General features: G+C 36.7%; 2 protein-coding genes across 3 annotated transcripts; one reads left to right on the forward strand and one right to left on the reverse strand.

Annotated features, from left to right (window-relative positions):
- Window positions 1-34,834: 34,834 nt before the first annotated feature.
- LOC137926332 (zinc finger protein piragua-like) lies at window positions 34,835-43,564 on the reverse strand. Its single transcript, XM_068769935.1, has 6 exons — window positions 43,429-43,564; window positions 40,314-40,624; window positions 38,275-38,473; window positions 36,772-36,913; window positions 36,084-36,264; window positions 34,835-35,148 (listed from the first exon to the last, which is right to left on the reverse strand). Exons 1-6 carry the CDS (start codon window positions 43,528-43,530, stop codon window positions 34,977-34,979), a joined length of 1,107 nt encoding a protein of 368 aa, XP_068626036.1. The 5' UTR covers window positions 43,531-43,564; the 3' UTR covers window positions 34,835-34,976.
- A 1,648-nt stretch (window positions 43,565-45,212) lies between these two features.
- Window positions 45,213-119,864, forward strand: ATPCL (ATP-citrate synthase). Of its 2 annotated transcripts, none has more exons than XM_068769991.1 (23): window positions 45,213-45,318; window positions 99,640-99,769; window positions 101,966-102,071; window positions 103,033-103,218; window positions 104,405-104,518; window positions 105,355-105,434; window positions 106,154-106,412; window positions 107,392-107,604; window positions 108,495-108,652; window positions 109,480-109,642; window positions 110,240-110,407; window positions 111,219-111,342; window positions 111,614-111,711; window positions 112,285-112,383; window positions 112,537-112,652; window positions 113,197-113,337; window positions 113,785-113,924; window positions 114,666-114,904; window positions 115,297-115,439; window positions 115,858-116,020; window positions 116,678-116,811; window positions 117,280-117,486; window positions 117,753-119,864. In XM_068769991.1, the coding sequence occupies exons 2-23, from the start codon at window positions 99,720-99,722 to the stop codon at window positions 117,913-117,915; spliced, it is 3,264 nt and encodes a 1,087-aa protein (XP_068626092.1). In that variant the 5' UTR covers window positions 45,213-45,318; window positions 99,640-99,719; the 3' UTR covers window positions 117,916-119,864. The 2 variants fall into 2 exon arrangements, with proteins under 2 accessions (XP_068626092.1, XP_068626091.1); XM_068769990.1 differs by lacking the exon at window positions 45,213-45,318 and adding an exon at window positions 73,118-73,208.
- The last annotated feature ends 2,345 nt before the right edge of the window (window positions 119,865-122,209 follow it).

Genomic DNA, 122,209 nt, shown 5'->3' on the forward strand with positions numbered 1-122,209 from the left:
CCAAAAAGAAATTTAAGGTTAAAGATCCAAACAATTTTAAGAAACTGGAAAATATTGTTAATAATCTAGACGATTTATCTGATTTATCAGAAATCGATGAGGATGATGATCTATTATATGGAGGACATTGCAGTAGTCCTTCCGATTCTTATTTAACTTTGCCGGAAGAAAGATTAATTGAAAAACGATTAGAAGAAATATTTTATTAGATTTAGATTCTCAGATGGTTGACTCGGAAAAAGAAGAAATGGATGAAGATTCTCTTATTGAAGTTTAGTCAGCTCGTACATCACCTTCACGGTCTTTTGTAATATTATAAACTCAAGGAAAACATAAGATCAAACGAAACTCGTCTGACAAAGGACAATCAAAAAAATTATGTCAAGCATCTCGTGCACTTACCTCAGCTGATTCCTTTGTCATACCAATACCATTTTTGCGAGAACAAGACCAAAATATTCCACTGCCGCCCGATTCACTGCCAACTTCTTCGGCTATAAGTCCATACAGGTCTGCAACATCAAGTGCCCCTGCTTCACTAACACCACCTCCTCCAAAACTAGACCAAAATATGCCACCACCGTCCGTTCCAATGCTTAGTTCTTCCGCTACAAATCCACACAGGTCTGCAACATCAAGTGCCCCTGCTTCACTAACACCACCTGCTCAAGATCTACCGCCGTCTGATCCCCTGCTGACTTCTTTTACTGAAGCTGAAAGATTGTCTCAAATTTCTGCTGTTTTAGATGAAATTAGATCAGCAGATAACTCATCTATAATAGAACAAAATCTTCGTAACCCGGCTGCACCATCTAGGAACCGTTCTTTGCCGAGAGATTGGAAAATAGCGCACAAGACTCATTCTATTCCCAAATTTGACAAAAAAGGTGAGCCTCGTTCACTTTACACACACAAAACACAACCTGTCGAGGTCTTCAATGATTTTTTCCCTGATTATGCAATTGAAATTATAGTAGAACAGACATATACAGGGTGAGCCACGGATGCGTACGAATTTAAAATCGCTATAGCGTTGGAACGGGGCAAGGGAGCGGAGTGCGGGAGGTGGGGATCTGTAGCTCGGTTCTCGGAAATTTTATCGCGATGGAGCACTTCCCGGGTGAACAGCGTGCGTTCTGTGTTAAAAATTATTACAAAAATGCCGATTCGGGCGTTATTGTTCGACGTGTATTTCGCTCTCACTATGGATAGCATGACTTAAAACAGTGTCCGAGTGAAAGTTTGATTAGGGCGTGGGTCAGAAAGTTCGAGGTTACCGGTTCGACCCTCAATCAGAAACCTAAGGGGCCCAAAAGGACAACAAGGTCAGAGGAAAACATAAACGAAGTCGGAGCTTCCGTACTTCGCAATCCTGGGCAATCAACTCGCAAGCGATCAGCAGAGCTCTCTGTATCAAGAACGACTTTGCGTCGAATCTTGAAGAAAGATTTAAAATTGCACCCCTATAAACTTCAACTAGTGCAAGATTTGAAGCCGAATGATTACAATTTACGACGTGATTTCGTCAAAACAATGTTTGAGCGGTTTCGGCGTGTTGGGAATTTAGCCAACATTAAGATTAAAAACATAATAATTATTTCTAAGTTGTTACAACTGTTTTACATGTTGTCTCTTTCCAATGTAAAGCTGTCTCTCCCCCTTCAATAAATTGTTTCGCACCTCAAACAAGGTTTTACTTTTGACCAGCCATTAAAAATATACAGTCCACTAATTACATTCCCCATCATGGTCCATACGACCCAGTGAAATTTGTACGAGGTTGCAGACAGCTTTCAGCAGAAATTGAAGTGCAGAACTTTCAAAAACCGCAAAAAAGTTTTTTTTTTCCACGGACCCACGCCATCGCCGCCATTTTTTTTTTTGGATTTTGTGCAAAGGCAGATTTTTTTTCAAGCATTTTGCAGAATATATTTGTGGATCCTACAGTGGAAACAGTGCGAATACAGCTTACAGCAAACAAAATACAGCTTAAAGCAGACAATAATTAAAGTACCTATACAACTTCAAGAAACCCGGCAGAATTGACATTGTGATATCGCCCTACGCCGCCATCGCCATTTTGTGCAGAGAATTTTCAAGCAATTTGCAGATACATTGTTCCCCCTATAGTGGAAACAGTGATACAATTTCAGTGCAGACGGGCAAGATAGATTCACGTGTCAATACAAAGTGCCACGCCACGTTGCAGAAGAACCCTATATACCTATATACCTACAAGCAAAGTTGCAGAAGTACATAGTATACCTACCTACTCCTGTAAAGGAAACAGTGCTATAAGTGTTAAAAGTGCTCGATCTCCAGACATTATTTCAGTGAAAATTACCATTCTTTCAAACAACCTAAAGTATACCTACATCGTGAGCATTCCTTTTTCATCATACCTACAAATTCATTCACAACCCAAAGTCAACGACCCGAGCGTCTTGTTGTTATGAGCGGAGCATTGACGACCGACGACTACATCAGCGCCGTTCAACGCGGAAGCGGAGAGAAGCGGAGTTTAGAACGCGGGAAGCGAGCGCGGGAACAGCCAATAACGTGCCGCGCCGAAGCAAGCGTCCAATCGCGCCTCGGTGAAGCTGACAGAAACGTCACGTCGTATTTAACTTGTTCACTCACTTTCATATCACTTTTTTTTCCATTCGTTCACATTCATACCACAACGTAATTTAATTTTCCCTTGTATCGGAAATATTTTAGCTTATTTCGTGTTATTTAGTGATAATACGTGTTTACAATGGTGGATAAGGGTGAAAAGTGTCCAGACGTACAGTCGGCGTCGACATTAATCAAACGCCGCGCGTACATTAAAGGTAAGCTCACACAGCTAGCAAAAGAAGACTATAGTCTACTAACGGTTGAGGGCCTTGTGTTAAAGGAAGAGCGGGTCAGGGCATTATTTGCAGAATACGAGAGGTTCACCCTTGAAATAAGTGAAACTTCTCAACCTGATACCGAAACCCCAGGGGAAGCCGATAAAAACTATTTCACCGCTCTTACAGCAATCAAGCAAAGGCTCACCCAACTTTCAAACACTGATTCAAAGAATACCAATTCAAAGCCAAGTTTCAAAGTGCCAGAGTTAAAAATTAACAAATTTAAAGGCAATTATGCAGATTACAAATCTTTCATTCAGCTGTTCAATGCAGCAATTGACAGCAACGACAAGCTACAGCAGATACACAAACTTTGTCTATTACAAGGTTATTTAGAGGGGGAACCCTTAGATTTAATAAAAAATCTACCCCTTATTAGTGAAAGCTATACAGAAGCCAAAAACATTTTAGAGCAGAGGTACCATAACACATATAGGATAAAGAATGAGCACATAGGTAGGATTTTAGATATAACAACAGTTAGCAAGCCGACCGCTGCTAACCTTAGGGAGTTTGTAGCTAACACTAAGCAGGAAATAGCGGCCCTAAAGAACCTGGGTCAAGGTGTGGAGTCATGGGACGCGCTTCTAGTGTGCATTCTAACGAGAAAGCTTGATGCCTATTCGGTTAGGGAATTTCATTTAAGCAGAAGTTCTAATGAAGAGCCAACTCTTATCTCGCTCATGCACTTCTTAGAGAAACGCGCTACAGCTTTGGAGGATTCACGCCTTACTGCTTCTGCTACTATCCCTGGGCCTGCTAAGGCCACGCATGCAGCAACACTTCAGCCGCTGAGGGTCAAGGAGAAGCCTGCTATGAGGCCAACCAAGACACCAGAATGCCCAGTCTGTAAGCTAACTCACAAGCTATATGCATGCCCTTCTTTCAAAACTATGCCAACGGCAGAGAAGATTAGGTTTTTGAAAATGCATTCTCTGTGCGAAACCTGTCTAAACAAGCATGACGCTCCATGCAGATATAGATTCAGATGCAATATCTGTAGGGCTTCCCACAATACGGTGTTGCACGAAAGCGAACAGCCAGCTGCGGTCACACTAACGTCCCAAGCATCGGGACAAGTCATTTTACCCACAGCAGAGGTCAAGGTCATTGCTCAAGATGGCACAAATTATCACGTTCGCGCTCTGCTCGACTGTGGTGCTCAAGCAAGCTTCATTACAACGGAGCTAGCAGATCTATTGGGGCTAACCCCAAACAAAACCAAAATAAAAATATCAGGTATTGGTAATGTCACCAGCACGCTTGATACCTGTGTTGATGTCAAGGTACATTCCCTTACAAGTGATTTCAATATTACAGCAAAATTTAACATTATAGAGACAATCACAACGAATCTACCACAAATGGCATTCAATACAGACAAAATTGAATTTCATCCAAGCATTGTATTGGCAGACCCAACTTTCAACAAGCCGAGGAAAATACATTTGCTAATCGGTTCTGATATATTTTTCCAGCTGATCTTGGCGTCGCCGCCTGAATGTACCAACTCCAACTTACAAGACCTGCGCCTACTTAACACCCACTTTGGCAATGTTGTTGGAGGTAAGGTGCTACAGGACACAGATGAAGACAACCCACAGGTATCGTTGTTTTGTAATACTTGTGACAGCGACCTCAAAGATAGCATCAGCAGATTTTGGGAGGTAGAAGACGTTCCCCAAATATTTCCAGACCAAGTATCAGATGATGTTTGCGAGAAGGTTTTCAAAGAAACCACTTCTTTACAATACAACAAGTTTGAAGTTCAACTTCCATTAAAAGTTCCTCTAGAGTCAGTTAACGAAACACTTGGGGGTTCTTTTGATTTGGCTCTCAAAAGATTTTATAATTTAGAATCAAAGCTCAGCAAAAATGCAGAATTAAAACAAAATTACAAAGATGGCATAGATAACCTTGTCGCCAACGGGTATGCCTCTTACGTTGATATCAGTCAGTATGACCTAGATAAAGACCCACATTATTTCATTCCACACCACCCCGTCATTCGCAATGACAAAGCAACAACGAAATGCCGAATAGTTTTTGACGGAGCAATGAAAACTAACAACAAGCTTTCAATCAATGATATATTGCACAAAGGCCCCGTGGTTCAACAAGAACTTTTCGATATTCTCATGCCTTTTCGGGTAGGTCAATATACCCTTTCTACAGACATAAAAAGTATGTTTTTGCGAATAGGCCTCCACAAAAAATTTAGGCCTCTTCAGACGATTTTATGGCGCGAAAACCCACAAGAGAGCATAAAATGCTTACAGCTAAATACAGTAATTTTCGATCTAAAAAGCTCATCTTTCTTAGCCACAAGATGCTTGATAAATTTAGCAGATAAATATGAGGCTGAATTTCCACTGGCAGCAGAGGTTTTGCGCAAACAAACTTACGTTGATGATATTTTAGTTTCAAATGACTCTAAAGAAGTCATGAGCCAAATCAAAGGTGAAATTACACAACTACTGAGTCTGGGTGGATTTGAATTACATAAATGGTTATCCAACATTCCTGAGATACTAAAAAACATCCCAGAAGAATATAAAATGATAGGTAGTCTAGATTTTCAAGGTGAAAATAATTCACAAAAGGCCTTAGGTTTAAATTACAATATAGGCACTGATTCCTTTGTGATCAGTAGTCCAGAAATTCCAGCTGAAATGCCTAAGTCGAAAAGAGAAATTTTGAGTTACATAGGACAGCTGTACGATCCATTAGGGCTAGTTTCTCCGATTACGTTACATGCCAAGCTATTAATGCAGAAAATCTGGTCAGAAAAGACAAGCTGGGATTCACCTCCTTCTGAAGGTATAGGTGAGGCTTGGGCAGAATTTTACAAAAATCTTACAAAAATGTCTCCTATAAAAGTAGATAGAAATGTACTAACCAAAAATAACGTTGCTTCAGCAGAATTGATAGGCTTCGCAGACGCCAGCTCTACAAGCTATGGCTGCTGCGTTTACTTCAGAGTTACCGACAATGCAGGTAACACCAAAACATCCTTACTTTTTTCCAAATCGAAAGTAAATCCTCTCAGCCAAAAGCTAACTACACCAAGAACAGAATTGAATTCAGCCGTACTACTTTCGAAATGCGCCAAAAGAATCCATGATAATTACTCAGCAAAATTAAACCGTGAAATCCCGATGCATTTATACTCGGATTCACAAATAGTACTGTCATGGCTGAAGATTAATATTAATAAATTAATACCTTATGTGGCGAACAGAGTAAGGATGATTTTGGAACTTACAAATGAGAGGCCATGGGCTTACGTAAACACGAAAGAAAATCCAGCTGATTTAGTCAGTCGTGGAGTGCAGCCTCACGAACTAGGGCAAGCAGAGTTGTGGTTCTATGGACCACCTTTCATTCAATCCAATGAGTACACGTTCAAACCATACACTTCGGTTTCTAGTCTCTTACCCGAACTCAAAAGTAGAGATGAATCGTCCAAAGTTGTAGCAAGCGTGACAGCCCATGACTCCCGTACACTGAACCTAGATTTCTTAGATAAATTTTCAGACCTTAACAAAAGGCAGAGGGTTCTAGCTTACATTCTCAGATTTTACAAGAATTTGAAAGACAAGTCTAACAAAAACGTTAGTAATTTCATTACAAGTTCAGAGCTAGATGAATCATTGAATATAATCATCAAATTCGAACAACAAAAATACTTTAAAAGCGAAATCGCATGCATAAATGCAGATAGGAATAAATTGCAGGATTCAATAAAATCTTTGCATCCGTTTATAGATGCCCAAGGAATTATGCGAGTCGGTGGCAGACTAGAAAACGCCAGCATTCCGTACCAGCAGAAACACCCAATAATTTTACCCCGGGGTTCTGATGTTACTTACAAAATTATCGAACGGGAACATTTAAGAAACCTACATGGAGGACAAAAAATTGTTTTGGCATCTATAAACAGAAAATATTGGATAATAAATGCCATCAGAGAAATAAAGAAGGTTATACATAGATGCATATTATGTTTTCGCTTCAAGGCAGACGCGTCGGAACAACTGATGGGGTCGCTTCCGACAGATAGAGTAAATAAGGCACGAGTTTTTCAAAAGGTAGGGCAAGATTTTCTAGGTCCTGTCTCGGTAAAGCAATCGCGCGTGCGACGGGCACTCATATCAAAAGGTTATGTTTGCGTTTTCACATGCTTTGCTACAAAATGCATACATTTAGAGCTGTGCTCAGATTTAAAGACAGAAACCTACCTAGCCTGCCTTAGAAGGTTTATTGCTCGTAGGGGATTGCCTACAGATATCTATTCAGACAATGCATCTACTTTCAAATGTGCTCAGAGTGCCATTGAGGACTTTTATAAGCTCCAAGCCTCCAAAGAACACCAAAAAGATGTTCAAAATTTTGCAGCTGAACAAGGCATCAACTTTCATTTCATTCCAGCATATAGCCCAATTTTCGGTGCTCTGTGGGAGGCGGGCGTGAAGAGCACAAAATACCATTTAAAAAGGGTCATTCAAAAGTCAGTTTTCACATATGAAGAGCTAAATACAATACTTACACAAATTGAAAGTATACTTAATAGCAGACCGCTTACTCCCATGTCAGCAAGCATAAATGATTTTACATTTTTAACTCCAGGGCATTTTCTGATAGGAGCTCCTATGAATAGCTACCCGGAGCCTGATTACACCGAAATTCCGTTAAACCGGCTTAAATTTTATCAACTTTGCACCCGTATCCAACAAGAATTTTGGAAAGCATATCACAAACATTATTTAAATATGCTACAAAGTAGGCCTAAATGGCGTGATGATCACCCAAATGTAGAGGCAGGATCTTTAGTATTACTAAAAGATGACAGTTTGCAACCTCTATATTGGTCTAGGGCTAGAGTTAAAAACGTTTTTCCCGGCTCTGATGGTAAAGTCAGAGCTGTCGAGATAATATTGCCTAACGGTAAGTCACACACAAGATCTGTTACCAAAATATGTCCATTACCATTAGATAAGATCTAAATCTGTGTTCCTTTTTATTTTTTTTAGGTCTTGTTAGTTAATAAGTTGGATAAGAATAAGTACAAAAAGGTCAATAACCTTATCACTATGTATGTGCCTTTATGTAATTGATAAGTGTACATACACCATAAGAATAAGTTTAATTTTAAAAATATTGTGCAATACTTACACAATAATTGTTTCTTTGTTTAAATAACAAAAAGTTTATTTGCATTATAGGTAAGTACTTCTTACATTTGGTTTTGTAAAACTATTTTTCATTATTTATTGCTATGTCAAACTACAGCTATTGTACTTACCCAGTTAAGTCTAAGCAGTTACCCATAATATGGTTAATGTTTAATTTATTTTAATGCAATAACGGTCACATACGGTTCAACCATGCCCATTTGTTTCATGCGTTCTTTACATTTTAGTTAAATTACTACTCTTATGTAAAATTAGATATAAGAAACTTCTTACCTTAACAATGGTTATTCTGTATGTAGAAACTACACTTGTATTGTATTTCATTCAACTATAATCGCATATCAGTAGAAAGCGATTAATTTCTAACTTTTGTTGCATTGTTTAAGCTTTTATTTAGCTGGTATATACTTACATATTATTAACAGCAATTTACCAATGTATTTTGCATTGTATTGTATAAAAATTAAATTCTGCTAATAATTAATTCAGCAACGATACATGTGTAATTTGTTTCCGCTACTTGCCAATAGATGGCTCTGTTATATTTTGTAATACATGTATAATTTGTTTCCGCTACTCGGCAATAGATGGAGCTGTTGTTTTTTAAGTTTATTACAACTATTATTTTCGTTAGATGGCGATGTCGTTTAATTTAGTTTGTATAAAAATAAAAAACATTTTATTGTTAACATTACATTTATTGTAAATTTAAGTAGGCAGCAGTATGTTTGCAGGAAAATATACTTTGTTTTGTATAAACTATTTTCCGCAGGCCCCAATATGTTGGGAATTTAGCCAACATTAAGATTAAAAACATGATAATTATTTCTAAGTTGTTACAACTGTTTTACATGTTGTCTCTTTCCAATGTAAAGCTGTCACTTCCCCTTCAATAAATTGTTTTCGCACCTCAAACAAGGTTTTACTTTTGACCAGCCATTAAAAATATACAGTCCACTAATTACATTCCCCAACACGGCGCTTCAACAATATTCTTTTTTCAGACGAAGCCCATTTTCACTTAAATGGGCACGTAAATAAACAAAATAGTCGTTATTGGGCCTCAGACAATCCACGTTTCAAACACCAAAAGCCTTTGCATTCGCCAAAAGTGACAGTTTGGGCGGCTATTTCAGCACACGGAATCATCGGACCCTTTTTCTTTGAAGACCAGCGAGGGAATTCTGTGACAGTAAATACTGAGCGATACATAGCCATGTTACGCCATTTCTTTTTCCCGCAGCTGTCAGAATTTCAAGGGTACAATAGTGCGACATGGTTTCAACAAGATGGCGCCACCATGCCATATATCTAACGAGAGTTTGGCAGTCTTAAAGGAGAAGTTCGCTGGAAAACTCGTTTCGCGCCGAGGTGACATTCCATGGCCACCTAGGAGTCCGGATTTAACCCCACTAGACTTTTTCCTGTGGGGTTACATGAAAAGTAGAGTCTACAGTAATAATCCGACCTCAATTGCCCAGTTGAAGGCCAATATCCACGAAGAAATGGCCGCAATTCCGCGCGCCATGTGCGAACGAGTTTTCGGCAATTTGAAGACGAGATTCGAAAAATGTTTGCAGCGAGATGGTGCGCATCTGTATGATGTTATTTTCAAAAAATGATTTTCCCAAATGTTTACTTTAATTTAAAAATAAATTTATTTTAGTATTACTTTTGTTTTGTTTTTTATGAATTTTTCAAATTCGCAAAACTCCGAGGCCCACCCTGTAGATATGCCAGCCAAAAACAATCTCGAAATTTGACTCCTGTGACGTCACAGGACATCAAAGCATATTTGGGCGTCCTAATAATGATGGGCCTCAATCCATTACCGGACATGGAACTTTATAGGTCAAGTGATCCCTTCTATAATAACCCCGAGATTTCACGAACGTTTACACTTACAAGATTTAAAAAAATAATTGAAAACTTACATTTAAACGATAATGACTTGGAACCCCCAAGAGGATCACCTCAATATGATAAGCTTTATAAGCTGAGGCCAATAATCACTGCTATGAATTACCAATTTAAATAAAATATGACAAATTCTAGCAAACAATCCGTAGACGAGTGTATGGTAAAATTTAAAGGCCGGAGCAGCCATAAACAATATATGCCACTCAAGCCTATCAAACGAGGGTATAAAGTCTAGGCTAGGTGTGACGCCGTCACTGGTTACATGTACGAATTCGAGATAGATACTGGAAAGGAAGACAGTACAGAAAATGAAGGACTTGGATACAACGTAGTAATAAAGCTGTGCAATGATGTTCCGAAAGATACACTAATTGCGTTTGATAATTTTTTTACAAGTTGCAATCTCATGGAGAATTTATATGATAAGGGAATATTTACTGTGGGTACAGTTCGGAGAGATCAGAAGGATTTGCCACCAATTTTGAGAAAGACCCAGCCGAAAAATTTAACGCTAGATTAGCAACAGTTTGCATCAATGACTTGTGAACCAATTACTGCCGTAAAGTGGTTCGGTGCGAGAGAGTTCGGTGGAAATGACGAAGGACACTTCGTTGCTTTTCGCATTAAAGGACTTAAATGTCGCCTTCGAGGCGAGAGAATTGGGAGGCAAGTAACGAGGGTTACTTCTATGCTTTTCGCATTAAGGGACTTAAATGTCGCCTTCGAAAAATGCGAGAGAATTAGATGGCAAGTAACGAGGGTCACTTCTATGCTTTTCGCATTAAGGGACTTAAATGTCGCCTTCGAAAAATGCGAGAGAATTAGATGGCAAGTAACGAGGGTCACTTCTATGCTTTTCGCATTAAGGGACTTAAATGTCGCCTTCGAAAAATGCGAGAGAATTAGATGGCAAGTAACGAGGGTCACTTCTATGCTTTTCGCATTAAGGGACTTAAATGTCGCCTTCGAAAAATGCGAGAGAATTAGATGGCAAGTAACGAGGGTCACTTCTATGCTTTTCGCATTAAGGGACTTAAATGTTGCCTTCGAAAAATGCGAGAGAGTTCGGTGGAAATGACGAAGGACACTTCGTTGCTTTTCGCATTAAAGGACTTAAATGTCGCCTTCGAAAAATGCGAGAGAATTAGGTGGCAAATAACGAGGGTCACTTCTATGCTTTTCGCATTAAGGGACTGTTGGCATTAGTACCAACAAAAAATGTTTTAGTTAAGATTTTATCCTATGGTTTGGCGAATCGGTAAAATATGTTTTTATCTGTGCTCTCTCTGCTCCCTACCGCGATCATTATACGATTTGATTCAGCGAAACTCTAGTCAGTATTTCATGAAAGCTTGTCTGTGGACAAGTCCATGATCAAATATTTTGGGCGTCATCCATCAAAACAATTTATACAAGGAAAGCCTGTAAGATTTGGTTATCGCAATTGGGCTGCGACAAGTTCAGATGGTTATTACTACGCGTTTGATGTTTATTGTGGAAAATTCACAGAACCTTCTAATGATACCCTTGGTGCGAGAGTCGTGAAATCTTTATTGGCTAAAATGCCTGTAGTTCCTAAAGAGCATATCGTATATTTCGATAATTTTTTTACCAATCATCAATTGTTGCTCGATTTGGGTAGACTAGGTTTTAGAAGTACTGGAACCGTTCGAGAGAATCGGACGAAGAAATGTCCCCTGATCACAGTAAAAAATATGAAGAAGAAGCCTAGGGCGGAATATGATTATAGTTTTGATACAAAGAATGAGATAACTATGGTACGTTAGAAGGACAATAATGTCGTTACAATGGGAACTAATTTTGATGACATAGAGCCTCTGGGCAAAGTCAAACGATGGTGTAACATCAGAAAGTAAAAGGTTGACGTAAATATACCTAAAATGTTTGTCAACTATAATAAAGGAATGGGTGGAGTTGACCAAATGGATCAGTCTATCAGCCTTTATCGGATTTCAATAAAAGGAAAAAAGTGGTGGTGGGTTATATTTACCTATCTGTTAGATATGGCGATATCAAATGCTTGGCGACTACATGTTTTGCTCGAATTATTGCACGGACTTATTTACGTCCAACGAAAACTAAGAGCCGTCCGTCATCCTCAGCGGCACTAGGGGGTCGGAACAATAATGATCATAATCCTGAACGGATGGAAAACCCATTGCGATGTGTTATCTGTCACCAAAGAATTCGCTGGCGTTGCGAAATATGTTTGAAAACGCTATGTGTTGAACGACCTTGTTTCAAACAATTTCACTCCTAAAGCGCCCATTGTACACGGCTGAGTACACCCCTAAAGCTTGATATGTAAATATATTTTTTTCATTTTATCTTCTTATATAGCATATTTTATCCCTTATGGAATAATAAATAGAAAAACAATAGAAAAATATACTGCAGTTTCATTTTGGGCGTTAATGGGTTAAAATACCTGTCATTTGTGAATGTGGTAATTCGTACATTAATTCTGGACCAATGATCGATAATGCATTTGAAATAAATAGACGTCTTGTTGCTGTGATGCGTCTTTTGGGCGTCGAAATAAATGGGATCAATCTTTTTTCCGGACTAATGGATCTAGCAAGCAAATTTTACCATCAAACTTTTGATGGATGTTTTATGAACTCTTTCCGAAGCCGATGGGAAGGTAACGGACGGTGAATACAACGGTAATGCCGACTTGGAAAGATTGTTGACAGGCGAAGATGTAATGCTTAGTTCAGCTGTATCTGACAGGTCCAAGATCGTCCGTCCTGCATCTGAAAAGTCACATTTACCCTCACCCACTCAAGCTTCTTCATCTAACGCTTTGAATGAGCCGCGCTCTCCTATGCTTTGCAGATCACCCTCGCCTTCTATTTTAGAACACCTCTCACCATCTAGGGCCGGTCGTGCATGATCCTCCTACGCCTGCAGAAAACCAAGAATTCTCAGATCTTTCAGACTGTTCTTCGTCATCAGACGAAGACTCGGATATTGATGAAATCGACTGGAAGAAACAAAATTGGGAACAAAATGTCGACATAGCAGATTTTGATTCGGTATCATTATGCTCAAGTAGAAGTTTGCCCAACAGAACAAGACCAATAACATACTTTGAACTATTTTTTGATGAAACAGTCATGAATAATATAGTTGAATAAACTGATCGTTATGCAACTGAAAAAAAAAGCGCGAAATTGGCAAGATATGACAGTACCGGAATTAAAAGCATTTCTCGGAATGATCATACAGATGACTATACACAAACTGCCTACTATCGAGGACTACTGATCGAGTGATCCACTTTTACACGTGGTGGAAATTGCTGAAACAATGACTTTACAACGGTTTCAAAAGATCCTAAAATTTTTACATATCAACGACAATTTGGGAATGCCACGTAGAACCGATGCAAATTTTAACAAATTGTATAAAGTACGGCCACTTGTCGATCGTTTGAACATTCTTTGCCAGGAAAATGCAGTAACAACAAAGTCACAGGCCATAGATGAATGTATGATAAAATTTAAGGGTCGTTCTACACTAAAGCAATATATGCCCATGAAACCTATAAAACGAGGGTTCAAAGTATGGTGCAGAGCAGATAGTACTACAGGATACTTATACCAATACGACATATACACTGGAAAGACTGATACTGCAGAGACTGGATTAGGAGAAAAAGTTGTCAAGTTCCTTTGCGAACCTCTAATAACAAATGGTTATTCAGGGCATATAGCATTCGATAATTTTTTTTTCCAGTATTGACCTCTTGCAAAACTTATACGAAAATGGTATCTACAGAACTGCTACAATAAGGAATGAACGCCTCGGTTTATTTCTTTTGGTAAAGAAACCTAAGAACACAGGTGATAAAGATGAAGAAAAAAGACTTTCAGAAGTAGCAAAAAGGGAAAGCACTAAGGTAAAAAAGCTGAAGAAAGGAAAATGGAAGTGGCGAGTAAAAGGAAATGTAGGATTTGCGGTTTGGAAAGACACAAAACAAGTTTCTGTAGTGAGCACAGCGTTCCACCCAAAAGAAAAAAAGACTTGCACCAGGACTCAAAAGGACGGATCCAAAAAGCTTATTAGTTGTCCTGTACTAATACCAGAATGTACCAAACGTATGGGGGGTGTAGATCGTTTTGATCAGCAGAGAGGACAGTACAATGTAGGCAGAAGGAGTCGCAAGTGGTGGAAGAGAATTTTTTACTTTTTACTAGATGTCGCTATTACTAATGCATATATATTACACAAAACTAACTTGCGAGTTCATAATGTTATGACTCAGAAAGAATTCCGAATAAGTCTTTCAAGGAAATTAGTAGATAATACTACTTTAATAAAGCGATCATTCAAATCGATGCCGAATTATGTGTCCAAGAAAAAAAAGGTAGAGGAAAGTATAGAAAGACAGAAGAAATTATTTGGGGTGCCAGAAGAAGTCAGGTTCGAAAGAGTCAATGAACATTGGCCTGAAGAAACAGATGGGTACAAAAGGTGTCGTTACTGCAGCACGAAAGTTCATAATAAACGATCCAAAATAATATGTGATAGATGCCAAGTAGCGCTTTGTGTTACTCCTTGTTTCAAGCTGTTCCATCAAAAGTGATATGACCTGCACCAGTAGGGTAGTAGTGCTAGTTGCCACCACATTTTTTTTATAAACTATTCGCCTATTTTTTTTTACTTTTTTTAAGTTATAAATATAATAATATTAATTCCATAAATGGCGATTTTATTTCATAATTAGTGAAAAACAATTCTACCAGTTAAAGGGATAAACTTCAAAAATATTACGGTCTGGCAATTATGAGAAATCAAGATAATATAGACGGAATGTACAAAGCGATCTGGGCTACGTTTTATCATTTGTGTTCAACTGATGAGAAACCAAACAATGATAATTGTCCAGAAGGCGCAGAGAGTTGGTGCGCTTATCGCCGCGCAGAAGCTGAAGGAATGTTGAGTAAGTTTAAGCACGATTACCTCCCACTGGATCCAGAAGTTGAAAAAGCTCTAAAGCCTATTTATGAAGACTTATCTCGAAATGAATTGCTTGATAGATGCAAAGGTAGTAATACTCAAAACAATAATGAAAGTTACAACGGTTTACATTGGCACTTTTCACCAAAGCACCTTCATAATGGATTGAAAACTATCGAATTAGCAAATTTTTTTGCAACTTTAATATTCAATAACGGTTACTTCTCAATTTCAAAAGCAGAAAAAGAAAAATCTGAAAAAGAAACAGAAGAAAAGTCAAAAGACTGTAAAAAAAGTCACCAACTGCCTGTGGAAAAAAAATCTAAGGCTGAAATTAAAAAAGAAAACCATGAAAAGAAAAAGAAAGGAAAATCATATATTAATACGAGGGGAGAAATAATTGAAAGTAAATGTGTGAAACCGAATCCCTGTGTTAGAACTCAGTGTGGAAACAACTGTGATAACGTTCCTGAGGATGGACGTCTTAATATTTTTAACCATTTTTGGGCTTTGAATAGCTACCAAAGAAGAAGAGATTGGATAGTTCAGTGTGCTATTAGAAAACCAATCAAACGCCCGAGTAAAACAGCTGTATCGAACAGATATCAATCATATGAATACTATATAAACGAAGGCGAAGGTAGACGAAAAGTATGCCAAAAGTTTTTGATTGCCACGTTTGACGTCACGCAGAGGTTCATGCTGTATACTTTGGACATGATGGTTGACGCTTTTGCAAAAGAAGATGGACGAGGAAGTGCTGGAGGTCACAACAGAACATCTGATGTAATTCAAAACGCCAAACAATTTATACTCGATCTACCTCTTTTGCCATCGCATTACTGCCGCAGAGATTCTATAAAGCTCTATCTTCCAGAAGAATTCAAAAATGTTTCCAAAGTGTATCGTATTTACCAAGATCACAATGCGGGCGAGAAGCTCATGTCATTCAAAGTATTTTCAGGATGGTTCAGGAAAACATTCAACATAGGGTTCCACGTCCCTAAAAAAGACAAATGTGCATCACAATGTCACAGCCTATCACCTGTTACCTGCCAAAGCTACCGCGACCCAGGATGTATATTCTGGGTTTGCGTATACCTGTATAGGGGACATATATAGAAGAATTTTCTACTTTTATAATAAAACAAAGGTAAGAGCCCGCTCTTAGTCCATTAGACAAATATGGAGAAGAATAGTAATAAAAAGTGCAGTAAAAAGTTAAAATATGACACAAAATCAGACATTGATAGTGGTGTTAAAATTCTCTCCAATGTACAGGGTGGCCCATAAGTCCTTTGAAAAGTAAAATTTGAATAAAACGAACAGGGCGCGCGTGAGCGGTGCAGGGGAAGCGGGGGGAGTAACTTCGGTTTCTGGGAATTTAGTCGCGATGGAGCGTTTACCGTTGCACGGCGTAAATTTCGAGAACACAAAGGTTTACACAACTTTGACGACACTCCAACTCTTCAAACGATTAAGAACTGGGTTGCTAAGTTCGAGGAGACCGGTTCGACGTTAGATAAACCGCGGTTGGGTCGCCCAAGGACGTCACGTACGGAACAAAACATAGACACAGTGACACAGTCTATTCGCGAAAATCCGACACAGTCAACTCGTAAGCGCGCCAGAGCATTAAACGTATCCAGGACATCGTTACAACGGATTTTGAAGAAAGATTTACATATGCACCCTTACAAAATTCAGTTGGTTCAAGAATTAAAGGAAACTGACGGTATTCAAAGACAAAATTATGCGAATGAAATGTTGAATCGGTTTACTTCCTTCAATAACATAATGTTCTCTGACGAGGCTCATTTCCATCTTAACGGGCATGTTAGTAAACAAAATTGCCGCTATTGGAGCCCATCAATCCAAAACTCAAGCATCAGAAGCCCTTACATAGTCCGAAAGTGACTGTTTGGGCCGCTATGTCAGCCCATGGTATCCTAGGGCCTTACTTCTTTGAGGATGGCAGAGGGCGCGCAGTTACTGTTACGTCGGAGCGATATGTGGCTATGATCGAAGATGAAGAAGATTTTTCATACCAGAATTGCAAAACTTTTCAGGCTTTAATGCCAGGACGTGGTTTCAACAGGATGGGGCCACTTCTCACACCTCTAACACTGCTATGCCCGTTATCCGTCAACTTTTTCCTGGCAAAGTGATCTCTAAGAGAGGAGACATTTCCTGGCCTCCACGTAGTCCAGATCTGACCCCGATGGATTTTTTTTTTGTGGGGCTACCTTAAGGCTAAAGTATACGACACAAACCCGCGGTCAATTGAGGCCCTAAAAGAAAACATCCGCAGAGAAATGACAAGCATTTCAGCAGTGACGTGCCGCGCAGTCATCGACAATTTTAGACGTCGTTTGCAAGAATGCCGTGATCGCAACGGGTTACATTTAGATGTTATTTTCAAAAAATAATTCCCGTTTTTTAAGCTTTTTTTGGAAATAAAAATTTAATTCATAATGTTATTAGTTTCATTTTAATATTTTTTTTTTCATATCAAAGGACTTATGGGCCACCCTGTACAAGTATTTCCACCGATTGCTCTGCCTGTTTTGGAAAATGAAGCCAAAGATGATTCTGATGATTCTGATTATGAAATTTTTCCTAATCCAAAAAGAAAAATAATACAAAGAGAACCTCGGATATACGTGAGTCCAATTACTAACAAAAAATTTGCTTTATTAGAGAACGCTCATGCCATCAATGTTTTATCTCCGTCTCACTCATTACGTAAAAAGGATAATAATATAGAAGAACGTGTACAATATAGTGCACACAACGACTTTGAAGCTCTCAAAGACCTAAGTGTTACAATGCCGTCTCCAGCTATATTTTTAACTCCAACTCAAAAACGTCATATTAACGTTTCTTCTCAAATATCTACTCCAGAATCGAAAAGTTGTTATTGCACATCAAACAGCAGATGTTTGTCTTTAGACAACATTTCATTATTGCCTTTACATGAAACTGAAATTGTGAACACAAATAATTTACAATGCACGAATTTAATAGAAACAAAACATGTCGAAAGAACTTTTACTTATACATTTGAAGAAGAAAACGAAGACACTGATATAATTGCTATCCAGAAAAATGTCTCACAGAAAAGAACAAATAATGATGTAACTTTAAACACCATCAATAATAACATGATTACGATAGAAAATGGAATAAAAAATACTACCACAGAAGAAATGTTAGCTTTGCCGTTGAATAATAAGACACCAGAAAAAAGTTTTGTCCTACAAGTAACAATAGAAGAATGAGGTTATATATCTGAATCTGTAAGTGAAATTTCATTAAGAACTACTGACGAAGAAAGTTTATCATTTGAAAAAAGCTCTTTATCATCGTCAGAAGATAATGACGAATTGGAAGAAGATGATGAATCGAGGATCGAAAATGAATGTTCGTATTCACAAGAACAAAGCTTTAAAGAAGAACCATGGGTGGATATTACTGACGAAATGCCTGATTTTGCATAAAGTACACTTGACTGTAAAATAATTTTACCTACAGACAATAAAACACCTATTGAAATATATGATTTATTTGTAACCGAAGAAATAATCAATAAAATGGTGAAAGAAACGAATGATTATGCAGAGAAGTACTTGGTTGATAATGCTCGTACAATTAAACCAAAATCTCGTGTTAAAGATTGGAAGCCGACCAATTCCGAAGAAATGCGACAATTTTTTGGAGTAATCTTAATAATGGGCATAAACAAAGTCCCTCATTTAAATGACTATTGGTCGCGGAAGCCTATTTATAGAAATGAGTACATCTGTTCATTGTTTTCAAGAGACCGATTTTTGCTGATTCTTAAATTTTGGCATTTCAGTGAATTGTTAGTAAAAGAAACCGATGACAAACTACATAAATTTCGTGAAATATATGAATCGTTAAATAGCCGTTTTCAATGTACCCTTAAACCAGGCAAATTAGTCGTTATAGAAGAGACAATGATTCCTAGGCGAGGTCGCCTTAAATTTCGGCAGTATATAAAAAATAAATCCCACAAATACGGCGTGAAAATTTATAAGCTAAGTACGCCCGAGGGTTATACGTACAGAATGATTGTATATACAGGTAAGGAGGCTAACAAACGGGAGCAAGATCATGGCCTCAAAACAGTTATGAAATTAGTGGCTGGGCTGGAAGACGCAGGCCGAACAGTCGTAGCAGACAATTTCTACACATCGATCAAACTTGCAGAACTGCTTTTATCGCGTAAAACATTCTATTGTGGTACGTTAAGGTCTAATAGGAAGAGCGTGCCCAAAAAAATTGTATGTACTAAAGTGAGAAAAGGTGAAGTATATGGCAAGATGTCAGAAAGCGGAGTACGTATTATAAAATGGTGTGATAAGCGACAGGTACTAATGCTTACTACTTGCAAAGATCACAAAGATTATTCGTCCGTAACTCGAATAAGCAACATCTGTTTTACTCACCTCCGCAAATTTTTAATTTTTAATCAGTAAAAAGTGTTCGTCACGCAATTAAATTGTGAAACTTTTGTGAGCAGTGGAAAGAGCTACCATACAGTGAAAACGGTTTTTGAAAATTCTTCCTACTTTTGAAGATATAAACAAATAAAGTTCAAAATAGTTTTAATAACGGGCGAAAACCCTGACCTACGACAACTCGCAGTTCGCTCGATAGCGTTGAGTCATCGGTCACCGCTCGCGCTAGCGTCGTGCGTCGTGCATCATTTAGACGACTTGAACAAGCGGTGCTGCGTTCACAGCTACTTGAACATATAATCTTTTATAGTATTTTTTTTTTTTTTGTATCGCCCTATTCATAATCGGCTATACACACCATGGCTAGCTCTAATGATTGCGCCGGGTGCCTTAGTACTCTAAAAGATATACCTACGTTGCAATGTACCCGCTGCAGTGCGAAGTACCATTTTTACTGCATGAATTTAACGCAATCGGATTACGATGCAATGAGCAATGAGGCCTTATCTCACTGGATTTGTGTGCTGTGTCGGAGTAAAGATCGGAAAGGTGGAGATAATACTAACACACCAGTTCGGGCCACCATCTACTCACCACAGCCTGACTTCGTGACCCAGCGCAGCAAGGCACGCCACGCTAGCTGCTCGTGCCTCTCAGCCGACGATATTCGCGACCTAATGAGGGAGGAGTTGCATAACTTCTTTCAGAACAAAATAAACCCTCAACTATCTGAAGTTCGAATCGCTTTAACATCTATCGAATCATCTGTCTCTTACTTCAACGAGGAGCTAGAAAAAGTTAAGAACGAGACCGCTGCACAGGCCGCTAAAATTGAGAGTATAAGAGTAGAAAATGAATCTCTGCGAGCTGCCAACCTAGTATTAGCGTCACGGATGGAGCATTTCGATCAACAGTCACGCTCCTCCAACGTCGAGATTCAGTGTGTCCCGGAGAGCAAGCAAGAAAACCTAATTAAAACGGTACAGCAACTCGGTAAGGTAATCAAATGTCCACTGAATGAAGCCGAGATTCATGTCTGCTCTAGATTAGCGAAGATAAATCGTTCAAGTCCTAGACCTCGCTCTATCTTGGTGAAATTTAGCAGCCCACGGCTGCGCGACGAGTTTTTAGCCGCTACGAGCAAATTTAATAAAAACAATAAAGATGACAAATTAAACACCAGTCATTTGGGCATAGGCGGAAGTAAGAAGAGTCCCGTCTATGTAGTAGAACACCTCACACCTGAAAATAAGGCCTTACATGCTGCTGCTCGTAGTAAGGCTAAAGAATTAAAATATAAATTCGTATGGATTCGAGATGGAAGAGTTTTTATGCGAAAAAATGAAGAGTCAAATTATGTTTATGTGAAAAATTTAGAGACACTTAATCGTTTGTCATAACTACGCTAAAATTGCATTTTGTTACTTAAGGGCTCGCAAAATGAATTAAGCATTTATTATCAGAATGTCCGAGGCTTACGGACAAAAACCAATGATCTTTTCAAAAATATTGTGTGCAGTTATTTCGATATAATAGTTTTTACAGAAACATGGTTGAATAGTGGCGTTCATGACAATGAGCTGTTTGATGACAGATATACAGTCTTTAGGCGCGATCGTGAAAGTAGTGGATTTCACAAGAAAAAAGACGGTGGGGGCGTATTAATAGCAGTTGCTAAACACCTCAAATCGTATCGCTTACATTCGAGCGAATCGGATTGCGAAGATTTATGGGTTAAGATTGAAATGCTTGATAAAACGGGAAAAAACAAGATCTTATATATTTGTAGCGTTTACTTATCTCCGCCTGTCCAACAGAATATACTTAATCATTTTATCATGAACACAAATAGCACTTTATCAAACCATAGTGGCGATACAATTATTCTGGGCGACTTCAACTTGAGTAGTTTGAGCTGGAAACGAACGAACACCGTTGCATTAGCAGCGGAAACCTCTAACAGTAACCTGAACAACATGGTCATTGACTTTATGTCACAAAATAATCTATCCCAATACAACTGTTATAACAATAATAAAAATAAAATACTCGATCTTCTATTGAGTAACGTATCTATCCCCCAATTACAAGTATCTGCTAATCCATTATCAATAATAGACCCTCTACACCCACCCCTAGAATTCTTTTTTACGTCCGAGTACACTAAACTCCTTCCAGAAAAATGCAAAGAGAAATTTCTCTTCTACAAAGCAGATTTTCAAAAAATAATAAGTGACCTTAACGGTACTTCCTGGTCAGACGAACTCTCGACGTGCATAACGGTGGACGATATGGTGGCTAAGTTCTATAAAATACTTAAGCTAGCAATTAGTAAACATGTCCCTAAAGTTAGACCCCGCAACAACAATTGCAAGTATCCCTTTTGGTTCTCATTTTCATTAATTAAAGTGCTCAAAGAAAAAAATAAATTCAGATTAAAATACCGAAAATATAGCAACCCTCGAGACTTACTTACGTTTGACCTATTGCGTGAAAGAAGCACTAAACTGTTAAAATCTAATTATAAAACATATCTTGATAGGCTCGAGTTATCAGTGTCATCGAATCCTAAATTAATATGGTCCTTCCTTAAACGCAAAAGAGGAGCCAATACTACTTTTCCTGCAGAAATGTCCCACGATGGTATTATTGCAAGTACCGGATTAGATATATGTAACCTTTTTGCGTCACAGTTTTCCTCTTCCTACAATAAGGCGCCTAATATTGCCACGGTCCCTAGCCCATCTCATATTGACTCTGCCCCGAACTCTTTGACTATAACATCGGTTACTAAGGATCAAGTCTATAGAGTGTTAAAAAGACTTGATGCTACCAAAGGAGCTGGTTCTGATGGTTTACCTTCAATTTTTGTCGTGCGATGTGCTAGCGCATTAGCAGAACCATTATCCATGATTTTCAATAGCTCTTTACGCTCTGGCTCGTATCCGACTGCATGGAAGACCGCTTTAATAATACCATTGCATAAGAGTGGCGATGCTAGCTTCGTTAAAAATTATAGACCCATATCTTTACAGCCAATATTTGCTAAAGTTTTTGAAAAATTACTGTATCCTACTCTTTCATGGCATATAAAACAACAAATAGTATCTGAACAGCATGGATTCATAAAAACTCGTTCTACGGCAACAAATTTGACTTCCTTTGTCGAGGACCTTATTGAGGGAGTTGACAAAGGCCATTCTTACGACGCAATATACACTGATTTCAGCAAGGCCTTCGACAGAGTGAGTCACATTATGTTGCTGAATAAACTTGCATCGCTAGGAATCGCCGGGGTTTTTCTTAAATGGTGGAATTCCTACTTAATGAATAGAAAATCCATAGTTGTAATAGGTGGACATAGTTCGGAGCCATTCACTGCCATTTCTGGGGTCCCACAAGGCTCCCATTTCGGCCCTCTTTTATTCAATATTTTCATTAATGATATTGGTAATTGTTTTAAAAATACGAAATTCTATATGTTTGCTGATGACTTGAAATTTTTTAGAAGGGTTGACACAGATGAGGATAGATCATTGCTTCAACAGGATTTAAATAGCCTTGTGTCATGGTGTGATTTTAACGGTATGAGTTTAAATGTATCAAAATGTTGTAAAGTCCGATATACCAGAAAAAAAATTGAGCCACTTACTACAACTTACTATATTAACAGCGAGCCACTATACGAAACAACTCACGTCCGGGACTTAGGTGTCATTCTCGATACTAAACTACGTTTTAACTTACACATAGAGCACGTTGTTAAAAAAGGATTTAAAGCCTTGGGATTCGTCTTGCGAAACTGTAGGGATTTTAAAAAACCAACCACTAAAATTGTGATCTACACTGCTCTTGTTCGTAGTGGCCTAGAATATTGTAGCGTTGTGTGGAACCCACATTACGATATATATATAAAACGCATAGAAAACATACAAAAGAGATTTCTGTGGCACCTATCATATAGCTGCAACTTAGCAAAATCCCTACCCTCTTATGATGATCGTTTGAAACACTTTCACTTAACATCTTTATTTAATCGAAGAAAGCAATTAGATAACATGTTTCTGTATAAGCTAGTCAATGGTAAAACTGATGCCCCTCATCTATTGTCTCAGATTAATTTTACTATCCCCAGGAGAATGCCAAGATCATTAAAGTATAAGCCATTTTCTGCAAAACCTGCTCGCACTAATTTGGGGCATTACTCTCCTCTTAACAGAATGCTCAGAAATTATAACAATATTCATAATCTATGCCTCGAAACTTCTTTATGTAATAATAAACAAAAAAAATCTGATAAAGTTATTGATATATTTTCTAATAGTCTGCACACATTTAAATTCAATATTTGTATTTCATTTGATATAAATTTTAATCAATTTTAATTCTATTTAATTAATCCATTTTATTTTTATTTCATTAATCAATTATTATCTGTGACTAAATTTCAATTATGTTCCCATTTTATCCACAATTGATGTTGTTTTTACTTTTTTAATTTGTATATTAAGCAATGTAATTTATTTTAAATTAATATTGTTATTTGTTTTTTTTTTCCAAAATTTTGTTGCTTTATAAAATGCATGTTGTTTGTACCTATAAGTGAAGCAACACTTACCAATTATTTTTATGTTAGAATAATATTGTATATGTATAGTGATTGCTTTGTTGGTGCAACTAAATAAATAAAAAAAAAAAAAAAAGCTGAACTAGTAAATACAGGAAAGCAGTCAAGATTAACCAATGAACCAATAAGAAAGCCTAAATGCGTATTAATGTACAACGAAAACAAAAAGGGCATTGCTTACAGTGATCAGATGGCATCATATTACTCTGTCCTGAAGAGAGGTTTGAAGCGGTATAGGAAGGTTGTAATGGAGTTTTTGTTTTCTGGAGGCATCAAAGAGGTAGATAAATAGATTAATACTGTTATTGATCAAAAGGCTGCTCTACTTACCATGCTATCATTTTATTTATAAGCACATGCACTAATCCTATTTTTTCGCATATTGCAAACCATAGCTATAAGTTTTTGTTTGCTTTCGTTTCATTTAGATCCAACATAAATAGGCCTTTAATAAAACAGAGGTACGTCTATTCTATGATCTACTTGGTCAACTGATGGAAAAGCATAGATTTCTTCAAAAAAACATTTATAATTGCGACGAAACCGGCATTTCAACCGTACAGACTCCTGGGACAATTCTGGCTACAAAAGGACAGAAGAGAGTAGGGTTCATAACCAGCTGGGAGAGGGGAAAAAATATAACTTTGTTGAGTGCTATGAGTGCTGCAGGCGGATACATCCCTCCGATGTTTATTTTTCCTCGAAAAAGGATGACTCCTCTGCTTGAGAAGGATGGTCCAGCAGGGGCGCTTTTTACGCAACGTTTGTCCATTGATGAACAGATGTGTTCCACCAAAATGGGTCATTTCTTGAAACAATACTTGCCCAACAAGCCTCACAAATGGGGCTTCAAGTTATTTGTTTTATGTTCACTTGCAGGATTTGCATATCGCTTTATTATTTATTCTGGTAAAGAAAAGGAAGATAGTTTGCCTAACGAGCCCTATATAGGAGTTGTGTCACACACAGTTATAACTTTTGCAAGAATAATTCCCCGAAATTGTAATCACATTATTTACCATGATAATTTCTATACTTCATTACCCTCGATGTACTATTTTGTCAAGGAAGGTATTCAATGTGTAGGCACTGTGCAAAGAAACCGACTCGGTAAAAATTGTAAGTTACCTTCAAAACAGGATGTGATGAAGAAACAAGTGCCTAGAGGGTCGTATGTGGAATTTACTACACATGTCGATGGAGTAGATATTGCGTCTGTTAGCTGGAAAGACAATAAACAGGTGGTACTGCTCTCCACTTATGTAGGCGCTGAACCAGTCGAGAGTATAGAACGGTATGACAAAGCCGAAAAGAAAAAGATCTCTATAGACTGCCCAAAAATCGTCAAGGAGTACAACGCCCATATGGGGGGCGTTGATCTCATGGATTCATTTTTGGGCAGATACAGAATAAAAGTAAAAACCAGAAAGTGGTATATGAGAATTTTCTACCATCTTCTAGATGTCGCAATAATAAACTCTTGGGTTCTATACAAATCGGTTGAGACCAAAAAGGGATTGGAACCGAGAAAACTCATGAATCTGGCAGAGTTTAGGACAGAGCTTGCTGATGTACTATGTACTTATGGCGCCGTGAGTCAACCCACTAGAGGACGTTCAAGTAACAGTAGTATCGATGCCGCAGGACCTCAAGCAAAAAGAAAAAAAGGATGCCAAGTATTACCGGCTGTTGACGTTCGTCGTGATAATCTTGGTCACAACCAAGTAAAAACTGAAAGTCGCATGAGATGTATGAGGCCTGGATGTAAGCTGCAAAGTTTTATAAAATGCACAAAATGCAATATATTTCTTTGTTCCAAGAAAGGAAACGACTGCTTCAATCTCTTTCATACCGACTAAAGAATTTTTGTCTATTTTTCATAGTGTACCAAAAATGAATCATTAATATTTTTCAATAAAAACCCTATGTGATATGACTTATATTTTTTTTTTAAATATTTTTCCCGATTTCCACTCATTTCAAATATTGTAACCCTATTTTTTAAATAAAATTCATTAATTCATGCATTTAAGGGTTAATGAAACTTTAATGATGATCTCATGTTGTGCCAAAAATGTTCCTTATTGTAGAAGTTTATATTTTAGTAATTTTTTTTTATGCCATAGAAGATTTTATTTTAAGCTGTGGTTTTTATGTCTTATAGATTAAATAAAGTACTTTCATAATTACTATTCGCTTGTTTCATTAAAAAAAAAAAGGAATCATCAAATTTCATCCATAGAAATTAGGGTCACCACGGACCCCGTGCGAGTAGTTAAGGATTAACTAGAAATAACCCGCGTGACGAAAATGTCCAGATTAGTGAACAAGACTTAATACGACTTAGTGTGCCAGATATACCTGAAAACGGTGAACCTGAAAGAATTGAAATTTCAAATGTATTCATTAGTATTTATAGCGTTGCTAGAATTATATAAAGTTCAAAATAGTAGAGAAACCAAGAATTTTCTAGCGCGGTGTGAGGAAGCGAGATAGCAATAGTCCCGAACTCGCGATTGCTCGCGTAGTAGATACACTAAGTTTCCAGAGTCGTATGCGCGGTATAAAAGCCACGCTAACCGCAGCAACCGACCACCGATTTTTGACAGTATAAATTTACTACACATTTTAACACTCGGCAGGGGGTTAACCCCCGGCCGCTCGCCGTCGTCCGGCACTCTAGTGCCGTATTTATTACGGTCACATTTGTACCGGAGACGACTCTCTGCACTCCTGCAGACTCCACAAAGCCCCCCCAACTCCCTGCCACCGGGCAGGGAGACATTGTAGCTGTCATACATCATCACCCAGCAATCCACACTAGTCAACACTCCACAATGTCGCTGCATCAACTTGCAGAATTCGCAAAGAAGCACCCAGAGCTATGGGCGGCTCATATTGCCACGGTTGAAAAATATTCAACTGACTCCCCGGCCTCCCCTGATCAACCCAACAGCCACGACGCCCTCCCTTCATCCCTCCCCCCCTCCCCGTGCCCCACCCTCGTCCCTAGCGACGGTTCGCGCGCATCTTCGGATTCTGAAGCCGACATGGAGTGTGACAACTCCACGGACGGCTTCACCTTAGTAAAAGGTAAAAGGAAGAGGTCCCAACGCCTCTCCAAAACGATAAATGACTCAGCATCATCGGGGGATGACTCACCCCCCTCACCAGCACCACCTGCCAAAAAGAAGATATCGGGACGCCCTTCACCCCGCGTACCTTCAAAAAACACCACCGAGAATAACACATCGGTGAAGCCGCCCCCCCCCATCGTCCTCCAGGACAAAAGTGCCTGGACTAACCTTTCATCGTGGCTAGATAGCCACAACATCACGTGCCCGAAAGCACAGAATACCGCTCAAGGTATTCGCATCCACCTCTCATCGGTGGATGACTTCAGGGTGCTAACCTAGCACCTCAGAACTGTGGGACTCTCGTTCCACACGTTCGCCCTCCCGGAGGAACGTATCCTCCGAGTAGTTGTTCGGGGCATCCCGGTGGAAGTTTCCACCGATGCCGTATTGGATGACCTTACAAATCAAGGCATCCCTATGATCAGTGCCAAGCGCATGACAAGCGCGCGCACTAAAAAACCTATACCCCTTTTAATGCTTGCAGTTGAGCTCTCAGCAGAGGGCAAGAAACTGTTCGAAGTGAAAAGAGTATGCTCCCTCACGGGACTTACTTTTGAAGCCCCCCATAAGAAGGGACTCGTCGGGCAGTGCCACCGCTGCCAATTATACGGCCACTCGGCCCGCAACTGTTACGCACGACCGAGGTGTGTCAAGTGCCTGGGAGACCACGGTACCCAGGACTGCACACGGCAAAGCGACGCTACGGATCCACCGGCTTGCGTCCTCTGTCAGTCCTCCGGTCATCCCGCTAATTACCGCGGGTGCACCCGAGCCCCCAAGCGGCGCCCGGCGGGCCCTCCGCGGGGACACAACCCGCGTGGCCCTCCGCCCCCCCCCCCTCCCGCGGCCCCCGCCCCACTCCCCTCTCCCCCTCCCCCGACCGTCTCAGCATGGGCCAAGCCCCTCTACCCCCCCGCGTCGCAACTGTCTCTCCCCCTAAAGAGAGGCCTTCTGCCCCTCAGCCTCGCCCCATGCCCGCTGCCCCCGTCAAGGTCCTCCCCTCGCAACAAGCGAGGCCCACCAGCAACGAGAACGACCTTGCGTTCCTCGGTGCATTTCTGTCACGAGTTAACACTCGTGACATACTCGAATTTGCGGCTAAATTCAAAGCCGCCAAAGGTGCCTCGAAACTAACTACTCGTCTTAGCCGAGTACGAACACCTCATTAGGGCCATCGAGGAAGACTTCCCGTAAGTCTTCCTCCACACCCACACGGACACTGATCCGCATCCTTTGGACTCTTGTTTGACGTCGCCATGCTTGAGTTTAAAGGTCGAATCAAACCCTCCTCCATAGCTGTCGCCTTCTTCAACATCGATGGCTTCGCTACTAAAAAAGACGAGATTGCTTTCTTCCTAATGAAACATAACATTGATGTTTTATTACTGCAAGAAACGCACCTCAAGCCCTCCATAGCTGACCCTAAAATAGCTAACTATCAGTTAGTAAGAAATGATAGGTTTCCCAACAGGGGAGGAGGGACCTTGATCTACTACAAAAGGTCCCTCCAATGCACTCCCCTTATCTCCCCTCCCCTTACTAGCCTAGAGGTCTCAGCCTGCAGACTTACACTCTCAGGTCATCCTCCTCTTATTCTAGTTTCCGCCTATCTTTCAGGTAACAAACCACTGGTCACTTCTGACCTACAAATACTTACTACTATGGGTCCAGCTGTACTGATAGCAGGCGACTTCAACTGCAAACATGACAGCTGGGACCGTGGTCGTACCGATGCAAAAGGAAGCAAGCTCTTTAAACTCTCTAAAGAGCTTAATTTTGCCATAATGGCTCCTCCCACTCCCACACGTTTCCCCATTTATAACCCCCATCATAGGCCATCTACCATTGACCTAGCCCTATTCAAAAATGTCGCACTTCTAGTCAGATCGTTCGATGTGCTTCACGAACTTGACTCTGACCACAGACCTGTCTTATTAAAACTGGGCCAGTTCTCTAGTGAAGTCCCTGTGACCAAAACTAGCGTTAACTGGCATAAACTTGAGTCTAAACTCAAGGATATGAACTCCCAGCATCTCGATAGTATACCTGACTCTTTCAACTCGCCAGTTGAAGCACTCCTGGCGATTCACTCTCTCACTGACCACATGCAATCAGCCGCCGAAGATTGCTCCCGGACGATAGTTGTCAAAAACGATTTTGTCAACGCTCTTCCGGACAATATTCGACGGCTCATTAGAACTAAAAATAGAGCACTGAGGCTCTACGACAAATATAGGATCGACGAAAATAAACTTCGTCTCCGCAAATTACAAAGGCTGGTCAAAAAACAGCTGGCGGATCACAGAAACAAAAAGTGGGACACGCTGCTCGGAGACCTCGAGCCTTCCCAAGTCGCCTTCTGGAAGCTGACCCGAGGTATCAAAGCAGACAAAACAGTCCCCACCCCACCCCTTGTTCGCGACTCCGACAACTCCTTAGCTTTCGATGACATCGATAAGGTTGAATGTTTGGCAGACAGCATGGAGAACCAATGCACACTTTCATCCACCCCTGTGAACCCTCAACATAGACGTGAGGTCAACATCACCGTCAAAAAACGGCTGATAAAACCTCACACTGGCCTAGATATCACCCCTGTAACCCCCGACGAGGTCACTGATCTAATCAAGGGTCTCAAAAACAAATCAGCTCCAGGCCCCGATGGCATCTCAAATAAAATGTTAAAGATCCTTCCCCCCCACCTAATCATTCTATTAGTGGCCATATTTAACTCCCTAATATCGAGCTGCACCTTCCCAGACACCTGGAAAGAAGCAGTCGTAATAGGGATCAAAAAGCCCAAAAAACCCCCCAACCTCCCGTCCTCCTACCGACCCATTAGCTTACTGAGCACTCTAGGTAAGCTATTTGAGCGCTTACTTCTTAAGCGCCTCCAGAAAGTTGCCCATGACCTCCGTCTCATACCCGACGAACAGTTCGGGTTCCGTCCCCACCATTCTTGTGTGCACCAAGCACACAGACTTACGGAACACATCTTAGATGGTTTCGCAGGGCCCCGCTCCCTTGTCACAAGTGCGGTGTTCTTTGATATCGCTAAGGCATTCGACAAGGTCTGGCACAACGGCTTATTATATAAGCTGTGGAAAATAGGTGTGCCAGATAGGCTCGTCAAGATCATCGAAGCCTTTCTGTCGAATCGTACCTTTAGATACAAATTAGACAGTACTTTTTCCTCCCTCCGCCCTCTCAAAGCTGGCGTCCCTCAGGGCTCCTGCTTATCCCCCTTACTCTTCTCACTATACACTAGTGACATCCCCACCCACCCCAATGTTCAACTAGCCCTGTTCGCGGACGACACCGCTCTCTTCGCCACAGGCATATTCCCCACCACACAAACACGCCACCTCCAAAGTGCAACCAATCAACTGGGTGATTGGTTTCGCAAGTGGCGTATTGACGTGAACCCTGACAAAAGTCAGGCGATCGTCTTCAAGCTGTCCCGTTGTACCAAACCCAGACGAGGTCATAACCCGGGAGTAATCTCCCTCTACGATCGTCCCATCCCCTGGTCTAAATCGGTTAAGTACCTAGGTGTCACCTTTGACACTAGGATGAGTTTCCAAATTCATGCGAAACAAGTGGCTAATAAAGCCCGCATGATATTGTTCAGATTATACCCCCTCCTTAACCCTTCAAGCAAGTTGTCCCTTAGACACAAGCTCCTCCTCTACAAAACTTGCATAAGGCCAGTCTTCGCCTATGCAAGCGTAGTATTCGCCCATGCTCCATCTCATATCTTACGTCCCCTACAGTTGCTGCAGAATCGCTTCACCAGACTTGTCACTGGTGCTAGATGGTTCCAACGCAACATAGATATCCACAGTGACCTCAAATTAGAAACCGTGCAAGAGTTCTTCCAAGCATGCTCCAAAGCATACTTTGAGAAGGCCTCTGCCCACCCCATCCCGCTCATTGCGAGCTCAACTCGCTACAACCCCGGCTCCTCTTTCAGAAACCTCGTGAGACGTCCTAAAGATGTCCTCACAGATCCCATCATAGGGTTCACACAACCCACTCACCTGACACCACACTCCTCAGACATTCGCAGCTCCACAACCACGAACTCCCCCACAGCATCATCTACTCCACCGTCAACCTCTCACCGCACGAAAACACGCGTGCGAAGTACTAAAATCAGACGCAACACTTCTCACCGCCGCGAACAGCGTGGGCGATCCGAGATAGGATCAGTATCCTACCTTAGATTGCCGAGTGGTCCACGCTGCCGTTATTACACAACTCTTCATGCATCACACTTCAGCAACACCGATCATACACGCGCGCTAACCGTGCGTTCTACCGGCCAGCACGACCGCGACCGACTGTGTCTTCGAGGGGCCGACCAGGTTGTTCCTAGGTTGTTCCTGTGTTCCTGAGCATCATCTTCGTCGCTCTCCATATGTCTCACCACCACCACCGTCCCTGATACGAGTCACGACACCCAAACTTGTAAAGTTTTAAAGTTCACGGACCCTTCCGTTCCGTGAACTCATATCGATGAAGCTGTAAAAGCCGCAAGGTTAACAGCAAACACTTCAACAGAAACAGTACAGTACAGTACAGTACAGCAACCGACCATTGCGAGCTCAGCGCTTGGAGCGTTCGGACGTGTCTCACGACTTTCCCGCCTCCCTTAGAGCTGACTTGCAATTAGGTTCGCTGTCTTGCACCCCAGTGCAAGATATATCGGCGCACGTCGTTTGGTAGTGCGGATCTGTCCTCGTGACTTATCCGCCGACCTCTCGGCTGTAGCAGCCCGCCAAATCCGCGCCCCTGTGCACGGATTCGCTACGCTCGGCGTTTGGAGTGTCGGACGTGTCTTCGGACTTCCCCGCATCCCGTAGTTGCCGACGTAGTGTCCGCTTCTTGCACTTTTCAGTGCAAGAAAGACCTGTGTACAGCATTTGGAGTGTCGGACGTGTCTTCGGACTTCCCCGCCTCCCTTAGCAGCTGTCACAGATTACTGTAGAGAACGTCTGAAGTCGTCCCCGAGAAGCCGGCAGTGATCGCACGTCCAGTCTGCGAACGGTCGCGGATTGCGTTGCTCCTGTCCCTTCGGTCCGGACGGCTCCTCCGTCGTGCCAGTCAAGAAGCAAGCCGCAAACCGAACTACGCGTTCGGTCAACATCCGTCGGCTTGCCCGCTCCCCGCGCCCCACACACCGATACACGTCGCGCGTCGTCTCCGTCCCCCCCACCCCGGGGTGGGGTCGCGAACCGCGTCGACTAGGCACTTCCCCCCCCCTCCAACGGCTCCCCCGCGCGGGTCGCTTAGGGTAATTAGGTAGGTAAGACTAGGACCGTTAGGCGCGTTACTACGGACGCTGGGTGACGCCGCGTCCGTACGACCGTTTAGGGTTCTGTCTTCGCCGAGCGTAGTTCGATTCACTGACGCGTTGTGACGCTCAGTGACGCGGGTTTACCTCTCGCCGGACACCGCTGTCCGGCACAGGGGAACCCAGTGTGACCTCGGAGGTCACTTCAATTAGATTTTCGCGTTCCCACGCTCTATATCGTTCCGTGCGTGCGATAACCCCCGCCCACCCTCTCTGTCGTAAGGCAGGGAGGTGTCGTGCGTTCCTTTTACACCTTTACAATGGCGCAATCATGGCGCCACTACACGGGCCCTCCATTCGATTTAAAATCTCCCCCTAAGTCCTCAAAGTCCGCCAAATCCAAGGCATGCGCTAAGGATCACCCATCTCGTTTCACGAGTGACTCTCCTCAGTCACCGGACACCCCAGTTCAATACGTGAAGCAGCCTGTTCCTGTAAAGAAGCCGGACGCGGATGACGACTCGTCGGACTACACCTCCGGGTCCGAGTTTCTCGACTCGGACTCTGAGATGGAGATTGACGAGTCGAAGTCTGCGTCCCGGTTTGACGAGTTCACACTCGTCACAGGAAAGAGGAAGCGCTCGCTGCGAGCTACTCTTTCGCCTACTCACCATGACAGTTCTTCTAAAACTGCCTCCCCACCGAAAAAAGCCGTCCGCAAGCCATCTCCGACGGCTACCTCCTCTAACCCGACCGATCAAAGGTCCGCTCAAGTTCCTCAACCTAGCGGAAATAAACCCCCGCCGCCCGTTTTTCTCCACGACAAGCAAGCGTGGAAAGCAGTCCACTCATGGCTCCTCGCCAATGACATGGGCAAATCAAAGGAGACTCTTCGCATGTCGCGATCTCAAGGGCGACAATTAGAATATTATAAGGCGGAGTTCCGGGCACATTCCATCGAACAAGTTTTCTTATTTGTTGCGAAAATCAGACTCTTCTTAGTGTTTGAGGTGTTCTAAGGGAATGTACCAAGAATAGAATTATGTGAGAATTAATGTCGAGGCTATTGATATTTAATCCATACGACGTTGGTTCCGCGCAATCTATTCTATCGGAAACTAGAATGGAAGCGATTGAATATTACTGCCCGAAGCTATTGAAAATAAGCCCGTATGACGTTGGCTTCGCACAATCTATTTTGTAGTAACCTCGAGTCGAAATAAGTAAGAATTACTATCGCGGCCATTAACATTTAACCTTTTAAGTGCCATGAGGACCGCCGGCTACCTCACGATACCCAACAATAGGTGCCGTGAGGGCCGCCGGCTACCTCACAATTTTTTATCTGTACATCTAAGGAATATTATTTTTTTCCGACCCTCCGGTAATTATTAGCTTCATTAGGCACCTAGCAACTGGATCACGGGATGGTATACGATTTGCAGCATGTTTTAAAAGCGGTTACCATGGGCGCCAATGAGATCGCGGGCGGCCTCACTTTTTATATAAAATTTACATTATAATATGTATATAGAAACCTTTCTTTGTATTGAATTCATATTTCAAAGCTGGTTTCGAAAGCCTATCGTGTTTTCTGTATTACAAAAACGTGACCCGCCGGCGACCTCATGGCACACCGAGTACTTTGTTGCCTTTAAGTGCCATGAAAGTCGCCGACGGTCTCAATACATAATGTGTTATATTCATTCATAGAATGTAAAGATCCCAAATTTTCACATAAGGAAAGCCTACACTTGATATTTCCATTTGGCACCTGGGGAAGTAATGGCTAAAACAGCTTGGCAGTTAGAAGATTAATACGTACGATGTTGGTTCCGCGCAATGTATTTTGTCGGAACTTAGAATAAGTGTCGAGCCTGATAATATTTAGTCCGTATGATGTTGACACCGCGCAACCTATTTTGTCAGAACCTAAGTCCGAATCGGCTAAATTATTCTGCAGATTGGCGTCTTGCCTTCATAAAGCATTTCGAATATTTATGATGATCACAATAAGGTTAAAATCCAAACATGGATAAAACCCCAACTCGAAATTAATTATAAAAAAGTACATAACAAAAAAGTAATTAAAATGTCATTATTTCAACCGTAGGATGTTCACTGCTGTAGATAGGCCTTGCTTCTAGATTTCCGATACAATATGAATTCTTCAAAGCGAACAAATAGTTGAATGTTATCCAAACAATGACTTGGTTTGTTTTTAGTTCTGTGTATATAAATAACTAATAGAGTAGGCCATAATAAAGATCACTTTTTTTAATATCTCTTTGACATGGAGGCACTATTTTTAAGTGAATTTGGAAAAATGTTCCCGAATATCAGTCTAATGATAAATCACCAAAAAAATTATTCGTTCCCAAGTGTATGTCGTTTTTAAAAGCAAACTTTATTAAGACACTCTAATAAATTAAGGCTACATCACCGCCTCGATCTTGGAGACAGCGGCGTCGACTTCTCCGACCTGCCTGTTGGTTTTCTGTCTTCCCGGTCTCTGCGGTGGTACGGTGACGTTGTGCTGCCTCTGCAAGTGTTTCTTCCAGTAACACCGGCGCGTGAAGCAAGCATGACAAACATCGCATTCGAACCTGTAACATTACATAAGTTCCTTCCATTTCTAAATTCAAACTAACAACTTAGCATATATGTCACAAATCTTTATGAATCCTTATAACACCTTGATAAAATTCTTAAAATTTACAACCTAACTATTCAAATTCAAAATATCCTTATTCAAGTAGGTTTTTACATAAACTTTTGAATCGTCGATTATTTTAACATTATAAGTGGTAAGTTACCACCGGCTCGAAACGCTGATCTGTTGAAAGGAGCCGACAAGAATGTCAATAGTTGCTCTTTTGAAGTAAAATTTAAGAATGATTAATAAAACTTTATAGTATCAACCATGAAAATGAATAAACAAACACACATTTTGATCAACTGATAACTTTCGAATACTATAATAATATTTTTTAATATACTTTTAATTTTACATTTAGAACAAATTAAAAGAAGCTTTATATCCTGTGGAACTCTATTACATATGCATATAGTTACACCCATATATAATATAAACTAAGTATTAATCAACATCAATACGGCAGGCAGTACGATGACCACCGTTGGACATAGCCTTCCCTCAGTTTACCCACAGGGATGGTTGTTAGTGGCCTGGGTCTTGCATTTTCGAAAACAAACAGGGCAGCAACATGAAGTGATCTCATGTTGCAGAGGTACAGCGAGGATGTCAGAGGAAATCTAGCTTACACACAAAATGTAACTTGTACATTACAAGTGGAATCTTTGCGTTTCGTAGGACATAAAAAGATCAGTGGATAGAGGCCCACCGCAAAGCCCCCAAAGATCATCTTGCAATGCCCGCATCCAGCGATCTGGACCAACCTTGACTATGTCGTTCGTCCACCTAGTGGGGGCCTAGCCACGCCACGTCCCCCCTCCTCCGTACACAAAAAAAGTTTAATTACTCAAGGTAATTATAAGGTTTGGTAGCAAACAATCATACCTCTTTATCTCGTTGTGGGAGTCAAGGTGGCGGTTGAGTTTGGTGCGGTCGTAGAAACTGCGTTCGCACAGATGGCAGTGATGGCGCCTTTCCCGCTCGTGGTACCGCCTAATGTGGCACGCGAGATTCGAAGACGTGTAATATGAAGCTGTGCAGTACTCGCACTGGTACATCTTCACGCCTGTTTCACAATCAGATATTGCCACTATCATTAAATATGACCACTTGTGTAAGAGTAATGAGTAGAATGCTAACAGAGCTTAATTTAATAGGAATCAAAATCAGATTTAACTCCGCTATAATGGCATTCTTTTAACTATAACTTTCTCATAGACCACTTTCAACATTTAGCTGGATCCGATGAACCACATTGCAGATACATTTCCACCATATTTCCAAAATTTTGCAAGTAACAATTGCAGAGGTTCTTAAAACATTAAATGCCTACATTCAAGTAGAATATATATAATTCTTATAAACCTCTTTACATATATTATATGTAAAGAGGTTTATAAAATTTTATAAACCTCTTTACGAATTGTGAACAGCTTTTTATCTCTGTCGAGACTACCGTGGACCCCAGAGGGTCCACTTGGATCACTTTGGGAAACATTGATACATATGATTTTATTTTTAATTGTTTTTATCTAGTTTTATGTTGCATTCATAATCTATTGACACTACGTACCAGTGTGGATTCGAATGTGCTTGACGAGGTCATGTTTGTGCCAGGTTCGGTAGTCGCAGTGGTCGCAGGCATGTCTCGGCGGCAGATGCGAGCGCACGTGCGTGTAATGAGACGCTCGATGCACAAACACCTTACCGCAGATCTGCACAAACACAGTTCCACTCAACTCATTTCAACTCTCAAACGAGTTATTCATAATTCTCAATCAACACACACATCTCTATATTTGTATTATCTATAATACCCACTTCAGGAGCTTAATTACTGCCTCCTCAACCCCCTTGTGGGTGGCAAAACCGTTCGGTGGAAATCTCTCATATATATACATATAAATAATTCAGTCATAGTGTGAATAAGAAAAAATAATAAAATATTTAATATATTGATTGTTATGTCAACATAAACATAATCCAATCAATTATAGCCGTAAAAGTACTGTAGATAGGTAATTTGAAGTGGCAGTAACCAAGCAGAATAGCATGCATAAAATATATCTGCAGGAGCCCTAAGGTTTTGAAGTGAAGAACACAGACTGATGAACACAACATGAGATATTTACTCATAAAGTGGACAGGTGTCCTTGTTTAAGTCTTCAGAAGAAGTTGTATGCAGGCCCATGTATCTACTAGTCTTGTTTGAAACCTTTGCAAGAGGTCCTGAATTCAAGTTCAAAATATCTTTATTCAAGTAGGCATTTGCATGCACTTTTGAATCGTCGGTTATTTTAATACCATATAATAAGTAAGAAAAGAACCAATATTTAGCCACTTCCACACATGCAGTGGTAGTCGAGCAACAAAGTGCACCGCCCGCCAGCCCGCTGATAAATGCGTATGCGGCAAACAATGCGAATTACACAACTGCCACCGTCAAATCACTCAACACGTGTTTCACCCCTCCACGGGGCATCTTCAGGAGTTATGTTACACTGATTAGTGCCAAACACAGAGTGTCACTCTGCATTGCGCACTCTGCACTGTATGTGCGGAAGTGGCTAAATATTGGTCCCTATCTTACTTAGGATGGACTCCCACAAGGTAATGCCTGATTCCATTAAATACTATATAATAAACGGAAGGTCAGCAATATCGCAGGGAACTTTATTATATATGAATACACCCACACAGGATAAGGATAAGTTAACTTTTTAAAGACGAAAGTTAAGTGTTAAGTTTGTTTATTTTTATTTATTGTATTTATCATACATGTATTGCGAAGCAACTATTAAAATAGCAATTTCTTTAAAAACGTCTTTCAAGAAAACTCTGGATCTTAGGTACATAGCCTGTACAGCTCGTTTTTCTTAAATAATATTGCATTACTATCAGAGGCTTTAATCTCATAATAAATATATACTAAGAAAGAAGGCTATGAAAATAACTAAAATATAAATTAAGCTGCATGAATATCTTATACATGCATTACTTTTTTATCATCATTGTCGAAGTCCAGCAGTGGGTAACCTTCAGCTGAAATAATAATGATGAATCAAAGTTATCCTACCTCACATACAAAGCTATCACTGCCTTTATGTGTGTCCTTTTTATGTTCATCCGACTGCTGCTTGCTAGTGAATTTCAGATCACACGGTTCGCAGTACAGCTTGCGGAATTTAAATTTTCGGAGTCGCTTCGGTATGCCCGTCTTGTTGTATGGCCCACGCTTCTTGTGCACCTTTGGCTGGATCTCCATTTCCTTTATGCTGGAAGAATGAGCAGAAAATAATTACATAATTAAATATAAAGTTAAATATCAAATAATTAGATTGTCCTGCTGCAGTTTGTTAAACATTCACAGATTAATAGATTAATATATTTACACTTTTTTGTACACCATAGATAATTACAAGAGAAAAAAAAGAAAAGATATTTTCATAAGCAGTCTCATAATTTGTTGCTAACATTCAAGGTTCACATTAAATTGGGTAGTCATTCTATAGGCTTAACCCTTAATAGCCTAGAGTTTCAATTTTGATACTAATCTTTTAAACCAAATGTTCACATTACTATTAGTTTTTTTTTTTTATAGGTTGGCTGTACTAATTTTACTGTTGTATAATATTCTTTCCAATGAAATTTAAAAAAAAAATCTATTATGTATATTTACCCTCAAGCAAACACAGTAATATTAAAAAAATCACTTTCGTAAATCAGGCTATTAAGGGTTAATTTATATAAAAAAATTCCTGACCTAACAGACATCCTGTCTTAAGTATAAATAATACTCAATTTGCCTTAATAAAATAAATTTAAATTATAAACATTGTTTATTTTATATGCCTTTAACAGACAACACTGTTTAGAACTAACAATGTTGGTACAATGAATGTTACCAAATTAAATCATATTGAAGCTTTTCCATCATGGAAACAGGCGACTTACAATTAGCCATGAAAAATATTTGATTAATAATTTACTGAAAAATAATTTTCAAATTTAATGCCACTAATACTTAATTAAACCTTCTGATTTACTTATTGATATTGCATATGCAAGCCACACTGGAAATTGTATTTTTTTCCATAAGTACCTTCTAAAACTATTAAGAATTTTAAAAATAATTTTTTGATATTGTTTCTAATGCACACACACTGCTTAATGGTTGCATGTCTGCAAATCACAAGAAAGTTCTTAAAAATAGCTTTTAAACATTTTTCTGGACATTTACATCGGCAAAATTTGCATATCCCATGAGAACAATAGATTCTCCCAATTGTGAGGTTTGTGGAGTATTTGAAGAGTGTGTATAGAATTTTATTGAAACAGACTGTTGTGGGGCCATAAGATGTCTATGCTCAATGTTGTTTCTAGCCAAATTATCAATCTCTACACTGAGAATACTAAGCTTGTCTATAACATAGTCTTGGTCTTCCAACAGAGTACCTTATTTCTAACTTATTCTCAAACCTACTGAATGGTTTGAGAATAAGTTATTAATGATAAGGGTTTGCATTTTTTTAACATCTCAAAATTTGACTTTAAAATGTTAATGATTGCGATTTTAGTACTTGATAAATTCTTGACTACCAATGTTTATTCCCGAGATATATCAGTTATCCACATCAGGCATTCATGGGTGTCATGTCTCTGTAGACTGGTGAAGCACTGAGCTTATTCTCTTTGAGTGTCAAACTCTGTAAACAGCACAGTGGATAGTTCGCATTTTCAATTAACTAAATCAATAACAAAAACCCACCACGAAAAACTAATCATCATCATAATAACAGCCAATACACACCCACTGCAAGAGATAGGCGTCCTCCAAAGATCACCACTTTAAGTATGCCATCAGTCCACCTAGGATGGGAGCCTATCCACACCACATCTACCAGCTTATGGTCGCCTAGAGAACCTTTCTACTCCAACAACTATTGGGTGCACTAATGATGTTGTCTACCCAGTGCCTATCTCTCTATATAATTGACCTTGAGAGATCTCTTCATTAACAATAAGTTAATTATTTTTTATTTAACTATTTAAAAATATTAACTAGAATAAAATATATACACAACAATGTTGGCTAACTCAGCAACAACAACCTACCTTTCCTTTTTTACTTTTAATCTAACTCTGTTACTTTTCCTAATTATTTCTGTATCAAGATTCTCTTGCAACTCTGTCTTTACTGGATCACTAAAATCACTGGCTTCTTCTTTACTATCCAAATCATTTTTACTGATGCTTATAACATCCTCTGCTTCATTCGGAGGTATCATCTCTTCTTTGATTTCTTCAATAAGATTCTGTAATGTATTCTCCGCTTGTAAGCACAGGGTCTTAAATTTGTGAGCAATTGATAAATTATCAAGACAGACATTGCATATCTTTGTTGACAAGCCATCTTGTTTCACTATCTGTAAAAAAGAGATTTCAAGCATAACAAAGTGTTTTAATACACCGGGATATAGAAACTATGTTAAAAAGTGCATAGCTCAAGTAGTTTTAACTCAAAGAATTTATAGAAACTTTGAACACATTGATTGAAACCATGAAGTGAACCTTCCACTAATTATGAACAGATCTAACCTAAGCAGTGGGAGATCATAGAAGAGATTTACATCAAATGATTATAAGAACAGTTTTTTAAACAATATATTCGATGACCAGATGCATGGTAATGAAATAAATACTCAATAAATTAGATAATTAAATACAGTGTTTAACATTGAGAATAAAATTAAAAACTTTCTTTCTACATGTTCAATCTAGTAGTAGAGTAGGTATAAACACAAGGTTTTGTTGTTGAAATTATTAGAGACTGGAAATTAATGTCGCTTTCTTAAGTTAAATTTTTCTTTTTAACTAGTTTTTATTTGATATCAACAATATGTTAACCTTTGTTATCAACAAACTTTTGCCATCTAGTATACAAATTTTCAATGCCGGAGCTCTAAAATTCAATCGGTTTTTATGTAAAATATGTTGACAGAAACAACATTACACTCCGGTCTCCCTAATACTTTGAATAATAAATAGCAAAGCTTGTGTATGGACTGCTCTAGATACTAGATTAAAGATTTTATTTTATTTAGTAGAGATATTTATGCATTATTTATAGTAGCAGAAGGCCAATTAAAAAATTTTACAAAACAAAGAGAGAAATCTGTACACTTTAGAAGTTATAACATTAAAAAGTGTTTATATAGATAATATTATGTCTAAGATTTATAATAACAGGAAATAACTATAGTATGAGAAACAAATGCATAAATTGAACATTAAATATGTTATCAGTATTTATACACTATTCAACTCATAGGAATAATGCATCATGCAATCTTTTGAGTCTGCAGAACATTCATGTAAAAAAGGTCTAACTTCATGTTATGCATGATTGTTAAACTGATTGTTGGGTATTCATAAAACTGATCATACGACAAAACCAAAATTTTTATTGGCACAAATAAGATTGCATTTGTAACCATTGTAGTGATTTTTCATCATTGAAAGAATTTGAATTCTGACGAATTTGATTCTAGTCTTCATCAAATTGGGCTCTGGCGCTGGTGATCATCATAAATGATCCAAAATAGATAAATCGAATGAATTGGTTGAAATATTGGTTTACATGCCAAGCTTCTGCTATAGGTTTCTAGATGTTAATCTTTTTGCACAGTCAAAAAGTACAAAGTGGGGACAAATTAAAAAGTGGCATAGGATATGATTAGTATCAATTAGTGTGGTTATAAAACAGCGCTTTCTTACTTTTTTATAAACAATGCACAATTTTTTGCTATGCCTTTATATACAATTCAATGCAAAGAATATTCACAATTTTTTTTTTGTTTTTATCCATATATAGGCAAAGCATTTGACCTCTGTCTTGCCTCAAGATAAAGGATGATGAGGTCTATGATGGTACATGTTGGCCTAGGAGATACCTATTCACTCTTATATTGAAGACTCTAAAATTATAATTGACTAAAAACAATGAGAATAATGAATCATTTGTTAGTAGTTTTGTGTTCAAATATTTTTAATCACACTTACAAAATAGTGAAGACAATAATTATGTCAAAGCCAAATTCTGAATTCATAATGGTTTTTCTGACATTTTCATCCTAAATATGTAAATGACTGACATTAAAATTACCATACAGATATAATGGTTACTATTATTTAATACTGAAATAGGGGTATGTCAACATTAATATATTTTAATATTTTCTGACAAATTATAAAATTTAAGATGGGTTTAGTGAACACTGATCTCGCTCAAGGTTTAATTCTCAGTAGTGTATAATTTTCTCACTTCCATTTTTCATAATTTATGATATTTCCTATTAGTTCTCTGACCAGAAATTGGGGGTAGAAAAATAGAGTTATCCACCATTTTCAACACTCACTATTTTCTTTACATCTCCAGAGCTGCAGAAACAATATTACCAGTTCAACTGCATTGAAAAATAATAATGCTTGCTTAAATAGATTATGCATTTTGGAACTGTTGCTACAACTGCTAACGTGTTGCCTTCATTTCTTCCTTCAGTTTTTTCTAGAACACTTTGCTAGATCAGGTATGAACTGCTCTTTTTGCCTTAGGGATTTTAAAAAAATCCTAATGACCGATTTGGCAAATTCAGTTAAAAACCATATTGGGTTATGAAAATGAGTCTGTATTTTAGATATTATTATTTCCGCAAATCAACTTTCGTTTTCGTTTTGGCGTATTAAAATTTCGCATCATTGCCGATAAGTTATAGGAGAAGCTGTTAATAAAATTCCCTATCCCATAAAACCACTCCGCCCTTGCTTTTAAGTAGGCGTAGTTCTCAACCCTAGCCCTCAAATTTCATTGACTGCTTGAAATTTTCAACGCTAGTTAAGAATTATATTATTCCCAACAAGTAGAACAATATTCCCCAACACACTTTTGGATCGAATCACAACCGAATGTTACGAGAAAAGCGTCATGAGGTACATTTAATTTTAAATGGTAAAATGGCATCTGATGAATTTTCCTCTTAACAGATGTAAATTACCATTTGAAGAGATCATACCTTAAGAGATAACTGCAGAGATTATGCACATTATTGTTTTTAATTTATCTACCGACTACAATATATAATCGCCTTTCGTTATAATTATAAAGCGAGACTACATATCATGTACTTAATAAGAGATTTAATAATGTTATATTTAAATGTTTGTTACGCACCTTTATTCCTGTGCAGAAATAAATTCTATCAATTATATCACCCGGACCGAATAAACTACACATATTCACATTTTTATTCAAACACACTCTACAAGAATCCATAATATTTTCGCACCTTTAAGATGTAACAATTAAAACAAATTGTATATTAGCGACTTTAAAATATAGCCGCTATTTAACTGTGTATATATATATATATACACAGTGTGTATATATACATTTTACAGATTAACGGATAAAACTAAGGATAAAATAAAAAATTTAAGGGTTTGTTGCCATATTCGCAAGACTAAGGTCAGGCAATAAATTGACGCAATACGCATGCGCCGCAATATTTTGAGTTAACGTTCAGCCATATTTTACGCCAATACGTTTCCGTAAAAATGTTTTCTTTAAAATGTACATCATAAGCATTTGTTTCTTATTGAAATTTATTGCATCTCTTTTATTGCAAAAACCTTTTAAAATAGAAGAAGGCAATTAAAATTGTTTAAATTAATAAAATATATTGTAAATGATATGAAATGATTCAAATCAAAGTCAAATGTTGTTTCTAAAATACCCTATTCTATAAAAACTATTGAAATAAACCTTAAATAAAGAAAAAACTTTACAGTACTAACGTTAACACAATAAAATATTTCAAAAATATATTTATACAAAATAGTAATTGCTTTTAACAGCTTAGTAAATCAAACAAAACAACCGTTTTGTTAATGCATTGCAATTTCGATAAATTTTATTGTGTTATAGTGTATACATTGAAAATATACATATTAACGTATAATTGAAAATTAATTTATAGAAAAGCGGTAGACACTATAAAAAAGAACTCTAAATTATTGGAATATCGAATTGTGAAGCATTTATTTATTGCATAAAATATATTATTGGCTTATAGAACTGGGAGACAAAAAATACATTCGTTCAATATGACATATGAAGTAATTTCCAAAGTGTTTAAAAATATATATTTTTTAAATTTTATATGAAAATTAAAACGCACTTGGTTAACATTTGGAACATGTCTGTGAATTTCTAAGCTTAAGTGAGATAAAATATATAATTGATTTCAAGAACAATTATGAAACCTTGTAATAATTATGTACTCATTAAAATAATACTACCTGTATAATACTTTTCTTTACATGCCGTTTATTTGTTAAAATTGTAATAATGGCCCAAAGTTCAGAATTAATGTTTTTAAATTTAACATGATCTACGTTTTTTAATTAGATATTATCACAAAATAAAATAAAATCGGTTTTGTATACATTCTAATAAGCATTATTATTAGTTGCTATTTGTAACTACATTTTTAGTAAGCATTATACTAATGAAAATCAACGGCTTTTAATGCTTTTGTAGCTTATTCATAAATACAGATTAAGTGATTATTGATATCTAAAGCGTAATCTATATTATTAATTTCATTGTTAATCGTTAAATTCTTTTATGAAAATTAAAAGAAATTTAAGGCGCTTAAGAGAATAGTAAAATATTATGAAAGGAAAATATTAATTTAAATAATAAAAATCCTTATTTGGTCCAAAAATGTACATGAAAACAATTGAGAAAATAAAAGACAATTATAATTTATAAATATGACGATTTAAAAAATTTATAGGCATTTGAAGAGATTTACAACATATTTTACGAACTTATTGTTAAAATATATTCGTTAAAATAAAAGAATGAGGTATGGTTTAAAATTAACAATTTCAGTTACTCGCGTTATGGATACATTTCATTATCAAAATATTAACGTCAAAGTCAAAGTTGAGTGTAGGAATGTCTGACGGGCATCGTGGCGACTCGTGAGTGATATCCACTGATAAATCTCAGTTCATACCGTGTTCGTTGTTAACAGAACCACCGGACCTATTAGTGGTGAGTCTATTTAATAATTTGACCAATTACGGGTTAACCGGAGTATTATAGATAAGGTTTATCAATGAGTTTATTTTTGATTGTATAAGCCGGTTGTAATGTTCAATTGTCGACTATTGATAATGCATCGTCAGTTGATTTGCATAGTTGCTGACCGCAGACACTTGCACCTACTTCGTGTTTGGCTTCCAATTGGGAACAGTAATAACAAATCAGTGGTAGCAAAGTAGATACTAACAACTATTTTATTAGGGGAATTATTTACAAAAATTAGCTTTTATAAACCTTACCTATAAGATTGTATAAAATAATTTAAAATCTTGAAATAATTAAAAATGGCGCGTAAACAAAATTTGAATTCATAAAAACTTCACACTATAAAGATTCGTATTTTCTTATTGGAATAACATTTTACTTGGATTAAAACCCAAAAAAATATGTAATCAATAAACATTAGTTTAATGGCAGACAACATTAAATTAGCTATTTATCTTATATATTACCACTAAATTAACTGTGGAGAATATTATTAATATATAAGATGTTTTACGTGGAATGTGGGGTAATATCTCATATCAATTTATGTTATACCAAATATCAATTTTTCTGAAGTAAGTGAATAAAGTATATTTGGTCTAGATTTATCTAAATGGCCAAGAATTTAGTACTCAATTGAAAATTTGTACATTTGTAAATGTTAATTTGTTTTCAATGAAATCTGATTTTATATGTAAGAACTGTTTAGGATTTAATGGTTACTTTTATAACAAATATCTGCTCTGAATATATAGAAAAAAAAACAATTTGTTATTACAATAACCTTCATTCAGCAAAAGTTGAGACATTAATTTCTTACAGATTGAAGTAATAAGTATTGATGGGAAATATTTTTTCTTTACTATGGCAAATGCTATAATATTTAAGTAATCAAGTTTAATAAATTTTTATTAGTTGCCAGTATCAAATTTTTTTTAATAGATCTAAGCGGAGAAAATAATAATAATAAATCGTAAAAGCCAAAAGAGATCCAAGTAAGTCACAATTTCACAACCCTATGTTAGCTAATTAATAGAAAGTCATTACTTTCTATGGGCAGAAATACTGTTATATATAAATCTGGCTCAAAGCCTATGTATAATGAAAATGTAATCTAGAATTTGAGAGCTGCCAGAGAAAGCACTGTTGCAAGCAAAATATCATTTAGAGGACATTGCAAATGTTCCATGACTGATAAAAAAAAATACATGAATACTAAAACACAACATGTGCCGAAGATACCGAGGGCTAAAAAATCTACTCAGTTCTGGAGTACAATGTTAATATGGTAAAAATACTACAATACAATTTATTGCAGATTATAACATATATATATATATATATATATATATATATATATATAAAATGTCATATATATATATATATATATATATATATATGACATTTTGAAATCAAATATAAACTATGTATTCACTATTGTAGTGTTTTTTGTTGTGAATTAATGAAAATTTATACACAATCAGTTAATTTCATGAAACTCAATACAAAATGGATACTTTTTGATTATAAATGCACAGGAATTGCTATAAATGCTATTTTGTACTAATATTAAGTTAAGTGTTGCTACGGTTTATTTAAATAAATTTAGTTTAATGTTGATAGCGCTTTTGTATGGAACAAACTTTATGATGTTTTTGCAAGCCAAAAAGCCATGGCCTTGAAAGAGTCACAATCTTGGTATGGTTTGGGCTAAGTGCCTTTAGTGCTTATCACCTTTAAACACTTCATATGCTGCAACATAGTGCCTGTTAGTGTCTCGAACGAATGTTTTTATGGGGAATTTGGAAAAATATGTCCATAGGCAGTTGACAGGTTGTGCGATAGGAGTTCTACTGCTAGAAGTAGGCTTCACATATTTACAAAAAGAAGATTTGAAACAGCCTGCATATCTTAGTGCTTGGTCATTATAAAATAGGAGATGATGTCAATGTCTATGAGCAAATATTATCATCGCCAATAAAGCATTGAAATTGGTAGAAATATTTTATTTCATAAGCAACATTTTTGTCTACCATCTGTGAATATATCATTGAAAACTTTATTTAGAATAGCATAATATTGCAATTACAAAATTATTGAAAAAAATTATTATAGAAAAACAAATTTAAAATTTCTTTATTCAAATTAGGATGGATCAACCATCAATCAACCTATGGGTAGATATGTAAGATATAAAGGATGGATTAGTCCACAAGTTCGGACGATAAATAACTCTGCTTTTAAGAATGGGTGAGATCTGAGTGTGTCTATTTTTTTTAAATGAATATAAAATTAGATAGACATTAGATTTAATTAACATTATTAGCTTACGTGCAGACATAAAGAGTCTAAGGTGTACTATGTGCAATAGTTATAGGTTGGGTAATTTTTACACCAAGTGCACCACTATGTTATTTGTAGGTCATTATCTTAATAACAATGAACTCAATTACTATAACAACAAAGTTTTACTTTTAATTTTCTTTTACATTTTTGCTACAATAAGTAATTCTTAAGAACGAGAGATGATAATGCATTTTACGAATTACCAAAAAAAAAAACAGAATTAATGACCTGCCTAATTTTGACGCGTACATAAATACATAAAACCAAAAACGTATTCGACATAAGCTCTTTAGATATGTGTTTTTATGTAATTATTATTAATTTGTATTAATATAATTTTTAATATCTTTTTAATATATTAGTAATTTTAATAAATTTTATTAATATAAGTGATATATTGTGAAATATTTTTATTAATAAATTTACAGGGCTGCCATTACTTGCTCTTTCAAAAGATTTTAGCTTGACGTTGATTTATGGGAAAAACTGTTTACAGTGGTAGTATAAGTAATTTTTTTAATATTCTTCAATATTCATGGCTGGTGTCGCCGTCGACATTAAATTTTTATAACTCATTAAAAAAAAGTTGAAGAAGTATCGTGATCAATCTGAATTACGTAATAAATTGTTTAAAGGTCGCGTGAAGGACTTTTACGTAATGGGTATAATTTTTTTCTCTTTCCTACCTCCTTGACCTCCACGAGTCCAGTCGGAAGAGCTTGTGAGGGATTGACCGGGGTGAATGACCTGTTTCGGCACCGATTGACCTCAATAGCCCCGCTGGTTTTCGCTACGAATCTTGAATTAATTATAGTTTGTCGACAAGGGTATTCATTCGTTGTGTTTAATACCGTTATACTGTTTTTTTAAATTTTCTTAATATTTGTAATTAGTAACGTATGCTGGTGTAAGGTTCTGAACGGCGTTGCGGGCAGCGCAATACCATCATCATGGCTAACATGAAGATGAACTTACGTATGAAAAAAAAAAAATGCACAGATACTTAAAAAAAAAAAATATTATAACCGTACTGAAAGATTTAACGGTTGGGTTTGAACTTAGCGTGTTATATCTTCTTCTTTTTAACCAACTGACGCTCACTGCAAGGAACAGGTCTCTCTTAAAGATCGCCACGATGATAGATCCTATCTTGTCCACATCCACCGACTTACAACGATCTTAACGATGTCGTCTACCTAGGGAGGTCTACCCACATTGCGTCTACCTGAATAATATTATGTTACGCAGAGGACGCTGCTGTTCATCCTATGGAAACTTATTTGCGAACAGTATTAATTCTATGTAATAAATGATAAGATGTTAATTATATAAGGTTGTAATTGAACATGGTAATAGAATATCTTATAGATTCAGGCGTTACTTTGCGAAAGTCTATCCTAAGTAAGAAAAGGACTAATATACTTCTACTACTAGCTACTTCCGCTATGCAGCTGTAGTCTTGCAATAAAATTCATTGCACGACTACTGCTATATAAGTAGCTATATATATATATAGCCCTTTTCTTACGTATGGTAATAGAAGCCGCGACCTAAGATCGCAAGCCTAACTTCTCTAATGCTAGGCTACCACTGCAGAAGTCATACACACTTACCAAATATGACTTTAGTTTTGAAATACATACTTCAAAGGCTGATTAGTATAGTTATGGTTAGTGGTTTGGAAACACGATAAGTGTTTCGTTATTATCATATAAGCTGATGGTCGGCTATTGCAAGGTATAGATCTCCACCAATATCGCCACGAAACCAAAACAGGTTGTATTGCTCTGCGCGCATCCAGCTGCATTCCACGACCTTCATGTCTTCTGTCCACCTAGTGGGAGACCATCGACTCGTGGTCACCACTCGATGACCTTTCTCGAAAACTCGAGAACCTTTCGATACCAACGACCTGAATGTTAAATGCTTGTGTTCATATTCTGCTCATCCAGGAATCCCACCTCAAGCCCCCCAATCGCGATCCCAAAATAGCTAATTACCACCTCGTCACGAATGACAGCCTATTCAGGAAGGGATGGAATCTCAGCCCTAACAATGCAAACGGCTTTAAACTTTACAAAATAGCTGACGAACTAGCTTTAGCCATAAGGGCTCCCTCATCACCCACTCGCTACCCCAACAATCTGCTCCCTCACAGGGCTTCAACTATTGACCTTGCCTTATTTAGCAACGTCACGTTGCAAATTATTAGCATCGAGTCGCTTCACGAACTCGACTCTGACCACCGTCCGACCGGCCCTAGGAAGAGACCCATATTTATAATACATATATAATATTAAATTAGTAAATACATTGTCTTTATCACCATTTCAGCCGTAAGCCTGCTGAACATAGGCCACTCTTATAGATTTACTATAGCATTGGATTTTTATTTTATTTTCGTAAACACTTATCGGTTTTGGACAGGGCTTAACATTTTTAATGTGATATTTCAATATTTATTTTATAATTGCCATCACATTTTTACAATATTTCAAGTTATTGTAGAACAAGAATTATATATATGTATATATATAATTCTTGTTTTACTTTTATTTTCATTTCCTCCTGTTTTTACATGCTTACCCGACCTATTTTATTTTCCGGTACTGTTTCTTTTGCTCACATCCTGAATTATGGCACTGCAGTATTCGAGAAACGCAGGTCTATCTTCGTCGTCATTTATTAGTGAGGTGATGCTGTCCTTACTAATCTTTTTTCCTAGTAGGAGCTCGGAGTCCTCCGAATGCAGGACAGTTGGCCACCAGGTGCACCACGGTCTGGCTCACAGAAGCACGAGAGACTCTCCTTGAGTTTAAACCTGTGAAGGTACTCCGAGAATCCCCCGTGCCCCGTGAGCATCTGGACTAAGACCTTAAGACGAGACGGCGTTCGAGAAGATTTCCACGTTGTCGATGCCCTCGTTCTTATCATGTACCTCCTATTCATTTCCCCAAGTGTTCTCAGCCTCAGCTGCCGCTTGACGATTTCTATAGGATCGGTTGGAATTTGTCAACTTTTAATTTGCAAAATCTATTCAGCAATTGTAGAGTGAAATCTTTTTAAAATATAGGTATCCCTTTAGCGAAAAATTGCCATACGTAATTGACATATAAATTACCATGCGTATTTGACATATGACCCGTTGACAAGTTCCTGGGTATGCAAATCAGTTGTTTGCGAAGAAAATAATGTTGCCTTGAATGCGACACGTTGCCGACTCATGCGCAAGAGCACGCGTCTCACACGATGTTTACATATAAAAATAATAAATCGTTATCAGCTCGATCAATTTTATTTAGCAGCATGCTATTTAACTAATATACGCTATATTGTCATACCTGATAAAGTTTGTACTGCCGAAAAAAAAAATGTTATAGCATGTTGTAGAGCGGTCACTTTTTAATTAACTAAACGTATTATCATCATCATCACCATTTTGGCCGTAAGACCCCCAATGCCTAGCCCTCCTCCATAGGTTTTTTTACTTCCTATACGACTTGTCGGAACGGCCTGTATCGTGAAACATCAATAAATATTTGCAGAAAATGAACTGTCAAACGTGCGAAAATCATATCGTACTTTTAAATGTACATTTTTTAAATAATAAATATATATGAACAAATTTCTATTTCTCTTCGTTACAGTATGCCGATTTCGTATTTTTCTTATAAACTCCCTAGTATTTCGTATATGGGTACGATAGAATAAAATTCGGTAATCTATACAAATAAATAAAATTGATATGTCTGTTTGTAGTATTAAAACCGCCTTTTACTATTTGCGTATGAATATATTTACTGTACATAGACCAAATTACGTTTTTAATAATTTTTGTCTGTTTGTTCTAATCTTTTAAATGTCCGGACCGATTTGAACGTATACTGGCAGGTACTTCATAAGTAACTTAGGCTACTCTTGTTTAAAAGTTGTTAAAAACTAAACTTAATAATTTTTTTGGAAAATTCCTCGCGAGGTCGCGGATACAGCTAGTATAGTATAAACATTAAGAAATTTCAGAATTATAGTAACTATTAAAACTGCGCCTTCTCTATGAACTTCGTTACATATATCTCATATACATATAATATATAGTATGTCTCGTTAGACGACATACATTAACTATATAATGCTTTTTGTAACACAACATTACTAGTTCTATTTTCTGGTTCCCGCGTTTTGATGCATTTCCATGACTGTTTAATGTAATAAACCGCTATATTATTAATATCGATTAGATATTATTCAAAATGTGTATCTACCCTACAACATATATTTTTAACAAATTACTCATTTTAAAATGCGGGCAACCTGACTTTTTTATATATATAATTGTAATGGAAAAGGCGTTTGTCTTCCATCTCACCTGATGGAAAGTGTAGATGAAGACGAAGGTGGTACACGCCCATCCAAAAGAAACCTGTTCACTCTACTCTTAAAGGCTCCAATGTCCAACTTATCAGGAAAAGTAGACCCAGGCAGGGCGTTCTAAATCTTAGCGACTCTCACCAAAAACGAGCTGTCAAACCGTTTAGTTCGACATCTGGGTATGTCAACAACATAACGTATCAGTGAAAAATATATTATCTAATAGTTTTTTTTTTATTTGTTGAGTCTATGTACCACGGACATATGCGTCCGTGCCTTTGTTTTTACAATTACAGTTAATAATTTTGCTCATGTTCTTGTGTGTGTTAGATTCAGGTGTTACTTCGCGGAAGTCCATCCGAAGTAAGAAAAGGACTAATATATAGCTACTTCCGCTATGTAGCAGTAGTCGTGCAATGAGTACTAGTAGTAGTAGTATCGAGTATACTCGGTGTTTGGCACTGGTCGGTGTAACATTACTCCTGAGGATGTCTCGTGGAGGAGTGAAACACGTGTTGAGTGATTTAACGGTGGTAGTTGTGTAATTCGCATTGTTTGCCGCATGCGCATTTATCAGCGGGCTGGCGGGCGGTGCTTCATTGCACGACTACTGCTACATAGCGGAAGTAGCTATATATTAGTCATTTTCTTACTTAATCTAGTATGTTCTTAAACTATTTCCTAACTTAAGCCTTAAAATATTTTAAACCAATTTTGATTTTTTTAGGTCTTTTACACTTTTAATATAAAGTTTTTTAGCATTACATTTCGTGCGACCAATGCCTGGTTCCTACTTCATTTGCCTATCCTCAGGTTGTACGCCAGTGTCTGTGCGGTGATTACTGTTTTCGCGATATCGATAGATCTTGTGATAGCATTTTGAGTCTCGTCCGTGGAATACACACATGAGTTCGTGTGAAGTAATATTTCGTATTATGAACACTGTTATACACGAAGGCGCCTGATACAGGCAGCGCAAGACGAAAAAGCGATCATCGTTGCGAAATTGAAGGGGAGGGCGGTATGCCTTGAAATGGACATATACCGTCTGATTTGATGACGATGAAGTATACATATACATACATTGCTCTTTTGTTTTATTTTAACTTGTTAAAAATTAGTATATCGATTAATTGTAGATTGCTTTTTGTTATTTACAAAATCGTAATCTAATACATAAAATTCTCGTGTCACGGTGTTCGAACTTGAACTCCTCCTAAACGGCTTGACCGACTTTTACCAAATTTTACATGCGTATTCAGTAGATCTGAGAATCGGCTACTATCTATTTTTCATACCCCTAAGTGATAAGGGTGGTCCACCCCTAAATTATATTTTTTATTTTTTAGACAATTTTTTTGGTTTTTATTTTATTATGATATAGCATACAAAAATACATACAACCTTAAATTTTCACCCCTCTTCGATCAACCCTTATTTTTTTTAAATTAAAACCCTATTTTTTTTTTGTAAAAGAACGTTTGCGGGAACAGCTAGTATTATTATATTTTTGTATTCATTAGTAGGGACAGATAGTAAATAATAATTAATTTTAATATGTAATAGTTCTACTTTTAACAAAACGTGTTGTCTCATATTCATTACATGTGAACAGAGAGCCCGTTACTTTTTTACATTACTATTGTGAAACTATGTATATATTTTCTAGCGGGTACAGTAAAGAATTTTAACTAACTACTTTATTTATTATTTCTAAATAATAATTTTTTTTGGAATAGGCTGTGCCATACATTAATTGACAGCGAATGAGCTATACTTTCAATTAAATAAAGCATTTACATCTATTACAAAACAACCTGTATATATAGATATAGACTATATAAATCTTTTGAAAAAATATTAGGTATTGGTTTGAAATAATGATACATAAATAAATTATATGAACTTTAAAAAAAGGTACAAAACGATAATACGAACTGGAAAGAAAGACCCGCCTCACTGCGTGGTGTGAACGAACTTTTACAAAACGTTTTATATTCAAAAACATAATGCGCCGCAAGCATTTTTACATTGAAAATAAAACGAACAGGTTCGTTCTACGATAAATATTAGGATTTAATCGAATTAGCTGTAATTATGTATAAAATTTTGTAATTTTAAGTGGACAGTGATTTGCCCTGTAAAACCTTAAGTGTTTCTATTAATAGATTAGCAAGTAATTATTTTAGTTACATCATAAAAATGATGATCTTTTACAAATTCGTCTATGTCATAAATAAGAAGAAGAGGCTTCGATTGAAATTTCTTTTAAGGTAGCGAGGCCGTCGAATTTTTGAATCGCTTAGGCGGACGTTTCGTGTAGTGACCCGGTCTAAGGACCCCTAAGAAGAGACCTCGGTTTGGGATGTCAGTCGTCGATATTACCCGTTTAGGATATGCTACCTCAGCTCCCGAAAGAGCCGAACCTCGATTTAGTCAAATATTACTACTACTCCGCTAGCTCAGTGACCCAAAGTGGGTCTTGGCCTCCGAAGCGAGAGACTTCCACTTTCCTCTATCTTGCGCCATCGTCTGCATTGGCTGACCAGCGATACCTGGGTCTAATATTACCTGGCTAATATAATCATAGTATGATTTCGAGAAACGTTAGCATTGGGAAAAAACTCCAGCAAAGTTTCCAGGAGGGCGACCAAGACCAGATGGTTTTTAAACGGTGAAATGTTTTGTAATATCTGCCTGTCTTAATGCCGTCACGTCTTTCGGACGTTCGAGCACATGCCTTGGTATCAGGATGATGTGGCATCTGAATGTGCCCGGTGTGATTGTTTTGTAGGTGGCTATGCGGTCTTTGACGGTTCCAAGTCTAGATGCAGGTCTTCATCACGCACGTACCACGGTCTTACGCATTAACCTGTTCTGTATGTCCTGGAGACTGAATGACACTCATGCGGTCATATTTGACGACGGCTCTGATTAAAGCTTTATAAAGTGTCACTTTATATGTCGGTGACATTTTATTTCGGCTATTTAGTAACGAATGGAGGCGACCTACGGTAAAGACTGCCTTCTATAGTGCGTTAACAACGTGCACAATAAAGTTTAGTTTTTTATCCAGGACGTCAACTAAATACCGGACCTGGACTGTCTATATGTGAAGACAACCCATGCGAATGTGGATGGAAGACAGAAGACAAACACAACATACTCTGGTACTGTCCTCTATATAAGGAACGATGGAGGATCCTTGACAGTGTCGTTCTTTTTGCCCACGGACCAGCTTGGTACACCGATCTCGTGGGTTAGATAGTTAACTTTGAACTGCTACGGGAGTTCGCACACGGCTGGCATAAAATAAAGAACAGCTTGTCGTTAGGGCGGCAATCGGCAGTTTAAGGTAGATAAGTTAACATGCCCCAGAAGAGGGGAGAATTACTGATGGGACATGGCAAGAAGAATAATAACTTTGGTTTCGGTTAGTGAGTAGGAATTCCACATACCATACATACATACCCCTGTCTTCCCCCCAGAGGCAGGGTATCTTGAACGTCCGGAACATTTCCCCCCCGAAACAAAAAAAAGGACTGTGAGTTGGTGGAGGGATTTTTCATATACTAAATGGGATTTGGTACGAAGCGGTTGCGTTTCGATAAGAGCTTGCGGCACTTTTGTTGGAACTAACTTCTATTACCTAATGTCAGGAAAAAGTTTTATAGAAATTTTTATATCGAATGTGTGGACAAAGATACTTTAATTGCTGCGTAGTCCCTTAAAATAAAACATCTTAAACACTTAATGCTCGTTTATTCATATTTTATATTAAAAGAAGCAAAAGTTTAATCGAAACGGTGGGATATCGTATTTATAAAGAAAACAAACTAAAAAAATGCGCTTAATAATTAACTTTTTGCGGCAAACGAAAAACTGATTTGTTTTTGTTCTCGTTGTTTTGCGTGATCTCTCATGTTCCTACGTACGTAATTTATTTATTTAGTTTTTATATGACTACAGACGATACACGAGCGAGGCGTACGATTTCCCGAACGAATTGAGCGCCATTTTTTTTTTACTTTTCAAGGTAAGATTTGTTATTGGTTTTGGAGGTTGCATATTAACTCATTTTTTCTTCCATACAGTAACAAGAAATGAACATTGTTTTTCTTAAGTAAGAAAAGGACCAATATTTAGCCACTTCCGCACATGCAGCGGTAGTCGTGCAATAAAGTGCACCGCCCGCCAGCCCACTGATAAATGCGTATGCGGCAAACAATGTGAATCACACAACCGCCACCGCCAAATTACTCAACACGTGTTTCACCCCTCCACGGGGCATCTTCAGGAGTTATGTTACACCGATTAGTGCCAAACACAGAGTCATCTCTTTATAATTTATAAGTTTCTTTACATCGGTCTCTATACTATAAACTTCCGGGCTAAGTAGCCATGATCTTAACCCTTTCGTTGCCAGCGCCGGATATAGCCGGCGTCCATTTGACGACCCGTGTACACCAGCGCCGGAGTTAGTCGGCATCCACCTTGTAATGTGGGCTTATGTGTAGATCCTTGTTTTAAGATTTATCACAACCAAATGAATTACTAAGAATTATCCAAACTTCTAGTTTTAATGAGTATACCAGTAAAATGTTTATATATGTTACACAAATGAGAAAATTCGAACATCAGCTTACCGCCATGCAATGTGCACACTTCGCGGCGCACATGGTCAGTTCAGTAGCGTCACTTCGGCGAAACGGACTGCGGTAAGGAAAGGGTTAAAGGCATATAGAAACACCCTAAGGAAACCTAGATTAGTTTGATCATATGCACCACTAAACAGGTGTTTAAATAAATTCATCACTCGTAAAATAAGTCACTCTTTTGCGGTAAACTGTATACGTTAATACAATAAAATCTCATGTAGTGTCTCTAAATGATTTAGTAATAAATTTAAGAAAATCATTTAATAAAAATTCGTTAAAAATACTAGTAAAGTATGAAGGATATGTTAAGTAATAATAAAGCTTAGAAATAAATTGTGGTAGAAGACAGATTTGCGATCGTAGGTCGCGGATTCGTTTCCCGGGATCTTATATAATTAACACTTTGTGCAGGGTTTCCACTGCTCACAAACAAGTTTTCATAGGATAAGCAGCAACGATCTTTGCGTATCATAACACCACACTGCGATGGCAAAAGTGCCCGTCAAAGGTGGTGATTATGGTATATCCCCCCATAGATATCTTCGGGCGAAGCCATTGCGTTGAAGTGGATGTCTATGGGCTGAAATTATAACTAGTGTTAAGAATGTTGTAAAATTGACCAAAAAAATTCTGTTTTAGTTTATTGTAGGCTCTTCTTAGATCAAAGCGCGTTTGGACCCCTAGCTATAAGGTTAAGGATGCTAATGTAATGTGTTATGTGAACTCTTCTGGCATTCTTCTTGACTCGCACGAGTGTTCAAGTGTTCAGTAAACAATGCTACCTGTATAATAATATGAATAAATTCCATTTTTAAAACTGCAGATAGTTAATAATAGAAAATCCACAGCGGTATTTAGGATCGTTAGATATTTTGAAATTAAAAATTCGAACATTCAACTAGGTTCCTTGTTAGATAATTTACTGTTGCCTTCTTCCCTCTAAGATCAATAAGGTTATATATTTTAATGTAAATGTCCTCTAGCCAGACAACACAAAGACGTAATATTTTCATCGCCTTACAAGGTTGTTTGGGGCTAATGACCCACGAAGCAGGTTTAGGGGAATCCAGACTCCTCACCCTGCCTAATCAATCATCAATTAAATGAAGGCTTATATAGCAATTTATTTTATTTCTGTTTCGATATCCGCGGATTATTTTTGGAATTTCACGAATGTGATTCATTCGGATAACTTAGAATAAAAAAACAGCCGGCAACAGCGTGACGCCGCGCTCATGCTGTGTGCCCCCCTCCTTCTGTGAGTTCGCTGATAACCTAAGACCCTGCCAATGTCACGTCAATGTCGCCGCGTCCTCTGAACGTAGCCGTGACATTTCATTTGCCCTCGCACGGCCCTCGCATCCCTGTTTGACCCGACAAAGAATTAATGTTGGATCATAAAGTAATCTTAAGTGTTTTTACTACGAGATTACATAAACGTAAAACAATGTTATTATTTAAAAAAAGAAATTAAAGGTGTCATGTTTTCTGCGTTTGTCAAGATTTGAATTAATTCGTTTAAACGAAATAACTAAATTATTTTTAATAACTGCTTCGAATTTGTACTGTCAACAGTAATGTAAAAGTATTTTTTTTTTATTTTTTGTATTTGACTACGACACTTGCTTGTGATAAAAATTAAATATTTAAAAGGTGTTCTGTGTGTTTTTCTAACATTTTTTTAATCACAATTGCGAGACTTTATTGACTACTGGTTAAATAAGAAATCTATTGGACTAGATTATATCTCAAAAATCCTTTGTTTATTTGATTTTCTTAACAAGTACTTGTCTGCCAACTCGCTCAATATAAAGCGACTATGTGTTCGAAGATGATGAACGCAGACTCAATAGGTACTTACTCTGACCCTGAAGAGAATCCGGTTATAATTCTCAGGAAATAGAGAAGCCAGTAGATCGTTTCATACTAGGGCTGTGCGGATTCTGATACATTGAGACGAAACGTCTGATATGCCTCCTAGGAAACTCCACTGTGTAGTGGGCTGATAGAGGAACGGAGATTGTGGCATAAGTTCAGTGTTCCGAAGCGCATTCTCCTAAATGAATCCTTTAAAAATTAACGACTCACGTGTTCTATGTTACTTTGTGGGTAAAGAATAGTATTTAATATTTTCATCGAAAATTTTTAATTTTTTCTCTCCACGGGAACCTTCTAGAGTGCTAACGAAAATATAATTTTAGTTTCGCGCTTTGCATTACATTTGGCAATAATATTTTGCACATATATAGATGTCTTTAATCGTATGATTATATCTTAAATTTATTTATTTAAAAAAAAACGGAAATCGACGCGTGAATTGTCAAACGCGCGAAGTTACAATAGTAATTATTTTATCTGTGCTGCATGTGGTCTGGCGACTAAGCGGATGTTTTATGTGGAGTATCTCAGGATAGGGATGGTTTCCAGCGGAGGTATCATCTTTTCACACAGAGCTGCATATGTTTTCATGCATGCATTTGTTCATACAGCTTCAGTATGTCTTGAATCGTATAATGACATTTTTTTAATTATTTATATGCCAGCGCAAGTTTTTTTTTATCTATTAGAACCTTAATACAAAAAAAAATTAAATCGGTAAGTCTAAATGAAATTGTAGATTTCGTTATGTTATATATTAGGTAAATAATAACACATTTTATTTAGATATAATTGATTTAATAAGATAGGTGAACAATGGTAGCCCTGAGGTAGAGATGTGAAACTTGCGGTCGAAGCTCGGAGGTTCGATTCCCGGAATACAATTTTATATAATTCACACTTTGTGCATATTTGTCTGGGATTGTCAGAAACTCTCAAATGCTCAAAAACAAGTTACCAGAGGATGGGCAGCAGCGTCCTCTGCGTACCATAATACCACATTGTGATCGCCAACTCGCTCGCCAAGAGTGGTAAATATGGTATGTCCACCCATAGATATACTGAGGCATACCTATGCCATGCAGTGGGTGCTTATGGGCTGAAATGATAAAATAAACAACAAAAAGTAGTTCTTAAGTTATGGCGTGACTAAAAGAGATAGAGAAAGAGAGGTATGTTTCTATTATATTCGCATGGTCACAATACAGAAAATGGCGGTTATTTACTTCTGTACCTGAAAAAAGAGATCAACCGTGCATATATTTGTTCCACAACGGTCACATTACTGATTGATTCCTAATTCAAATCACGTTCTAATTTGAATTCGAATGCTGAATGATTAAAAAAAAAGTTTTGTGGCCAGTAATACGAAGCGTTATTACGTGAACGTTACACTATATACGCAGATAAAGATAATAATACACGCATATATAACAAATAGGTGTACGACAAAGATAAAATGTTGCAGGCTAATTTCGTAGCAGTTATTTTTTCCGGTGTAAGAGAGAGCACTTGTTGCGCAATATGTCTTATTGTTATTTAATTATATATTGTGCAATTTTAAAGTTAATTGAAATATATACATATATAAGTTACGAGGGTACGTAACAAAACTACGAATAAAAATCAATTTGGTTGTCGATTTGGAAATCAAATCAAATATGTCCAGACATTCCTTAGAGAATTTTATTTGCTTAATTAATCATAAAGAAATGCATAATAAATTACGTTAAAATGCATAAACAATGCAGAAATAAAGAAAGTTTATATTGGTATAATGTTCAATTCAATTGTTTTTTTTTTGTATTAATAACAATCGAGGTTCTAAAGCTAAAATACTGCGAAAAGGTGACGTTTTTGAAATTCCTAGGCATAGGAGCTTCGGCCTTGGTAACTTGTTACTCGGGGGTTCCCGGGAAAATGATAAATGCGTCCGATTCGAAGTTTCCGGTGGAGTTAAATAGATAAATAGAAACACTGTTACTATAAAGAAGCATCACAGCACACCAGTTGCACACACTCACAACACTGCACCTGCGACACTTCACACAGGATAGCCTTTTATATGCAACAGAACCAAACGCTGTTTACCATATCACAACACTCGTTTTTAGATGACGGCCGCCCGCTCCCTAATCGCGAACAGCGTGGGCGAACCTAGGTTGGATCCGATTTTGTCCTTGGTTGGTATTTGGTCCACGCTGCCGTCCCAACCGGCATATACACAACACTAACACTGTGCAGCTCTAATCGGGTAGAGCGCTTTACTACTTGAAATGTTTATTTTTAAGTTTTTAAGTTCACAGACCCTTCCGCTCCTCGATCTCAGCTCCGATGAAGCTGTAAAAGTTGCCGGACTAACAGCTGCAACTACAATCGCGAATAAGTAAAGAAGCATAGGTCATACGGCTACAGCTGTAAATTCCAAAACACATGAAATATACGGCGTTGAAATGTGCTCTCTAATTTCTGGACGTGGGCAAACTCACTGTAGCATATCGAGGATTATGGTCGAGATTTCTCTATGAGATAAAATTGGAAATGATGTTTCATAGACCAACCAAAGGAACCGAATAGCCTAGCGGATTGACAAGTTAAAATGGCAGTGAAGCAGAGAAACCACACATGGCATATGACCTTGTTATGGTCATCTGTCTTATATGTCCTGAAGTCGACGTTCATTGACTGGAATGGTGATCTCATGAAAGAAATAAGTCAAAGTGAAAGTATATATATTATTACTGAACACTGTATTAAAAATGTATTTAATGTTTATTCATTAACCTGCTGATAAATAACGCAGCAATAAATTGTCTTTAAGTGTACTAGGCAATTGTTGAAAGTGCTCCGAAAAAAACAAATTGATTTTTACACTCGCTTCCAATACACGTGGCATTTTTTTTTAAAAGTAACCTTCGGTTGTAAATTTTAAATAATGTAGTATGAATGTGTATCTATTCTATGACTGTCGTTAAGCTGAATAAGTCTGTATATAATATACAGGTGTTACCTAAATAAAAAAATTACATTTTTTTGTGAAATTACATCATTTATAGGTTAATTCACGGTAAAAATGAAAAAATATAAGAAATTTAAAGACTTGTTGTGGGCTGGCGGGCGGTGTACTTTGTTGCACGACTACCACTGCATGTGCGGAAGTGGCTAAATATCGGTCCTTTTTTTACTTAGCATATTTTTAAAATTATTGCCGTTTAAAAAAGGATAAACAAATTTTATGCCCTCTGACTCTCTTTCTTATACTACCCACAAGTCTTTAAATTTCTAATATTTTTTAATTTTTACCATTTTTTTTAGGATGCACTTCCGCAAAATAACGCCTAATTCCACTAAATAATAAAAATATGTTACCCGATACCTTATTTGAATTAACTATATGAACTTGTATATACCTCTATCTCATTGATTTAAATTCATAATTGAAATTACTGAAGTGGCACTTGGGGCAGGCCTTATAGCGCGCAGTACAAGCGGCCGTTTAGGCCTTAAGGTTCTGGAGTGAAGACCACAGACCAAGAAGCAGGCGTAGGACGTGCACCCACAAGGCGGAAATGACATGTTAAGGTCGTCTAGAGGCTCTGGATATGCAGGTCGCTTCTAACTAGTCGTTTTAGAACGTTTCTCTAGGCCGTGCCTATGTCCAACACTAGACGTCTTACGGTTGAAACGATAATGACCTACGCTTATATATATACATATATATATATATACATATATATATATATACATATATATATATATACATATATATATACACATATATATATATATATATATATATAAGCGTAGGGGACATGATATATATGATTAAATAGAGAACGTAGTGATAGGTCATCTATTTAAAATTAAATTATTTTTCTCACGAACAATTGTTACATCATATACAATGACTATTATTGTTCGGTCGAAGTCAGTGCTGTTAGTCCTGGCGGCTTTTACAGCTTCATCAGAACAGTGATCACGGCGCGGAAGAGTCCGTGAAAATTACGAAATATGAAATAGGCCGTCGTATTTCAGCTTGCATAATGGCGATCGCACAAAGGAAGCTTACATGAGTTGGTGTAGTAATATGTAAGTGTAGTATTGTTTGGAGGGAAGCGAGGACGACTCGGCAATCTAAGGGTACTGATCCTACCTCGTATCAACCTCACTGTTTGAGGAGGTGAAGGCGAGCGGTCACCTTCATATACGTATCGGTTTGTATGTTATACGATGATTGCCAATTGCGATGTTTGGCTTTTTGCTCACGTCGAATTTTGGCGTATAGTGAACGCGGCAGCATTGCTACTAACGCATTTTAGTCGCATCTATAATGCATTACTGCTTCGCCACGGGTGGAGAACGGAGGGAGAGTGGTGTGAGTGGAAATCTGAGCATCGCGAAAAGCGCAATAATGTCATGTTAGAATCCGACAATCCACATCAGGACCCCCGACTGCATCGTTTCAAAATGTCGTCGTGACTTGACCGTCTTTATTTATTTTTTTCGCTATCACCGATTAAACTGTCCGATTTTATTTATTGTCTGATACGCTTATCAACCTATTATAAATCGCTGCATCTATAATGATAAGCGGAAGCGTATTCGATTATTGAAGTTGCAATCCTTATTCTGTACGGTGCATTGATAAAATTGTCACAGCACAAGTCCCTTGTCGGACTCCTAGTAAACGGTGGAGTGTTTCACATGGCATTCGCAAGTTCAAAGACAAGTGGAGAAGTCTTATATAACACCTCTATTTTATTTACGAGGGCGTTACTAAGTGTGACCAGCGTGTGGCTGGTTTTTGACAAACGTAGTTAGTTGTGACTAAAGCGTGACTAGGTGTATATAACAAGAGCATGAATAATTCTGACTAAGGTGTGATAGTTATGACTACAGCGGCGTTTAATAAGAGACGAAGGTGTGACTAGTTGTAACTTGAGGGTAATTGAATGTTTTGGACGTTGACTAGTTATAACTACCCACGCTTAGTTCTGAATAGAGCGTGACTAAATGATTGACCACACGTGGGGCAGGGAAGTTACATTTCGGGTAAATGAATTCTTCAGGTTTCTTCACTTCACATGTCCTATCTTTCCTTATATGCAAATCTTTCATACATAGCCTTTTTTCATTCATCTCTATTCTCTGATCACAATTTTACATTACATGTCATAGATTTTATTACTTATTTTTATTTAATACATCTTATTGTCAGTTTTACAATTAGATTTAATTTTCATTATTTTGCTTGTATGGCTTTTTTATGATTATTATCACAGTTTTGTTTATTTCTGCGGTTCTTACCGGTTCGTAGGATGTAGAGTCAGTAACTATATTGTTACCTGTAGTGAGTAGTGTATTACTATTTGTGACAAGAGCATAACTAGTTGCGACCAGGGCATCTGCTTACGACTAGATTATTACTTGTAATGACTAGGATGTATCTGGTTTTGAACAAGTTGAAAAGGGAATCTTGCCGCCATTATCCAGTGAAGTGTGGTCGAATTATTATTGGTTTAACAAAGATGATATTATAAAATGTTTAAGTTTATAATTCCGCAATAGACATGCACTGATACGTCGTGGAGTCGATATAGGTCGAAGGTTGCCGACCTTACTTATCGTTTTTATTGATTTCTCTAATAAATACGTTGACATTGCAAAGGACAAATTGTGACTGTTATATATAGATAATTGTTGTAAACAGTGTATGTTTGTCACGGTAGCAAAAATGTTAAAGCTTGCGATATGTTGCAAAGGTACCTACTTTTATCTACTCGGGCCTACGTGCTGGTAGGTAAGTAAGAAAAGGACCAATATTTAGCCACTTCCGCACATGCAGTGGTAGTCGTGCACAGAGTCTGTTTGGCACTAATCGGTGTAACATAACTCCTGAAGATGCCCCGTGGAGGGTTGAACACGTATTGAGAGATTTGACGGTGGCGGTTGTGCGATTCGCATTGTTTGCCGCATGCGCATTTATCAGCGGGCTAGCGGGCGGTGCGCTTTGTTGCACGACTACCACTGCGTGCAGAAGTGGCTAAATATTGGTCCTTTTCTTATTCTTGCATTGTTGTCAAAGGCATTGCTTAGATCAGCTAGGCTGGCCTGACTTCCATCTAGCCACTTGGATCTCAAAAAACTGAATTAGTTAAAAAGAATTATATTTTTACAAACCGGTAAACGCGGCATGAGTACACTTCCTTCTAGGTCGACCGACTATATTGTCATAGTTACGGGCTGCGCAAGAGCTTTCACCGTGGTGATATTTAGGCCAGATCTAAGGCTGATATGATGATAGTTATTCAAGGTATAGAGCTTATCCAAAGATATCTATGACGGGAAAACCCATAATCGCCACGCTTGGCAGGCGGGTTGGCGATCGCAGTGTGGTATTATGGTACGCAGAAGACCCTGCTGCATATCCTCTGGAAACTTTTTTGTAAGCAGTAGAAATCCTTAATAAACAATGGACAAAGTGTTATCTGGACTAGAAATTTTCCAAAAATATTTTTTCTTTAGAGTTTATCTAACAGGATGCCCCTTAGTTGTAGTGGACGAGGTGAATGTAGTGCAAGAGCTAGTGTAATACTCGTACATATTAATCTACAAATTATTTTAATGATTCAGACAGTTTGTGTAGCAAGAAAAGGATCAATATTTAGCCTGCTTGCTTGCATGTGCGGAAGTGGCCAAATATTGGTCCTTTTCTTACTTAGGATGGACTTCCGCAAGGTAATGCCTGATTACATTAAATAGTTGTAGCAACAATTCTTGATCGTTCTAATTATATCAATTAATCAATAGTTCATTTTTTTATTTTAATTTAATAGATCTCTGCGTATTGTTGTTACAATTTGCAATGATAATATGAAGTTCGCACACTGTGTTACAGTAAATTGCATAATCAATTGTATGGAAACAATACAATCAGCGCAAATATTAAAAAAACCGGACAAATAAAGGGACTAAATGAAGTGTGGGAGAAGACACTGTAACACTGTTTATTAAAATGAAATGCTAGGTACTAAGAAGGAATTTAACCAAATGAACAATTTATATCATTACGAGAAAAGCGATATAATATGTCAGTATTAGATAAATGAAGAAACAATTTACAATGTTATTAATATATGTGGGGATATCAAATAATAAAGGCGGCGGTTCTGTCAAGTATAATTAATATAATAAGTATAATAAGTACTTTATGCTAAGTAGAATTCTTTAGTAGTTAGTTACTTTGTACTTCTCGTGACATTACATCGACTTGACGGTTAGACGTTAAAAAAACAAATTGACAAACGTACCTTAAGTGTATAGTAATTAGTAAATTTAAAAACTTGAAATTAATTTTATCATAAACCCTTATATATATATACTAGCTGATCCCGCAAACGTTGTTTGCAAAAAAAATTAAAGTTTTTAATTAACAAATGTAAGATAAGGGTTGATCGTAGAGGGGTGAAAATTTAAGGTTGTATGTATTTTTGTATGCTGTATCATAATAAAATAAAAACCAAAAAAATTGTCTAAAAAATAAAAATAATAATTTAGGGGTGGACCACCCTTATCACTTAGGGGTATGAAAAATAGATAGTAGTCGATTCTCAGATCTACTGAATACGCATATAAAATTTGGTAAAAGTCGGTCAAGCCGTTTAGGAAGAGTTCAAGTTCGAACACCGTGACACGAGAATTTTATATATTAGATATATATATATATGTATATATATATATATATGTATATATATATATATATATATATGTATATATATATATATGTATATATATATATATAATTATGAAATACGAACCATGGCGTGGATAGACTCTCCACTAGTGGACTGTCGACATGTCAAGGTCGTGGGAAGTCGCTAGATTCGGTCAGCGTAAGATTTCTTGGCGATTTGGGGGGAGGAGGGGGGGCTTCGCCTTGCTTTGGGCCTCTATCGGCTGATATGATAATGATTATTATTGAATTATAGTTACTTATAAAAATACAATGTTTAAGTTTATTAAAGTCAGGATTTTTAAGGATATTTTAGTATAGTTGTCTTTTTTATCACATTCTCTTCACTTACGTTCATTAACCCTTTCCTTACCGCAGTCCGTTCCGCCGTAGTGACGCTACTGTACCGGACATGTGCGCGATGTTTGAATTTACTCATCTGTGTGACATATTTGAAGATTTTACTGGTATATTAATTAAAAATAGAAGCTAGGTAAAATTAGTAATTTATTTAGCTGTGATAAATCTTAAAACAGGGATCTTTACACCTGCCGTGCCTCCGGCGCTGGTACATACAGGTCTTCCAGTGGTCACCGGGTAACTCCAGCGCCTGTAACGAAAGGGTTAATTTATTTTCTCACTGTTGATCAACTGGTAGAGAATGTTTTCACTATTGTACTTTATAAGTACAAGTGTATTAATAAATAATAAAATCACATTGTGTAGCTAACGGTCGATTTGCGTAATCATACGCATATGTATAATAATAACAGGAAAATGTATTATCAATGAATAATAATATATATTACTGTATTTATATATTGGCAAGTTTCAACCGGCGAATTCTACTTATGTTTCAAATGCCCGAGGCCAAGACGGTACGGGATTATCATTTCGTTTCAAAGTTACAGAGTGCCGAAATATAAAACTGTTTTTAAATGATATATACAGGTTGATTGTTTTTAGGTGTAAAATATTTATAGCTGAGAATGTATAGTCTGTTTTCTGTTAATGTAATACAACCTGTCCAAAAAGCAATGGTTTGAAAAATAATAAACAACGTAATTGTGATATGTTAAGAAAAAGGGTTTTCGAAATTAGAATTACTATATTAAAATAAATTATTATTTACTATCTGTTTTTGAAGACTTTGTACAGCCAAGTTATTGGTTTGTCGCATTGCAATAGGATTTTTTTTGTAGATATTTGGAAATAATTGTAAAACTTTTATATCTATTACCACCAAAATGTATAAAGCGGGAGCATAATGTAAAACCTATGCCTTAAGGCAATCTTGTACGATCCAAAATCATCATAACTTTGTTATTTAAGTAGCAATTATTTGGAAACTTTTAATTTTTTTTTTAATAATTATATTAACTTTTAAAAAATTAGGTATTACCTTTGGAAGGAGATAAAAGACACGAAGGAGAGGGCAGTTTAGGGTGTAAATATATACATATATTTACATTACTATACACACAAACATAAATACAAATATATATATATATATATATATATATATAAATATATATATATATATATATATATATATATATAAATATATATATATATATATAGCTAGCAATATACACTAACATGAAATATTTCTAAATTATCTTGTTATAGATTTAAGAAGTTCGTTAAACAAAAATATTATAATAACGTGAAAATAGAACTTGGGAATGAATTGATCTACAACTGTGTTGAAGATGTCGTAAGTGATCCAAAAAAAATCCGACCGAGTTTGTTATGGTCTTCTTTCAGTTTCGTTCAGAGCCTTCGTAGTCTTAAGTTGAAAGGTTCTATTATATGCGAGTTCGATCTGATTTTAGTTACTATAAAATTGCACTTGTGGAATTCTTCTCATGCAGACGAGCCTAGAGAACTGACACTTGTGGTCGTAGGTTGCGAGTTCGATTTTTGAGATACAATCTTATATAATTTAAATCATACTGTTCATTAATTATATAGGATTGCTGCTCACACACAAGTTTTCAAAGATCGAGCAGCAGCGTTCTCCGCGTATCATCATACCATACTCCGATCGCCAACCCGCCCGCCACGTGGGGATTATAGTATATCTCCCTGTAGGTATCTTTGGGAGTGGACTATGCCTTGTATTAGATGTCTATGGGCTAAAAAGATGTACATAGACCGGTATATTTCAAAATTAATGTCGATAGTATGCAGATATAAATAGATGAGATACTTCTTTGAACCGAACTCCCACTACTAGCGTGGCAATTATGGTATATCACACACCACTTATAATATCTAGGGGAAGGCTTCTTCCTTGTAATAGGCGTCATAGGCTGAAATGAAGACATCCTCTAGATTTCTATGTCGTGTGTGAAATGAAATCTGTACCAAAACACCGAAGTGTATAATTAAGTTATTAAAAGAAAGTTACAAGGCTGTGCGGGTGAACAATTTTTTTTTAATTCGACCCATGTTACATGACTTACATTATCGATAACTGATTACCTTGATATTACGTTCGTGTAGCACTTAATGGCTCGTTGGACAGCTCACGACAACTCTAATCAATATTACTTCGCACGTAATAGATTTCGATTCGAATGCTCGTATTGTGTTAAAAAATAATTATATAACTTTACATGGTCTGTTACACCTAGATTATAAAGCTCGATGTCTACCAAATTACCTTTTAGACTCCATGGACTCATATAAGCGTTCAGTAAAGTCGCCCACCTATTTTGTGCCGTGTCCCACTATAGTCTTTTAAGGAAGGCTAAAACTCGTGTTGAGTCGACCTTCGAATTGCCCACTTTAAAAAAAATTGCCCCCCTGTGGGTCGTGGGACCGACGTTAGGAAACCCTGTTTTAAGTCATCAGTGCCTTAACTTACTCAGGTGGACCCCTAGGCGTCTAAGTTGGTGTGATAAATGTGAAACATCATGAGACTCGAAACAGACCGAGTGATTTTTGTTTACTTTTATTTGAATACGTACTAGCTCTTGTACCCCAGCGATTGAGAACTAAAACTTGCAATCGTAGGTCGCAGGTTCGATTACAATCTTATATAATTCAAATTCTATGCTTAAATTATAAAGGATTTCTTCTCTTCACGGAAAAGTTTTCAGAGGTCAGGCAACGGCGTCGTCTGCGTACCATAATAACATACTGTGATCGACTTGCTACAAGCGTGGCGATTGTGGTATATCCCCCTGTAGATATCTTTAGGGGAATGCCTTGCTATGGGGCGGTTATGGGTTAAACGATGTACGTAATCGGTATATTTTAAGGTTAATATCGATTATACATAGATATAAATAGATGAGACACTTTTAATCCGGACTCCTACTGCTATAAAATGCATGGCATTTGCAGTTTCCACGGGTTCGAAACAGCAGGGTGCAGAGGGCATTTAGGACCTCTTTATTTAAGACGGCTCGGACCGCGTCGAGATCTCAGATTGCTTTCGGTGATGCCATGGCGTGGGTAGGTTCAATCTTCCCCCGGAACGAGGACACATTTTGAGAAGAATGTATCAAGTTTTCTGGAATAGGATGAGTTATACTAATAGAGCATGCTCTAAATCTCACGGCATTTAACGGTCTGTAGCGCTTGGGCAGCGACTTGAAATAAAATAATGTAGCAACTAATATGTTATTGAGTATTTAAAATTGTATTGTTCATATGTATAAATTTTAGCTGTATTTACCCATAAGAGAAAATTGTGTAAGAAAAATTGTAAAAAATTATAAAACGCTGTCGTGCCTCAGAGCTGTGAGAAGAAAGATCCGTATCAAATAGCGGCAACCCTGTCTGCGTTTAGTTTAAGCGAAAAATAAATATTGTAAAAAAAAACACTAGCGATACAAATTAGAATTAATAAAAAAAAAAGAGGGCGCTGCTGTTTGCAGTGTCCGCTTTAAGGGAGCTGATCGCATATGGCGCTTAGTTAAACCACTTTGAGACAGTAAAGATCAATTGTTAGGAGCATCCGCTCAGTTATAAATATAATATGTAAATATAATATATAAATATATATCTAATATATAAAATTCTTGTGTCACGGTGTTCGTGAACTTGAACTCCTCTGAAACGGCTTGACCGATTTTTACCAAATTTTATATGCGTATTTAGTAGGTCTGAGAATCGGCTACTATCTATTTTTCATACCCCTAAGTGATAAGGGTTGTTCACCCTTAAAAATTTTTTTTTATTTTTTTGACGAAATTTTTTGTTTTTATATTTTTATGATACAGCATACAAAAATACATACAACCCTAAATTTTCACCCCTCTACGATCAACCCTTATTTTTAAATTGAAAATTAAAAATATTTTTTTTTGCAAAACGTTTGCGGGATCAGCTAGTAATATATATAAATAACTGTGTTAAGCTATAAATCCACCGAAGACGTATGATAAGGATGCGTTTTTACCAATAGAATATTTTATTTACGCGCAAATAAAGTGATCTTATTGGTTCTCAACAAACATACTAACGCTAAGTAACCTGTGCACAGTGAAAACGCACTCTTAATTACAAGGTAATAATCTCGCTTAGGAAATATAAGCAGTATAGTATAGTATATAAGGACATTTTTAGAAAAAAACAACCATTAGTTTAACAAACAATAGTTATTGATCACGAATAACAGGTTTAGAGTGAACATATAATTAAAAGTACTGTTATCTAGTAGTAAAAAGTAAAGTTTAAATCGTTAGAGATAAATTAAGGAATCAAATGTCATATTTATCAGCTGGATTTAAGCCTTTCCCAAAGATTACAATTGGACCGATCGGAAATTACCTGCATCCAGTATCCTCAGGCTTTAAAGTCATCTGACGTCTGGATGGACGAACTACCCGGCGCTTGCCGGTTCGTGTTCTCCGTTCTGTTCCGCTATGTAACCTGCTTGCTTCAAGATGTTAAACTGCTGAGCTAATATCGGTTACTTTCGTTCATCTAAGGATGTCCACGTATCTGATACATTTGTGTTTGGTAATCTGTGAAACAATCATAATTACATAAACCCATACATACCTCCTTCTCTTATTCTTTAAGCAAACGACACATTTTCTACACGTCATCGACACGTTGTACGACAGATGCATATATGTGCATACCTTTTCTCTCATAGACTAATTTCAAAATTCCACCGTGTTACCGAAACTATACCGAAAAATAGATTTACATACAGAAAAGTGCGTTGCAATAAAGTTCCAAAATTAATAGTTTTCATATAATCCGGTGAAATCTTTGTATGTAGCGGCCCGAGCCTTCTTAGATAAAGGTCTTAGATGACTTCCCTGTTGCCTCTAAACCGCGGAATCTGAAAATACCTTTTGGATAGCAGTGAGAGTCTGATTCAAAAAAAGTGTCTCTTATATTTATATTTATGTACTATCGATATTAACCCTTTCCACTCCAAGGCTTTTATGTAGCATCGATAAAATTTAATTGAATTATAGTATCTTGCGATTCTAGAATATGTTTCATTCGTTCGTGATTCAAACATTTTAGTAACAAAAATCTTTCCTGTTTTAAAATTTTCCGCAAAAAGCAGTATTACACCATGTCGAGTATCACTCGACAGTGGAGCTCGTGGAACAAAATGTGAGTGACACTCGACATTGTAGTGGAAAGGGTTAACTTTGAAATATACTGATTTACGTACTTAACTAAATGTAAACAATAATAGTGATTCTTGATTTATCTTGACCGAGTCTTATTATGTTTCTCGTTTCATGTCACGTCAACTTATTTTACGCTCCTGGAATAGTTAAGTATTGATGACTAAGAAGCAAACGAATATCTGCGCTGACTTGTCTAAACGCTTATACGCCTTCATACAGCTTAAAATTCACTTTGTCACTCGAAAATGAGTGTTTTTTTTACATATAGTTAAGTAAGAAGCTTATGACTTGCAGTGGGCGTTCATGGTCTGAAACGTAGAAGAAAAAGATAGTTGAATGTAAAGTATAAAGTGCAAAATACACTCACTGTGTCGAGAGACGAAGTGAATTATGTTCACAAGTATATTCTTAAGAAGTTTATGGTACAAGGTAACTAAAATAATTTTGACATAACCCCAAAGGGATCCATCCAGGTATCAGCTATAATTATAATTCCTTAGCATTAATAATTATTAAGTTTGTTGTATTTGATTAAAATTTTAATAAGGTAACCTTTAGGAACGTTTAATAGTTTGGAAATCTTTTGTTACGTTTTAAAAATAAAAAGCTACAAAATGTATAGTAATCCGAATCCTCCAAGATTTAATTAAGGTGACAGGCCAATAACTTCTGCCTGAACAGCCTGCAGATACAGATACTAATAATATTAAATTATAATATGTAGTAATCCGAATTTAAAACTTTTTTTATTTTTTATCATTATATATATTACTTTCGAAATCAATCATGTTAAGGTGTACCATACATTGACAGCAATATATATACGTATATACATACACACACAAACACATATGTGTATACATATATCTTTACTCCTTTAAAGGTACTTCACCTGTAACTCATCATTTTGTATATAGCCTTTATACCGTTATAATATTCTCTTCACAATTTTTTCGCTATATATAGCTCTTCAAAACTTTTATACCTCTAAAAAATTACCCTGATTAAATTAGTACCGAATCCTAAATATCACAGTTCGATACAGATCCGTACATCAATTGAAAATCGACGTCGAGCGTAAAGGTGATAGGAATTGTTTGTAGTACACGTGGTAAGGTCGCGGGCAAGCGCCTGCGCAACTCGACTAGACGAGCTCAGTGTCCCGTAAGCGGCCGCACGAAGCGGTTGTGTCGCGTGTGATAAGTAAAGTTGGATTTAATCGGCGAAATCATTTGCGGACCGCTACGGCGCACCGATCGAGTGAGTGCGTTAAGTTATTTCACACGCGAGAAAGTTGAATGGGCCCTCCCGTTCCCTCTTCGCCGTCCTCCGTTCAGTTTTTACTTTCCATTACGTGGCGCGTCAATCTCATTATTGCTATTATAAATATTCACCAATAAACCATTCAGCGATGACTGTTAAGTCAAGAGCAAATATCTACTCGTTATTTTTTTTAACTTCGTACAGACCAAATTTCAATTTCGTAGCGACTCTCTCTTAAATCGATTCTCGGCATATTTTATAAACAAACATATAGATATTCCTTTTGCGATATAGTGTAGTTGGGCCATAACGAATGTGTCGTACCCGCCGTCGCTTTATTTAACGTTACTAGCGCAACGACTCATTTAAAATTTAAAACCACATTAAACATTCAACAGCTCGGAGCGTTTGCTTTTACTTAAAATAAATAATATACGCTGTACATATTTTTCCGACATCCATTGACGCAAGTAGATTTGTAGTTTTTGTGGGTAGCACGCATTTTTTTATATCGTTAATTGTTTTTATTATCTATGTTTTGCAGACCTTTGAGTTTTGTAATTAGCGGTAATTTAAATTAGTCTCTCTAAGTCTACGATATATTTTTGCCACTTTCGGGTAATATTAATGCATTTTTCTTCACCATATGAGCAATGAACTTGGCATTTGTCTTGAAGTAAATTTTGACCTTGCTAGTTATGAGTGACAAAACCAGTTGATCGACAAATTTCACACGACTTTTGCAAATCACGCCATGTTTCTCGAATCGTGAGTTCTTGTGGTAAGCGATAAAATAAGTAGATTAATATAATTGTCTTCGATAAAAAGTATAAATTTATGTCCCCTGTCCCCTACCATTTGCTTTTGAAAACTATTTAGATCAGTATTTCAACCGTACGACATCGACATGAGAATATCGGCTCCCTCATAGATTTAAGATGAAAACTGTTTCCTCTGCACCACGTGGGTGGATGTCTTACACTAAAAATATAATGCATAAAATTGATGATTTTTCGGGTAACTACAAATCGTTGAATAAATATAACATACAAGCACAACCTAAAAAGCAGGTTCAACTGCAGTTATAACTTACTAGGTTGGTGACATGCTTATTTAGAAATTTTAATTTATTTATTCACATTCATTTACATACATACAATAAAAAAATATTGGACTAATTTAGTGACTGGCAAAATAAAACAAAAAGCGTTAGGTTAAAAAAATATTTTCTGGTTATAAAATTCAGATCAACAATAAATCTATTTAACTGCGCACTTTAATCTGATTTAAAAAGAGATTTAGTAGAAAATAAGAGTTAGTAGAGTCGTTTTTAATAACTGCTTTTAAAATGAAAAGTGTCATTAATACGTTCTAAAACATTTAGTTTGAACGAAGATAAGAGTTTATGAGTAACATTTTAACTATTTTCATACATAGTTGGTTATAAGCAATTGAAATGTAATACTGTGTTTAAAAACTAAGGCGAATTTGTTTATAAAATGTAAATTCTTTATTTATTCCACGAAATAAATTTCATCCCCTTCAATATAACGCACATTTGTCTATGCTTTTTCCAGTCTTCGAAACAGTCAGCAGTATGACTTTTAAATCCTTCTTCGATTTGGTTTTTATCTCCTTAATCTTGTCAAAACGGCGTCCCCGCATTACACTTTTCAGTTTCCTGAATAGCCGGAAGTCGCACGGAGCCAAATCAGTCGAATACGATGGTTGCGGAACCTTATGAGTCGAGTTTTTAGCAAAAATTGCGAACAGTCAATGTAGTATGGTCAAACATCGTCATGACATAAAATAAACCCCAAAATGGGTTGAGGAAATGATATTCCAACACTGTTACCGAGGTTTCTAATTGTCATTTGAAGATTTTTTTGAAAATCTTCAGTGGAAGCGGCCCTTGTCGGTTTTAAATGATAATTTCACCTTACTTTTTAAGCGCAGTAAGTAAGGGCATTACATTTATTCATACTATTCTCTACTTCTGATCATTGAAGAACAGCCAAATTTAACATAAAATAGAATTAAATTCAAATTATTTTAAAGTACATTTTTCAATTTAAAATCCATTGGTAGGAGTTTACCTACGAACCCTTTTATTAGACTTACTAGTAAATATAAAAGGGACTTTTCTTTGGTAGGATGGACTTCCGCGAGATAACGCCTGAATCTATTAGTTACTGATAAATTTTTCATGGTACCTTTGTATTACGGAGGCAATGAAAGATTTATGCCGGCATCGGCAACCTCAAAGTTTTGCTGTATTTACCCATAAAAGATAATTGTGTAAGAAAAATTTAAAAAAATTATAAAACGCTGTCGTGCCTCGCAGCTGGGAGAAGAAAGATCCGTATCAAATAGCGGCAACCCTCTTCCAACTGTCTGCGTTTAGTTTAAGCGAAAAATAAATATTGTAAAAAAAAACACTAGCGATACAAATTAGAATTAATATTAAAAAAAAACCTCAAAGTTTATTTGACAAATTTGTCTTGAAAGTAGTTCATTAGCCCATAAACGCCCACTGCAAGACGTAGAACTCCCCCAGAGATATCTCTGGAGGATATACATGATCCTACGAGGCCTGTGTCCAGCTGTGGGCGTCCTGAGGCTGTGTATATCCTATCTAGATAAATATTAGTGAAAAAAAAGTTTATTGTTCTATCCATGGATAACATACTGATGTTAATGCGTGGAATTAAATATTGATGTTCACTCAGGAAGCTATTTATTGTCAAGGATTTTTATAAAACTATATTATACTCTCAGCTGACTTGCCTTTTGAGTCGGTGGTAGCTTTCTGTAGGGACAACAATGACAACATCTTATGTAAGAAAAGAACCAATATTTAGCCACTTCCGCACATGCAGTGGTAGTCGTGCAACAAAGTGCACCGCCCGCCAGCCCACTGATAAATGCGTTTGCGGTAAACAATGCGAATTATTATTATTACAGAACTGCCACCGTCAAATCACTCAACACGTTTTTCACCCCTCCATGGGGCATCTTCAGGAGTTATGTTACACCGATTAGTGCCAAACACAGAGTCTTATGTTGATTGACGTAAAAAATTGATCATTTAATGATGTAAAAAAAAAACAAATTGTTAATTTCTTTTGTTGTGCGGGTGGTTTTACATAAAAAAAGTAGAGAGCATTCTATATTATAATATGTTTGTTTTAGTCTTATATTAATGGCGGCTATACTGTTGGTTGCCTGGTGGAAATACTCGTTTGAAAGTAGAACGGAATGATTAGTGTTGTGCGAATATAATTGAGTTCCGGTTCGAAAGGCGCCAGTTATCAAATGTATGAACGCGACATTCTTTCTTATCTCAAGGTTACGGACATTAACGAGGTACGGGGTATTGTTTTTTTTTTTAATTTTCCGTAACACTACATGTGGTCAAGATATCTGGTCTTTAAGTACTGGCTATTTTAGTTTTTTTTTTTTTATAACGGTCTTTTCTTTTTCCATGACGCTTTATTGTGTTCAATTATTAGCGTTGTTGGAGTATCTTCCGCTACTTCTCACAGCACTCAGCTGTACCAAAATCTTCGACTGCAAAAAGTGGCTGTTGAATCGGTTTCTATTAAAGGACTAGCTGATCCCGCAAACGTTGCTTTGCAAAAAAATTAAAGTTTTTAATTAACAAATAAAAAATAAGGGTTTGATCGTAAAGGGGTGAAAATTTAGGGTTGTATGTATATTTGTATGCCGTATCATAAAAAAATAACAACAAAAAATTTTGTATAGAAAATAGGATAAAAAATTTAGGGGTGGACCACCCTTATCACTTAGGGGTATGAAAAATAGATAGTAGCCGATTCTCAGATCTACTGAATACGCATATAAAATTTGGTAAAAATCGGTCAAGCCGTTTCGGAGGAGTTCAAGTTCGAACACCGTGACACGAGAATTTTATATATTAGATTTAGGAGCGCTAGAAAAGACCGCAGTTACAGCTGTGACGGCCGATCGTTATAAGTTCACAGCCAGAGGACTACGATCGCTTTCTATTGTTCACTAATTGATATACACTGAGTTACACATGCGTCGGCGCGTTATACGGTCTCAAAATAAAGTTTATTTCTCCTATAAATGTTTATATAGGTAAATAATTACCTACCAGAACCAATTACATGCGCTAAATCGCTGTCATTGTTTAAAAAAATGGTAAAGAACAACTTCCTTCGTTTTTAAAATGGGATATCGTGTAGCATGTTATATATATATATATATATATATTGCTATGTATGTATATGTGTATAAATGTATATGTAAGTATTCTTGTATGTATATATAGTAGTGGATGTATTTGTATGTACTTACACCCTAAACTACTGCTCTCCGTGTCTCTCATCTCCATCCAAAGGTAGTCTGATAGAGATCGCCTCGAGCGATAAGACCGCCTCTTGTACCTCTATATGTATGATTTCTTTTTTCTTTTTTCCCTCTAGCTTGTTTTGGATAGGAAGTAAGAAAAGGACCAATATATAGCCACTTCCGCACATGCAGTGGTTCCGTACAGAGTCTGTGTTTGGCACTAATCGGTGTAACATAACTCCTGAAGATGCCCCGTAGAGGGGTGAAACACGTGTTGAGTAATTTGGTGGTGGCGGTTGTGTGATTCGCGTTGTTTGCCGCATACGCATTTATCAGCGGGCTGGCGGGCGGTGCATTTCATTGCACGACTACCACTGCATGTGTGGAAGTGGCTAAATATTGGTCCTTTTCTTACTTAGGATGGACTTCCGCGAGGTAACTTCTGATTCCATTAAATATTTTGGATAGGACTAAGAAGGACTAAAACTTCTTACCCGTTTTATTTATATACCACTTTTATAATACATATCATATATACTACATAATATGTACTGTATGCTGTTTACAACTGGGATCATTCATCAAACACACACGACACATACTCAAGATACTAAATAAGCAAACTCCATACATTGTTAATATAATACACTATCTTTTGTTTAGATTTTTTTTATGTCTACCCTCGTAAATTTTAATAAGTATAGTTTAATTATTAATATTTATAGTTTTATTATGAACAAATCCGTTAGCTGTGAAGGATACTGGAATAAATTAATAAGTGTATGTTTTACCGCATAGTTTGCCTATTGTGCTATAAAAGTTTTTAAAATCCCACGGCACAAATTCAACTGACTACAACATTTGCCGTGAAGTGCAAGAAATTTCGTCAATTTAGTAAAGAACTGTCCGAATTGGATATTCATAGAGAAGATGTTTTAAATAAAGTATGTATAAACCTTTATACTTTATTTATTTCTATAATATCACTGTAATGCTAGTATAATATGCTCCATATTCTAACATCTTGTATCGTAATTAATATTAATTATTTGAGCTTTGGTTTATTATTATTTTAAGAGCCTTTTTTGCCTTATTATAGTTTAATTGAAGGCTGTCATAATTATGTCATAATTATTTATATCAATACAATAGGCGGACATATTTAAATTTAAAATTGCGTAATTCTGTTTAATAATTATTAAAATGTTCATGTTTCTTCTTCATCATTGAAGATCTGTATTTTAACTCGAAGCTACCAATGGTTTGCGCAATTCCTCGAATAGTAAAATGTGATTAAACTTTGGTCATAGTAAAGATCTTTGGGAGAGGCTTACGCCATAAAGATGATGATTATGATGAAATATCAACGAAAAAGCAGTTTAAGTTAGAAAAATAAAATCTTCCAATCAACCTAAATACAAATGTAACGTCAGAAAATCAAGAAAGGGGTCAAGTGTCTACTTGGCGAGGAAGAGAGAAGTGGGCCGGCAAGTGTCTCTTTGTCCGGTGTATTAAAAACTGCCTAAACTTGAACACGTTCGTTGCTATATATGAAGAGGGCTGTGCTTGGGTTTTCTCTATGCGATCGAATCTGAAATGAGGAGTTACTTAGACAAATTAAAGTGACATTGACTAGCGGATTCGCAAGTTGAAATCTCAATAAGCAGGTTACTTAATAACAATTAAGTGCTAGAACTGAGTCTCATCAATCTTCTTGGGTATTGCTTTGCATACCCAAGAAGACCCAAACTTCAGTGGAGCCGTCATCTCTCAACCCTCGTGAGAAAACTTCGCTCAGCCGTCTTTGCATTTAAAAAAGTAAAGCAATAAACGGACGTAATACGGCTTGACTTGTATATTTAAGTTATTTTCTTAGCGTGTTTCTCTTACGGTATTTTATTATGGGTCAGTGCTACTGAGGACTAATTAAGTAAGAGAAGGACCAATATTTAGCCATAAGCAGAGTGATTTAACGATGGCAGTTGTGTAATTCGCATTGTTTGCCGCATACGCATTTATCAGCGGGCTGGCGGGCGGTGCACTTTGTTGCACGACTACCACTGCATGTGCGGAAGTGGCTAAATATTGGCCCTTTTCTTACTTAATGCTACTGATATTATTTATATGTTCTATTAATAACTTAAAATGTAGAGATTCACTGAAAGGTGTTTTAAAAGAGATTATATTCTAACGGTTGCTTTGCAGTACATTTTTAATTTGTATTCTTATGTGAATAATTGTGGGAAACATGATAGATACAAAAAATAAAAATAAACTAGTAAGATCTAAAAAAAATCTTCATAAGAACAAATCATTCTTAATCTAAACTGATATGACTATAGACATATAGAGTTCCACAAGATAATTGACTTTTAATTTGAATGTGTTTGGTAGATTAGTAGAATTTACATGATGAAAGTCAAAATGTACCATTAAAAAAATATTAGATTTAAAATTAAAGAGCAACTGTTGTGTTTCTGGCCGGTTCCTCTCAACATATCAGCGTTCCGAGCCGGTGGTAACTTTCTACTTATAATGTTAAAATAATCGACGATTCAAAACCGCATATAACCTACTTGAAAAAAGATTTTTTTCTACATAGCGCGCAGAAGAGATGACCATGAGGTTCTGATGTAGAAACCACGCATCGGTAAGCACTGTTTAGGTAGGAAAAGGATGCAAGAAAGTCCGTCCTCAAATTCTTTAGGAAAGTTGCACAATACATAATTAATAGGAATAAAACATAGTTAAACATAAAATATTGTAAGTCTTATTATATATTTAATCTTATTAAGATAGAGTTATTGAAATTAAAATAAAAAATGTAAAAATCTGTGAAACAAATTGATGTACATGAGAAAAATAAATAAACTAAATAAAACTGAAGTGTTTGAGGATGGATGAAAGGAATGGAATGATTGAGAAAGGAAGATGGGATTATGGAATGATAGAAGGAAGAAAAAAAGATATTGTGAACTATGGAAGACAGGGACGAGAATAAAAAATTCATGTGAAAAAATTGTTAAGAAATAAAAAACCCTGTTCCCAACAAAATAGGGGTGGAAAGAGAGGTCCCGATAGCGGAGGCCTCATAAAAAAAGCACTGCTTAGAACATCCATCATGAAAGTGGAAAGATGACCTATTTAGGGCCGTAAGACGCCGTGTAAAAGAAGGCTTTCAACCGGTCGTATTGAAAATCTTTGGGGAGGCTTATATCCAGTTGTGGACTTCCTGCAACTGTATTTAATTTAAAATTAAATATTTCAAATACAGTTTAAGCGTCGAATCAAAAGAATAAGGAAATCTATAGAATCGTGTTCTAATGTTTTAAATATATGTTACCGAATTGACATCGTTGCATGTAATTAAATTTACTCTTAATCCGTGATTAGATGACTCGGATTCTTATGTAGCGTTTAAGATTGACATAAACATTTTTATAATTTTTTGGGATATATTCCTGTTTATTTAAGAACGTTTATTCAGCTATGAACAGGATAACCACAGATGTTATGTTTTTGTCTTAGTTATTCGTTTCGACAAGGATTTTACCGTAACAAATAAGGAAACTGATAAAGATAGCTAAAAGGTCGGATCAGTGTTGTTATAGTAAAGGAAGCTGATTGAGTATTAAAAATTTGTCATCTCGGGCGCTCTTGAGTCGGAATGCTAAGCGGGTATTAAACAAATGACAGCCTAAAGTAAGGTTTCTTTGTGAGGCCTCTTGAATTTAGTCACTCCATGAAGGGTTGACTGAAGCTTGGCGGCCTCCCGAGGCTTCCGCGGTAGCATAGAACTTCGCTACTTTCAAAGAGGTCTTAATGCGCAATGTCCAACCTGACACCTCATACCCGTGGAGTTTGTAAATGCCATTTGGACAGCAGTGAGTGTTCATAAAAAACAACATTATAATCTTAGACAATCCTTACTGTTTGTTTGTTTCAATTACCTCTTAGTAAATGAGTTTGATTGGTGAAATAAATTATATGATTCATCAAAGTGAAGTGCAAGTGGTCGCATCCGTTTTTTTGTTATTCAATAAGTGTCCTTCACTCATCTATTGTCTATTGTCTCATGTGAAGTTTGTGCTGTTAGCCTTGCGGCTTTTACAGCTTCATCGGAAACGAGTTCACGGAACGCAGGGGTCCGTGAACTATACCTTACACTATACCTTACTAATTTATAACCTTCACTAATTTTATCACCATCATCTTATAGACATCTACTACTAGGCGTAGGCATCAGATATAGATTTCTAATGGAACCGGTTGGAAACGGTCTTATTTCGACGACCTTAATAACGTCGTCTGTTTACCTAGGAGCGTCGCCGCTGCGGTTGCCGGTCCGTGGTCCTGTCCAGAACCCTGCTACTTGAACTGGTCAATCTGGGTTATGTAGATAATTTTCTTTATATTTATTCATTTTTGATCCGATCTCAAGAAGTTTTATACTATATGGAAATATATTAAAGTCAAGCCTGTCTCGTAAAATGAGGTTCATAGAACTATGCCAAAACTTCGTAACGGAATTAAAATAACTTTAAAAATGTTTTGAATGATGATATTTCTCGGGCTTCGCATATTTAACTAAACTTGTTTATAGAAATCTTACGGAAATTTACGGCTAAATATAGCTTATTCGATTTGACCGCTGTTTGCTTAAATATTCAATAATATTAATATAGCAATCCAATAACGATTTTCTTGATTAAGAGATAAATGGTTACAAATATATAATATATTTTTTCAAATTGGGAACATATTTGTTATCTGTTATTTGAACAAATTGATATTCCGAGCCGACTTAACATTTCAAGAAAACACGTGTCATTCTTCAATAACTTTATTACTCAAATGTTTGTGAGATTTATTCCTAGAATATCTGTTTATAATTTAAAGACAAAAACGAACACAGTTCGAGACAATCATTTAACATGGATGGTTATACTGAATTTAAATAATGACCGTTATTTTCACCTTACCGTGCTATACTAACGATGGAAGTGTTGCTAGAGTTTCGTTTTCGTTTAGAGAAAGCTTTTTCCAAAGTGATGTAGTGATAGTGGTAGAAACTTTCGTAGGTAGAACCTTTCAGCAGCCTTAAAATTGGAATGCAAAAAATACCGAGCGAGAGCGTAAACCAAAGCTCTTTTTGATTGCATAGCTGGGTTTATGACTACCCTCAAACACGATCTGTATGAAGTGCTTTAATGAGAACTCGGAAGTCTCATAGAAGAAACTCTCCAAATTACAGTAAAGAGGTCCAGAGCAGGACGAATGGTTAGGAGTCGCCCAGATTTAAAATGAACGGATGAGATGAGAGTACCTTTTTTGGTTTTGACGGATACTGCTGCCCAAATTGAATTATCAATTTTCGCGGATATAAGGAGAAAGAGTGCTTTTAGTTCGGTCTAAATTCTTTTTATATACAAAACTCGAAGATTCTCTTAATTAAATTGGTTCGACATGCTACATTCCACTGTATTAACAATTTGGGAGGTCCTAGATCTCTTAGGTTCAGCGGGCGCTCTGTGATAATAAATAATCTAATAATCTAGCGCAAAGTCTTGGACTGTTACTACGCGTCCAGAACTCGGATTCTATTGCTTCAACGTGGGCTGAACATCAGCTTAATTGCTTCCTAATGATTAACATTCATATCACTTTGTAAAATATTTACGTAGGCAGAAATAGCAGAAGAAACTCCGGTGAGATGAAGATTATTTATACTGATGTATGTTGCGCAACCTTCGTAGAGGCAAAAACAATAAGATATTGTCGTAACCGGTCAATTGTTTATACGTTACGTCAATGCAGAAATTGAAAGTACAAATTTCAAATCCATGGAAAATTTATGTAAGCAATTAAGATAATCGTGAGGCTATATGTCAGTTCATTTGAAGGTCAAGAAAGTACGTAGATAAATAATACGCTGCATAAATCGATTCTATTCGATGGAAATTTCAGAGATTTTTAGATGTAAGGTTAATGTTTTATTTATTGCATATACCAGGGGTGGCCGAACTGCGGCCCGCGAGCCACATGCGACTCCTTGAATGATTATTTTTGGCTCCGATTGATTGTCGAAATATTTAAATTTATATAACCTATGTCAGCTCCTGGGTAATCGAAACAAATTACTGGTGTAATTAATTATTATCATTATTTCACCATAAAATTAGAGAAATCCAAACACCGACCATAATTAACTAACCGGCGTCTCGAGTATTATAAGAAGTGCCGTCATATACGTGTGCTATTATATCTAATTTCAATACACATACTTTGTACTTTTTTTTAAACTAATTTACATAAATATGATTTGTGTAAAATAATATTGTTTTGCGAGTTTTAAATGTGTATTCAATTGTGAATCGCAAAAGATTCAGATTTCGAAAAATGGTTCGCACTATCAAATGGCTTGGCCACCCCTGGTATGTACAGTTTCCGTATATAGGACAGATAGAACTTTATTAACAACTAAGTTCGAAAGCTATCGTGTAGAACCTCGGCCTGTATCATTACCTATTTTACAGGCTTTTGTCTGTTAAGCAATTCTGGCATGAGGGATTGATTTTATATGCGATAAGTTTGTTTTGTCCCCATTGTTTTTTTTGTTCCCCAATCCGATAATTTTGCATGTGACGACTCAAGCCTATGCTCCCGAGGTAGCCATACAGTTAAGTTACGTAAACGAGGTTATTGTGCCTCCGGTTGTATTCCGCAAAGGCGCTTTCACTTTAATATTTAGTGGACAGTAGTGCGACACGCGGGGTTAAAAAGAAACTCGCAGGATGATACAGTAGACAAACAGGTTTATTATCTGTTTTAAATACACACTAAAACTAATTTATACTATAACTATGTTACAATGTACCGTATCTGGGAAATGTGCACGAATACGGTATAAGAATCCATACTTGTATCTAGTCGTGCTTGCGCTTTCGTAGGAGAGATTGCCAGCAAGTAATTTCGGCGAATCTATCCATAATATATTTGTAGGGTGCCGTTTTAGGCATATCCTGATTAATATGTTAACACTAAAAAATCAACGATGTAAATCCGGATAAATCTGCCTTATCAGTGTAAGCTTTGAAATAAACCTTCCCTATTTCCTTCTGTTCTTTATGAAACATTCGAACTTGTGCTCTGGAATAGCAGAAATGATCTTATTTCGTTTATTTTAAATTGATGATTTTATTGTTGTTATCTCCTTGTTTTTATGTAGATTGTCATCTTTAATACTAACTTGTATCTCTGATCGATTTTTAAACTACATTTCAGTTTTTTATAAACATCCTAATATCCTGTATAAGTAACCGAAAGATTTCTTATTTTTAAATTTACAATTACTTTAGATAAAATAGGTCAACCTACTAAAGTTTTAAATTGAAGTAAAATAAAAAAATGTTCGTTACACAACCTACACGTTTAACTGAACTTTGTTGTGAACTAAAATAGAAAAGGATATGTCGAAAGGACGATTTGTAAGCGATTGCTGAAAATTAAATTTTGTGAACAAATCATTACCCTGTGTATTGTACCAAGACGCATTGGTAATAAAGACTACGCAAGCAATAGTTCGTATGATTACTTAGATTCTGTTGAATGCGTTCGTGTAGTGAGAACAATTATAACAAGACCTGTTGGTCTTCAAGTCTTAATAAGCTTTGTACTTATGTGTTTAGTTCAATAACATGTGATGTGTTTGCGTTCGCCACTTTTACACATCTACCCAGTACAACCTTTTTTATCTTTCCAAAGCTTGTCGGACTCACAGATTCAAGACGACTTGGTCCAGAGCAAATTTCATCGACTTCTAGATCTTCAATTAACTCTAGCCTGGTCTGCAAGTCTCTCTTCAACGTCTTCGTTTCGGTAAAGCTGCCCATAGTAAGTTTAACTTCGAGGGTAGGTGCCTTATTTATTATTTGATTTCGCTGGGAGAATCTTCTGGATACGAATTCTTCCGTACATTAGGGAGAGGCCGCAGAACCCGTAACGAAATCGCTGATATCCCACTATGCTGTACCAAGACACATCTTTGGAGGAAGCCGAACTTTCTCCAGCATTCTCTGTGCTGCAGCAGAAAGAGATCACTTCGCGTTGCTGCCCTCCTGAAGTTCCAATTATTCGCATTTCAATGCGAAGCCTTTTTGATCGACTCTTACGACATCCAAGGAATACAGCCTTATTTTAATGAACCCGGGCTAAAGGATTGAGAGAGTAGGTGATCAAAGATGTTACTTGCATCTAGAATGAAGATATTTGTGTGGTAACTTCGGTTAAAGTCAACCAAAATGTAACAAAGAAATGATTGAAGATGCAATGCCTAGAAGACTAGATTGCGAGGTGGTTGTGGAGACGAGAGACTTACATTATAAACAAAATAACCCATCAAAACGTTCAATCTAAAGTTAAAACTATTACATTTTAATATCATTAACTTTTCTGAACATATTACGTTTACATAGGTCTTGTTTCCTTCTAAATATATTGGATAGACGATCTTGTTAGGATCATCGAAACACACTGAATCTACTTCCAACCAGTCCTATTGATAATCTATAGGGGAGGCCCTTGTCCAGCCGTGGACTTTTTGATCAACTAATCTATTGAAAGTTTTTACACATACACACTTTATTTAAATACAGAGCAAGTCATCCGATAACGTCATGGTGGATAAAAGACCTTGTTAAGATCGGAAGATGAGAGATACAGGCCGCTTGCAACCAATCTTATTGGCAATCTATTTGACGTCTTACAGTTAAAATAATGATAGTGATTAGTATTCAACGGCTTCTTTTATGTGAATGTTGAATATTATTTTGTTGAACATTAAAGTAACAAGTAAGTACATATTAGAATCCAGAGATTGTTATCATTGTCATCCCTTACGTCTAAGCCATCGTTATATTCGTTTTAGTTAAAAGCCTCCCAGTTCTTAGGCCATTTAAACAACGGAGAGACGACTTCAACTTGAGTTATTCAAATTTTTGTGTTTATAATTGGTACCCTGGTACCAACGAACTACGGCTTAATAGGTTGTTACTATGCCGTTATAAAATGATCTGAGACGTGGTCGATTACGGTGGGCCTTATAAAAAGGATCGAGCTCACTCAGAAAGCAATGGAGGGGGTTTTCTCGAAGTCTTACTGCGAATCAGAAATTAGGAGATCCGTAGAAAATGATCACAAGCGTATCACGAAGCTTTGGTAAAGGTTGTCGAGTGGTGATCATAAGTCGGTAGACGCCGCGTGTAGGCCCACCATTGGGTGGACCGACCATCAAGGCGATCATTAAAGGGGGCGCGTCCTTGTAGTGGGCGTCTATCGTCTGTTAAACGAATCGTCTAACCGGATTGTATTGTAATACGAATTCAGTTTACATCTGCTTGCATAATAACGTGGATTCCTTGGACTTGGTCGATAACGCTGTGTGTGGCGATTGTTCCATGGAGGTCACGGTCATTGAAAGTTATTCGTACCGTTGTAATTCGCACGATTATTCGGCAAACGAATAAATATGCAAAAACACTTTGTTCTTTGGGTTCATATACAGCATTACAGGTAAAAAAACAAAACTTTTACACCTATTTCTAAACATCCAGTATAAAGTAAACTATTGCTTTTTTGTTAAGATGCACCTTACTTTTAATTTTCAGTAAATATGCTATACATTATACTCATTAAAGTTTTAACTATATCCTATCATGATGTATAAATATATAAAAACACTTAGGAATCGAGTAATAAACATGTAGGTGCGTTTTAACTATGCATTTATTTAAAGGTTATAAAGTAATTTGCAACGGTTGTTATAGTTTATTTTTATTATATTTATCCAAGTTGTAATTTTTCATATGACATATATGTAATGAAAATAATCTTCCGCTACCGTCCTTGTTCCTTGTAATTATTTTCAATTGTACATTTATATACGCGGCACACGTACGTATATCAATTGCTGCATATTAATTATATTGAATAGAGTAATATAGTGAAAATATGTGCGCTATTTTTAACACATACAATAGTATTTAAGTTGCCATAGTGATAAACACGACATTGGACAAAAGTATTAGGCAACTCCATAAAACACGTGCAGTCAAAAACTTATCATAAATAATTTGTTAAACAATAAAATCAGCGAGAACTATAAAACATAGTTTAATATAATAGATAATCGTTTTAAGGGATCAATAAAATAACTCACCTGAAAAATGGATGAACAATTTTTTAGGAAAATAATTACTATGTATGTGTTGTCTTGTTTTGACTCCCGTGATTAAAAAAGCTGTTTAGTGTCGTTTATTTGTGAAGTAACAGACAGATAGTTAAAATAAAAAGCTAGCTCCATTGTTAACCCTTAACATGGCAGATTTTTTTTATTATTACATTAATATTCATACCACTTGACTCTTAAGACCCAAGGATGCCAACAGAAAAACTGAACAAGCGTTCGAAAATTAAGAAATTATCTAAACATTCACATAAAAATAATTACTTTGTGTTCAAAATTCATGCTACTATTTTTTTTAATTCTGATGTATCTCTACATATACATTATTAAGAAAAGGGTTAAACAGATACGCAAATTTTACAATAATTTTCGAGGGGCACGTGTTTTGTAGGAGGTGTCTTATGCTTTGGCTGTTTGACAGGAATATATCCTCAAGGTGTTTTATAAAACATAATACACAAAACATTTTCAATGAAACACAAGTTTTGAAGAAACTTCGTATATTCTAGTAACAGCTATTGAGGTTCGAGGCACTTGATGATAAACTATTTATCGCGCCATCTGTTCAGGTCAGACAGTGAAACATTGTTGTGAAAAATCCTCCAAGATCACGATGAATGTAAGTTTCCATCCAGTCTTCCAGACAGCTTCATAGGGTCTGGTAGAAACCTTATGGGCATTCGTGGACAATGCTACAGACCTTTAAGACTCCAACACTCAACGTGCCCTTCTTCTTATTTCGGATTCGATCTCGTAGATAAATCCCGAATGTTACCATCTTCATGGCTCGTTGTACGGTTGTAAGCTTACCGAGTATGGCTTACAAGTTCGTCTATATAGAATAACTTACCCTGTTATAAAGCGATGTTGCAATACTGTTAAGTTTTAACAGATTCGACATGGCCCGCCAAGGGGGAATTTAAATCAACTTTGTGACAATAAAATGGTTACTGCAAAATCTGCGCATTTTAATTCAAGGTTCTTCCGAAATAACGGGTTATGTGGAAAATGCAATCCATTATATACCTATCCTTTGTCTCCGAGACTCAAAGGTCGACGGGTTTCGAAGGTAGACGGCAGTGTGGTTGCACTTTTAAACGCAAGTGCGAATAAATAAACTTGTCAGTCAATTGTGTCTATTGATTTTGACTGATTAGAGATTTTTAAAATTTTACTCTCGTTTATAACTAGTTCATTGTATGTATAGAGGGTTATGTAATTTATATCTTCTAATATATAAAATTCTCGTGTCATGGTGTTCGAACTTGAACTCCTCTGAAACGGCTTGACCGATTTTTACCAAATTTTACATGCGTATTCAGTATGTCAGAGAATCGGCTACTATCTATTTTCCATACCCCTAAGTGATAAGGGTGGTCCACCCCTAAATTTTATTTTTAATTTTTTTAGACAATTTTTTTGGTTTTTATTTTATTATGATACAGCATACAAAAATACATACAAACCTAAATTTTCACCCCTCTACGATCAACCCTTATCTTACATTTGTTAATTAAAAACTTTAATTTTTTTTGCAAAACAACGTTTGCGGGATCAGCTAGTTATGTATAAAAATTGTAAAAACGAAGATAACTGAACTATGCGCCCAGTGGATTAGCAAGTCAAAGTGGCGCTGTGGTGGCTATATAGCGCGCAGAACATGGGCTTTAAGATTCTTAAGTGAATACCACGGTCCAGAGAGCACAGTTAAAGTCATCCACTCTTAGGTAAACAGATGACCTTGTTAAAATCGTTGGAAGATGCTGCATGCAGTCTGCTTCCAACCGGTCAGTGAGCAGGTTACGTAGCGTGAAGAACAGAAGATTTCTGAGGATTTATGTTTCTGGGGTAGCGACTACGGTCAGATTTCCACCCGTAAGGTAGACAGACGACCTTGTTTGAAGACACGGGATGCAGGCTTCCAAATGGACCTATTGGAAAGAAAAGGTTGAAATTATGATGATTACTATATAGTTTAAAATGCGTAATTTTTTTTTCTTTTGAAATGGACTGTCATTGCTGTTCAAAAGGCATTTGCAAATTCCACAGATTAGAAGTAGCAGGGCGCAGAAAGCACGGGCCTGTACATCCTGATATTTTAACGGACAGCGTGACCGTTGAGTTCTTAGATTGTTTCGGTGAACTCTTGAAGTGACTACGCTTTAGGGACCTCTCGGGGGGACATTGACTTGGGTTGTCACTCGTGTATAATATCCGCATATCATTCCAACACAAGGGCACCCGGGCCAGATGCTATTGCCTGGCGAATATCCCTACTATCACTTCGGATATCGTTAGCGCAAGAAGTAGCGGCTGCCTCCATCAACTCTTATATCTAGTATGATAAAGGTTTGACGAACCCAGGCGCGGTACTAACTGTTATTGTGTTAAAGAGAAATACGAGTAACGTATTATGTTTCACACGAGTACAGACGTGACAATTTATCTCCCATCTCTAACGCTCTCCAAAGGTAGTAATGTTATCTTACGAATGTCTATAGATATGATAAAATCAAATAATCTAAGTTGTAGTGCCATAAATATGTAGTTCAATGAACAATATATTTGTAAGAAATCTTATTAGGGCGTGAAGAATTGATTGACTGATAAAGCTCGCGAATAAATTGGTCTACTATTGTTTTAAATCTGTTGTGGAAATTGATCATAAATAAAAGCTGAGTAGGTTTATTTTGGAAACTGAAAGTGGACTCGTATATAGGTGCGTATTTGGAATCTTCGTAGTTTATACAAGGATGACATTAGTAGTAGTTCGATATAATTGTAGTTTCTATGAAATTAGGTTAGTTGAGAAATTACAAATAATTTTATTAGGGTCCTACAATTTAACTGTCGTATTAAAGGTTTATTTTAATGGCCTTCGTTGTTAGGGACCTCTTGTTCGCCTCTATATTGGAAGTTGCAGGGTTTTTTTCATAGTTTAATAATTTTAGTGAAATTATCTTGACGTACATAAGTGGTAGTTTTAAATGATTCTATGAGTGTAATGATATACATAAATAAATAGTAAATACGTGTAAAATAAACTTCAATAGGTAATGCGTTTATATAAAAGTTCGTTGTCAATTTCCACAGCTGCAAAACATCATTGAGCATAGAGCAATCATTCGTCGTCAAGCGACAAAGTCACGCGGGCAATGAACCCGCTACGTAATACAACTCTTTCCTTATTCCGATACGAAAATAAGTTATCATGCGCATATATAAAAAGGATATCCGTAAATTGTTTTTTATAATTACCGTAGATATATCATAGCGTAATGTTTAACTTGTTTATATATAATACTAGCTGATACCGCAAACGTTGTTTTGCAAAAAAAAATTGATAATTTAATTTACAAATAAAAAATTCGGGTTGATCGTAGAGGGGTGAAAATTTATGGTTGTATGTATTCTTGTATGCTGTATCATAAAAAAATAAAAACAAAAAATTTCATTAAAAAAATAATTTTTTAAGTGTGAACAACCTTTATCACTTAGGGGTATAGAAAATAGATAGTAGCCGATTCTCAGACCTACTGAATACGCATATTAAATTTAGTAAAAATCAGTCAAGCCGTTTCAGAGGAGTTCAAGTTCGAACACCGTGACACGAGAATTTTATATATTAGATAGAATGGCCAAGTGTATTGATATATATAATACATATATAATATTCAAGAGAGACGAGACTGATATTGTATACTTTGTTAATATAGTTCCGGATCGAATTAGAAATGAGATTCGCAGATGAACCAAAGTCACCGAGGTTCTTCCAAGAATTGCTCGTCAATTGAGGGGAGTTGCTGCCGAAAGGCACTCGTGTAGCCACCACGAGCAGGCAGAGCGTGAGTTGGCCTTCCACTAGGTCATGGATGTACAGACCGCGGCCCGCCGGTCGAATACTGGTGGCCCGCCGACAGCAAAAACAATACTCTCGTACATTTGAAAAATATTGAATTCTATCCAGAATAAAACCAAAAAAATTTAACTACCTATACTTCTGGCGGCAGGCCCGCCATCAGTTCATGATTTGCCCGAGTGGCCCCTAGTCTTAAAATGTTTGTGCAGTCATGGTCTAGGTGGACGGATAACATGGTTAATATTGCGAGTAGTCACAGGATGCGATCTTTGAGAGACCTGTGCATGGCAGAGGGTGTCCATCGGCTAAAATGAAGAAGAATCATCTAGAAATAAAGTAAGAGATAGACAATACATAATTGAATTGATATGCTTATAACTCTATAACGGCTGGACTAACTCAGCTATTTTTAAGTAAGGTTTAGTATGAAGGGGAATATGAATTAAATCTACTAGTGACGTGATTATTAAAAAAAATGTTTTCAATTAATAATAGAGATATTAGAGAGCGAACACGACAGTGTATAATATATAATGACAAAGTTAATTGTTAATAAAAATATATGATATAAGATGTACAAAGATGGGCGAAACGTGTGTAGATGTGCATTTGTACATTCACAAAGATATTATAGACATTCTTAGTAGAAATAAAACATTTAAATTTACTCAGATATTGATCATTTCATCCGTAAGTCCACCGGTGGACATATACCTCACTTATAGATTTTTAATATGACCGGAATCGGTCTGCATACGTCTCAACAGCCTGAAGTAGATTGCTCTGTCCATCTTATCGTTGGACGTTGGACGCCACGCATGGTCTCCACAACCTTAAGGGCCTTGTGGCAATTTGTTTTTACCGCTATGTGGCTCATTGCCACATACAAATCATTTATATGTAACTGCAAATATCGTGGTATTGGTCACTACACCTATGAGGCTATATTTAATAGTGACGTGATGTTTAGGTTACTGACTCCGTGGACCATGGGCCTCAAAGGATCCCCGTTGGCTGCTAACACCCTATGCTGATAACCCTTCTTGAGGGCCCTTGTACTAAGTCGCTCCATGAAACGTTAGTCAAAGCGATTTAAGACCTCAGTGGCCTCCGAATCTTATGAAACCAGCCCTAGTCGGAGCCCTCACGGGAGCCATAGAGTTCCGCTACCTTAAAAGATGGTCATAGTCTAGATGTTCCCTGCATACTGACTCCTCGAACCCACGGAAACTTTAAACAACAATCGGGCAGCAACAGATTGGGCCAGTCGGTCTCGGAGCGGGACCGCAAAAATTACGTAATTTTATCTGCCACGTATCATAGTAGGGTTTGTTTTATTTGTAATATACATCACCTTGACGTTATCCTCTGGATGTTTTATTTATTGAATTCAATCGTGAGGGACTAAAAAATGTATTTATTACTCTTTTGTGCCCAGCGTGTTGTCAGTACTAAGGTTACAGTAAAAAAAATAAGGTTCTCGGTTATTTACGAGCAGAATACAGATAGCTGAAGAAATATTATGCATATTTTTTATTCAATTCGCATAATTTACTTGTTTGTTCATAGCGGCCTTGGACTTTAAGTCTTTTGTGCCTGTGAATTAACATAAGTTAAATTACATAACGGTTTTACGCCATGTTGATTTTATTGAAATGCCAATCGTCGAACGGTTCTGAATGTAATGTATTTTTAAAATGATTTTAAGAGGAAAAATGGATTGTACTTAATTATTGCAAAGAAGTGTCTTTGTGGCATTGAAACTTGACCTGTCATTTCGGATCACACTGGCAAGCTCACGGTCGACCAACTAGCTACGGAGAGAACGAACACAAACGAAAGTAACCAAAAAAGCCAAGCGAATTGCCAAACTTGAAGTGGCAGTGAACAAATAACATGGCACGCAGAACGGAATGTCACAAAGGTCTCGGATCAACAAACACAGTGTAAGACATCTCCCCGTAATGCTAAAAGTCCAACTGGTCCAAATCTAAGGCGGAGGTCCATGTCCAGCTGTGGGATTTGCGTCTTAAATAATGTTGTATATCATTGCCAATAACAATGTTATAGGTCTGTATAAATTGTTCATATTTATTTATTAAACATTGATACATACTGAACAATTTATTATACTAATTTATTATTTATATTCGAATGCAATAGGCAAATAACATTAAGTATAAATTCAATAATTTCGTTTACGTTTCGGAACGTGATTTCGCATGTATTCGGAAATCGCGCAACGATTAATCATAATTAATCTGTTACATAAACATATTAATCAATTAAAATGTGATTGTAAAAGTAAATATTTGGAGATAAACTAATCGGCTCGCACTTTGCAGACAATTGAAAGTTAATCAGTGATTTGGTTAATCGAAGATTATGATATTAAATATTACGCGCTTGTTGTTATTAACAGTTATAGCTGGTTCAAGGTGGCTAACGGCTTCTTATACCTTTCCACCTATAACACTGTGGGCAACTGTGTACGATATCTCAATATACTGTCGCGTCATCATGATCATCACGTCAGCTGATAGACAGCTGCCACCCCCGCGGATATCTAGTGGGGGGGGGGGGGGCGGGATATGCCATAATAACACTTGATCAGGCAACCAGCCTTCCAATATTGCCTGTGTTTTACTAGTGAAGAAGTAACAGAAGATTAGATTCTTGTATTATTGTCAAAGGCATTGCTTAGATCAGCTAGGCTGGACTTGATTTCCATCTAGATACTTGGACCTCAAAATCTGAATTAGTTAAAAAGAATTATATTTTTACGCACCGGTAAACGCGGCATAAGTAGACTTTCTTTTAGGTCGATCGACTATATTGTCATAGTTGCGGGTAGCGCAAGAGCTTTCATCGTGGTGATGTTTAGGCCAGATTTATGGCTGATATGATGATACTGATTCAAAGCATAGACCTCATCCAAAAATATCTATGACGGGATAACCCATAATCGCCACGCTTGGCAGGCGGGTTGGCGATCGCAGTGTGGTATTAAGGTACACAGAGGACGCCGTTGTCCATCATCCGGAAACGTGTTTGCGAAAAGTGGCATTCCTTTACAATTAATCTCCAAAGTGAAAATATAAAAGATTGTATCCTATTAATCGAACTGGATACTTACGATCGTATGTCTCTGTCTTCTACCGCAGAGATACCAATATTAATTAAATGCTTTATATTCACAAGTGGGGTCAATTATTTATTTATTTTTTATCTGTTAACAAATTGTAAAATTTGTTGTTTTACATTCTCTACCAGTCAACCCAATTACACACAAACGGAGAAGAACATTAGAAGAAGCGCGATAGTTATATAAAATTATAATGCAGTAATTAATGAAAAAATTCATTTAACAGGTTAATATAGACACAATATTAAAAAGTTAAGGTGTCGGGGTCATAAATATGCAATCGTTTAATCTACGCATTTCAAGTATTCTTATCAACGTCGACGAGTCTATTGTAATTGACATGATGAAAAAAACTAAATGAAAATAAGATTCAGTGAACAGATAATGCACCAATTACAATTGTTAAAATGAAAAATTCAATTTACTTTTATATATTTTAATTTGTTCATAAACCGAACTTATTTTACACGGATACGTATATCTGAAGAAGCTAATAGTTGTCGACAGTTGGGGAGAAAAGGGTCCAGAGACTGGTCACCTACTCTTTTTAAAACTTTCACAAAACAGAACAGCATAAATAAAGATGGTAGCAGAAAATCACGTGTTTAGCTACGACCCTCAGTCATGAGGAAGCTACAAAGATGATGAAACACTAAATATTTCTCAAAATAACCATGCAAATGTAGTAACAATAAAATACATCGCAAACAAGTCCTTGGAAAACTAAAACAATTAAATTTGTTACAAATAAAAGATCATTTAAGTACAAAACATAAAAATACAAATTGAACGCTATTATATATACCCAAAAATGATATCGTCAGTAGACATGTCAGATATGTCTAACACAAGTTTTTGGTTTGAAGAACTTCCGGCCTCTGTTCGATTTTTTGTACTTATAAAATCTATTATTAACGGCTGTTTTTTTTTTGGTTTCTCTAGTCGCTTATATAATTGTTGATATACAGGTACGCAAAACATGAGATTTCTTTAAAATTTTAATGCACGCTTCATGAAGAGTGAAATAACAATTAGAGGCATCATACCTTAATACTGAATGTATTTAGGACATCAATGAAATTAGTGTACTGTAAAGATAAAATTTAATTATTATTTAAAATGTATCATTAAAAGAGTTCGATATTAATTCAAATTGAAATTATCTATATTCAATTAACCTTAATTTATATGCACTGTTGAATCGTTAATTATTTTTAACATTATAAAAAGTGTAAGTGTAGTCACTCAGTAATCTACCTACCACCTGCTCGAAGTTCTGATCTGCTGAGAAGAGCCGGTGAGAAATTCAATAGTTTTTCTTGTTGAATTAAATTCAACAATGTTTAATGATTATATACAATTCGATATATTAAAAACTCTTAAATGTTACAGGAAGATTTAAATTAATAAAACAAATATTCTTTCCGATACGCCTTGCTAAACACTTTCGAAAAGTCAAGACATTAATATAACTTACATTTAAATGTTTATTCATACATAGACTACTGCTAAGTTCGGAATGTTGAAATTTTGTCGAGAAGTACCTGACAAGAGACAAGATAGTTATTCTTTTAACGCTAATATTTCAACTTTTTCTTGTTAAAATCTTCAATTATGTGAAAATCAGCACCATGTATATTTCTATACAATATTTAGTACAATATGTTATATGGATCTATCTTGCACAAAACTAATATTTCAATTATATCACGGATAAATTTAAAACCGTTTTAGAAATTTTATTAAATATATTAATTATAAATATCGTATATATTCATTTGATATCTTTGTGTATACACGACAGTGTAACATGAGGATACCAAATATATTATAATAATTTAAAGTTCCAATAACGTGTTAGAGTACAGGTTATAACAAATTTTATTTAAATATAGTCTGTTCTGTTTGTCAATTTTCGCGCCATAACATCGCGCGTCTATGGCGCGACCGATGCGGCGAGATCACGCCATGACGCGCTATTCGCGCTGACCAATGGCGAGCTCTTGCGCCGTCGTCTCTCCCCCGCGCCTCATTCCCTTCCCGTGCCCTCTGCTGCGCTGAACGCGCGAGATCTTGGTTGTTTTTTAGCGAATAGTTTTTTTTCGATCTCTTTAAATTTAATATATCATCATTGTCACAGACATTTCGGCTATGTGTATGGACATTTCATTTTAACTATTATTCTGTACGTTTCAAGTAGTTAACTAAACAAAATATGTGTAAAAATTGGTTAATACCGTTTATTGTGCATTATAAGTTTGTTCATTATCTCAATTCAAGTATTTGCCCGTGGATGCAATAGCAGAATTGAAACCTTAGATGTTTTTATAAAAAAATTTTGTTGCAACTATTGTCTAGATGTGAATATAATTTGCGTATTTTATTTAATTGTTGTTTTTTTTTTATAACAAACGCCCGTTTACATACATTTTCAATTGATTTTTTTTCTCTTAGATAAGAGAATTAGAAAGGATTCTTCTGAACGTGCATATCTATGCATCCTTTATTTTGATAATAAGTTATAGACACTAAAAATGATTATTATTACAAGCACTATAAGGTAACCTGTGGTAATTTAAATAAATTTGGTGTATGTATAAGAAAGTCTCAAATATTACAGATTTTTGTTTGTGGTTGTTAAACTAATATATACCATGTACGCCTTTTGGCGATTTTAGCATTCGACTTTTATGACTTGTTAATTACTTACCTTGTCACCGAGTATTCATTTAAAAAATGGTATGCTATTCTATGTATAATAAAAGTTAGTCCTGAATATGCTAAATAGCGTTTTAATCGATATAGCAGTTTTAATTTTTGCAAATAGCTTATCACCACTGTGACCCTAATATATGCTATGTATACCTTTCGGTTGTATGTATATCAAGTGTTCGTATAAAAAAACTTGAATTTTACTCTTAGCGTTACAAAAAGTTATTACGAATATAATATAGATTAGATTTTTTTTAATTTAACTACATAACTTTTTTTTCGCTGTATCAGTTCCGCTTCTGCACATAGCATTAACATAACCGTTAAATTATTGAAAAAATTAAAGTGTCGTTGTCAAACGATTATGCACTATATAAATCTTTTGGTGTTATCAAAATAGTACGTGTTAATTAAATGTGTGTATAATTGTAATTGTTATGCTATTGTAAGCATTTTAAATAAATAATAACGCCACGCTATACATGCATTAAGATATTTTTAATATCATTGGATAACGTTTTTGTTCAATTTAGCCGATATCATTGGTAAAGTATAATATAGATTATTTAGGCTTTTGGGTATATCAAACATTTTGTTATTTTTTTTTAATTAGATATGTTCGTATAAAAACTACCATGTTACTTTAAGCAATATAAAAAAGCTATTCAGAATTTGCCTGATGCTGTTGAATAATTTTAAATGTTATAACATGATGGTATTACACATTCAATATTATTACAATTTATTTAATGTAAACGTTATAATTTTTTTACGCCGTTTGTGATCAACGTTTATGATTGTAATGTTAATTAATTAATTGTACGTTGAAAAATAGCTGTTATAAGCTAAGTATTACAGAAAGCTAATCAGAATATGTTAAATAGCCTAACATATTTTTAAATGTTGAAACGTAACGTTTTTATCCGATACAGCTACTATAATTTTTTGCATACAGATTGTCGTTGTCAAATTATATATATTTTGATTCAACGTTTGTCTATGAATGTTCGTTAAAAAAACTTCTGTTGCTCTGAGCGTTATTAGAAGCTGATAAGAATATGCAATTTAATTTAAAACCATTCTAATTTATTAGTTTTTGTTAAAAATAGCCGTTTTATAGTTTGTATATAGCAGATCATCGATGTCAAACTAATATATGCTATGTACGCTTTTTTATCTATAACAAGAATTTATTGTTACTCCGTAATTAACCAAATGTTCGTATAAAGATTGCTATCGTACGATAGGCATTACAAAAAAGTAATCTGAATATTCTTTAAACATTTCAATATTTTTAATATTACAAGGTAATGTTTTTTTGACATAGCAGTTACATTTTTGCATATAGCAGATAAACTTTCAAACTGATATCTGGACAATTATGATAGACATGTATAGGAGTCGGATTATTTAAAATTTGTTTAGGTGGAGAGAGAAGTCTGGTCGTAAAGTAAAGTAAAAAGTAGTAAAGGTGAATGTTAATGCATTGCAATGAGGTTTCCCTCAACTTGCTAAGCTCCGAGATCAGTACTCAAAATCTCTCGACAAAGCGAAAGATCTGGTACCCATAGAATCCATAGAGTACTAGGAAGTTCATAGGGAAAGCCAACCTCCGTTCATACTAGATAGAAGCTTTTCTGGAGTTTCCTCCGCAACTTCTCCTAGTGCTAACGCTTTAGAAACGGTAGTAGTTATATAAGCCAGGCAATAGCTATTGACCAAATCGACCACTCTCAGGCGCTCTTATGTCGTGATGTTCATCGGGTATTAACAACGAGTGGCCAAAACCGAGATCTCCTTTGGGGGCCCTAGAATCTAGTCATACCATGGAGCGTCTACCGAAACAATGGAACAATTCGGCGTCGTTCCAATTTAGTGAAATAGTAGTAATTAGCGATCATAGCCGAGGATCACCAGAGATTATTCGAGTTTGTCTACTGCGTCACTATATACACACCATACTTACTGCGTCACTATATACACACCTTTTTAATATATATATCGTCCAAATACTAACACCACATTAATGGATAGCAGCGTTTGTCCAAGGCCAAATAAAACTTGATTATCGTGTGTATCATCTCTACTCGGTTTAAATAAAAGACCTGCGTTAAACTTTGTTTTTTTCTTACAGGTAACACCCGCAGCCATATGACGCTCGGACGACACTCCATATAATCCACTTCTCTGACCAGCCAACGGTGAGGAAACAAGATGGCGTCGAAAGCTATCTACGAAGCGACCGGCAAAGATCTCATAACCAGGTGAGATTTCAAATGTAACACTTCCTCTGATGGACATCGGCTACCGTCTTACAATGGTACCGATTGGAATCGACCAGCTTCTATAGTCATCCGACGACTTTATCCCTCAAATGCATGACTTTTATTTATACTTTTAAAAAATAAATATCTTGCAGATACGTACACTACAATGCAGAGGAAAATATTTTTATCTTCTAATATATAAAATTCTCGTGTCACGGTGTTCGAACTTGAACTCCTCTGAAACGGCTTGACCGATTTTTATCAAATTTTATATGCGTATTCAGTATGTCTGTGAATCGGCTACTATCTATTTTCCATACCCCTAAGTGATGAGGATGGTCCACTCCTAAATTTTTTATTTTATTTTTACAATTTTTTTGGTTTTTATTTTATTATGATACAGCATACAAAAATACATACAACCCTAAATTTTCACCCCTCTACGATCAACCCTTATCTTACATTTGTTAATTAAAAACTTTAATTTTTTTTGCAAAACTACGTTTGCGGGATCAGCTAGTATATGTATAATATTCTTATACTTATTTAATTTTTTTTCAATACTAAGGTATACAACACTATGCATTTACTGCTACTTATACCGTTTAAGTGGTATGTTGCAGATTTTCATCATTATGCATTTAAGGGTTTAGTTGTGGTTGGTCATCTTACGCTAAGCTTTCTGGTCCGTGGTCTCCACTCTACGACTTCAAGTCAGAGGCTATCTGCTCTCCGCGCTATGTACCCTGCTCTCTGCCACTTATATCTGTCAATACACGGGGCTAGGTTTACTTTCATTCGTCTATATATCTCATATCTGAATCGATCTATTTAAGAATTCCCGTGCTGTGTTTCTTCAAAGATGACGCAACATGATCATACCTCCATATTAATTTTTCATTTTGTACAATTTATAATGATTACTTATATACGTTATATACGTGACACCTTCGAATCTGTATTTAAAATCTACGAGAAAATTATATTCTAAGTGGACTTTCTATGGTTAAAATGACAATGTTAAATGTTATTTGCTTCTCTTTCTAATCTATATGCGAAATATTAATTGAAAACTATTGTTAAAAAGTAAAATAAAAACAAATGAAAAGGTTCACCAGACGACATAGAAGAAGACCGAACATCGTGGCGGTTTCTGGGCTAGACCTATGTCTCGCAGTGGGAGATACATAACTGATAGATAAATGTACTTATTCTCTGTTGATGAAGGTGCTAGCTCGAAGGCTTTCACAGCTTCATCTGAGCTGAGTTCACGGAGCGAAAGGGTCCGTGAAGTTAAAAAATAAATGAAGCACTGTTAACAATTGTCGTACGGAAATGTTCTTTTTCTGTTTGTGTCCACAAATGTTTTTATAGGTGTGCGGCAAGGAACTGAAATATATCCTATGTTGTTTATTGTACATGGTTGGTATAATTATATGATAGCTCTTTATAGCTATCTATCTATAGCACCTAAAGTACGAATGCTTAGGTTCTTTGGACATGTTACTCGTAACGAGGATTCAGGAGTACATTTGCTGGTGCAAGGCAAAGTTGCAGGCAATCGATCTCGTGGACTCTCCTCAGCAAGATGGACAGATCTCATTAGAACTGCCATTAAGGATTAAATTAACACGTTGAACGCCAAACTAAAAACCTTGTTTAGTTCAGTGGGCCGCGACGGACACCATGTGACTGCCATCGTGTTGGGTCCAAGAGGCCGCGTCGGACACCATGTGTCCACATGCCCTTGATCACTTCAGAAGCCTCTAGGGAGCCAACGGACAGTGTTTCGACTGTTTTTTAATAGTGTGGCCCCAGGGGACAGTATGCTATCGGACATATGGTGTCCGCCATGGCGTTCAACGTGTTAATGAATGTTGCCACTTAGCCAAACATCGAGCCCCATGGCGACACTTGCAGGAGCATCGAGGGCACCAGAACCGACCGGGGCAAGATCACAACCACTCGGACAAGTAGTCTCTTTCCAGGTCCTTGTGTCGCAGGTGGTCCCTGCTTCGGTCGTTTAATCGGATTAAGCAGGGCAACCTTCCAATAACAAGCTCGTATTGAAACTTTTTGGTCTCGGGATTAAGTTCTACTAAAGTTTTAAGTTAGGAACTCCCGTCTAGCCCGGCGAATAAGTATAAGAAATTATTTTTTTTATTTACAGAAGAAATATGATATTGTTTTCAGGCACATAGGTGCCGGTACGGCACTGGTTCCATGTAGATTCGCGGTGTTCGAACAGGGCACCATCTGGGAAGACGAGCTCGGGAAGAACCCATGGCTCACCAAAGAGGTGTGTATTGTTTCAGCGTTCAAAATCGATATCGTTTTAATTATATATGTGCCGTCTATCTTTATAGAAGATACCATCAGGTTTATATTTTTAGTAGTTTAAGGAAGAAGTATAGATTATAATTCATAAGTAATTAAAAATAGGTGAATTTAAACTTATCACGAAACGGTAAACCCTGCGTAGCGCGTCCAACTTTAGCAGTGTTTCCCAATGTGGGGTCCACGCTGCACAGCGGACAATTTGATTACAAGGGGCGCAATTCGATAGTGGACTCGACACGAGTTTAATCTTCTCGCTTTAATATAAGAAGTATATATGTTACATAGGAGGTGTAAGAATTTTAGCTTGGTTAATATTAGGCATAGCATATAAAAGGTCAAAATATACTGACCAGAGTAAATAGACGCCTTTGTTGAGGTTGGGTAGGTGCTAAATGCATCCTGTTACCAACCGCTCCAATTGGAGATCTAAGTAAGAGGCTGTATCAAAAGAAATAAAAACATGTTGTTATTATTTTATTCCTTATCAGGCTATAATTTTGGTTAATTATTTAAATTCTGGATTCCAAATTTAAATTAGTTGAAATTTCAAACCGTCGGAAACCGGCAGAACAGGCTGTATCTTATCGTTGAGAAGAATGTTTATTGTAATGTTTGATACGTTAAAAACTAAAATAAATGTAACTACTATAAAATAAATTAAATAATTTGTATATACCAAACAGATTCATTACTACACAATAAATAAATTATAAAGCTATAAAAAAATCGACAGATAAGCCCTGGAGCCGTGACGTTCTTTAATAACACCGACAGACGACATTTTTAAAGTCGTATAACAGGCTGCTTTCAACCAGTGGTATTAGAAATCTTTGGGAACAGTCGTACATATCCTCTATTTGAAATGATGATGATAAAAAAAAATGGAGATGAAGATATGAGTTCGTTATTTCTATTTCTAGCCCCTGGTGGTGAAACCGGATCAGCTGATCAAGCGGCGTGGTAAACTCGGCCTGGTGGGGGTGAATAAGTCCGCGGCGGAAGTACGCCGTTGGCTCAGTGAGCACAGTGGGAAGGAGCAGCAAGTGGGCGCAGCTGTGGGCAAGCTGCGGCGGTTCGTCGTGGAGCCATTTGTGAAGCATGACGCTGTGAGTATACTCGTGTGGGCATACAGGCTAGTATTCACTCTTCACTGGGGGATGATCTTTTGCGGGTAGAAAACAGTTTTCTAGTTAGAAAAACGTTGAAATTTGAGAAAATTTCGAGTTCCCATAAATGTGTTACGATAAGAAATCGCATGTTGAGATGTATTAGGGGGACCGGAAAGTAATTTCGGTTTATGTCGACATATTTTACAGAAAAACCGATTGATTTTTACCGTTCCACCATTAAATATTTGTATACTAGATGAAAAAAAGTTGTAGACAACGAAGGTGAATATAATGTTGATTAGAAATAAATTGTTAAAAATGTAGTCATGTGAATTTAACTTAAGAAAGAGATTATTTTCCGGTACCACTAATATATACGCTACGAGAACATGGAGGCGACTTAAAGTGTCGTTCTTAAAATACGCGACCAGAAATATTATTTTTAACCGTCCTCTCCCCAGTTCCACTTTTTTGTGAGGACCTTGATGGAAGATTATTGCAATACGAGATAGCTGGATGGAGGATCGACATAAAGAAACCTTTACTCAGACTTTATACAAAAAAAATCAAAGTTATAATGTAGTTTTACATCAGTTCTTAAAGCGCCATCTATTGAGAACAACTAATAACAAACTCATTAGGTTTCAATTTTTTTTATTAATAATTGTATTAAATATGTTTTTCTTAAAATTAAAATTAATTTACAAACAATTATCGTATAACACACTCTGAAATATAATAATATGGCTTTTGATAGAGCCCATGTTTAATAAATTCCTTGAATTAATAATATCTATTTGATGCTTCTGATTTTTCATTGAGAAATATTTTAAATCCTTTATACACAGTATATGCATGTATTTAATCAGAGTGTTAGGTTACATGTGTCAAGTCTGGGAGGGTGAAGGATAGTTATTAAACAATAATTAATTTTAATTTAGTAATACGAATTTTAAGAACACCTTTTCTCACTATATCATCATTACTCATTATTTTAGTAAGATGTACCATAAATTAATCAACAACTAATTAGCTATATGTTTCTATAACCAATCATCCTGTATAACAGAAGTAATCAGTCTACAAAAAAATAATACGCTCTGAGCTCAATAAATTTCACGGAAAGTAGTATAATTGTTAGTATTTTTAAAGGAAAATTTATAACGGTTCCGTTGGTTTTCAGAACGAGGAGATGTATCTATGCATCCAGTCCGGCCGCCGTACAGACACCATCTTGTTCCATCATCAGGGAGGAGTGGATGTGGGCGACGTTGATGCTCTGGCTCTCAGGCTCGAAGTAAGATCATCATTATTTCAGCCGATACACGCCCACTGCAAGGCATACGCCTCAGCACATAGTACAATGTCCCACTATATATATATATATATATATATATATATATATATGTATATATATGTATATATATGTATATATATAGAGAGAGAGAGAGAGAGACAGGATAGACGTATGTATACGCCCTTATTCTATATACGCATACACGCCCATAGAGGCCAAAAGATTAAAGAAAGTAATGAAAACTAATCTAATTTCTGTGTTTTAAAATGGTCTCAAAGATGTCACTGGAGCTGCGTTTACACCTGCGCCCCGTTTAGACGTAAGCGCCGTAGGGCTCCGGTACTCGGTTCCATTTGAACAGTTCCACCATTCCTATAGCCATCGAGGCCAGAGCAATAGATTCTAACATAAACTCTTCACCAACGCCTGGGATGACTGACATCTTTTAAATCCATATTTTTTAAATCTCTTATTAAGTGTTGAGCAGACATTATATATTCAATTTCTTATTTATTTACTAAGGAATTCACAACAATATTACATATAGATCCAAAGTAATTAAAAAAACACATGCCCACTTTTCAATACTGGCAACTACAAAATGTGCTAGGTTGACTAAAACAAAAAAAATATTATTCTGATTTAAATATTAAAAAAGATTTTTAAAGTTAAAAATGTTCTCGCCTGTTCTTCACAGGTCTAAGGCATTTATTATCGAATTTCTATTTGGAGTTGAACCAATGTATGAACTAATAGAACGAAATATTTCTGGTATAAAATGATATTTTGTATTTAAAAATCAGTGCATTAGATGAAATCCATCGCATCCGTTACAGGTGCCGGTGGATACGTTCTCCTCCGGCGAGGAGATCGAGCGCCATCTACTGAAGAATATCAAGTCTACTTCAGTTAAAAGGTCCGTATTCATTCATTCATTCATGTCACTACAAGGCATAAGCCTACTTCAAGGATCGCCGCACGCAATACGAGTTTTTTATAGCCTTGTGCAAAATATCTAATCAGATTGAAGTTATTTTGCGCAAAGGTTCAGTCGGAAATACAAAGTATTTAATGGAATCAGGCGTTACCTCGCGGCAGTTCATTCTAAGTAAGAAAAGGACCAATATTTAGCCACTTCCGCACATGCGGTGGTAGTCGTGCAATGAAATGCACACAGAGTCTCTCACTCTGTGTTTGGCACTAATCGGTGTAACATAACTCCTGAAGATGCCCCGTGGAGGGGTGAAACACGTGTTGAGTGATTTGGCGGTGGCGGTTGTGTGATTCGCATTGTTTGCCGCAAACGCGTATGCGGAAGTGGCTAAATATTGGTCCTTTTCTTACTTGGAAATACAAAGTTTACAAGATACAATTTTTTATATTTTTTTTATAAAAGGGATATTTAGCTCATTTGTTATAAAAAAATTCAGATTGTCACAATGATCACTCTGAAAAATATTAAATCTATTTATGTTTTCTATAGAAATGCGACAGGCCAACAACATCTGGCATTACAAAGTCTACAGTAACAGATAATAAACAATAATTAATTTCAATATGTAATATTTCTCGTTGTAACCAATAATTTTTGGATAGTGTGTACCATACATTAATCAACGTTCTTTATCATTTCAGGATAATAACGACGTTCATACTCTCCTTGTACCAAGTGTATGTGGACCTCCACTTCACGTACATGGAGATCAACCCGATAGTGGTGACGGGCGACAGGATCTATCTCCTGGATCTGGCAGCGAAGTTGGATCAGACTGCGGACTTCATATGCGCGAAGCACTGGGGCGAAGTCACCTTCCCTCCGCCGTTCGGCAGAGACGCTTATCCCGAAGAGGCACACATTGCAGACCTGGACGCCAAGAGTGGAGCCAGTCTGAAGGTATACCCTCTACATTTTTGATATGAAATTTCAGAACAATGTAAAAATATTACGGTCATCTACACTATAAGGATGTGTTTACATTTGATTGCTTATTATGTTTGAAGGAATAGCTTGTCTTACTTGCTTGTATACAGGGAAAATATGGTGGTCATCTACACAAAGGATGTGTTCACATTTGAAAGATTGTGATTTTGTAGGTATAGTATTGGTCTTATTAGTACCATTTTTGATCAGAAATGACAAGTGGTATGCCAAAATATAATGTTCATCTTAATTTATTATAAAAATGTGCTTACAACTGAATACTCCTGCAGTTTGAAGGTATAGTTTCAATCTTATACATAGTGACATCTCTGACCAGAAATGACAGGGAGTATAAGTAAATATGGCTGCCATATATAACGGATGTGTTTACATCTGTACATTTTTTTCGAACATTCTTTAATTTCTAAGGTCTATAGGACTAGGGGAGGACAAAGTATATTACTGGTTGTCATTTGTTCACCATCACATTCCATCATCATCAACTCACCTCATCGGTGATAGAGTTCTTGGGCCTCTTGAAGTGGTTATCAGTCAACGTTCACTGACTTCTGTTTAGTCTTATTAATTCTCATTATAGTCTCGATTCAATCTCTATCTGGAAATGATATCGGCCACCGTGATAATATTTCACTTGTACATTTTGGAACAAAACGGTAAATTTTTTAAAACTTTATCACCCTGTAACAGTAAGTATGTTACTTGTTTTACCTTACATGAATATTATCCAACACGTTTAGCATTTCCTAGCCTCCTATGAACGCAATTATTTCGCCCATTTATTCCAAATTCCTAATCAACAGGTTGCACAGGTTTTTTTTTATTGAAAGCCTTCTTGAGACTTTTGACATTTTATTTTTATTGTTTAATTACTAGACTTATACTAATACTAGACTAGTAACTCGAACTAACACTTGTCTGTGTGTCTATGCAGCTGACGGTTCTGAACAAATCCGGGCGTGTGTGGACGATGGTCGCGGGAGGCGGTGCATCTGTGGCCTACAGCGACACGGTGTGCGCGCTGGGCGGTGCCGCCGAGCTGGCCAACTATGGAGAGTACTCTGGCGCGCCCACCGAGGGACAGACCGCGGATTATGCCCGGACTATCTTCAGTCTTATGTGCCGGGAGAAGCATCCTGATGGAAAGGTCAGACCCTAAACCAGCTATAACATTTGATTATATTTTTTTAATCTATTTTTTGTTTATTAATTAAAGAATTTTGTCCATAGATATGTCAAATATTTATTCGTTCAAATAAGTTTTGCTAATCGCTTATAATATAATGTATAATTAAATATTAATGTATGTATAGACTATCGCCAGGTTTAAAATTCTATAGAGAACTTTGTAATATACTTGATAGTTATTCTTTTAACGCTAATTATACAATTTGTTCACGTCAATAAAAGTTTTTTCTTGTAAAAATCAACATAGTAATCCTAGGCAATTTTATCTCCTATATATTGTTTCTTACGTTTTACATTTTATTATGGGCGTGTATACCTTGTCCTATAAAGGATGAATCAACTTTAAACGACCAAGTAATAATTACCAGCTTAATTTTCCTTTTCGTAAGAAATATGGTCGATCTTTTTGAAAAGTATCTATGTAAGCTTACTTTGCGAACTTAGTTCCGCCTAACTATCAATGATTGTAAATATTTTAGTTTTTAAAATTTACACAAACCTATTGATTTTAATTTAATTTTCAAATTAATTTCTAAATATAACAATACCCGTAAAAAATCGTACTAATCGACCGAAATTCGAGTTCGAACGCACAAAAATAGTTTAAGACCAAAAATCAGTAATCTAGGAACTCAACAGACCTTCCAATCTCATGAAATAACATTATATAGCGGCCCGGGCAAAGGCTCCCTCAGGAGTCGAGGCCTCGCTATCTTAAAAGCGGTCTTAGGCTAGGCGCTATTTGCCACCTGCGGAAATAGCAAGTACCAGGTGGTAGACATTAAAATTCGGAACTTTTTTTTTAAAGTAACGTGATCGTAGTTGTCAATAATACGGGTGTTTGTTTAGGTGCTGATCATTGGTGGAGGTATTGCCAATTTCACGAACGTGGCGGACACCTTCCGTGGCATCATTACAGCTATCGAGACCTACAAGGATGCTCTACTGCAGTACAACGTCACCATCTTCGTGCGGCGTGGTGGGCCTAATTACCAGGAGGGACTTAGGTATGGCACTTTTGGAGACAATTGCATAGACTTCACTTAAGTAATTATGCTATAAACACCAATACTATAAATATTTATACTACGAATACTTATTCTATAAATACCATTACTGTAAATACTAAACCTTTAAAATATTATAAATACACTAGACTTTTTTAAATGATTACCATTACCAATAAATTTTGTAGACTTACCATCATCCCTTATTTTCAATGAAAAAAAAATATTTTAGAAAATAATAATGTTACATAACTTTATGACAATATAATAAATAGTTAATTAAACATTAATACATACTTTCTGAGTTTGTAAATTAAAATAAATTATACAGGTAAATAGATTCGTTGTTGATGTGATTTTTATATGCAAAAATTACTTTTTTTTGTTAACTCAGTGCATGTTATGGCTGCCTATCATTCAAATTGCAATCATTTATTTATTTGCATTATATTTGTATTTAATATTGTTGCAATATTTCGTATTAATGTTTTAGTGCAGTCAGAAAACGAAGACGCAGTAATGACGTAAGGATCTCCTCATTATTTATATGTTTACTTGGAGATATTCCAAGTTCTCTTCATGGTTCAGGGAGCGACTATTGTTAACTTTCCACACACACATACATATAAATAAATATATATTTATATCACTTTTGTTCATACATATCTATATACATACAGACTATCTATTATGACTAGTTGTTTTTTTTTTCTTAAACCTAGGACAAACTGTATAAGTGTGTAACTACCTATGAGTAAACAGCAGTATTGGTTTAGCAAAGAAATGAATAAATGAAGTCATTAAAAACAAATGATATTTCTTCGCAGACAAATGCGTGAGGTTGGACAGAGACTACGCATTCCTCTGTACGTGTTCGGTCCGGAGAGCAACATGACCGCTATCGTGGGCCTGGCGCTGGGACACGACCCCATACCGCCCGAGCACCAGCTCGACTACGCCCCCAAACAGCTGCCCAAGCTCAAGCCGCAGGTGAGTGATCAGTGATCAGTTGAAAATAGATCCCTTCCTCCATCCCCCACAATTTCTACAAAGTTTCAAAATCCTTCTTAAAATCTTGTGCTTTGTACGATGTCCACTACTGGGCATAAACCACCTTTATAGATTCCCAATAGGACTGGTTGGAAGCGAAAGGTATATCTAGGTTCTTTTAATAAAATATAATAATTTTTTAACTAAAGTCATAATATCCTACAGGAACGAGAAAAGGATATATCATTTATTAGAAATAGTCGACTTTTAATTTGTTCATTGAGTCTTTGTTTAAAAGCCTCCTGGGTTGTATTGCGGTAACTTCATCATCATGACGCCAGCCGATAGAAAGATCGATGACATTGCCCGTATTCGCAGACTTCCTGAGAACCTTGATTATGCCTTCCAACACTTAGTGGGTGGTCTAAACACGCAGCATCTACCGGTTTGTAGTTGCTACTGGAGAACCTTTTCTTTATCTAGCAGTAGATGCCCTACAGCTGAAGTGATTATATGTATATATTTCCATTCCAATAAAAATGTTTTAAAGTGATAAAGTTGCTAAAGTGATAATTAAACGTTTTTTAATACCCCCAGCCTCCACCGAAACTGGACCTGCCAGAGCTGACATCAGCACTGCTAGACCTGGTGTGCTCCCAAGCACCTACGCGTATGGATCTCGGCCAGCCACTGAGTACAGCACGTCCACTCTTCACGGACCGCACCAAGGCCATCGTGTGGGGCATGCAGAACCGAGCCATCCAGGTAAATTATCACACTCTTATTTTCAGATGGGATTTTACCAACTCAAAGAATAGTTTTAAAGGTATTATTTCTCATTTTCATTAGTCGATGATGACTCAGTTATGCTCAAGGTCAGCCAGAGAACAATGCAGAAGACTGTTCTCAAAGTTTCGCTGCGAGATTGAATCAGAAATGAAGATCCATAGTGGAACCAAAGACGCGGTGCTGAAAGATTCTCGAGTGACGTCCACAAGCAAGCAGACAAGGTGTGAACAGGCAGGCCCCCCACCCAGCGGACCCATGACATAATTATGGTCGCGAGAAGTCTCTATATACAGGCAACGCCTATGCCTTGCAATGAGCATCTATCAGCTGATAAAAGAACACGAATGGAACTTGCGAGTGTTTGCGAGTGTTAATTGACGTAAATAAAAAAAAAAACAATTAATGAAAACAATTATCTCGCGATTCCTAAAGCATGTGTAAGGATAAATCTCCCGTACCACGCATGCGAGCCTTTGAAACTGAATTTTATCGAATTAGCAGGTTTTGCAATAGAATCATAGAAAATGTTCAGAAAGCTTCAATTGGTAGATTTAAAAAAAAATTGTCAAAGAACCTTGAGAAAGATATGTTCGTTTCCAGGCTATACAAAATAATATTCAGTCTCATTGAATTACTTTCGCCTGTTTTTCTCAGGTCTGAGGCATTTCACTGAACAGATGGTAGACTCAACTTGACGTCAAGAAGTGTAATCCATCCGATTTTGAATAAAGATTTTTTTTAATTTGAATTTAGAACGTTTGCATATAAACAACTGTTTATATTCCAGGGCATGCTGGACTTCGACTATATCTGCAGAAGGGCGGAACCTTCAGTCGTCGCCATCGTATACCCTTTCACAGCTGACCATAAGCAGAAGTATTACTTCGGCAACAAAGAAGTCTTTATACCTGGTGAGAAAGTCAAAAAATTATAAAATATGATAAGGGACATGAAAAATATCTTTCGACTGTTCTGAAAATACACGCATTCACAAACCCACACAGAGACTTGAGAATTTCAATCCATCGTCTAGTAAGAGTTTGTGCCCAAAGGGTCTCAACGGTGGGATATAATTTTAATAACATAAATGTTTTCTTTTTGTAAGCGTATATTGAACATCTATTGGGGAGTGGGCTACATACAACAGTGGTCATGTGGTTACGTTAATATGTTTTCCAACAGTCTTCTCCGATATGGACGTGGCGATGAGGAAACATCAGGAGGCGACGGTGCTGGTTAACTTCGCGTCTCTTCGCTCCGCCTACGACAGCACTATGCAGGTAACCAGATCAGTTTTTTGGTGACCAGCGTTCCACGCACTCCAGACCATGATCACCTGTTGAGTCCTGTCACCTGAAGAGACAACTCTTGTCACACTTCGAATAGTCGTTGCAAGCTTGGCGGTGTTCTAGCAAAACACTTCTATTTAATCGGAATTCGATCTCTTCTTCTTCTTCTATATATATATATATATATATATATATATATATATATATATATATATATATATATATATATATATATATATATATATATATATATATATATATATATAAATTTATATATATATACATATATATAATCGATGTTTCATTAAAGCTTAAAACATAGGCCTGCTTTAAATAAATATAGTGAATAGTACCTTGCGTAGTTACATGTGATTCTATGTGACCTATATACTAACTCATCACGATATCTATAGAACCATTAGTCTTGGACATTTGAAATTTAATAGGTACATTCCTTTTGACGAGTAGATATCAGCTACAAAGTTCTACTGTGGAGAAGTTAAGAAAATGTGCCCAATTGTGGGATGTTTACCTGGACATCAATGCTATATTTATGTTCAACAGGCGATGCAACATCCGCAAATCAACACAATAGTGATCATCGCTGAAGGAATACCTGAAAACATGACGCGCAAGATCATCAAGGTGGCGGACACGAGGGGGGTGAGTAGTGATCTAAAAACCCATTAGGATAGCTATTGTATGCTCATACTTACATATCTAGTGCAGTACCGTTATATTTCTAAAGAGTTTCTCTTTTATTTTTATATTTGAAATATTGTCTGAAAGGTGTTTACACGTGATTGCTTTATGCAGGTGAACATCATCGGACCGGCTACAGTCGGTGGCATCAAGCCCGGCTGCTTCAAGATCGGGAACACGGCCGGCATGATCGATAACATCATCGACAGCAAACTCTACCGACCTGGAAGGTGGGCCGCCTATCTCGACCCAAAAAACGATTTTAAATAAGAAAAACCAAACAAAATATTCATAAAACTCACGAAACTATAACTTTCTAAAGCTTTTATACAAAAATCATATATTTCTCTGTTCGTAAAACTATAAAACTCACAAGATAATATGTAACTAAAAAATGGCAAAAATGTAGATAATATCTAAAACTATTTATGTTCAGAACTCGTAAAATTACATAACTTTTAGATTTCAAAAGTTGTAAAACCTACAAAAGCCTGTTTTATTTACATGCGAACTATCAAACGAGCGAACTTCACAGCGAACTGTCAAGGGCGCCAAGTTCAACGTGATGAGACTTATGAAACGATGATGAATGAAATCAGTAAAGTCGTTGTCAATTCATAACGTGACTGAAGGAAAATGGGATTCATTTCCCCAGCAGTGGGGGATATTCAGTGGTTCCAAAGGGCTTCTTTACACGTCAATTGTGGGGTATTGAAAAATTTTATTTTGATACAAAAGTGTAAGGTAATGAATGGAACGATGAACGTGTTACAGCGTGGCGTATGTGTCGCGGTCTGGCGGCATGAGCAACGAGTTGAACAACATCCTGTCCAAGCAGGCGGACGGCGTGTGCGAGGGTGTTGCTATTGGTGGCGATCGCTACCCGGGCACCACTTTCCTGGACCATCTCCTCAGGTGAGAACACCAACCTACATCCTGAAAGATTGCATTAGAGGATAATGTTTCATGTAACGGCCAATGAATTGTTCTAATTTTAAGGAAAAAAATACAAACCCCGCTGAGTTTATTGTTAGTTGTTCTAAGTAGATGGTGCTTTACAAATTAACTTAAATTTAATTTTTTATTTAAGTAAATAAAGGTTTGCAGTGTAAGAACGAAAAAAGTATGTAAATATATATATATACCACACGGAATCTATCCCATAAATGATGTTACTAGCTGTTTATATACATTAAAAAAAGATTAATTTGAATTTCGAACAATAGCTTCTACAAGAATAAATAAAAATGTATACAGTACAGGCCCTAGTGCCGTTCCTTGTTACACACCTGTCTTTGTAAGTAACAAAGTAGATTTGACTTAAAAATAAATGCTGGTTAATATGGTGTAACTATATATCAGATTCGAAGCGGACCCCAACGTGAAGATGCTGGTGGTGCTGGGTGAGGTGGGTGGCGTGGAAGAGTACCACATCTGCCGCGCCATACGCGACAAGCTCATCACCAAGCCCATGGTCGCCTGGTGTATCGGCACATGCTCTGGTAAGAATACGAATGTTACTATTTTGAATTTAATTGACAAAGTTATCAATAGAAAGATTTTATAATATCCTGTATTTGGTTACCGGGATATATACAAGTATCTAGTGCTATTATAGCAGAAATAGTAATCACCAAAGCAGATCACTGTCTACAATGTGTTTCCCAATGTGGGATACCCACGCCACAGGGGGCAATTTGAAAGCGGACTCGACGCGATTTTAAGCTTTTCTTTTTTATATAAAAAATGTGTATGTGGTGACATGGTTGGTGTTGGCGTTAAAATTTAGACAGACTAAGGTGGGTCATGACATAAAAGGTTAAAATTAAAATATTATTCAAGTTAATAAGCAATCGTGAAATATGTTTTGCTATCTTACTATGCATTCCCCCTTCTCCCTTAGCTCTCAGCTCAAATGTGCCCAAAAATAGCTTCCTTCTAGTTTTTACAAGAGAAGAAAATGTATAAATGTATAAGGGACCATTTATGAAATATCTCTCATGAAATTTCACTTTTCTAAACTGGCCGCCCACTAGTAGACCTTGGCCTCCCCCGCAGATTTCTAATACGGAGAGTTGGAAACGGACTGCATCTAATGTCCTCCGAGGACCTAAACAAGGTCACCAGTCGTCCAACTTCTGGATGGATGGCTATTTGTTCTGCGCGCTATGTCCTGCTAACCGTCACTTCAATTTGTGAATCCGCTGGACTTTCATCACCTGTATTTTGTTTTCCTTCCAAAGACATGTTCGCGTCGGAGGTGCAGTTCGGCCATGCGGGTTCCCTGGCCGGTTCCACCTTGGAGAAAGCGGCAGCGAAGAACGCTGCACTCAAGGCCTTCGGGGTTACCGTGCCGGACTCCTTCGACACGCTGGGCAAGGCCGTCAATCAGGTGTACCAGAAGTTGGTCGACCAGGGCAAGATCATCGTCAAGGAAGAGGTGGAACCGCCAAAGGTTCCTATGGACTATGATTGGGCAAGGGTATGTGAGATATTTTTATGCCTTATAAATAGCTTTTAAGGTATGCGGACATTAAATATTCATCTAACAATGTAACGTCTTGACTCCAGCGTTTCGATACGACGCAAAAATTATAATAACGATGAATGAATGAATTAGTAAAAAAAAATTACAAACATTCCTACTCCCTCAATAATTACTTTTAAATACCCCTTTTGCTTATACACATATATATATATATATACATATATATATATATATATATATATGTATACATATATAAATATGTGTGTATATATATATGTGTGTATACGTTTTCTATCTATACGTTCTTTCAGGAGCCTCTGCTGTGACTTTTGAATTATTTAATTCACTGGATTAATAGACTTCCTGATGAACATTTAATTGTGCAGAAGCTGGGCATCATCCGCAAACCGGCGGCGTTCATCAGCACGATCTGCGACGAGCGCGGCCAGGAGCTTTCCTACTGCGGCGTGCCCATCAGTCAGGTCCTGGAGCGTGGACTTGGCGTTGGTGGCACCATTAGCTTGCTCTGGTCAGTACTGTACTATATCTGTCTCGTTCATTGAATAAACTAAAAGGTACCACTCTGCAGCGAACCATAGAAACGAAATTCAATGCTATTTTTTTATTAAGTCACTCTTGTTTTTAAGTAGAGACGAATAATTCCTAAATTGATTTTTATTCCTAATTTAAATTTATATTTATATATGTTTAATAATGTGTATTTTATTATTTCTATTGCAAGATTTTTTTAAGTAAATATAAATGGAAAATGTCCTAATATATAAATATTAGAACTTTTTCCATCTTACACCGTTTTTTCGTATGCTCTTCTAAGGTACGTATCTCCCGAGTGAAGGAGTTCGGTGTCCATACAAAACTGAGACCTCCAGAATAGCTATCATAAGGTGTTAGTGGTGGGGTGATGTTTTATTGTGGTGATGTATCAGGTTCCAGCGCGAGCTACCTGTGTGGGCGTGTCGGTTCCTGGAGCTGGTGCTGATAGTGACGGCCGACCACGGGCCGGCAGTGTCTGGTGCCCACAATACGATGGTCACCGCCCGCGCTGGCAAGGACCTTATATCCTCCGTGGTCAGCGGTCTACTCACTATCGTAAGTATCACATCTAGGATGCGCACACGCACTACAGGGATTAAATTTTTAATAATTCTATATACAGGGTGATTGGTTATAGGTGTAAAAGCTTTGCGATACAATATCAATCGTATCGGAAATAATAAATAATCTAACGATAATATATGATAATTTTTTTTTAAATTGGGATTACTTTATATTTAAATTAATTATTGCTAAGTTACATGCCTGTCATATTCCTGTAGAGTTTCACGGTATTTTATACTGGGTGATTGCAAATTAGTGTACATTCACGTCTATTAAACCAACAACGATGTATGTAAAAATTAAAAGTTCTTAATACTTTGAAGAAGGTTCTAACGGAAAGAGGATAAGAGAGTAGAAATTTTGAAAATTACAGAAAATGATATGATTATTGAAACTAAGCATTTGACTGTTTGCTATGAACTTCATGTATTTGACAGTCTGGGGAAATATGGTCTGTAAGGGGTAGAATCAGTCAGGACTCGTTGGTAGCATATTGTGGAGAGCTTGGTCCTAATTTACACACGCACATATGTATATTATGTATATTGTATTTATTTATATATATGTATATATATTTGTACAAATCTTGTGTCCGAAATTAGCAATGTCCTGAAATTGAAATAAATATAAAGTGTTTTTCATCACCAGGGTGATAGGTTCGGAGGTGCGCTTGACCGCGCGGCGGCAGACTTCTGCGCTGCCTATGACCGCGGCCAGCACCCCCAGGAGTTCGTCAACGAGAAGAGGGCCAAGGGCGAGCTCATCATGGGTATCGGGCATAGGTACTGCTCTCTTTTATTAAAACCTTTTTTTCAGTCACATGAAAATCATTTTCATTGATTAGCGTAGTCGTTACAACAATTACCATCTCATAATATTTTTATTCCCCTCTCCCCCCCAATACTGACATATTCGATTAGTGTTGGCTGTTGTTAGAATTTCTGACTTTGCTAATCCGAAATTAGCAAAGTAATAAATAAAAAAACCACGTTAGATGTGATACCTGGCGTATTATATTGACTAATTGATATCTACTCGGTTGTTAGAGGGAAGCATAAACCTCTTTATCAAATGCCAGTAGCTGAATGTCTGAAGTCGTGGAATGGAACGCATAAGTCCCGACATAATTGACCAGAGACTTAGACTTTTATGTACAGAACAAGACAAAATACTATTAGCGCCATCTATCGCCATCTCACGTAACAGCGTTGGCATATTTTCTGATCTTGAATTTATCTTGTGATCATCAGAGTGAAGTCGATCAACAATCCGGACTCTCGCGTGCGCGAGCTGAAGGCGTACGTGACATCTCGCTGGCCGGCGTGGCCCGTGACTCGCTACGCTCTGGACGTGGAAGCGATCACCACGCGCAAGAAGCCCAACCTCATCCTCAACGTGGACGGCATCGTCGCCGCAGCCATGGTCGACATGTTCCGACACTGCCAGCTCTTCACGCAGTCAGTACCCTTTGTGCCTCTATACTTTGTCTTACACAGATAATACATTCCCATGTAATGTCACACTTACTTTTGATGGAAGTGTGTGTGTGTTAAAGTGTGACATTATTACCTAAGCATTGTATGTATATATATATATATATATATATTCACTCTTTCTACTTTGTTACGTTGTGAAATGGCGGCCTTTATTGCCTTATAGGAATTATCTACTAGTCAACCTATTATATTAACTGTTTAGTAAGATTTGGGTACTTTATTTGCAGGGAGGAGGGTAATAACTATATTCAGATGGGCTCTATAAACGCGCTGTTCGTGCTGGGCCGTACCATCGGCCTGGTCGGCCACTACCTGGACCAGAAACGCATGAAGCAGCCGCTGTACCGCCACCCCTGGGACGACATCACCTATATGTCCCCTCTCAACTAGATCTGCTGTCGTTTCGAAATTTTTGTGTTGGTAAATTCAACCTTGTACCACAACCTTGTGTCACATAAGGCCCTATATATAATAACATTTCTGTGAACAAATATGAAAGCAATATTTTTAAAATTTCAGTAACAAATCGTTCTTTGTTACCTTTCTAATAATTTCTATTGAATTATGAACTTAATTCTTATTATTTTAAAGACTTTCTTCAAAATTGCGTTTTAAATCTGTGACCCAGAAATGTGAACCAACACAAAAGTCATGTGAAAAGTCACTGCAGAGTGTGCAGTGTATTTTGACAGTTCTTTATTAATAAAGCTTGTTTTCCTTTGACCATGTTAAGCAAGCGTATGAACCTCAAACAGCACAACGTAAGGGATGTCCCTCCAGCGAGCCGACATCTCTCGGGATCGCGTATTTAATTTAAGTAGAAAATAACTATCGCTTCGGGAATAAGTGTTGTTTGCGCCGGAACTCGCCTAGGCAGGAAGGGGGGTTAGCTTACCAAGAGAAACTACCAAAGTGGTAGTTTTTAGAGATAAGCAGGGGATTTCCCGAATATCAATATACATGTTAAGTGATGCCTTTTTCACTGCCAACGTCAATTCGGGACAGTACCTTTACTACATGAAACTATAAAAATGTTAACTTTAATATTTCCATATCATATTATACGTAATAAGATTGGTTTAAATGTTTGAACTAAAGGACTGGCAATTTCTTTTTTTTTTTTCTCTCTTTGATGACCATCTCATTCTAGTATGTCCAGAATTGACAAGGTATTTTCCGGTCGCGATAATCTGTTAGCTATAGTGACGTCACAATCTTATAGTTTAGGCATTCCTGTATGTTGTATAATTTATAGTTAAGCATTTAAGGGTTTGTAGTCGACGGTTTGACTAGAAGAGATAGGGAACACTGTTATAGTAGAAAATTATGGCAACACTGGTATGACATTAGCGTGAGCTAGCAACACCGATACAACTGCGAAAAAAATGGTTTTTATTTATGACATAAATATATACAATAGGGTTAACGGAGACATTAATAACATGCACATTAAAAATAAAATATTTAACACGTTATTGTTGCTATAAATAAAAAATATATATTGACAAAGATATATTCATATTACAGTTGCCTATAAATTACTTAGATAGGAAGAAAAAATAATGTTACATGAAATGCATAAAATATTTTGCGACACGTTTTAACCTAGTAACACTGAAGCAATCGTACATAGCAACTCAATATATAGATAAAAAATTAATATAAATTTGTTATATATATTCATTAGCTTAAACACTCGTAGATGGCGCTGTCCGTATACAAAAATCTTAATTAAAATTCTGATACCAACTGTATTTAAATTATATCGAATATATAAAATAATTTCGTTTGTTTTTAAAAATAAATTAATTAAAAATTATTTTTGTATTTATGAATTTATTTCTCCTTGTGGTACTTTTAAGATTATATTTTACTAATGCTGTTTTCTATTTAAAATCTTTTTAATTAAAATGTATTTTTTCTTCACAATTCTGTCGCATGTAAACATTTTATTAAAACAATAACATTTGAGTCGTTCAATTAATAGTTTTATTCTTGTGAAATTACTGCTGACTCCGTTTCCTTAAGTCTATCGGTTGAGACGTATCTGGGCGGGCGACGTGCGTTTAGCGCGGACTAACGCGGAATCGAAATGGGTCAGAGCGGATCTGTGCGGGGTCAGAGCAGGTCAGCGCGGATCTGTGCGGGGTCAGCGCGGATCTGTGCGGGGTCAGAGCGGGTCAGTGCGGATCATCAGGGGGTCAGAGCGTGCTCGCGGTTTAGTTCTATAAGTTGTTTTTGTCTAATCTCTTATTTATTGGTATATTTGTGAAATGGTTGGTATCTGTAAATATTGAAAATTTGTCAATTTATTTGAATATATTTTTTTATTTACCGCGTTTCCTTGTTTTATTTATTCTATGGTAATAAAGTTTAAACCTTTTTTATGTTTATCCGACTACTATGAATTGGTAGATAGAAGTGGCGAACATTCTTTTAACCCTTTCAAAGAATATAAAATGACATTTAAAGTTTCGTTTTGGTTTGTCGTGGGTCCATGGTAAGACAAACTAAGGTAAAAGTGTTTTAAAATGTGAATTTACTTAAGTAGACGGTTGTAACGTAACCTTAAGTATAACTATGTCAAAGTCACCGATGTAGCTCAAAGAAATCTTTCAGAATAATGCTCAGACGAGCAGTGGTAGTGAGCGGGCATATTACTTGACGAACTGACAACTGTTGGAGCCGAATGGTTCTCTAGTGGTGACCACGAGTAAGTAGACTCTGGTGGGCCTCCAAGTAGGTTAGCCGATAACACAAGCCTTGCGGTAGACGTATTTAACAGTAAAGATAAAAGTACAATGGGCGGTCTTATCACACAAGGCAATTTTTTATAGACATTAATCATATGGAAACACTTGAGGGATAATTAACGGGTAGTTTAGCGTGTATATATAGACAAATCATACATACATATGTATATAGTAAATACACCAATCCCCGGCTGCATCGTCGTTACGTTCCAAAAAAACACGACTCAAATTGAAACGACGCAAAGTAAATTAAGAATTTATATAGCAAATCACGTAAAAATCGAAGATAGGTTGGATCATTACGAAAATACCACTTTTTAAAAAGAAAATTGTACAAAGTAAACATTTAAAAAACTAAAATAATATCAAATTTTATTACATACATACAAAAAAAAACTTATTGAATTAAACCAAAATAAACCATTTAATTAAATTATGAAAAACAAAATTAAAATCACTGTTTGATGAGTCCGTAGTTGTAAATCGGCTTTCTTGCACAAAAAAATTGATCCAATGTTTGCTGAAAAGCTTTTTATTTTTTGTTTTTGGAAATTCAATCACGGCGCATTTACAAACAAGTGTTGGCATCTTTTAGAAAAAAAATTAAAGACTCATACTCAAAACAACGCAACCTGGAAAATGTAACGCACAATGAAAATTAGTACTAATTAGGCTGCAAGGCAACTTCGAAAAGACGCAGAACGAAAAGTATTGGTGTATACTCATAATAAATACAGTGTAAGACATAATTATAGATACAATAATAAATAAAAACGTCAACCTAACTTGGATCGCACTCGCCTCAGAAAGAATAAAGGAAGAAAAAAAATATAATTGAAGGGTAAATAACCATAGGTCTAGTAAATAGTTCTTAAACATTTTCTTAAAAATACTGTGACTGCACGACTTACGTTCAGCGGTAAATAATTCCACAAACGTACGGCCTGTGCGGTAAAAGATTTAGCCATGAATGCGCCGGCATTTTTAATTTAAAATTATCTGATGATATCAAAGACCTCTCATGTGTTTCGTGAAGAAATAGAAATCTTTTAGAGGCAATGAGCGGATTGTAAAGAATATTATAGAGTAGATAGAGCCTTATTAGTGACTAATTGAGGTCGGTGCGAATATTTGGAAACATGATTCAATTTTCGGATTTGAAATATGAAACCAATACCGAAATTTTGAAGGCGCTCAAGTTTATTTAGTTAGTTTTCAGTGAGGTCTAGATAGCTGACATCAACATAATCAAGTATGAGCACGAGAAATCTTAGTAATCTTAGATAAAAAGTAGCTAAGACGTCGCAAAGACCCCGCCGATGCAAATAGTTTACGGCTTATTTCCGGAACCTGTGGACCCCACGAAAGCAATCCATCGAAATGAATGCCAATGTTGCCAATGGCTGTGCCGTTACAAGTTATTGATGGAACTAACGCCCAGTTTAGTTTGAACAGCATCCTACTGCTGTCTACTACAATAGCCTGTATTTTAGATGGATTGACAGCTAATCCATAGGTTTCTTCATTCGCAAATTCTGTCCATATCATAGTTTAAGTCAGTGATAGCTTCCGCAATATCCTGTGGTGTTTGAGAATAAATTTGAAGGTCACCTGCGTAAAGGTGGCAGGCAGGACGTAATTGATGGAAAACTGTGTTAATAAATAGAGCAAAGAGAAGAGATTGAACGCTGTCCCGTGCGATGTTAGCAGTTGTTAGCGCTTTCTCGCTGTGGGAATTTATACAGGTAAATGCGAAACCACGTGATTTGAGATATGTAAAGAAAACTGTAAATAGGGAGCAGGACATCAAAGTCAACGACGCTGAACAACTTGCCGTCATCCATACCTTGTCTGATGTCATCTGTATGAACTAGGGTAGTGGTATTGCATTGGACCAGGTCAAAAGCCGGATTCCTTTAATCGGATTAATC

The sequence above is a fragment of the Battus philenor genome, unplaced genomic scaffold (genome assembly GCF_028537555.1).
Source record: "Battus philenor isolate CCGP_79_NKW_IND1 unplaced genomic scaffold, ilBatPhil1.0.hap1 SCAF_29, whole genome shotgun sequence".
NCBI lineage: Eukaryota > Metazoa > Arthropoda > Insecta > Lepidoptera > Papilionidae > Battus > Battus philenor.

Bases quoted from the DNA above. Each gene is read 5' to 3' on its own strand.
- LOC137926332 (XM_068769935.1), bottom strand. From the start codon at position 43,530: ATGGATTCTTGTAGAGTGTGTTTGAATAAAAATGTGAATATGTGTAGT. The intron at 40,625-43,428 runs GTGCGTAACAAA...TCTTTTTTACAG, and splicing joins ATTTCTGCACAGGAATAAAG to ATAGTGAAACAAGATGGCTT. The intron at 36,265-36,771 runs GTACGTAGTGTC...ATTGTGAAACAG, and splicing joins GCACATTCGAATCCACACTG to GCGTGAAGATGTACCAGTGC.
- ATPCL (XM_068769991.1), top strand. From the start codon at position 99,720: ATGGCGTCGAAAGCTATCTACGAAGCGACCGGCAAAGATCTCATAACC. The intron at 109,643-110,239 runs GTGAGTGATCAG...TAATACCCCCAG, and splicing joins TGCCCAAGCTCAAGCCGCAG to CCTCCACCGAAACTGGACCT. The intron at 116,021-116,677 runs GTAAGTATCACA...TTTCATCACCAG, and splicing joins TCAGCGGTCTACTCACTATC to GGTGATAGGTTCGGAGGTGC.